Consider the following 144,179-nt stretch of genomic DNA (forward strand, 5'->3'; position numbering starts at 1 on the left):
AAGTTTCTTCAAAGCCCATGACACCTTTGGTAAAGGCTGTTCTCCAACTGGAGAGCTCGCAGGCCAGTGGTTCCCAGCTGTCAGTGTTTATACTACATTTTTAAAGATTTGCCTTGAGACAGTCTTTAAACCTCTTTTATTGACCGCCAGCATTACACTTTCCATTTTTAAGTTCGGAATAGAGTAGTTGCTTTGGAAGACGATCATCAGGCATCTGTACAACATGACCAGTCCAACAAAGTTGATGTTGAAGAATCATTGCTTCAACACTGGTGATCTTTGCTTCTTTCAGTACACTGATATTAGTTTGAATGTTTTCCCAAGTGATGTGTAAATTTTTTCGGAGACACCACTGATGGAATCTTTCGAGGAATTGGAGATGGCGTTTATAAGTGGTCCATGTTTCACAAGCATATAGTAAGGTTGTTAGTACAATAGCTTTGTAAACAAGCCTTTTGGTTTCCCTGCGAATGTCCCGGTCCTCAAACACTTTGCACTTCAATCGGGAGAAAGCCTCACTCGCAGAGCTCAGGTGATGCTGGATTTCTGCATCAATGTTGGCCCTTGTGGAAAGGTAACTGCCTAGGTAGGAGAAGTGATCAATCTTTTCCAATGTTACACCACTGAGTTGGATTTGTGGACTCATTTGTGGACTCACATTAACCAATAAGCTGAAACTGACACGGGGACAAATAGAAGAAGACGGCTTCACCCTGGTATGGCTCCCCTTTATCACATACACAGCCCAACAAGACAATGACAAAAATCCACCAACAGCATACAAATCAATATGGCCAACCTGATACAAGAACACCCATCCACCCCACTCACACATGAAACAAAGACCACCACAGCCAACCATAAATGAACAACCATATCCCAGGCCAACCCCAACATCTCTCACCACTAAAGGAACACAAGTGAACAGCAGAGAAGCTACACAAGCGACGCTGACAAAACAAACAAACAAACAAACAAAACCCCACATATATTAAGCAAAATAGAAACATCGTCACCCCACCCCACCCCCACCCACCCTTCCCTCATCTACCTCTTTCCCCCTTTTCTTCCCAATGTCTCAACAAATGAAACTGATTTGCAAAAATGTCACGAGAGACATTGCACATATTTCTGTAAACCAAGAAAATCTTTAATAATAATAATAAAATGGTATTCCCACCTAAATCTGTATTGGGACCACTGAGTTGAAAATGGCACAGATCTATGGCACTCTTGAGGAAGGAGATGGGGGAAAGCCCTCTTGCACTAGTAGAATTTTTTTCCTTGTGCAAAGTGTTACATGGTACTACATTGAACATAACTCATGGTTTGCTCCCAGCCACTCTTTGTCTTTCAAAACTCTGTGAGGTAGTTCTAGTAAGAGATAGTGTTGGTCCATGGGACACCCAGGGAGCTTCATGGCTAAGTGATGATTTGAACCTGTACCTCCCTGGGTCCTAGTCCAACACTCTTCTAACCACTCTGCCACACTGGCTATGAAGGTTTAAATTTAATAGTGTTCCCCTAAATACAGTCTTTAAGCAGGCGGTGGAATAAACATGAAACCAAATAGCAAACCCGACCCCTGATGCAACTTATATACCAGAGTGAAAATTGTTATGTGTGATGAAGTAGTCATTTCCTTTACATTTGATTATAACATGTATCGTCTGTGCGGCCGGCACAATACTTGTGGTGCTTTTAACTGCTTTCTTCCTTTAAAGTGGGCTGCGTTTCATAAGTGATGTGATATCTGGTTGAAATTTTGCAAACATACCCAGCTTTTGAAATAAATAAATAAATAAGTTCTTGGCTTTTCAGTACAGTTGGCTTACAATGTAGGGAATCGTCATTAAACTAAATTGTTATTTTTGAAGACAAGCCTAACCACATCTATTTCAAGGGCTCTGTATGGTGCCCTCTTGGATGGGAAAAAACACAGGCTAGGCAAGAGGAGCTAGATAGTATGAAAAAATCCAGACAAGCCCATGCCTTTGAATTCTGTCCATACTTTGAACTTGATCCTGATACCGATTTTTTTTATATAAAAAAAATAAAGCACGGAGACTCAGTTTAATGCAATATGAATCACCTATTGTAATCCATGATGCACATGTAGGAGAGAAAGGGTCCCTGTACTGGCCTCATTCCTGTGTTTCAACGGCAGCCTGAGAACATAAATTTAGCAGGTGAAATGTTTTCCTGGCATGGAGATAAATGGATGGTAAATTTCTATGTGTTGGCCCAGCGTTCAAGGCGCAGGAGCGAAGCCAGCTGAAAAAGAAGTGGCAACCCTCGAAGGCAATTTTGTTGTATTTTTAGTTGTAAAGTAGTATATGATTCACTTTGATAGAAATATTTCTAGGGCATCTTGCAAATAAAATTGCAAAATAAATTTCATGAGAAAACCACAACAAAACCAGGACACAGCATATAAAGGCACGTAATGAATTAAGAATGAAAACGTCTGGGATAATAAAAGGGGATTTATCTGGTATCAAATACACCCCCCCTCAGAGTTGGGGTCTGGGGGGGAAATGGGGCTTCCCCCCCCATTACTATTCACCTTTCCTCAGGTGGCAGGGCCACCTGGTGGAGGCCTCCTAAGATTGTAGTATACAGGTAGATTTCTTCAGGTGTATAGGCCTGAAGCCATTTGGAGCTTAAAAGACACCTATTAGAAGACACATGTCAGTTCCCATTGTGTCACCCTCTAGAGCCAGTGTGGTGTAGTGGTTAAGAGCGGTAGACTTGTAATCTGGGGAACCGGGTTCGTGTCTCCGCTCCTCCACATGCAGCTGCTGGGTGACCTTGGGCTAGTCACACTTCTCTGAAGTCTCTCAGCCCCACCCACCTCACAGGGTGTCTGTTGTGGGGGAGGAGAGGAAAGGAGATTGTTAGCCGCTTTGAGACTCCTTCAGGTAGTGATAAAGCGGGATATCAAATCCAAACTACTCTTCTTCTTCTTCTTCTTCTTCTTCTTCTTCTTCTTCTTCTTCTTCTTCTTCTTCTTCTTCTTCTTCTTCTTCTTCTTCTCTACTGTGACCAAGAAACAGAATCTACAGAAAGAAAGAGGCTTCAGTCTCATTCTTTCTTTGTTCACCAAAAAAAAAAAAAAGATGGTAGCCATACAAAACCTTTCACATAGTTTTAAAATGCTCTGAATGCCTTATAAATATATAACAGAGCCATATATGCATGTGCTACTGGACTCTAATCTAGTGAGAGTCCATCCATTGACCGGAGTTAAAACTGAATCATGCCTTATGATGCAAAGTAGCTAAAATAAATGCATTTCTGAACCCCCTATCATTTAGCAAGCCAAAATGTATCATATTCTCTTCTGCCCACAGAAGATTCCTCCAAAATTTCATTCTGTTTGAATCATATTCTGGAAAACTGCGGTTGGCCTCAGTGTCTGACATGAGAAACATCCTCCTCCTCTTCTTCATTCTTTTTAACAAATGGAAGAAAAATTATGGCATATGATTCCATAGAAAAACATTAAAAGTGAGGTCCTTAACTTATATGTGTGGGTAAAATGGCTGTGACCAGATATGTCCAGAGGCTGAACTTGGATTACGAAATTTATTTCAAATATATTAGCAGAAAACCAGTGAATGCATTTCAGTTTAATGAAAAATCTAAGCATAAATTAATCTTGATAAAGGGGAAACATGCAAGGTACAAAATAACTGATTATATGGTTAAATTCACAAGCATATAAAATTTAACTCTAGAAGAAAATATTGAGGCATTAAATACAATTATTACAAGCAAAACCTATGGCATATGAAGCTAGCAATTATTGCTACTTCAGTTTGCCTCCCAGAACTTCCACCAGCCCAAACTACATTACAATTACATAGCAGCCTATCTTAAATATTAAGAAAAGAGAAAATATATATATAGTTACCTATACAAAGAGAAATCCAAAGGTACAGGGGTTTCTGGGCTCATGTGAAAGCTGAGAGGTGAATTTAGGATCCAAAGATTAGGATCCAGAAGAATCCAGAGGAAAATGGAAAATAAATCAAATAAAATAAAATCCTGATGCTGAGTAGGTAAAAATACAAAACAAAGAATATACATAAACTGCAAAAGCTCAGTTTGTTGAAAATTGTTCATGAGCTAATGTTGCAGCCCCAAAGGAACAGTTCAGAGAAAAATGGCCACAAACTACGTACTTCAAACTTGAACAGGCACAAGGCAAAAAGGCTGGTCTAAAAGACCCCAGAACAGGCAAACATCTGTTTAGCAAATTAGGAGGCAAGCAAGAAAATAAAATTTAAAAATCGAGCACAGAAAAAGTGGTCTTAACAAAGCATAGCCTTTTTTGAATCCTTCAATTTCTCCACATTTTTCTTGCCCTCTAATTCGCTCACTTGGTAGAGCTTGAGACTTAATTTTAGGGTCATGGGTTTGAGCCCCACATTGGGCAAAAGATTCCTGCATTGCATTGCAGGGGGTTGGACTAGATGATCCTCATGGTCTCTTCCAACTGTGATTCTATGACATAACGTCTCTGGTCTTATAGTGTACAGAAGTATACATAACTTCACTACAGTCTTATAAAACCTGAAAGAAACTTCTGAAGACCAAACACTTCTTGTGTCTGATTTATCCCTAGTAGGCAGCCCCCCCCCCGAAATGTAACAACGGTAGTTTGAATGATGCTCAGTTCAATCACTGTAAAATTGACACGGCCGCAGTGTGGGATCATCTTCCGAACACAGCTCCATCTCTGGGCGCTCCAAGCCCAAGGACTACTTTCAAAGCAAATTGCAATCATGAGGAAGAGTCACTCCAATGGAATCTGCAGTTTGTAGATTTCCATCTGAGATGCAATTTAATCATTAGGGAAAGTTTCTGCAAAGCCAGCCCAGCATGCCTTCCTAGAAGGAAGTTGACCCCAATTTTGTAAGCGGGTGTTTATGAAGTCAAAGGTGCTCTCTTAAATAGACTCAAAAGCTGGCCCGGCAGCAGAATGCCCAATCTGGCACACACAGGAGAAATTATCCACGATTAAAGAGTTTCTGATTAATATGGCTTATGTGCCAAAACTGCACATGCGGCGTATGATCTCAATTAGACTGAAACCTTATTCTTCAAGGCTGAGCTCCAGATTCATTCTGTAATTTCTCCTTTGTTTAGCTTGGACATTTTTTGACGAGGTTTTTCCCCCTTTCCTTTTTTTAAGTAGATAAAATAAAATAAAAAAACCCTCATTATAAATTATACCTCTATGTAAATGTCTTTCTTATGGTGCCTTTACTATTTTAATCTTTTATCCCTGAAGGTTGTGTGAAGTAAGGCGGCTGTTGTGCATTCATCTAAAAAACAACTGCCATTTAGTTTTGCTAATGGAGCTTTAACAGTTTTCAGGAAAGAATGAGTCCCCGTGTGCAAGTTTTCAGTAAGGGGGGAAAAAAGAGAGAAAAAGGTAAGTGTTGCCAAAGAAAACTGCTTGAAGGTGGAAAGGAATAAGTATATAATCACACCACTGTCATTACCTCTGATATTAAGAAAGTAGGAAATGTCAAAGGCCTGTAATAAAAATAAGTCCAGATTTAATGAGTCCGCTGGAGAGGAATTATCAACATTAATCATTTAGGCTAGTGTATTAAGACAGTTGGCAACAACAGAATAACCTTTTCCATCCTGTGTTTATATACAGCAGTTGCTCTGGGCTTCTTTTGAAGACCTTTTCTCTTAAAGAAGACCATGAATCCGAGAATAACCACCTCTCCTGAATCAATACTGTCACATTGTGAGCCCTTTTGCAAGCTGACATGCGAAATTCACACTCCTGTGTTAGTCCTGTATACAGTATCTTGTGCTGAACAAAATCAGAACCATGCTCATTGTGATTATCAAATGTCATGCCGCCTGGGCACAGGAACTCTGAGGCTGCAATCCAATACACAGAAGAGCAAGCCCTGTTGGAGTCGGCATTATTTTCTACTGAGCAGATACAGATAGGACTGCGCTGGAAATAATAATTTTACACTGTTTGAAATCTTGGACTCCGGCATCTACGTTTCTGCGGAAAACTCAATTAAGTAAGATACGCTTCCTTCCTTCCTATATAAAAGTGTTGCTTGCTATTTGCTATTCAGGCTCCAAAAGTCTTTCTAGATTTGTTGCTAAGGCTTCAGAGAGCTCCGTACAATGAAACGTGAACTCTGAATATGCAGAGATCCAGCAGAGGGAGCTAAAAAGTTAACTTGCTGGCAGGCAAATTAAAGTAAGGAGTTTTTCTAGATGCATTAATTAATTAATTAAGGGACGTGGCTACAAATGAAAGGTGGGTTCTTAGCAGCCTTTAATTGGTGGATCAGAGGCAGGGAACTTACTGTTTTAAATTGACTTAAATAGAGCTTATTTACTCTCAAGTAAATATGCATATAATCCCAACCTAAGCATCTGATTGGATTAACATTGTTCTATTATTTACATACATTTCACTATATATTGAAGGTATAAACCCACCCACACCCACACTCTTTGTTATATCATTTAAACAAGTTTTTCTTCATAATAAAAACATTAAGAAAAAAGTCTTCAGCAAAATAAAAACAGTTTTGTAGAATTTCTTGACAGCGCAAAACACTTCTAAATATAATGGAATGATTTACATTGTGCCTAGGCTGTAAGAAGAAATGATGGGAAAAATCAAATGATTTCACAAAAGAGATGCTGATTTGCACCAGCTTGGTGTCCACTACAGTAGACTATGTTCACACAGTTGAGTTGCTTCTCCATGATGTGATCTCAGACAACTGGGAAGTGTGTTTGAATATTGTATCTACATGGTTGGGGTTGAATTCTGTCGGGCTTTCTTTTGAGTTGACATGTTAGGGTTGTGTTTTAAATTTCTCTATCTGCACACAAGCTCATTTAGTCCCCTTTCTTGGAATTTTTTCTTCCAGCAATCAAGTGCTGAGTGTGGGATATTCTCATTATGGTACCAGATGAACATTGCAATACATGTGCTAGTGTGGCAGGGAGGCTACAATGCAGAAATGTGTTGGATCAGGAGTCCAATCTCTAGGACTTCAGTGGAACTTTTCACATTGTGAGACTTTTGTGGGTGAGCTGAGTTTATCAGATCCTGGGAGAGAACACTGAGGCTGAGAGGGAGAGTGTGCTAGAAAGGGGGGGGGAATTGATATTGATTGTTATATATTTGTATTAATGTAGCATTTTTATATGTAAATGTATTTTTTGTAATATTTTTTTGTCCATTGTTGCTTTTCTTATCTGTACTGTATACCACTTAGAGATATTTTAAATATATTAAGAGGTATAGAAATTAAATAATCAATCAAAATAACCAATAAACCACATTTTAATGCCAACTGTCTCCCCTACCTGGGATAAGCTCTAGAATGGGAAACACTTGTAGCTGGTGACTGACACCAGTAACCAAAGTCTGTAGAACTGATGTCTATAAAACTGAAAAGTAATACTGTACCCCCCCCCCAAAAAAATTATGATTGCTGTCCCTGGACACCTTTAGGGGGACAACTTTGTTCTCCAGCTCACTTAAATTTTGCACCCCATGTATAAGCTTAAGTTATGAAATAACAAAATAGATTCTGCCATTTTTTTCCAGAATGACTGCGTCTTATCTCACCTCAGCTGTAATCCTAAATCCTAAATTCACCGCATACATAGGCTCATGCTGGATTCAAGTAAGATAGATGCCTTCCAAAATTGTAACAATAATAACTCGAGTATCTTCTGCCCAGGTTTTGTAGATACTTCCTGTTAAATTAAATCCATATGTAAGGCTGGCCTGCTAAACAGACTGAATCCTTTGTGAATTGCTTTACTGAGCCCCTATTCCCATGTCAACATTAACAACCTTAAATGTAAGACAGAGTCCAAATAAAACACGTTAAGTTCAACGATAACATCATTGTTATAATCGTGGTCATTGACTGGGGAGGACATTCTAAATAACACTTAAGCTCTGCTGGAATCATGTTGTTAATGGAGTCAATTAGAAGAAGACTCAGGTTTCTCATTTTAACTGCAAATGTCACAGTCTGGTCACAATAGTCTTTAGACGGATTCTTTTGGCAGGTCAGTGGCCATGCTCAGTAGTTATGGTGCTGAAGTTTTAGGAAAGAATAGGCTCTGTTTCTGGCATACAGTCTCCATAAACTATATTTAATTCTGAGCACTGTTTCAGCTAATTAATAGCAGGACAGTAAATGAGTCAATCTGCTGAAGTTAATAATCTAACTAGGACATCTCCACCAACATATGCTCACCCACCTCCCACCTGGGTGACCATCACAAAAGGACCCAAGGGAGCCCAAACAGCTCCTCCACTGTATGCAGGGCTGTCTTAATATCCAGCACTGTGGTGCAAAGATCCCCCTAGCAACTCCAAAACAAGGGAGGGGGCAGTGGAAAATGTCCTCTGCCTCCCCCACCACCCTGATCCCTAGCATGGCGGCAGTGATCAAGCAGGAAAAATGCTGGCGGACATGCTCTCCGGTGTTGGGGCACCCGAGAAGGCGGCCCAGGAAGGCTGTGCGCCGCCTTTCGCCAGGAAGCAAGAGGAGGACAACGACCGGGAGCAGGGCTGTCTTTAGCAGCTGCAGAGGCTTGGGTGGGAAGCTGCATGCCCACCAGTCATGTAGTTGGCGGGGCGCAGCTGGCGGGCGTGCAGGGAAAGGGGAGGCTGCTGGCCAAGCCGCGCAGCTCCCCCACTCGCTAGGGTGCCCCTGAGAGGCTGGCGCCCTGGTGCAACTAACCACTAAGACCAGGGGTCAGCAAACTTTTTCAGCAGGAGGCCGGTCCACTGTCCCTCAGACCTTGTGGGGGGGGGCGGACTATATTTTGAAAAAAAATATGAACGAATTCCTATGCCCCACAAATAAACCAGAGATGCATTTTAAATAAAAGGACACATTCTATTCATGTAAAAACATGCTGATCCCCGGACTGTCCCCGGGCCGGATTGAGAAGATGATTGGGCCGCATCCGGCCCCCGGGCCTTAGTTTGGGGGACCCCTGACTAAGACCAATGGGAAAGACAGCTCTGATTGTATGTACACAGGGCATCTCTTATCCACATAATGACTAATAGAGGGAAGTGCCTCCAACTCTGTGAAATGATTCCTCAAAGGGGCAGCTCCCCTCTCCTGCCAGGGTTGCCCCATTGCCATCTGGAGCAATCTGGGGGTCTGGGGAGGAGGCAGGCATCCTCACCTTTGCCTCTTCCCCACCCTACAGCCTTGCTCACCTGCTCACTTTTGCAGTTCTTCCTCACAGAGGAGATTATGGTGGGTTCCTCTTTATGCTCCAAGAACTGGAACCAACGGGGGGCAACCTCAGCACTGGCATCCTGGAGCTCCAACAGCAGTGCTTGACTCTATGCAGTTCCAGTTGTGTCACCCTCTCAATCTGTCCATTATGCTGTTTGTTATGCTTAGATCAGACCCTTCCTGCTTCTTATATCGGAAAGTACTTCCCCCCCCCTTAAACCTGATCATGCTTGGTGCTCCCCCCCCATTATGGGAATCATGTTCTTCTGTGGTTAATTTATTACATTGCACATACTTAGGGTAGAAGAAAAGGGTGACCCACATAGTTATTTAGTGTAAAAGCTTTGAATATTCCTGAAATAATTCATTCTACAGCTACCTAAGAGGCATGTTTCATGTTTAGAAATTTACACATGATGGAAGTCAGAAGTAACTGTGATTAACAGACATTTTCACATGACCAGCTTTGGGCTGAAAAACTCCTCACCATCGGGGGATTATCCCACCCTGAATATCCACATGGTAAAATTACAGGTAGGTAGCCGTGTTGGTCTGAGTCGAAGCAAAATAAAAAAATTCCTCCTTCAGTAGCACCTTAAAGACCAACTAAGTTTTTATTTTGGTATGAGCTTTCGTGTGCATGCACACTTCGTCAGATGGTATCTGAAGGAATTTTTTTCTTTCACATGGTAAAATGTCCTTGTGAACACATCCTCCCTCCTGCCAGTATTGTGGTAAAGTCACAATGTCTTGAAACACATTGTCTTTCTTAGGGGTGCCATAGATCTGGAATTTCCCAGACATATATGGGATTCATCTGTCGAAATTAGCTTCTGGGCAGAATTTCCGAAAATCGGCTAAAATCTCCGGGAAAACCCGGGTGTATGGCAACCCAAATCTAAAGTGTTGATTGTTTGGCAAACCTCCTAAAAATAACTCAATAACTTTGATTTTTTTAAATCAACAACCTTGCCAAAAAAGAAGCTCTACAATTTTGTGTCCGGATTTTCACTTTTTGAAATATGGCAACCTTAAGTTATGGAAACCAGCCTTCAGTTATAGCAATACTGTTAGAAGGATCTAATTCATGGTTACTGAACTGAGCATTTAATAGGACAGACAACATATATGATATTCCTCCCCGTATCATTCAGCATTTTCCTTTTTTGGATATACTGGTAGTATTCAGGACTAAGTAGATCAGATTGTAGGAAGAGGAAGTCATTATTCTGTTCCTTCCTCTATCGCATGGAAGCTACACCAGTGTGGTATAGTAAAGTGTTGAACTATGATTGGGGAGACCAGGTTTCGAATCCCCACTCAGTTATGAAGCTCACTGGGTGACCTTGGGCCAGTTGTCGTCTCTCAGCTTAACTTACCTTACAGGTTGTTGTGAGGATGAAATGGGGAGGAGGAGAAGCATGTACACCTCCCTTGAGATCCTTGGGAGAGAGAAGATGGTATATAAATGTAATAAATAAAATGAAAATAGCATCTGTTTCCTTTCACGGATTGCCCTCATGCTATTTAGAGGTAAAGGTAAAGGGACCCCTGACCATTAGGTCCAGTCGTGGACGACTCTGGGGTTGTGGCACTCATCTCGCTTTACTGGCCAAGAGAGCCGGCATACAGCTTCTGGCTCATGTGGCCAGCATGACTAAGCCGCTTATGGCGAACCAGAGCAGTGCACGGAAACGCCGTTTACCTTCCCGCTGGAGCGGTACCTATTTATCTACTTGCACTTTGATGTGCTTTCAAACTGCTAGGTTGGCAGGAGCTGGGACTGAGCAACGGGAGCTCACCCCGATGCGGGGATTCGAACCGCCGACCTTCTGATCGGCAAGCCCTAGGCTCAGTGGTTTAACCCACAGCGCCACCTACGTCCCCCTCATGCTATTTACAGGATTGCAAAGAAAGATCAGTGATGGCATGGAGAAAATGACCCGATGCATAATGAGTTCGAACACATGATTTATGTCCTGCAATGTGCAAGGTGCCATGGGGAGCAATTTAGAGCAGCGTTCATGCTCTTGTTGTATAAGGTCCACACCTCCTGCCACTTTACTAAACAAAACACTCCGGACAAAATATTCTCTACCAGCTGCAGCCTCTTGGATATGCTCACAGCTAGGACGGCCTTTACTCTGTAGGCCTCCTATTACCACTCTTAATGCTGCTCTCAAAGTCAGTGCAGCAATTACTATGCAGTTTAACTTACAAGTCATTATAGTGTTTAGCCATCATACCATTACAGTGTTTCACTACAATCAACAAGGTAATTAGGCTTACACTGAGTAATTGTAATGTAATTATCATGCCACCTAAGACTTCCAGGCATCAAGTTGCACTTCTATTTTAAAACAACATTTAAATAGTAAATCTGTGTGTTTATGGAACATATATTTTTACATGTTGAGATTCCACAGCAGTTAGATTGGCAGAAATTTCTGAGAACGGCAACCCTCCAAACCCTGAGCAAGATCTTATCAAATTAGGTTCTTTGCATAAGTGGAATGAAATATTTAATGGCTAATAACTAGACTTATCTCTGGTATAGAAAGTGGATTTTTAGCTGTTTTGGGGTTTCTGTGTTATTTGGGACTCAACTGAAGAACTGTTGTTGCTGATGAAGTTTTGTCTAGCTTGATTGTTATGTATACCATCCTGGATTTTCAAGGAGGGCTTTGATGTGACTTATTTTTTGGTGAAATTTGATTTTATAGACAGTCTGAAATTTAGGTTGAATGTATACTAAGTTATCTATTTTTATTTACTTAACAGAATTTGTGTAACACTTAATTGTAAAAATCTCTAAATGGTTTACATAAAATATACATTAAAATTACTGGCAAAAGTCATAGGTTAAAAGCTGGTTGACCTAAACAAAGGTCAAAATAGAAATAAAACCAGTGGTTAAATATATACATTGGAAAATAAAAACTACATATTAAAATGTGTAAATTGTACATATTTGAGTATGTTTGCATAAAGAAAAAGTTCACAGTAGGTGCCTTCCTTATGTCAATGAGTTACTGATTGAATTGGTGAAATACAGTAGCAAATTAATTCTTTTTATTATTCAAAGCAATAAGGACATAACCTCTCCCATTATGTGTGCAGCACCCATAGGTAAGGGATTTCCATAGAGCCCACAGCCGTGATTTCCCCACATGTCCAATCCCTAGGCTGGTATAGAACAGGCTTCCTCAAGCTCAGCCCTCCAGATGTTTTGAGACTACAATTCCCACCATCCCTGACCACTGGTCCTGCTAGCTAGGGATCATGGGAGTTGTAGGCCAAAAACATCTGGAGGGCCGAGGTTGAGGAAGCCTGGTGTAGAACATGGGCATATATCCCATATCCACACCAAGCCATGGCTGAGCTGGGATGAGGTTATGCCAATGAATCTCTAGCTGAGCCATGGTGTGGGGTTTATGCTGGCATAGCCAATTGTACCTGGAATAGGCTGACTGAACCAGAAATCCACTGAATCCTAATTTGCTCATCCCAGCAGACCTAGCCTTTCAGTCTATGGCTGAGAGCAGTTGGGACATGGAACGTTAGGTTGTTAGTTCAGGGAGCAGGGAAAATAGAAAATGGATGACAGGGGAATAGAGGAAATAGACCTGCTCAACCCCCTAACAGCTTGTTGTGAATGTGCTGATATGGAAGTTGCTTTTTTATTTATTTAAGTAAAATAAAATAAGTACTGTAGTTCATTAAGATGAAAAATGGGATTGGTCAATGGGGAGCACACTTTCCTATAATGAAAAGTTAAAAATAAACCTGTTGACCTGCTTGACAATGTGTCTGTTGAAAAGCATTTCCTACTTAATGTACATGTTATGAAAAATAGCTGGCTACACAGTGGTTCTATGAGCCCAGATTTGTATGCCCTGTGTAGTATTTTATAGACATACAAGTAGGTTCTTAAAGCAAATAATTAGTATGAGAGCTAAAACTGGCCTCAGGGAAATGTTTATGAGATCCCTCAGATGAGCAAAGAGAGTATCTAATATGTATCTTTATCTTTATCTGAAATGAAGTCAAAAGTAGCTCCCATAAATTTGTACGATATACCCAGAAGTTAGAAACTTTGTTTCCTTGTCAATCTTATTTTTAACCTCCTTGTTTTTCTGCTGTACAAGGATCACTAGACCCTGGAGACTAACAAATTTTACATGATTAACTTAACATGATTTTACACAAATAATTTTGGTCAGGAACCCTGGGCTTCATCACATAAGGGCCATACATCGTAGAAGGCATTTAATTACAGCATTTCTTTCATTAGTCCCATGCCCCCTTTAAAAAAAATGTTGCTTTAAATGAACCCTCTTTGACTTCCATTTTATCAAATATGCACAATATATTTAAGTTAGAGGATAATCGCACAATTCCTCAGAGGGCATCCCAAAGACCATAGAGTGGGTGTCAGAGAACAAGCTGCTTCAATCCTGGCAAGACAGAGGCTCTGAAGGTAAGTAGTTCCTGTGTCTGAGAAATTGGCCAGTTGCCTGTCCTGGATTGAGTTGCTGTCCCCTTGAAAGGAGCAGGTTCACAGTTGGTGGTTGTTTCTGGATCCGTCTCTGTTACTGGAGGCACAGGTAGCCTCAGTGGCTAGAAGTGACTTTTACCAGCTTCGACCAGTCCCTCAGCTATGGCCATTCCTGGACTTGGAAAGTAGTTTCATGCATTAGTTACTGCAAGGAGTTAATGCATTCAGAGGTGTAGCATGGGCAGGGCTGGAATGGCCCTCACACCGGGTGCAGTTTTTTGAGGGGGGGCATTCCTTAAGACGCCTTGCCAGCCCCCCACAGCATGGTGCATGTGAGCCCTGGTGCACCTTCTCCAGGCGCCAGCAAGAAATGCTCCGCCACTGCCTGCGTTGATAACTTCAAGACAGGATTATTGCAACACACTCTACGTGGGGCTTCCCTCGCACTTGATCCAGAAGCTGCAGTTGGTCCAGCACAATTACTGAGTGAGGCCTTGTCAGCATGTAACACCTGGGCTCAGAGATCCGCACTGGTTGCTGATCTGCTCCTGGGCCAAGTTCAAAGTGTTACAATTACCGTAGTATCTAAAGCCCATAGCAAACTTTGAGCCAGTTGACCTGCAAGATCGCCTTATCCCAAATGTGCCAACTCAACTGCTTCCATCTGTGTAACTCAGGCTTCCTCAACCTTGGCCCTCCAGACGTTTTGAGACTACAATTCCCATCATCCCTGACCACTGGTCCTGCTAGCTAGGGATCGTGGGAGTTGTAGGCCAAAAACATCTGGAGGGCTGAGGTTGAGGAAGCCTGGTGTAACTGGCACTTTTACAGAGGCCACATAATACCTGCACCACATCTGTAAGAACTCCATCGTTTAGGGTGGAAGCACTGACACTTAACAGATAGGTGCTTTTATTCAGGGAAGTCTCGAGCAGGTTGGGCGCCCTGGCGCTGAGGCGCAGAGATCGCTCCGGCGCCCCCGCCCTCACAGCGCATAGCACGGCTTCCGCACGGCTTTGTCGCGCAGCGCCCCGCCTGCCGGCCCGGCGCCTTAGCACTCCGCACCACCGGGACTATACCTAGAGCCGGCCCTGCTTTTACTGTATGCTTTACGTCACTTTGGGAAGACTTTCTGATTCAGAAAAACATACCCAGATGTTTAGAAAGTACAATAGGAATGTTAGTCTATTTGTTTGAGTCTATTCTATGGCGGTTTTTATCTTTCTTTGTAGTTTAAGTTGTAAATTTTTTAAGTGATGATTTTATTGTTTTATCCTTCTGTAAACCACTTTGAGTTTTTTCTTACCATAAAGCGGTGTATAAGTTTTATGATGTTGCAAGGGCTGAAAGAGACATTCTGGGAAGCAGCTGGGAGCTGAAGGATTCTAAGTCTTGTGGTTCTCTGTCACCCTCCCAAACGGGAAGGAAGTTTCAACACCTTTCTCACCTCTCCCTCCCTTTCCCCTCCCATTGTTTCCAATTATTACCTTTGGGTTTACTGCTGTGGGAACTTTTCTTTTTGGCTGGGGAGCTGGGGGAAATGTTTTAAATAAATAAACAATCTCCTCCTGACTATAAACATTAGATTATATATATATATATTATCTTTGTCGCTTGAAGCAACCTGGAGCTAGTGACATCTCTGTATGGTGAAATAAGTATCCTGCTTATTTCATTGCCTGGGTCCCTAGGCAAGATGCCCTCCCACAAAACACACATGCTTGATTTACAATTAGTTCCAATGCTTAAAAGTTGGTTTAACCTTTTTGGAAGAATGTAAGTCTTTAAATTGTGCTGTATTTTAGAAGTGCAGCCTGGCCATACATGAAGGTCACTTCTGGGAGTCTCTTGTATGGGTAATAATAATAATAATAATAATAATAATAATAATAATAATATATTTATACCCCACCCATCTGGCTGGGTTTCCTCAGCCACTCTGGGTGGCTACCAAATGAATATTAAGAACACAATAAAACATCAATCATTAAAAACTTCCCTAAACAGTGCTGCCTTCAGATGTCTTCTAAAAGTCAGATGGTTGTTTATTTCCTTGCCATCTGATGGGAGGGTGTTCCACAGGGCAGGGCCACTACCAAGAAGGCCCTCTGCCTGGTTCCCTGTAACTTCACTTCTCACAGTGAGGGAATGACCAGAAGGCCATTGGAGGTGGACCTCAGTGTCTGGGCTGAACGATGGGGGTGGAGATGCTCCTTCAGGTATATCCTGTTGAATAAGTCACAGTGGATGGCAAGTGTGAACAGAGCCTTTTTAGTGGTAGTCTCCAATTATGGAATGTTCTTCTCAGAGAAACAGGAAATTCCACCTATTCATTATATGAAAATGTACTTGCAGCACCAGTTTTTTTTAAAAAAGGAATTCTTGATTTATGATAGAGATTACAGCGTACATGTTGGACTCCAGCAACATAAGTTTTATAGAGCTATTCCATCGCCTACAAGCCGATATGGGGCTGGTTCAGCCGTGGGCTCCCATATAATTTAATCTAGTTGCCATACAGCAGAGGCAAGTTTGGATACTCAATAAATCCCATGACAATGAAAATCCAGTGAATTTCCAGCTTGATACTTCTTCAAAAAAACAGCTCTCTAAAGGGGATGTGAGAATTGTTTTGAGCAAATTCCAAGCAATAATTTAACAACTTTTATGCACACAAACACTCGTCTGAAAGTCACAAATCATAGAAACCTGATGTTGAAGTCGTTTTTAAATGCTACTAACCTAGAGCTGGGAGATGAAAAACATGTGGCAGACCTTTCTAGCAAGAGTTCATAGAAAAGAGGGAGGCAGGGAGGACGGGAGAGGATGTTTGCATCTGCATAGGAGGGCCTAAAAATACTCTGCAAGCCGACAGTTCACTTAAATCATTAATCCTCCATTGAAGACGTTTCCACATTTTAATGGACTGCAATTAAACCCAATATTTCTTAATACCAGTGTCAGGTGTTTTTCAGCGATGGCGCAAATGAGTGCTTAGTGCTATAATTCTGCAGAAGAAGGCATTTAGTCTGGGCTCATTTGAACAGCCAAATATAAACACCAGCACATAATTCCATCTGCTTTTTGGCAATTTGTTGTTCCTTTTAGGTTCCCTTTCCCCGTTTGTCTTGTGGACACAGTTTGCAGGAAATGTCAGCCTGCGTGATTGATAGCATAAGATTGGATGTACTGACTTCATGCTTTCATAAAGCAAGACAGCTGTTGGAAGGAACTTTTCCTTCAGGAGCTGGAAAGGTTTAAATTTTCCATCTCTTTGACTAGGGCTTGATGAAGAACGGAGTTTTACTAGGCAAGCAAATAAATGAATAGCTAAAGAGGTACTAAGATGGGACTCACTTGGTCTTTAAAAAGCAATTAAAGAAAGAAGAAATATATTAGCAACAACAACAACAACAACTCTCTCACCTTTGGAATCTGCTTTGAACCTCAAAAGCTGTGCATATGCTCTCTAGAATTCCCTTTACATAGCTTTTGTGTTTACTGAAGCGTGTGGCTAGATCACACCCTAATATCCTGCATCTCAGATACCTGCAAGATGTTTGCTGCAGCAATGCTTATAAAAGTGCAAAGGATGAACAGGTAAGGCACTGCTGAAGGTGTTTATTACAGGAAGGTATCACTGAAGGTTATATAAAACGGGTTTTCCCTCTCCTTTGGAATGTCAACAGGGTGAGGGCTAGGAATTTTGCTAGTTTCTTGGTAGCATTTCTGTACTATGAGTGGAGGGATTTGATCCAGGTGTTGTTGCTGTGGTGAAATAACAGATGCCTACCACAGAGCAGTTTAGGTTGGCCTAAACTGGTGAGGATCAAATTTAGTTGCTCCTCCAGAAGAATGAGATAGCAGCTCAGAGGACTGGGGGGATTGCTGGGGTGATATAAACACAGCCACACCAGTTAAGAGTAGAGCGTAAATTAAGAAATAAGTAGTCCTGAGAGCAGTTGCTCCTTGTAACACAACCATTTCAGAAGCCCCCAGGACCTTTGTTAAGTATTCAGTGGTCTGTGTTTGCCTGAGCTTGAGACTGGACTAAAGATTCTGAGCCCCTGTGTTCTAATTCGATGCGTGATATCCAATCACAGAACATTTCAGGATTTGGGCCTCTGCCATTGGCCCTTAAACTCTGAGTTGTGATTCGCAGCTTGGAAGTTTAGACAGCCAATCACGTTGGGAGTGGGAGTGACCCAGGCCTTCAGAAATGTATATAAGCAGTTGCTTTTCACCTGTTGTCCAGTTCTGTTAGTTCAATAAAGGTTTTTGCTGTTATCACCGAGTCTTGTCTTGTGGAAAGCCACCTACACTTCAACCTTTACTTACAGGAACATTGTATGGAGAGCTCTGCTGTCTTCTTGACTCTGCTATTTCTTCACACAGCACAGTTAACTACTGAATTTCCTATTACAAGATGCAGCGGTGGCTGACAACCTGCATGGCTTTAAGATAAAGCTCTCAACTGCTACTGTATCGGTTCCAGCATCGGAGACTGTGCTTCTTGAGTACCAATTGTTGCGGATTGTAAGTGGAAGAAGGCTGTTGCACATGTGCCCTGCTTCTGAACTTTCTATAGGTATCCGGTTGGCTACTGTGAGAACACAATGCTGAACTAGACAGGCCTTTGGTCTGATCCATCAGTACTTTTCTTGTGTTCTTATTTATGATTGGCTGCTCAAACAAAGCACACCAGGAATATCCTACTTTGAGCCCCTTTCCGTCAGAACAAGTTTCTATAAAGAGTGTCCCTGCATTACCTCACTATCCACAATTCTAAGCAATCATAAGCCTAGGCAATATATTCAAAAGTATGGTTCATTATAGCAGTTGGCTTTTGCTGTCTGTCAGTGGTCTGAAGTCAACTACCCAGTCCATTCAGCTGTCTGACAATCCTGGCAGGCTCAGTTAAGAGTGTTAAGCTATTGGGAAATGTTTGTGACCTTTGGTCGTACTGTCAGGCTGAGCACCGGGTGACATTGATTGGCTAGGAGAGTGTAGTGCATGGCCATCAGGTAAGCCACTAATGACCAGATGTGAGCCAAGGATTAATTTCATTTTCTCAGACTCCTCTTGTTAAAAAACAAAACAAAACTCCACCACAGGCGAAACAATTTGGGTGGAGAAAAGGCATTTTAAAGAATATGTAAAAAAAGAAAGGAAAAAAGGGGAAACCATGAAAGGACCTCAGATAATATTGAGAGTAAACCAAATTTAAATCAGACTTTATTTAGGGGCAACCCAACCATGGCATTAACTATTCTGTGGGTGGATTCTCAAGCGCTTTAAGAGGATATCTGGGTCACTACAATTAGAACTAGTAAACATTTCCATAATTACTAATCATCTGTACTGCTGCTTAGCTCAATCTGAATCCAAACAAGAATCTAATCACTTATGAAAATATACAATTTCGACCCTGCCAATTATCATGATGGTATGGAAATGGAGGGAAGCCAGCTTGTAGTATTTTCCTATAACCACTTTACTGCTAGAATATTGAAGGCTTTAAGAACTCAAAAAATGCTTTCATTAAATGAAATGTTTAAGGATTTTGCAGATCCGAACGAATACTGATCTATCAAGTGAATCAAATTTTCATTTACAATACTGTAATCTTAAGAATAATGCAGTGGTATAGAAGCCAGGGGCCAGGCTGCTTGTTATACTAGGACAGGCACCCCCAAACCTTGGCCCTCCAGATGTTTTGGACTACAATTCCCATCATCCCCGACCACTGGTCCTGTTAGCTAGGGATCATGGGAGTTGTAGGCCAAAACATCTGGAGGGCCGCAGTTTGGGGATGCCTGCACAAGGAGATCCATGACTCATCTCTCAACTCTTTTTACTATTATTATCACTATATATCTTACTCTTAAATAAGACTGGGGGGTAGAGGGGTGCTAATTTGGTTGGCGAAACAGCACAGTCTGGCTGCATTTAACCTTCTCCCCACCACACCATTTTGTCAATCTACGGTAAATGAAGCTCCTCAAGCTGGTTGCTGTTGGCTCACTTTGTATGTGAGGAAGTATCACTCCTGTATTTCCTGCGTAACGCAGCAGAGAGCAGCTGAGGAGGCAATTCATTAATTTATTAGGTTAATTAATTAATTAACGATCTTTTATTTCGTTTGCAAAGCCCTGAACAACTTAGCGCCAGGGTACCTCAGGGGATTGCCTGAACCCTTATTATCCCAGCTCAATCACTGAGATAATCTACCGGAGTGTCGTCGCTGGTCGTTCCCTGAATTGGTGAACCTCATTTGGCAATATGTGCTAGCTTTGCTATGCAGAAGTTAAGCATATCTAGAGAGAAGCCTAGTGACTTAGTTGATGGTGGCAGCAGGAGGGATATGAAAAGAAGCCTGGGACAACTGGACATGTTGAGCAACTTGCCTAATACTCTTCAGAGGCCCAGGGCCTTGTAGAAGATCCTCGAGGGCATTTTACCATAGTGGGGATAATTTCTAATTCCCTTGTGCTACAATGGATCCTTCACATACTATCTTCCCTTGCTGTCTATTTGAACAAGTGTATGCACACATCAGTTTTACACTTCCCTCTTGCCACTGGGATTTGTAGTTACAATAGCAGACCCTCCACTTGTCCCTGTTTTCCAGGGATCTCCTTGAATTAGAGAAGCTGTCCCAGTTTCTGATCTGACTTGGAATGTTGCACTTTTCCTTAGGATGTCCATATTTTCATTGGAGAAATGTTGGAGGGTATAGAGTTATCCAAACCCCAAGCTGTCAGAAGGCAATCCTGTATAGGGAGGAAGTTTTTTTGTTTTTTGTTTAAGTTTAACGTTTTATTATGTTTATATATATGTTGGAAGCTGCCCAGAGTGGCTGGGGCAACCCAGTAATATGTGTGGGGTATAAATAGTAAAATAATCATTATGGAATGGGATGTCCCTGTTTTCATCGGAAAAATGCTGGAGGGTATGCAATACAATCTATTGTCTAAGTATTGTTTCTTTCCCACACACTAGGTACATTTAACAGTGATTAATAGGGACTTTTAAATAAGAATAGAAATACACATACAGTGAATTAATTTCAGTATGTGGTTTGCCTGCAATCTGTTACGTATAAAGTTCTATAATTAAAGAAATTCAAAATGTAGCATTCAAATGTGTTTTAAATTGTTTGGTGATGCCTCTCCCAATACTGTACACACAATCACAAATGTCTTCTCATAGGAAAAACCTAGCTGATATTCAAAGAATACAGGAAAATGAAAGGGCCTGAGTTGCATCGTGTTTTAAAATGTAACACTTCTTACTGTTTATGCTGATCTTTTAATATTAGTTGCTATTCCAGCAGACAGAGCAAACTGGACTGGATGTTCCTAAAGCCAATCTTTTAATGGCACAGGTGTTTACATAATATTTTATTGCTTATTCTTTATTCATCGGGTCTCAATTCATAAGATTGAACTATAAGTAAGAATTATTTATGGGGACACCTATCGGTTCGCCCTGATTTAAGGTTGCAATAAAAACGACTCATAAGTCTGTACAGACATGAAAGGTATATATCAACAAGTTTTTATGTCATTATATAGCCTTCCATAAAAAGTTATTTAAAATTTACACAGACAGGATCTCATTCACCTTTTGAAATAATGTTTGGCAGGTGAACAATTCACCCCCCCCAAAATGGATGGTTTTCTGGGCTTTAGCTCTGTAGTGAATGTAGTGTAACTCCATTATATTAATATTATTACTTTTGGTTTATTCTAAATCACAGACATGAGTCAAGCCAGTGGAATTCTTTCTACAAGTGGTTCAAAAAGATTAAGAGTATGCATGTAGCAGGTGTTTCTCAGAATATAATAATATTTATTATTTATTCAATTTTTTAGTCAGACCTCAAGGTATCTGACAATAAGACCTCAAATATCATTCAAACAACATCAATAAAATCAGAGGTGGGGGACGACAACAGTTGAGACCTCAAATACAGTCATAACAATAGGGTGGATACATAATTTCACAGCCATTCAACCCCATTACAAAGGCCTGGGTAGATGTAGATAAATGAACAATGATGGCAGTCATATCTAAAAAAGGGAAATTCTATAAATGAGGGCCACTGCAGAGAAGACCCTGTCCCACGTCACTACATGAATGTGATTCACCCAATGGTGGGGCTTTGAGAAGGGCCTCCCTGCATGTCTGAATGCATGGGCATGCTAGTCTAGGGAAATTTGTTTTTCAGGTATCTGGAGATTAAGTTGTTTTAACACTTTATAGGTTAATATTGGCACCTTGAATTGGACTTAATAGCATATAGGCCACCAGCTGCTCAATATTCAGGGCCGGGCAGCACATTCTGCACTAGTTGCAACTTCTGAACAATCTTCAAGTGTAGCCTCACATAGAGTGGACAATTACTGCATGGGATATTTCCAAAGTAGTAGTTATCCAGAGCATGGATTACTGTGGCAAACCTATCCTGGCTCAAGAACCTTTTATAGTTGGAAACAGGTACTTCTTGCCACATACACCACGTGGGCTTCCAGTATCACAAGGAGTACTCCCAAGTTATGTACCTGTTCCTTCAAGGTGAGTTCAACACTGTTTGTACAGAACATCTATCCATTTACCAGCACCTCCAACTTATCAGGATTCAGCATGTTTATTGGCTCTCAACCAGTCTATTACTCCCAGACATTACTGCCTCCCAGACATCTAGACATAGTAGAAGCTGCTGTATCACAACTGAATGCTTCAAAAACCCAGGAATCAAGGGAAGCCGTCTGAGTGAGAGACATAGGCAGAAAAAAGGCTTTAATGGCTCTGCAATGGTTGTGCAGCTTCTGCCTGTGTCTGTTTCTGGAAATGGTGGTAGTATGATTGGCTCCAACAGAAGCAGAAAGACGGACTCCCTCCTCCACAGGCAGAAGGTTCAGATTCATTCCAGCCTTTTTCTTCTGCCTGCAGTTGTCTCTGTCTCATGGCTCTGTCTCCACCTGAGCTCTACTGGCCACTTTTTGTGGCAAGAAATCCATGGAGCTGAGAGGCTGCTTTTGTAGTGTGAAAACAAGGAAGAGTCGGAATCATTCCACCCTTGACCCTCCAGATCTGCCTTGCCTCTGGCCAGCTTGGCATGGGTCTTCTACTCGGCAGGCAAAATATCCTGTTTTGGCTTCTTGACCACTCTTGTAATGGTTGTTTGTTACCTTTTTGCCTCTGTGCCTCTTCCTTATCTTTGTTTGTCTTGCAATTACCCACTTCTTCCTTTATTTAAATCTATCTATCTATCTATCTATCTATCTATCTATCTATCTATCATCTATCCATCCCTGGGTGGACACCCTAATGAAATGTGCTGGAGTTGCTGGAATCAATACCTGGATCCAGGTGGTAAGCTTGATTAGCTTAATAATAATAATAATAATAATAATAATAATAATAATAATAATACCCCATCCCTCTGACTGGATTGCCCCAGCCACTCTGGGCAGCTTCCAACAAAAATACAGGAAAAGAAAAACAACAACAAACATTAAAAGCTTCCCGAAACAGGGCTACCTTCAGATGTCTACAGAAAACTATATAGTTGTTTAACTTACAGGTTTCCTAGTGTGAAAGTATGGAGTAGGTACTAAATCTTCCAAGCTATGCTTATGATGTCTGTCCTAGCAGGACTATTGATTGCCTCCTTCAAGCTCCTTTCTTGCAATTGGGCAAGACATCTGGGGAGACTCCTTGGTCTGCTGTTTCAAGTATGTGAGAAAGAATACCTAGTGCCAGACTCTGGCCTGCCTCTTGGAAGTAATTGCTATTAGGCTTTTCATGCTATTTTTACATGTATGTTGCCTTTCTTAACTTTACCCACTCAAGCAGAAACTCATACTGCATGTCTAGCCTCTCCTTCAGCTTGGGAAAATGTCAGGAGGAGGCTGTCAGAGAGCCCCCGGAGCTGCAGTTGGAACGAACGCCTAAATATCCTGATGTCTGTACAGATGCACGTGATAGCCTGAAAGGCTTAGTTGAATAGGCTTATAAAAGTATTGAAAGTCCTTGTGGATTTTGGATTTGAACTTGTCCAGCTTTCCACATTGTCACTTTATTTTTTCTACCCCATCACATTCACCGAGACACTTATCTTCCTCCTTCCTCCTTTTGACATCGCATGCCTAGGCAGACAGGTTTTTGCGCTATGCTCTGGCAAGAGAAGCTGTTCCTGGTTGTGATGACAGAGCTATGTGAGCCATAGCCATGTTAATACTGGCCGCTGGCGTTTTTATGGACCTTGAAATAACACTTTATTGACAGATGCCTTTCACTCTGCTGCTGCTCCTTTTATTCGCTGGGAATGCTGAAAGCCAATGAGACAGTTACAAAATAAACTATTGTCAATTAACAACCCAATAGGACACAGTTGTTGATTTATCTGAAAATGCTTTGGCTTGAACATAGAAGTTGGTTATGAATATCAGATTGCACCATTCTCAGAGAGACGCCGCAAAGTACTTTGGTAACAGCCAAACTAGAGCAGGCATTCAGTGTGTTCTCGCATTTAATTTGCCCATTTCCTAGTGTAAACAACCAACATGGAGGGTCTTGAAGGTGGGTACCGTGGTAGGCAGAGAGGGAGGGAGAGAGTTTAAGCCTTTCCCACCCACCCGTAATTGTGACCAAAACGTTTTTATACCAGACTCGGATATGTGCATTAGGATTGTGGCAAAAGGAAAGAATTAAGCACACCTGGCTTCCGATTCGTCGCGCTGGTGAAGTTGGACGCAGGGACTTCGTGCTCTGAAGTCCCTGGCTTCGTGGAGGGGGGGGGGGAAGTCCGCAGAGCGAGCGGACTCCCCGAAAAAACACCGAGTAGAGAGTCCCGGTGACATAGTGCCCAGCTGTTTGCTCCGAACACGAATCCTCTGCTGCCCGAGAGCTCAGTAGAGCAATCGAGAGCCAGCGGAGTGGAGTCGCGGGAGCCATTTTTGGGTTTCATCTTACCTCCTTGAAGTGAAGCTCCGAGTCCTCAGCCTGCAAGCGGCGGATTCTTCCAAGGCAATAAAAGGCAATAAAAGGCAATAAAAGAAGGCAATAAAAGACTTCTTCAAAGTAAGTTAAATCTCTATTCGGATCTTAAAAATTTTAAATTTGAAGATAGGAAGAGATTCTAAAGTAACGGAAGCCGATCTCTTCCAAATGGACAATCGGGAGGCGCATTAAATATTCCCAAGCCGAAAAGGGAAAACTTCTTTCAAGATTGCGGACCCGAGAGAAAGAAAGATTTTTCCAAACCTCCCCAGCCCCCCGGTGTCGTTGCCCCTTGAGGTTCAGCAGCAACAAGGGGGAGGACGTTTTGACAGCTGTCAAAAGCTGTCAAATTGTTAAAGGGCTAAGAAAGACGATTTTATTCCTGTGAATTGGAAAAATTGATTCAAAAGGTTTTAAAAGGATTTAAGCGGACTGTAAATTTGAAATCTGATGAGGTTAAAGACAAAGGATAAGAACAGCCAAGATGGAGCCGAAAACGTTGTAGAGAGGAATTTTCCAGTACCCTTCTGCCCTTATCTCTGGTCTGCCTGTGGTCAAGTGAACTATGAAAACAAAATTCTCTCGAGCTTTCCAGGAAGCTGTGCTGGGTTATCTACAAACATGGGAAGATATCTACAAGGAAAGGCAATGTTTCAATCCAACAGAAAAGGAGAATGAGGTGCAAGAGCAAGATTTAGAGGACAATTTTGATTATGAGATTGTGTGTGAGGAGCAACAATTTGAGGACAATTTGGAGACTGATTCAGACTATAAAAAATATGTGTTGGATGATGAAAAACAAAGATCAGAACAAAGAGATGAGGCCGACAAGGAGAAGCAAAGTGAAGAGAAGATTGATGGAAGTGAAAATCCTGGAGAGACTGAAATGTTGAATGGTGTTAGTGAAGGGAGGGAAAGGCAGAAAGAGGGAGGAGCAGAGGTCTGGAAGTGGATGTGGGAAAGAATTGGTGTGGGGTAAAATTTTTAGTTTAAGGTACTGTTTTTGGTCTATGAACAACGGTGTCGGAATCTTGGCCTGTTAAAGGATATGCTGATCCAATTGGGAGGAGGGACATTGGGGGGGGGGAAGGAGAGATTTTTTTATAGTTTAAGGTTAAGAGCTTTCTGGAGGGAGTAAAAAGAATGGCTGAGGAAATATGCTTAGAGTTTGTTTTTGAATAATTTTGGTGATCAGGTGTTTGGGTGGAAAACTGCCTGTCTCCCCCTTCTTACTCTTGGTACCCAGTGGCAGGGGGTGCCTTGAGGGGAGAGGGAAGGGTGGAGGGAAACCCAGACACAAAAATGGAACCTTTTGACTGCTGGACTCCTCGGGCTACCCCAGTGGCAGGGGGGGGGGCTCAGAGGGGGACAGCATGAAGAAGGAGGAGGATTGTGTTAATATTATAAGAATAAGATTCTGAATTGGATTAGAAAACCCGCCATAACTATGTAAAGAGGTTGGGAAATCCAGGAGGAGGAGAGTCGTGGAAGCCATTAATATTTTTCCTTTTTCCTTTTTTTTCCCTTCCCTTTTTTCCCCCTTTTCATATTTTTGCTTTTTTTTCTCTCTCCTTTTTTCTTTGTTTTTCTTTTTTCCAGTACAGTGAAGAAATAGCTGGGGGATAAGCCAATCCCCAGAGATCCTCCGCCTTTGTCCTCTCAGTGGCAGGGGGGGGATGAGGGGGGAGGAAGGAGGGGGGAGGTCAAACCCAGCTTAAAATGGACCCCTTTGTTCCCCAATACCCATGGGGCTCACTGGTGGCAGAGGTGGGCTTGTGGGTGGAGGGAAAATGAAGGGACAGAGTTTATGTTGTATACTTTGTATGTGTTTTTTCCCCCCTAAAAATTAATAAAAATTATTCAAAAAAAAGAAAAGAATTAAGCACACCTGCCCAGTATTCTCTAAATCCTGCTCCCATATTAAATTAAATCATGCATTTAATATCATACATTGTTTCACTCATACCGGATAGCAGGTTTTCACAGTACACAGCTTTAAAATTAACAAGTGGGGAATTTGCAACAAAACATTCTGGTGTCTCCACATACTGGAATGCTCCTGGTCAGGGTTCTAGCCAACCTAGAACAGGGCAAACCAAAACACAGCCATTCTTGAAATTTGCACGTCCTGAATTTTGCAATGCAGTCACTCAGCCTAGTAATGTGTAAAAAAGGGAGTAATTTGTGGCCTAGAATGCATACCTTAGTTAAAATAGCATACAAAAATGCAACATATTAAAGGAAATCGCTTCACAAAAATGTCTCTATTGGCCAAAATAGCATAGAAAAATGTGGATGTCATGAAAGATTTTCACTGAATTTCTGATGAATTTTCAAAAGGACTTTTTAAAAATAATAATAATAATAATTGAAAACTGATGTTGAAATATGGAGAACCGAAGAATGGAAAAGCAAGGAACTGAGAGAAATGGAAATGGTCAGATCTGCCCACCCCTACTCACAAGTAAGCATGCTTAGGACTGGAGCCAAAGTACATAGCTGTTAAAGCACAAGCCCGAATTTCTGTTGAATGTAAAGCTGTTATTGTTAGTGTCTTCTGACAGGAACAGAGATTATAAAGACTACTTGTTCACATAATGCACACAGCTGGCAGGGTGGGGGCAGGGGGTTCTCACAATAAAAAAAAAAACTGCATCGGATCATGGCTGGGATCCTTGTCAGTAAGATACTCAGAGATGGTTAATTGGATATTAATGTGTCAGATTTTCAACAAAATAACAAGAAATTTGCCAAAAAAATGAAACTCGGAGGAAACACGCCTCCAAGTTTTACAACAAAGCTTTGTTTAGAGTAGGAGTTAAAGCAGCTGAAGATTTATGAGATGTTGACATAACTGATGGCAAAAGGAGTTGGCTTGATGCTCCGGGTGTGAAGGTCCAGATGAGAACATCTGCATTAAGAAGCTAATTTTCTTAAACACACTGATCAAAATATTAATGCTCCATGTAAACACGAGTGCTTTATCTGACAGTGATTTACATTTGGAACGGCCTAATCCCGGCTATGCAGTGCATCTTTATTCATTACCAGCAGCCTTTACTTAACACTTCATGCCCGCTTGCACAGGTGGACAATCTACTCAGAGTGACTATTGTGTTTATGTTATTTTTTCATAAGCCGGGTTTGAAATTTGTCAAACTGCATCATTGTTTAACTATGTGCCAGTCAAAGGGAAATTGCCAGATGGAGCAGCTTTTCCCCTAACCTTGCTCCAGGCAATGAAATTACACATAGGCCACAGTCTTATGTCAAGCCTTTTTTAAAAAAAAGGGGGGGGGAAGGCTGTGAATAGGTATGACTATGTGCATTCACAAAACCTGGCTTTCTTATGCCACTAATTTTATATGAAGGCTCATGCCAATGGTAAATAAAACTTCATGTCCGTCATGTCACTCATTAACTAGGTTCTCATAATTTATGTATTTAAGGCCTGCTTGTTCACCAGGCAATCAAACAGTAAACCATGTTTTATAGGTGTTAGTGTTTATAGAAACTGTAAATAAATGTTAAACAAAAAAATAAAAACCCAGCTTCAGAAAAATGATCAAGCTTAAGTCATTTATCATTGTTCCAAATGGAAAAATCTGAAAGCGGCTGGTGCCAAAGCAAATGTTTCTCTGGCTTTTTTTCTTCTCAGCTTAAAAAAAAACAAAAACCCACCTAGATTGTAGAATTTTGTTAGCGCGATTTGATGAAATGGAAAACTTTGTAGATCACATGCTTTAAATGAGCCCGTTGCTTGACGTACAGTGTGCACCGACTGTTATAATGACCCATATTTTATTTAAATTTAAGAGCAGTGGTGAGCTAAAATGGTGAGGAAAATGAGTTAGTCAGAGAAATGAGTGAAGGTGTACTTTTGCAAATAAAGACAGGTGTCCCTTCATAGAACTGGTACATGCTACTCCATGTCTTCCCTGCCTATTCAGCCAGAGAAGCATTTATCTTACTAAGTACCGCTATAAAATTCTATCTGGAGACAGAAAGCACTTGAGAGGATCAGATCCAACTATATAATTGACAAGCTAACAAGTAGGTAACACATTTATCATCTTAAGCCAAATTTCAGAGAAGGTCCAATTTTCAGAGAAGACAAACTGAATAATCGAAGCATATAATTACCAAAATGACAAGAGTTTCAGCAACATTCTTGTAAGTGGCTGTTTTTGTTTTTGTTTTTAACTATGACAAACAGTACCTATGGTAAAATTTCTTCAATAATACCTAGTCTCATGTGGAATTGCATCCTTCCAATTGATTTAAATGTTTTTAAATGTTTCATAACTGGTCAGTGTTTTTAACTGATTGATTGGCAGAGCCTTCTGATGGCAGATCATTCTGATCAGTTTCTAGAAGGATATTGACACAACACAAGACACACTTTGCTCCTTACAAAGCTGCTCCAGAGGATTTGGGAACACTCTGGAACAGGGCAGGAAGAGGCACAGGGGCTGTAGGGGTTGGTGAAGTGCCAAAACCCGACTCTTCAGTTCATGCAGTGGGAGCAGAAGGAGCACTGTGGACCTAGCCCCATAAATTGTACAGTAATTATTTTTGATACACCATCCAGACAATGTACTATAAAGATGCTGCAAATGAATGGGTAAATATTGTTTGAAATAGAAAAATTTGAGAGCCACTGGTGTCAGCACTAACTGGTAAATATCAACATTTACCAATAAGAACTGAGAAATGTCTAGAACTGTTAAGAAATTAATTGCTTGCCATACTTATATTGCACCTTTCATTGTTTTATGAATACCATTACAGGGCACATACATTTCTTATGATCACTGAGGCGGCACTCTGCTGCCCAAGGTTTCCCAAACTTGGGTCTCCAGCTGTTTTTGGACTACAACTCCCACCATTCCTGGTTAGCAGGACCAGTGGTCAGGGATGATGGGAACTGTAGTCCGAAAACAGCCGGAGACCCAAGTTTGGAAAACCCTGGGGATCTGTCCGTTAGGCTCCAAATGATAATGAGTGACCACCTGCAATGTTAAGATGTAGAGTCGCATTCAATGTAGCGCGAGTACGTTTTTTTCCTTGTGTGATAAAATGTTCTCCTCCTCTCCTCCCTGCATTGCCTAAACCTGTTCTGGGTTTCCCCCCAACCCCCTAAAGTAGATTTGGGGATTGTACACAAATTATAGAGTAAAAGCAGAGTTTATAGATAAGTACAGCTTGGATTTGCCCTCCCCCCCAATACACACAGATATAGCATGGAAATTAACACATACATATTGTACAGCTACTTTTGTCACCACCACAAAAAACTTTAATACTTCAATAAACATTTTATTTCATTATACATTTATTTTACGGCATGTTAATTATAAACAACTTTTAAAGTACTTTAATGAAACATGTATTTGCCTTATCTTCATGTGCGATTCCCAAAAATATATATCTTGGTTTTTAAAGTGGCACATAGAAAAGCGAGGTGCATAATTAATGGCCTGCTATTTGTGCTTTCAAATCTAGCTGTTTCTGGGCTCTTTACCCAGCCTTCTAAAACTGATGCGAGAAACCCCTTTTTATGGCATGCTGATGTTTACCCAAAAGTCACATCATTTTTCAAGATGACAGTACCAAGTAAAATAATTTTTATTGCTGTTTCCCAAAAGTCATTTGAAAGCTAACGGCATTTGAAAAATCAAATGTTTTTTAAGCTGCTACCCTGGGATGTCCTTAAGCATGTTGTACACACAGAAAAGCATTACATCTACAAGAAGTCATAAAGTGCTACTAAATCCAGTATGTCTGCAGTGCTAACAAGCAACAAATAATACTTCTTCATCTGTCAGTGTCGGTAATTTGTGGTTATGGCTGGTCGTGGCTTGAAGTGTAACTGGGCTGCAGATCCCAAGTGCCATAAAAATAGTGTCTGGGAAAGTTCTAAATTGGTTGGCTTTCTTTGTGCATGTGCAACCCCACACGGCCACCAACTTGGATGGCTTTAGAAGAAGATCCATCAAATTCATGGAGGAGAAGGCTCTCAGTGGCATGAGAGATACCTTGATGTATGTCCTACTTCCACAGTCAATGACAGTCTCCTCCTGAATGCCAGTTGCTGGGAATCACAGGTGGGCAGAGTGCTGTTGAACTCAGGTCCTGCTCGTGGGCTTCCCATAGTCTGGTTGGCCACTGGACTCATCCAGCTGGGTTCTTCTTTAGTTCTCATGCTTTTCATGCAGGGAGAGGAGAAGGAGGTGGCAGTGGCAGGTGTACCGGCAGTGTGGGTTTTGGTAGCAGCATTGCCTACCAAGGATGTCTCTTGTTTTGGCTCCTTGGACCACACCATCAAAGAGAGGCTGCCCTCATAGGTTGGGTAGTAACCACGGCAGTAAACAAATCAGTGAGCCCTGTCCTGATCAAAATGTTAGCAAGCCATCCTCACGTGGTTCATCCCCATCACATGGTGGTTTGGGTTTGATAATTAGAAACCTAGGAAGCTGCCTTATATCAAAACAGGCCGTTGGTCCATCTACCTCAGTATTACCTGCACTTTCTGGCATTGGCTCTCCAAGGATTCAGATGACAGCTTTTCCCAGCCTTACCTGGAGACACCAGGGATTAAACCTAGGACTTTCTGCGTACAAAAGACCGCTAGGAATGCAGAGCAGAGATGAGGAAACTCAACACAGTGGTAATAATAATAATAATAATAATAATAATAATAATAATAATAATAATAATTTATTATTTATACCCCGCCCATCTGGCCGGGTTCCCCCAGCCACTCTGGGCGGCTTCCAACAAAACAGAAATTCTAAAATACAGAAATCCATCAAACATTAAAATACAGAAATCCATCAAACATTAAAAGCTTCCCTAAACAGGGCTGCCTTGAGATGCCTTCTAAAGGTCTGGTAATTGTTGTTCTCTTTGACCTCTAGTGGGAGGGCATTCCACAGGGTGGGTGCCACTACCGAGAAGGCCCTCTGCCTGGTTCCCTGTAACTTGGCTTCTCGTAGTGAGGGAACCGCCAGAAGGCCCTCGGAGCTGGACCTCAGTGTCCGGGCAGAACGATGGAGGTGGAGACGCTCCTTCAGGTATACCGGACCGAGGCCATTTAGGGCTTTAAAGGTCAACACCAACACTTTGAATTGTGCTCGGAAACGTACTGTACCACGGTTTACGAACTTAATCCATTCCAGAAGTCTGTTCTTAAACAAAAACCATTCTTAAACTGGACTGTTCTTAAACTGAGGTACCACTGTATATGATGGATGCAAATACCATTTCATGAGTTCTGGCAAGATCTTGTCCCATAGTCTTACTGGCCTTCTTGTGGCAGCAACATTGGATGCTGCAGTTCTATGTCCTCCTTTGTTCTGATCTGATAAGCAAATTTGAAAACGTTTGAGTGGGCAATTGAATACCATTGCTCAGTGGTCGAGCATCTGCTTTGCATGCAGAAGGTCCCAGCTTCTATCTACGACATCTTCAGGTAGGCCTGGAAGAGAACCCTGTCGGAAATCCTGAAGAGCTGCTGTCAGTGTAGATACGGAGGCAGAGCATTGGTCCATCTACATAGCTCATAAGGCAGCTTCTTCTGTTCCTATTATGAATTTGTGCTTTTCTTATTACGCTGCCCCATCCATAGGACAGAGAGTCCAACTCCTGTATAGCCCTTATACACTGGAATGAAGAACAGGAATAACATGGCCTATGTGTCCTTTGGCTTGTTATTCCAGTATCACAATCTAGGCATCAATGCCTCCTAGGTTTCCCTCATTGTTAGCATTTGGGATGACCACTGCTCTCTGAAATGTAATGTTGTTGTTGTTGTCGTCGTCATCTTTTCTAGGCAAATGATCACAGAGTGAAAAAACAAACAAGCAAAGAATGACCATTTCCCCAACATAAAAGGGGAGGCACATTTTGCGCAGTCGCGTGCAGGCCCCCCCCCCCGGTATCCCTGAGGTAGTTCTGGAGATTGGAAGCTGGCACTGCCTACCTGAGGCTGGAGGCCGCAGTCGCCGCCCACTCAGTTAGCTGACCAATCCAGCCAAGGGGAGGCGTGCCAGGGGGATTGGCCAGGTAGATTCAGGTAGGCTTACCTGCACACAAAGAAGAGGAGCCATTCCTGGGAAGCAGCCGACGGATTCAGAGCTTTCCCACCCTCCACTCCCTACTTTTATGTTTGATTTACAGGTTATTTACTTCCACAGGCTGCTTGCTTTACAGGTTTTTATTTCCACAGGCGTACACACACGCAGGCGCTGCTACGACCAGTTGCTGTTAAAGGGCTGGAAAGGAATTTCCCTGCATTGGCAGGTTTCGCCTTTCCCGTAGCAATTCGTCACAACTTTGGCGGATGCAGGCCTTGGGCGGAATCCTTTAGTCATTTACATAAAGGGGAGGGGCGTGGGGGCAGTGACCCCCCACCCTATTGCAGCGGCGATAACAGGGCGATAACAGGGGCACCAGGGGGGGGAATTTGGTGGTGCCAATTGGCTGTTATTGCCCTCCCCTTCCAGCGGCGGCGATCGAGGGGGGCAGGCTATCTGCTTGAACATATGTTCTCCAGAGTTAGCCCAACCCCCACACATGCTGGACAACCCTGAGGATCACCCCACCCCCGGCTGGGGGCTGGGAGGGATATACGCCCAATGCCTGCGCCAAGGTCTTCCTACATCTGAATTTTAATAAAGTTGTGGCCAATTTTAATCCCATAAAAACGTGGTCTTGTGTCATTATTCCCCTCGGGGCTGCCCTTGGGGGCTAGGGGGGACTCCGCCTGAGTGCGCAAAGAAAATGCAAAGGATAAAATACCGAATTTTAAAAGTTGAAATGCAACTTAGCAATGCTGCTTTTTTAAAGAGTCGGGGGGGGGGGAAACATATTAAGGAACGATTTATCATACTTGTTGTTTAAGCAGTTCTTTCCTATTGTGGTGGCAATCATGCAGTAATAATAATTCATAATCCAATTTGAAGTACCTGGCAGTTTCTCTGAAATGTTTATATAGCCTCTACAGCCAAAGCAAACATGACCAGGAACATGAACATTTGATGATGTGGAGGTGACCTGTGTTGATTTGCTTACATGTGATGTGCTCAAGATCTTCCTAAGATTTTCCTAGCATAAGTTTCCCCATATGAAGGCAAGCAGCTCTCAGCCATAATTCTGATAATGCCTTCCACTTACAGCCTATGTAAGAGGTTAGCTCTGCCCTCTTTGCACCCTAGAGTCTATGTTGCTCCTTCTCTTAGCCTAGGGAAATTTCTTCTACAGACCCATGTTAAGAATCCTGCCAGCTAATACACCTCTGTGTGCTTGATTTCAGTATTTAAAGTTCAATAGGCAGCACCTTCAGCCTTCCCCTCAAACAATGTTTGTGTGAACCCTTCTTACCCTTTAGCATTCTGAAACTTAATTTCTTGCTTAATTGTAGGCCAGAAACACCATCTTTTTCATTTGCGTGGAAGATTATGACCACCAAAGAAGATTTAGCATATATAATTTATTATAGCCAAAGCATGCCTTTTCCAGTTCTGTGGGTTGCAGAATCTTAAAAATCCTATGATGAAAAAAGAGGATAATTGTCATGCATAGAGGAAGCGGGGCTTTAATCTTAAACATGATTGCTGAGTGCAGGCTTACTTCTGACTAAACATGCTTAGGATCACGCATACTATACGGCTGTATCTGGTTAATTATTTCAGTGGAACAGTGGAAATCCCCTTTCCCTGACTGTTGGTGCGGCATTAGGCCAAATCTTGCTTTAAGCATTGCTTGTGTGGATGAGAATGCCTTCTTTCTCTATCTTGCCCCCCACCCCCACCCTCCCATCTAAGAGGACTCTTTTCGTTTGGGTATTTCCCATTGGTTGATCACCGGATCATACAGATTATTATTTTTCGTGTTTTATAGTATTGTATTTGAATCTATCTATCTATCTATCTATCTATCTATCTATCATCTATCTATCATCTATCTATCTATCTATCTATCTATCTATCTATCATCTATCTATCATCTATCTGCTGGTTATTTCTATTATTTGTATAAGTAGATTGGACTTCGTATGTTTCAGAGCCCTTTTGTTGTTAGATCCTTGGATTGCGGGCCCAGGCGCAGTGAAGCTGTGAGTGGCAGGGGCCAAGGATAGGAAGATGCAAAAATCATGGAACCATCATTTTGGGATTAAACAGACAACTTTATTGATTACAGATGTCTGTAGGTTTTGGTGTAGGCATTGGGTGTGTATCCTGATTCATCCAGCCCATCTGTTGGTTGGTTACTTTGGCAGGGTTAATCCAAGGTTAAAGATTGCTCTATGATGTGCATCCCCTCCAAGATTACCACTTGGGATGGTGTCTGGGCACCTGGACAGAGGCACCTGTCCTTGGACCCCTTTAATGGGTACCCTGATTCCTTGGAGCAGCATGTGGGGCTCCCAACATCACCTGCTATCCATCTTGACTAAGGATTCAACCCAAAGCCTTATCCACCATCCAGCTGTGACAATTGCTATGAGGTAGGCAAAACCCCCAGACAGGCCCAGTTTTTCTGAAGGCTTCAGAAATTTGCTGGTATGCCAGTAGAAACACATCTTGCCCATATCTTACAAGACAATGATACCGATATAACCCTATAAGTGGCAAGGTTTTTAACTTCGGTTCTTACCCAAAAGAAACGAAATGGACTACTGTACGATCATTGAAAGTTTATACTATTTTTATTTGTAATGTTATGCTTATTTTTATAATCATTTTGATGATTGCGGTGCGATGTTCTGCTGATGTGTTTATTTTGTAACTTTTCATCATTATGTGTTTTATACCTGTATGGGCTTATAGCCGCAATAAATCTGAACTGAACTTTCTGAAGGCAAATTTCTCTCTGCCCTCAAATACAGCGATCAGCTATTTCCATAGCAAGGTCTTATGCATGATGTGCCGGCTTACCTTCTGTCAGAGCCATAGCATGATGCATAGGGTGTGTGTGTGTGGGGGGGGTTTGGATTCCACACCGACTGAGGCTGAGCCAAACGTGTATACCAGGCATAGGCAAACTCCGGCCCTCCAGATGTTTCGGACTACAATTCCCATCATCCCTAGCTAACAGGACTAGTGGTCAGGCATGATGGGAATGGTAGTCCCAAACATCTGGAGGGCCGGAGTTTGCCTATGCCCGATGTACAGTATACACATCTATGGTAGCCTGTAGGAGCTTGTTTTGACTTTTCTAGGAGAGAAACTGTAACGTTAGCATATCTGCAAACCCAGTTTGACCAGAGGCTGTAGCCCTCTGCAAATGTCTCCTGACACAGGCTCTGATGCCATGTGCCGTGCCAACCTTTCCCCTTATATGCTGTTCAACGTATATGTGACTATATATGAATATGTAGAATCAAACTGAGAGAGAACTATAATTAAGTGCATTGAGCTGTATGCATGAACACAACACCCACCCACCTTCTTTGTTCAGCTAAGTGAAGCTATGATTCATGCTATGAACATCTTCCATATAAATTACTGCGGGTTTGTACTGGGGGAGATCAGCTGTCCACAGACTAATGCTGTTTTGAACCTTGAGTGAACTTTCTTCACCAGCCTCCATAAGGGAAATATTTAGTGTTACATCTCAGTCTCCATTCCTTCTTTCTTTGCAGCAGGTTTATATACAACGGAGTCATATCCTATTAGGCTAAAACCACATTAATTTACATTTTTTGTGGTTGGTATAGTTTCTTCTTTCACGCACACTAATTAGGAACATCAACTGAATTAACTAAATTAACTAACATCAACTTGGAGTTTTTTTTTTAATGAACCGCTGTGGTAACGATAAAGAGTTTTCTGTCCTAAAATATGAGAAAGGAAAATACTTTATCCTTTTACCTCAGTTATCAACACAGTTTTCTTTCTGGTAGAAAAGCTATAAGCAAGCTTAGAATCGTGGCTACCATTTTAAGATGAAGAGAAAAACAAGCCTGTATGTGTGTAGTGCTTTGCACTGTAAATAAAGGTTCAAATCAGTCCTTTTATATTATGTTGGAAGCCACCCAGAGTGGCTGAGGCAACCCAGTCAGATAGGCCGGGGGTAAATAATAAATTATTGGCATATTCCACAGTCTGGTCCTCTCCAGAAGACTCCAGCTCCCATCTTCTCCAGCCAGCGTGCCCAATGGTCGGCAATGAAAAGAGTTATTGAGCACAACATCTGGAGAGCACCTGGCTAGGTATCTGGCTTACAGAGTGCAAATGTACAGATCCATGCTTACAAAAAAATAACATTTAGGGAAGCAGCAGGAGGAGGGAAGGAAAGGGTTAACTGGGAAAGAATGTGCGCTTACTTCAGCACCAGGCACATGCCTTGGGTACAGTTCTTCATGGTATAATATTGCTGCCAACGCTACTTCCCACCTGAGGAGTATCATTGGAGAATGGCTGTTCTAATGGATAGAAGGTACACAGGGTAACCGGGGGCAGGGGGGAGAGTGGGTGTGTTTGGTGTTTGCTGTATGAAGTTTCAAACTCTGCTCCACATCTGAATACAATGAGCAGAGATGAAGTTCACTGTTATTAAAATGCTCGGCCATAAAGGCAGGATTCAGCTAACCTGCTCCGCTAATGGGAGCCGGTGCAAGCAAATGGCTCTGAGGGTGTTGGGTGAACCCCCAGAACAGGGAAGGTCTTTCTGTTGGGCAAGTGGAAATGCTTGCACTGACAGAACAATCTCCTTAGTGCTACATTGAATTCCACCCTAAATATCTTTTAGATGTACTGCAGTAGCTTTTTGTTGGTTTTAGTGCAGGGGTTGGCAAGGTTTACTGGGCATGGGCCGGATCACTCCCGTGGAGATCCTCTGTGGGCTGGACCGGAGCAGCACGATGCCAGAAATCGCTTCTGCGCATGTCCGCAGCACCAGAAATCGCTTTTGCTCATGCCCAGATGCTGAAAATCGCACCTGTGCAGAAGCGATTTTCGGCGTCTGGGCTTGCGCAGAAGTGATTCCCGGAGCTGCGTAAAAGAGTCCCTGTGCCATGCTGTGCTGGTTTAGCGCAGCGTGCGGGACTCACCAAGCAGGCGGCTCAGTTCGGAAGCGGCTCATGGGCCGGTTAAACGGCCTCCGTGGGCCGCTTCTGGCCCATGTGCCTTAGGTTGCCGACCACTGTGGGTCATATTCAGAATGGTGAGAATATGAACCCCCACCATGGTTTCTCTATTTCTCTTGCATGTTTATGTACATTTTAAAGTATAGTTACATGCCCAAAGCCTTTTGACTGGGCTTCCTCAAAAACTATGAACAAGCTAGCTATGATTCCAGTTCTCATATTGGATTATTGGGGATTTCTAGCTTACTTTCATAAACAGGATGGAGGGAGGGAGTTCCCCCCCGATGCTTTTATTAACTTATTTGTCGACAAAGAATGCGTTTCAGATGCCGTTTAGGTTGTGCGTGACCCTCTGCAACTTCAAAGTGTCTCTCTTCTCATTCAAGTCTGTTATGTTTGTTGTCCTAGAAAAAGCGATGGCAATCAGGCCACTGGGTTGTTATTACTGGCTGTCTCAGCTGGGGAGGCCCAAACAGCAAGCAACGCTGACCTTCCCCACTGCAGTGTAAACACTGTGATGCACTGCAGGTGTTTTCCACATCCTCTGTCACCTCCCAGAAATATCGGTCGGGATTTTCCACTTCCTATTTGGGGTTTTTAAATGAAGAGCCGGGTCAGCGTTCAAATGATCAAACTCATAAATCCTCTGACCTATTGTGTAAGCTTCCAGCAAGCATCTGCCTTTATCGTGGCTCCTGGCAGCTTCGTCATGCCCTTGTTGATCTTAATCCCCTCCAGATAGAATGATAGCATAATGAACATGTCTACTTTCCCACCTTAAATTGCCAGCGAGGAACTGCACAGTCACAGGGCAACTACTTTTGTTAGTTTTGTGTATTATTATTATTATTATTATTATTATTATTATTATTATTATTATCACTACAGTGGTACCTCAGGTTACAGACGCTTCAGGTTACAGACTCCACTAACCCAGAAATACCCGGTAGTACCTCGGGTTAAGAACTTTACCTCAGTGGACTATATGGAATTGGCAGAACTGACAGGAAGACTCCGGGACCAGACAAATGACAAAGTGTTAAAAGATTGGAAGAAATTTAAAATGTATATAGGGAATGTATTCGATAATTAGAGTTTGAATATCCAGGAAAATAAAGAGGTTAAGGCATTAGGGAAATAATAGAAGATTGAAAGTTTGAAATTAGGGTAGATGATATGAAGATGAACTAATTTTGAAGTTTTAAAGGGATTACATGATGGGTAAGAAAGATGATTTAGAAACTGCTATAGAAGTTTATAAAAATGAAAACCAGATAGTAGGGAATTGGGGAAGCCTGAAGACAATGAATATCAAAATGGATGAGAAACGATATATTTTTCTGTCATATGTTGTTTGATTTTTGTATTTTTGTATCTTGATGTTTTTTTGTATTTGTATTTTTGTATTTTGTATGTTGTATGTTTGTTGACAAAACGATTAATAAAAAATATATTAAAAAAAAAAGAACTTTACCTCAGGATGGGAACAGAAATCCTGGTCCGGTGGCGCGGCGGCAGTGGGAGGCCCCATTAGCTAAAGTGGTACCTCAGGTGAAGAACAGTTTCAGGTTAAGAATGGACCTCCGGAATGAATTAAGTTCTTAACTTGAGGTACCACTGTATTTAGAAAACCACCACCAGGTATTAAATTGCTGTGCCTCTTAATGATCCCTTGCGGGGCTATTCAGTGTCATACAAATTACAGCAGGATGCAAGGTGTTGAAAAGGGTGACTTCACTAGGACTGTCACTTAAGTGCTGTACTAAAATTAATGGTTGTTGATTTGCATTTTATGCTCTGTTGGTTTTCCTTTGCTGCAGACCATGCAAAACAAAAGAAGGAGACCTAATCAGCTCAGGGAATGGCAGCTTCATTTAACCAGTTTCAAACACACACACACTAAATAATACTCCTGTGTCATCCTAACTACATTTGCTCAAGGAACCATACCTGCCAAGTCTTTCGCGGAGAAATCCGGGATCGGCAGCTGCGCGACACCGGAAGTTGCGTAGACACAACCTGCAGTGTTGCTTTGCTCATCTATGGGCACCGAAAATGGCTGACGTCGGTGCTGGAAGTTGCGTCTGCGCATGTCCGGAAGTGCGTAGACGCAACTTCCGGTGTCACTTTGCTCATCTATGGGCACCAGAAAATCGCCAGTGCTGGAAGTTGCGTCTACACATGTTCGGAAGTGTGTAGACGCAACTTCTGGTGTCGGCGCCGGCCATTTTCGGTGTCCATAGATGGGCAAAGCGACACCGTAAGTTGAGTCTACGCACTTCTGGACATGCGTAGACGCGACCTCCGGCGCCGACGTCAGCCATTTTCGGTGCCCATAGATGGACAAAGTGACACCAGAAAAATGGCAGCTGACAGGAAACAAAATAAGGGAGATTAACGGGAGTGGAACTGAAACGGGAGACCTCCGGGAAACGGTAAGGAAAAAACGAGGTTTTCCTGAGAAATACGGGGTACTTGGCAGCTATGCACGGAACAAATATCATTTTAAAGAGGAGGCAGGGCAGACTTATATCCCAAGACTAGCCCTCCTCCCAGCTCAGCCAAACGTGAACAGGAGTTCTCACCAACCTGGTGTCCTCTGGGTGTTTTGGATTCCAAGTCCCATTGGCCCCAGCCAGAGACAGGCCAGAGACGTTTATCGTGCCAGCGTGATAAATGCCATTGTACAGCTTTCACAGCCCATTCTCAAGTTGAATGTGAGGTCTTGACCCATTCTCTGAGTGCCATCTGACTAGATTGTGCTGCCACATCCTGCCATTAAGGAAAGAATGTAGGTATAAGACTCAAGTATCCGGAAACAGGTCTGGCTAAGCGTTTCAGAATGTTTCGTTGCTTTTTCTTTTCTTTTTGCAAAACCATACTAAATATTTTTTAACCAAGACCACCCTCTCTGGTGACCAAGAATGCATTTCATCATGTGGTGATAATAATCCAATTCTGACTACAAATTACAATTATTTTTCTTGTAATTTTATATGAGTGCATGAAAGTATACTTTTGGCAGACCCCATGCTGGTCAAGTAGCACATAATTCACATGGGATGTTCAGAGGATTTCTGGCCAAGGTGTCTGTGGCTAGGTTTTGGTTTTCTGTATCTCCCCCCCACCCCACTAAATATGGTCACTGTGATTTTAAAAAAAATCTACTAGTACTTAAAATAATAACCAAACCGTGCTTTTTATTCCTATTCTAGGAGATGAAAAAAACTGTAGTCATTTATTGCCCTGAATTCTACCTAGCCTTAATAAACTCTTAGCAAAGTACTACACAAAGATGAAAGAGGCAGGAGAGATCACGCAGAAGTGGTGAGTTGACAGAGAATTATGAGTGACTTGTATATCCCATTTGCGATTTATGTGTAATACCTGAATGGGGTCCTCAAGGTGCTCTCCTCACCCACAGTGAAATTCCCACAGGCAGAATTGGGGAAATTTCCTTTGGGAACATCACTGTGTAACTCTCCCTTTGAAATATCCTAAGATTTTTTTGAGACAGGGCACTCTCATTCCAATATAGTGATACCTCGGTTCTCAAACTTAATCTGTTCCGGAAGCCCATTCCAAAACCAAAGCATTCTAAAACCAAGGCGCATTTTCCCATAGAAGGTAACGCAAAATGGATTAATCCCTTCCAGACTTTTAAAAACAACCCCTAAAACAGCAATTTAACATGAATTTTACTATCTAACAAGATCATTGATCCGTAAAATGAAAACAATAATCAATATACTGCACTATAAAATAAACAAGACAGTATTGTAGATGATGGGCCAGACCCAGGTGGAGCTGTTGTTAAACCACTGAGCCTAGGGCTTGCTGATCAGAAGGTCGGCGGTTTGAATCCCTGTGACGGGGTGAGCTCCCGTTGCTCGGTCCCAGCTCCTGCCAACCTAGCAGTTCGAAAGCATGTCAAAATGCAAGTAGATAAATAGGAACCGCTACAGCGGGAAGGTAAACGGCGTTTCCATGTGCTGCTCTGGTTTGCCAGAAGCGGCTTTGTCATGCTGGCCACATGACCTGGAAGCTATACGCCGGCTCCCTCGGCCAATAATGTGAGATGAGCGCGCAACCCCAGAGTCGGTCACGACTGGACCTAATGGTCAGGGGTCCCTTTACCTTTACCTTTATTGTAGATGATAAGAATTAAAATTATTTTTTTCCTTACCTGCACTGATGATAGTCATTGTTTGGATGGGGGTCTTTTATCCATTTCCGCAGTCACACAATCAATCAATCAATCAATCAATCAGTAGCTGAACTGGGTTCCACACAGTCACAAAAACAAATTAACCGAAAAAGCCTCAAAAACATAAACACAAAATAAATAGCAAAAACAAAAGCGCCAAACTTAATCCATCCCAGAAGTCTGTTTGAGTTATGAAACATTCAAAAACCAAGACACACCTTCTGATTGGTGCAGGTGCCCTGGAAACAATAGCCAACAGCCACATTGGATGTTTGGCTTCCGAAAAACATCCAAAAACTGGAACACTTACTTCCGGGTTTTCAGCATTTGGGAACCAAGGCATTTGAGTACCAAGGCGTTTGAGAACCAAGGTACCACTGTACAGAACTGAGCACTTTTGTTTGAATCAGACAAGGCAAAAGTGGAATCCTAATCAACTGATGGGATGCAGGAGCAAGACACTGGCATTCAGTTTTCCCAACTACCCCTTCCCTGCTACTGGAGAGCTGAGATGCAGGATTACAGATTTATTCACCACATGAAACCACAGCTGTCTGCTGAATTGAGGCTGCTGATTTCGATGGGTTTCTTAAGCGTGCTAAACTCTAAATTCATTTTGAAGTTCCAGGGCAGTGGAGATCTGCCAGGAATTGTTATGTGTTTAGAAAACAGATTGTGAAACTCTGTCTTAGGTAATCAAGAAAAACTGATGGTTTGTACCAGATACACATAATCCCAAGGTTGAGTTACACAAGACAAAAACTGGGCTTTTAAAACTCAACATGTGCATTAACTGCTTGTAGCAAATTGGTCATCTGGACAAGCCCTGAACCCAGAATGGTAATGCGCAAAAGAAAATACTGTTCATTTTGAGCTTAGCAGTGATCTACAGTCCTGTTAGGCCACTCAGACAACTGGTTCTCCAAAGGCATGATCATTTATTAAAAGGGCTGCACATATATTCAGGATCCAGCTACTGTACTTTAGTAGAGGAAAGTGTTTAAAATGTGTTATAACACTGTGACACCAGATGGCGCTGTAGAGTTCCATCTTTCACCAAAGTGACTTCCCATTATGTGGTTTACAACGCATTTTCCTGAAACGCCATTCTGATGTGTCTAGATCCAGCCTCAGTCTCATGAATCAACTTTCATTTTGTTTCTTAAAAAGAGAGAGACTTAGCGCTTTCACTTTCTTCCTACCCAGCCATTTGTTGTTGTTGTTTAGTCATTTAGTCGTGTCCGACTCTTCGTGACCCCATGGACCAGAGCACGCCAGGCACTCCTGTCTTGCACTGCCTCCCGCAGTTTGGTCAGACTCATATTCGTAGCTTCGAGAACACTGTCCAACCATCTCGTCCTCTGTCGTCCCCTTGTCCTTGTGCCCTTCATCTTTCCCAACATCAGGGTCTTTTCCAGGGAGTCTTCTCTTCTCATGAGGTGGCCAAAGTATTGGAGCCTCAGCTTCACGATCTGTCCTTCCAGGGAGCACTCAGGGCTGATTTCCTTCAGAATGGATAGGTTTGATCTTCTTGCAGTCCATGGGACTCTCAAGAGTCTCCTCCAGCACCATAATTCAAAAGCATCAATTCTTTGGCGATCAGCCTTCTTTATGGTCCAGCTCTCACTTCCATACATCACTACTGGGAAAACCATAGCTTTAACTATATGGACCTTTGTCGGCAAGGTGATGTCTCTGCTTTTTAAGATGCTGTCTAGGTTTGTCATTGCTTTTCTCCCAAGAAGCAGGCGTCTTTTAATTTCGTGACTGCTGTCACCATCTGCAGTGATCATGGAACCCAAGAAAGTAAAATCTCTCACTGCCTCCATTTCTTCCCCTTCTATTTGCCAGGAGGTGATGGGACCAGTGGCCATGATCTTGGTTTTTTTGATGTTGAGCTTCAGACCATATTTTTCGCTCTCCTCTTTCACCCTCATTAAAAGCTTCTTTAATTCCTCCTCACTTTCTGCCATCAAGGTTGTGTCATCAGCATATCTGAGGTTGTTGATATTTCTTCCGGCAATCTTAATTCCGGTTTGGGATTCATCCAGGGCACACATACCCAGCCATAGCAGACAGTAACCAGGTGCATCATAAAACATTTGCCTTACTCTAACCCCAAGACCAAGTCATAGGGTGCCTCCAGACTGTCAGCATTTTGAGGGAGGGATACATTAGGTTTGCAGAATTAAATAAATGATTAACAAGAAGACACAAACAAATCAGGATGAATGTTCTTTGTCCTATAACCACTGTGTAAAGAAATAAGAACAAATGCTTTGTGAACACTGGCCATAGCCTAACTGTTGCATGAACTAAGTGCAAGCAAATCAAGATGAATGCTGGGGGAAAAACCAATGCATTTGGATTAGCTCATAGAAGTCAGGAGCACAGGGGATGCAGGAAGACCCTAACCAGGTGGAATCGCTGACATTTTACATGCAGCCCAGTGCTGCTGTGGAGAAACCACCCCATGGCAGCCGATAGCTGAGGAGAGGCATGATGACTAAACACTGAGTTGCGATGCTTTCTGGGTGTTTCTTTTTCCTTCAAGAAGATGTTGTGAAACTGCACCTAAAAGGCAGTAGCTGTACCGTTACATGCACATCTTATCAGTTCTGAACTTGGGAAAAGGTTAACTAATTTAATAATTACAAGTCTTGGGGAAAAATACTGTGTTGATTTGTTACAAGATAGGCTTAGTAACACAGCTAAAAAATAATAATCAGAGAAAATAATTTGTCCATTGTTTTCCTTTGACCCTTTAGTAATTGCATACTTGGCAGGATTACAGTATGCTTAGAGCTAATTCACACAACCACATCTGGGACTTATTTTCCAACTGTAGCAACATCTCCCTTTTGTTGCCACCAGCCTTGACTGACTGTGAAGTAGTTGTCTGGCTGCTTCACCACTTAAATACCCCCTTGGAGGGAACCAGGAAGACAATCTGCAATAGGATGCATCCATGGCAGAGCACCATTTGCATCCCATTAAACCTGACAACAACTTGGGAAGAGGGGGAATTGAACCCACTATACATATAATAAAAATGTAAGCATGACATCATGCTGCCATTCGTGCGGCTGCAAATTACCGCATGGTAACAAACCGGGCTCTCTGAACTGCCAGGCCATCACAGCACCGTCAGAGGTCGAGGAAAATTAAGACACAGACAGAGACCAGTGAGCAGCCCAGCCAGGGAGCAAAGAAGCAGGGAGCCCAGGACAGCTGTAGAGGTTTGGGGAGGTCTAAGGGCAGAAGGGAGGGGAGAGAAGAAGGGGAGGTGGCTTTGGGGTGTGGGCGTGGCTTAGACAGCATTGGCAAATGAAGAGAGCAGTGTATTGCAATGGTGATGTAAGGACAAATGGCTGTGTTCGTCCATTGTGATTCTACAGTCATCAGAATGAAAGATGAACCCTGCTGGATCAGAACAAAGGCCCATCATGCATGGCTCTGGGAACTCTGCAAGCAGGACATGAGTGCTAGAGCGCCCTCCGCACTGGGACTCTTGATACTGGAGGTCATACCCAGCTATCATAGCTAGCAGCGACTGACAACTTAACCCCCCACCCGCCGGTTTCTCCAACCCCCCTTTAAAGCTATCCAAGATGACGGCTTTACTATACAGTATCTTGTGGTTACAAATTCCATAGTTTGAAGATGAAATACGTGAAGAAGTATTTCCATTTGTCCGTCCTCAATCTTCCAACATTCAATTTCAAGTTTTACTCAAATTGAACCTCACTCTATCCACTTTCCCCAGATCTTGCACATTTTTTTGACACAACCATATACAAAGTACAGGTTCTGCTGTGGCCCCATCCTCTTTTTATTGTGGGGATCGAAGCCCCCACAGCCCCTAGGAGTTGGCTCCTATGCAAGCCCTACTGTGACTCTTGATGTTAGCTCTGGTTAGCTCTGATGTTAGCTCTCACAATTTAGATTTTTTTTATAAAAAGATAGCAAACCTGCATAACATCAACAGGAATAAAATGTTACATGATTTTTTTTAAAAAATAAAACCCAATTAATAGTATTTAACAACAACAATAGTAGTAGTAGTAGTAGTAGTAGTAAAGGTAAAGGGACCCCTGACCATTAGGTCCAGTCGTGACCGACTCTGGGGTTGCAGCGCTCATCTCACATTATTGGCCGAGGGAGCCGGCGTATAGCTTCCAGGTCATGTGGCCAGCATGACAAAGCCGCTTCTGGCAAACCAGAGCAGCACATGGAAACGCCGTTTACCTTCCCGCTATAGCGGTTCCTATTTATCTACTTGCATTTTGATGTGCTTTCAAACTGCTAGGTTGGCAGGAGCTGGGACCAAGCAACGGGAGCTCACCCCGTCACAGGGATTCGAACCGCCAACCTTCTGATCGGCAAGCCCTAGGCTCAGTGGTTTTAACCACAGCGCCACCTGGGTCCCTACTACTACTACTAGTAGTAGTAATTTATTATTTATACCCCACCCATCTGGCTGGGTTTCCCCAGCCATTCTAGGCGGCTCACAACAGAACACCAATAACAATAACTCTCTCTCTCTTTTTCTCTTTCTTTCTCTCTCTCTCTCTCCTTAGACCTAGCAAAGTCATGAAAACAGCAGGTGCTTAAAACCAGGTTTTTTCCTGCAATGCCCTGTAATATTCTTAAGAAGAGTTTCAGATGACATACTGTGATGCATGTTTTTTTTTGTACATGGTTCAGTTGAAGCAAATTGCACCTGAAAAGTTCTTTTAAAAAGCAACAACCAAACCCTTATGGTCTTTCCCTGTAGATGTGTAATATTTCATCCCTGTTTAGATTAGAATGACATGATTACCATGTATATCCCCCCCCCCCAATTAACTGGAGACAAAGATGGGAAAAAAGTTTAACACATCAACAATGTAGGTGAATTAGTTATTTGCTCTTGCATCTGAATTGTGCAGAATGCCCTGTAAAAATCTGTTGATCAGTGAAAATATGCGCTGACACTTCTTACCCCCATTACATTGCTTGAATTTTGCCATGTTTGGTTCTTGTAGAATCACCAGTTTTATTCATATTTGGAAAGCCTTTGCTTTAACCCACAGCTCTCAAATCAAGATCTGGGCCTTTAATCTCTAATTTTCCCTTGCTCAGTTCACCCCTCCCCAACATGTTGGATGTCTCCTGCAATTGATTGCCTAACCTGAATTTTAAACAGTACATCCGGGTGCACAATGCCCCTCCCCATTGCATTAGTGGAACCCTGCTCACAGGTCTCTGGATACAGCCAAGCATGGACGGAATATCCATTAGGGATTTGTAGTCACTGAAGGAAGGGGTTAATCCCAACAGTTGCTTTGTGTTTCTGTGAAGACGCTGACCTCATTTCATAGGAAAGGAAGTTCCAATTTGGGGGTTCGGGGGAAGAGAAAAGAACTGCATGTACAATTTAAAAAGTACATTTCTTATGCACATGACATCTGTAATTAGAATGCACTGTAGATGTTACGCTCCCGTTGTATTACTGAAGGCTGGCATGTTACAATCAGTTTGCTTAAATTCCTGAAGTTACAATATTTATATTTCTTAACTTGCCATACCCTTGTGTTATGTGAGATGTTTAGCCATTTCACTGGGATGCCATAAATATTACTTGGCTGGTGCACATACTCTTATGAAACACATCTGCATGTAAATTTAATATAATGAGATCTAAACAAATCTTAAACTATGCCTTTTCATACGGAGAGCTGTGTTCTTCATTGCAGTTTTTGCTTTGATGTCCAAAGATTATAAATGTTAAACCAGATTTGCTCATTTGCTCCCTCCCTCCTTTGGCTCTTTATGGCACCACTGGGAATTAAAATCAGCCCACAAAGCCCATAAGGCCACTTAAAATGGCCTTTAAATGATAATTAAGTGGTGTAAAGGTCTTTGCTGTGTCTGATTGCTACTTTAATCTTATGATATGTCTCAAGTATTACATCAGAATTCTCTCTTTTTTTATTGTCATGTATTGAACTGAAGTGTCTCATTCATCTTTCTCTGTATTAGGTTTATGAACTCAACAAGAAGGTGTTCCAGGACTAACCACAATAAGATTATCTTTGAAATGCATCAAACGTGTGGAGTTTATTTTATTTCAAATGAAACAAAGGCTATCAAGTGTAGCGTTCTAGTTCCAAACATTACAGTGGTGCCTCGCTAGACGAATTTAATTCATTCCGGGACCCAATTCATCCTACGAAAAATTCGTCTAGCGAGTCGCGGTTTCCCATAGGAATGCACTGAAACTTAATCAATGTGTTCCTATGGGCTCCGGGGGACTGGCGGTGGGGAAGGCAGGCAGGCAGGTGCTTGCTCTCTTGCCTGCCTGTCTTCCCCAGCCAAAAGAGCTGTGTCCAAGGGGCGGGGGGGGGGAGAAGCGGGGGGACGGATCGTTCCTCCGCTTCCCCCCCCCGCTTGACAGAGCCGGCGGGCGCTGTTTGCCGGGGCTTGTTAAGCAGTGCCTGCCGCTCTTCGGATCCGTCCCCCGGAGCCGAAGAGTGGCGGGCGCTGCTTGCCGGAGTTGACAAGCCCCGGCAAGCAGCACCCACTGATCTTTGACTCCGTCCCCCGGCTGTGTGACAGGCAGGGTGGGGGAAAGGCAGAGGAACGATCCATTCCTCCGCCTTTCCCCCACCCCGCCCGACAGAGCCAGGATTGGATGAGGGTCTTCCCACACTAGTGTTCCGCTAGTCTCTGCCAGTTGCCCCTCACTGCTCGCGGCAACCGGCAGAGACCAGCAGAACACAAAGGGGAACCAGCTGCAGCGTGGGAAGAAGGCAAAGGAAGATCAGCGGAGAGGCGCTGAGAGCTCATCTTCCTTTGCCTTCTTCCCACGCTACAGCTTGTTCCCCTTTCGCTAGAGGAATGCTCTGTAGGCTTTGTGATCAGAGGTTTTGATGGCCATGCTTCGCAAGACGAAGCAGCGGCCATAGAAAACCTCATCGTCTTGTGAGGCTCTTCGTTAAGCGAAAAATTCATCTAAAAGGCATTCATCTAGCGAGGCACCACTGTATTCCCACAGCAAACTACTGCTACAAGCAGTGCCACTTGTTCAAAGCTTCAGGATCAGGCATCCCCAAACTTTGGCCCATCAGATGTTTTGGACTACAATTCCCATCTTCCCCGACCACTGGTCCTGTTAAGTAGGGATCATGGGAGTTGTAGGCCAAAACATCTGGAGGGCCGCAGTTTGGGGATGCCTGTTCTAGATTGTTTTAGAAATCTCATTGCCAGATGACTTTTCATAGAACCTTTGCATTTCCTAGAAATCTAACAACAGATTAATAAAATGCAGCATAATGGAACACACACTCTCCCCTCCCTCAATAAATTCTTCTTATTTTGCTACATAATGCACCTTATTTTTAAATGTTAGCGATAGGCCACAAATCTCCAGTGACGTCTCCTTCCAAAGGAAAGGAAACTCAGGTAAGAGTTGCCCCTGGAATGCTTCAACATCCGTCCAGGCGTATGGAGTATTCAGAATGAAAGAGAGGACTACAAATATATTTGGGACAGTGAATACCATCTCATTCTTCTTCCTTTCTCTGCATGTGGAACCCTGGAAGGAGGGCGGGGGGAGAGGTAGCAGTAGTTAAAACGAGAAGCTACCAGGACGGGGACCAATATAGGAACTGAGAAAAAGAGATGGAGTTTAACAGGTGGATAGCCAGGAATGGTTGTCCATTAATCTGAATCTGGATCCAAACAGGAAGGCTGGTTTTGACCAGTGGTGAATGAAGAGGACTCATACTCAAGCTCTGCTTCTTCAGGGCTCACATCACATGAATTGGCTTCATTGCTGTAAAGAACCAGGATGAACATCAGAAGAAATATTGAAGAGTAAATCAGGTGATTCTATCCGGGTCCTCTTTATGGAACGTGAAACAGTCAAGGGTATGCAATGCATGCATGAGGTTGAGCACTAGGGAAGAAATACTTGTATTTCTAGACCCGTGAAGGACAGAGCCTTTTCCTCAAATCTTCATCGCTACAATTGTAACAAAAATATACTGACAATAGAGATTACAAATTCCTGAACTATGTACTGTGTGTATCTACTTTTTTAATCTGTATATATTGCAATAAAAAACCAGGCACAAGGTTATACAAATAGCCAAAAAGTGATTGACATGCTAATAATGCCCAATCAAGCCGATAATGCTCGTGTAACAAGCTCCTGAGAAAATAATATTTTTGGTCAATAATACATTTTTAAGCGAAGTGTTTGTTTTTAATTAGCCTCATATTTAGCTATTTAGTCATGCTGTGTCTATCAGCCATGGCTAAAAAGAAAATAACACAGGCTGACTTGAACTGCACTGTTGCCTTAAACTCTTTAACTTTCATCTCTTCCTTTTTGGCTTTCTTTTCTGCATTCCACCAGAGCTTGCTTGAAAGCATTGGGGGCATATCCCAGCTTGTCCTGTTTCTCCTCTTCCTGAGCGCTTCCTCTCTCAGAGAAGAATTAGGTGATTCTTGTAGGAGAGGACCTCCTGCTCTGCTGTTATACCTGGGATAACCAAACGGGGCGCCAGCCAGCCCTAGCCAGCAGGGCTAATGGTCAGGGATGATGGGAGTTGTAGTCCACTGCATCTGAGGGCTTGTTCAATGTGAGCTTGTTGACAGTGCTTACCCATAGTGCATGTCTGCTACCATAATAGCACTTCAGTTTACCCTTCCTCATAGGCCAGAGGTTGGAAACCCCAGGCCAGGGAATCAAATGCAGCCATCTAGGCCTCCTATCCGGCCCTTCAGGACACTCCTTTTCCCATGATGCCCCTGGATCTGCTTCACCCCCTCCTTGAGTGCTTCTGCTTGGTTGAAATGTGCCCTTGAACCAAGATAATGCTCCTTACTTGCATGGCTGGAGATGGGCATGTAGACATCTTTGAACTCTGTACGGCTTGAATGTAGCCTACTAAGTCACATATCTTGCTCTGCCCAGTTTTTGCCTCTGACCATGTGGTTTCTATAGGGGGATGTGACCCCTGGGCAAATAAAGTTCCCAAGCCCAGCCACTGGCAGATAAAATTTGAATTTACCACGTTAATAAACCAGCCGACCCTATCGAGGTGAGACAAAGAGATTCATGTTGTTCCAACTATAAGATTCTATGATTCTATTAGTCTATGAATTGCACAAACCTGCATTTATGGGACACACTCAAATCTCTCCCACAGCACACGCATAGTCTGGAGATGATATCCAATAATGCTCCATCTACAAACATGATTGGTTTTTGTGCAGGACAAGTGAGAAGGGCTGCTATGCACAAATGCCTACAGAGAAATGTTCTTGGTTCCCCAAACTGAAGCTGTGAAAGGAGGAAGGAAGAAGAAGGATGTCATGCAGCCTTTCTGGACTCTCGGATGACAAAATGAAATGAAACTTTAAATCCTCTACCAGTGCCGGATTTACATATAAGGTAAACAAGCAATAGCTTAGGGCCCCACTCTCTTGCCCCCCCCAAAAAAAACCGAAGGAAAAAAACCTGGGTTTTTGCTGTTTAAAGAAATCATTAAGGAAGGGATAACAGTTATTACACACACACACACACACACACACACACACACACACACACACACACAATACAGATAGGTTTGGGGGGCATTATCAGCCCTCCTCACTCACAAAATGATATTTCTGATGGCCAAGAAGGGGGATATCTGCATTCCCCTTGGGGAGCTGGGCAAGGCGGAGAGTTTTAAACTTCTTCACCCAACCCAGCAGCACAACGTCAATTTTATCTATCATCTTGGGGACAGACGTTGGGGTGGGAAGAAAAATCTGATCCAGGCCCCCAGGTCAGAAATGAGCCATCCCCAAACTACACAGATTAGGTTCTAGTCCCCTACAGGTTAGGGGAACTTGTACTTTAATAATTTCTAGAAGGATAGTGTGTTGGTCTCCAGCACTGTAAAGATGGACCAGTTTATTATACTACATTGGAATGCTTAAGATAACAGACAGCCATGCAGACAGCAAACACACTCACAGGTAATGACATTTATGCATTTCAATCCCACTTAGCCGTGTTCATCTCACTGAACTGGAATCTAAAGTGTTGAACATGTTCCCATGTCAACTGAATACATTTGGTTTTATTGGACTATTGACCATTTAAAATTCTGGTTGCCAGCTGTCTCTAAGGCAGTGTTTCCCAACCTTGTGACTCCAGCTGTTTTCGGACTACAATTCCCATCATTCCTGACCACTGGTCTTGCTAGCTAGGGATGATGGGAATTGTAGTCTCAAAACATCTGGAGGCACAAGGTTGGGAAACACTGCACTAAGGCATGCAAAGCATGAAAGGTAATGGTAACATCAGATAACACTGGACTGATTTTTTTAGTTTTTCAATGTGCCAATAATAGTTTAATCCCATTCGGTACAGAACTACCCAAAACAAAGATGATATTAAAAAGAAACCACGTGTTATGGCAGCAAACGCAGCAGGATATATAGGACCACATGTGGACATCTGAACACACCTTAAAACACATTTCCCCCTAATTCACACAGGCTACAATCTACTCATAGTTATCTGCATGGAACCAGTTCTGAGTCCTAATTTTTGTCTCTTGGATTAAAGCCTCTGTAACTGGGTGGTGAATGTCTTTTCTTCATTCACAGAAACAGAGATAATTGAGAGACAGGTAGAAAGAACCAGAAAATACTCTTACTTCCCCATAAGGCAGATTATTTTAGGTTGAAATGCTGCTGACAGATTTGTCAGAGGCAAAAGAGCTTGCTACTCTTAGCTTGTTCTCATGCTAAAGTATTTGGATTCTTGGAAGTTCCCTCATTTCCAAATGTCAGCTTAAATCTACCCTCTGGCTAATCCTATCCACTGCTTCCCAGTTTCCATCAGATCCTCACAGACACAGGCCCAGCTGAGACATTTCTTGGGCAGCATGGCTGCCACCAAGAAATCAAACCCATGTGGTTTGGCAGTCAGAGCGTTACAGAACTAAATGAAGGGGAGGTGCTTTTCACAACTATTTTCAGCAGCATTGACAAGTGTTCCCCCTATTGATGATTTTCCAGGGTGTGTGGTCTGAAAGGGGCTGAAAGGGTTTACCCATTCTGAATGAGGACAATGTTTCCTGAGTTTGCTGTGCTTGCTTTCAGTGATGATAGCAGCACATAGCTCAGTTGATTGGCTCTGTAGTGTTTCAGCGCTGCCCTGTTCAGAGTGTGTTCCCACACTGGTTAGGATAACTTGTTTACATATATTTTTAATTCTTCTCACTGCTGTCCACATGATCCAGTCAGTCAAGGCCAATGCATCTAGTGTGATGACAGATTAGAAATGGCTATGCAGCAACAATTCTATTTAACAGGTAGGTAGCCGTGTTGGTCTGAGTCGAAGCAAAATAAAAAAATTCCTTCAGTAGCACCTTAAAGACCAACTAAGTTTATATTTTGGTATGAGCTTTCGTGTGCATGCACACTTCTTCAGATACACTAGAAACAGAAGTGTCAGACCCCACCACCCTCTGTATATATATAGGGTCTGACACTTCTGTTTCTAGTGTATCTGAAGAAGTGTGCATGCACACGAAAGCTCATACCAAAATATAAACTTAGTTGGTCTTTAAGGTGCTACTGAAGGAATTCTATTTAACACGTCTACGAAGCCATTGGGAGTGGTCTTTAGAAGATATGGAGCAAATTCTCATCACACATGCTCGTGAAACACAGTTCTATTTCTCTATAACATCAGACATTTTTGTTGTTGTTTAGTCGTTTAATCGTGTCCGACTCTTCGTGACCCCATAGACCAGAGCACGCCAGGCACTCCTGTCTTGCACTGCCTCCCGCAGTTTGGTCAAACTCATGTTCATAGCTCCGAGAACACTGTCCAACCATCTCATCCTCTGTTGTCCCCTTCTCCTAGTGCCCTCCATCTTTCCCAACATCAGGGTCTTTCCCAAGGATTCTTCTCTTCTCACCAGCTTACCATTATCCATGGTTCTTACATCGGACATAGGAGTGTCCAAGTAGGCTCTGGACCAGTATCTGGGCACAATGGTGGGCTGGATGAGGCCCAATAAATTGAGTTTAAATCCTGGCAAGATGGAGGCCCTGCAGATGAGTGCCCTTTTTTGCTAGTTGTTTTTATTTTTATTGGCAAACTTTTTTTTGTTTGCTTTGGTATTTTGCTGTAAATATCAGAGCTATGAAATATTAGAGCTGAAGCAAGGGGGGCTGCTTTTATAGCTTTCCGTCTGTTAATTTTTATTTACATGATCGGTGAATGGCATTGTAGATTTGTATTTTGCTTTTCCTTCCAGGAGCTGAAGGTTGTGAACAATATCCCCCATCTCTTTTCTATTTGCAACAGCTCTCTGTGGGAGCCTAGGCTTAGTTAATATATGTACACTACCAGAAGTTCTTGCCAACAGATTAAGAGGGTGGGGTGGTGTATATACAGGGGGCTCAAGCCACATGCAGTTCACCAGTCCCAAGAAATCTTGTTGGCATCCCTGACTTTGATGCTTGAAGAAAGATATCTTCCCATCCCAGGCCTGCCAGTTATGTAGAGCCCAGAGAGACCCAGCTACTGTAGTCTTATGCCATCCAAGCAGAAGCATTGTCTCCCTACTTCGTTTTCCAAAGGCCACCAGCGTGGTCTGGCATATTTAAATTTCCCTATTCAACCAGGATTCAAAACATTCTAGATCAGGGGTCAGCAACCTTTTTCAGCAGGGGGCCGGTCCACTGTCCCTCAGACTTGGGGACGACGACTATATTTTGAAAAAATAATAATGAACGAATTCCTATGCCCCACAAATAACCCAGAGATGCATTTTAAATAAAAGGACACATTCTACTCATGTAAAAACACCAGGCAGGCCCCACAAATAAGCCAGAGATGCATTTTAAATAAAAGCACACATTCTGCTCATGTAAAAACACCAGGCAGGCCTCACAAATAACCCAGAGATGCATTTTAAATAAAAGCACACATTCTGCTCATGTAAAAACACCAGGAAGGCCTCACAAATAACCCAGAAATGCATTTTAAATATAAGAACACATTCTACTCATGTCAAAACACGCTGATTCCCGGACTGTCCGTGGGCCAGAATTAGAAGGCGATTGGGCTGGATCCGGTCCCCGGGCCTTAGGTTGCCTAGCCATGGTCTAGTTGCTATTCAAAACTTCCATTTCAGCACAATCTCACGGAAAGCTGGTAAGTAGCCTTAAGATGTAGAAAGGAGAAGACCCTGTAAATATAAGCAATGTGTGGTACCACATCCACTATGCCCTATGGTAGGGTGGTGAAGTGAAAAGGAGAACAGGACTCATGAACCTTTAATAGATTACCAGAAGAGCATCCACAGAAATGTTCTCTTCTGGACAACTGTTAAAGGTGCAGGGGTAACCCATACCTCTTTTTTACCTTGCTAACATACTGTGCAGTCTCAGGCCAGCCCCTCCCCCTTGTTGTAAGCCAAAAATTATGGAAGCTGATTAAATAGAGGGTCAAATTTAGTTTGACTCCTTTGTGGACTTTTTCTTGGACCAAAAAGACCTAAGGCAGTAACCAGAGGAGGAAAATGCCACTGAAAGGAAGAGGCAGTCAGTGTGTGGGGTGTGTGGGGGTGTGTGGAGGAGAGTCAACCAACAGTTCAACAAGTCAGGTGTTTAAGGTGAGTATTGTTTTGGTGATCTGTTCATACGCATCAACTGTGTTATTTTGAATATTGAAATCGGAGAGCATTCTCTTCAGCCAGTATAAATGCGCTGGCAGGTAATGTTTCCTTGACTAACTCCAGGATGCGTTTATCTAGATTGAACTAAAAAGTGAAATTAACACCATAAAATTCCCTTTCAAGTGGTAATTGCTAAGTCACTCTAGCTCACATATACAAAGTGACATTGCCTTTCACTTGGGTTAACAACTAACTGTCCATAGATTATCTTCAGGGGGGTCTTCTGATATAACCATTGGACCATGCAAAAATGTTTTATATGATTGCCAAATTACTTCTGGAAAGGGGACCATGCCTTCAACAATTTTTTTTTTATCATTGTCAGATATTCAACAGATGAAATCTTATGCGTAATTGTGGCTATTGAATTTCTGATTTACTTCATTTCATGTAGCTGTAAAAAGATACAGAAATTTTTGCTAGAAAAAGGAAAAAACTCTTTCAGGAATAATTCCTCAAAATTCTCAAGTGCTGTTCATTCATCTCCAATAGTTCCTGTCCACAATAAGTCATCTTAACATTGTGGTATCTATCAATATTGATGGAGGGCCCTATTGCCCAAGTACGGTAAACATAGGCTTTTGACATTGACATAATGCAATGAGAGAAGATGAAATTACTAGGTTTGTGAGGCCTGCCTGTGATGATCACTTTAATATGGCTGTTGCCACTAACCACAGAGCAGCTAGATCATTCAGCTTCCTGGATAGCCTTCTATCATCACAGTCAACAGAAGCTTGTCTGTGGCAGGCTGGGCATATCAATATTTTGTCTCCCATCTGAAAATAAAGCACTACAAAACACTTGTGCATTACATTAAATATTTTATTCATGCAAAATCACCAGCATCTCAAAAAGGCCAAATATGGAATATTTATTATGATTTGGCTTGAATCCTTATTATTACTTGTGGCTATATATTGATGTGTGCAAAGAATCAGAAATTATGGAAGCTGAAAAATTGAAAACACATGTTTTGAAGACAGAGTGAACAGAGGTTTATATAAGGAGCAGATTTATGCTTTTTTTGAGCTAGGCCAATAGCCCACTGATGGCAGTATTATTTAATCATGGTAAAGTAGCTTTTGAGAGTATCAGTCAGACATATTTCCCAGCTCAACTACCTGAGATCCTTTAAAAAGATGTGCTAGGAATTGAACCTAGAGTATTTTCCATATTTGACTTTTTTCTACTTCCCTGCCTTAAAAAAAGAGAAAAGATGTGACTCACATAGTCAGTCATATTCTCTGTCTGATGATGTATAGCATTTATATGATTAGGTCTGTTTTTAAAAGATTGCGATGGTGACTTTGGTTTTAATTATTTTTGTGAACCATTTAATCTTAGGAGAAGCAAGATACAAATGTTTTCAATCAAACAATTAATCAAAATGTGATATATCCATCAAATGCAGTCAAAGGGGAGGCTTATCACCAGGTAAGTATAATTTCAGCTGGGTGTAAAACTGATCTGGGTCAATTTGAAAGTTCCAAGCATACATATGACAACTGTCATTATACTGTGGAAAACATTTCTTCTATGAGACTATGACTGCCAATCCATCTACATTTTGCAATGTACCTCTTAGCTACTTTTAAAAAGAAGTAAAATAAAAAAATTCCTTCAGTAGCACCTTAAAGACCAACTAAGTTTTTATTTTGGTATGAGCTTTCGTGTGCATGCACACTTCTTCAGATATCTGAAGAAGTGTGCATGCACACGAAAGCTCATACCAAAATAAAAACTTAGTTGGTCTTTAAGGTGCTACTGAAGGAATTTTTTTATTTTGTTTAAAAAGAAGGTATAGGCACAATATGACTGAAATGACTAAACATCAAGGATAAACTCAAAAGGATTTTTTTCTTTTTTCTTTTGCATTGGTCACCTGTACTCATAAAGAGAAAAATGTTCCAACTTGACCCTTGAGCAAATAATATAACCAGCAACCTGACATAAGATTTAACCAGATCCAAATGGGATATTTTAGCGGCTAGATTTTCCTTGAAATTATGCTGACAACAACAACAAAAAACATAAATCCCTGGACACTGTATAAACAGCAAAACCTGAATACCTTCAGTGATATCACACTGTAAATTGTTTATAAGCAGTACTTAGGGATATGTTCAGTAAACCGAGAATTCGGTTGGTGAGGTTGCAATATTTATTTAGTACATTCTATCTTTCCTCTAAGAAGTTCAAGGTGACATACATAGATCCTTCCCTATCTTCACCCCACTCCCTTTTTATGCTCACAACAGTCCTGTGAGGTTGATTAGATTGATGGGTGTGGGTGTGGGACACACGCACACACACACACACACAGAGAGAGAGAGAGAGAGAGGGAGAGAGAGAGAGAGAGAGAGAGAGAAAGGGAGAGAGAGAGAGAGAGAGAGAGAGAGAGAGAGAGAGAGAGAGAGAGAGAGAGAGGCTCAATATCACTCAGCGAGAGCTTAGGAAATTACTACAGTGGTACCTCTGGTTAAGAACTTAATTTGTTCTGGAGGTCCATTCTCAACCTGAAACAGTTCTTAACCTGAGGTACCACTTTAGCTAATGGGGCCTCCCGCTGCTGCCGCACCGCCACCACGCGATTTCTGTTCTCATCCTGAAGCAAAGTTCTTAACCCGAGGTACTATTTCTGGGTTAGCAGAGTCTGTAACCTGAAGCGTCTGTAACCTGAAGCCTCTGTAACCCGAGGTACCACTGTATAGGAAAAACATGTAGCAACTCTCTTTCAATGAGCACAACTTCCATCCCTAACAGAAAACTACCCATAGCAGCCAGTCCTTTCATTGTCCAAAATGCATTGTATATTAACAAGGCCAGCTATTTATGTTAGTTTCCACTTACATCCTCTTTGACTTGAAATTCATTGTCTAAAAAAAGGGGGGGGGAGTTCCAATTTATAACTTTCAAAATTTAAGCCTTGAGCCCTGACAAAGTTACTACTTGTTTAATAATGCATTTTAAATTACCCCTGCAAGACTGCAATATATTACTAGACCAATTTCATGCCCCTGTAAGCATAAAGATTGGTTCATAGATAAGAATGTATTTCAACAAGCGGTGGTTCAGATCCAATTTCTAAAATGTGACAGTCTCTAAGTCCTGGCATCTGGGAATAAAGTGTACACACCCCTGTCATTCCTGTGTTAAAATAGCTATTAATCACACATAACATCCAGTTCCTTCATTGTCCAAAAAGCTTTGCATATTAATAGGGTCAACAGTTAATGTTATTTTCCATTTATATCATTTCACCTTGAAATATTGATTTCTGTGTGGAAGAAGAAGATCCAATCATTGGAGCTATTTTATATTTTCTATACAATTTATACACAGTCGTGGCAGCAATGACAATGTTAGTAAATGGCTGGTTCTAACTGTGAACACAACCAACAACCTCCCCACCCCCAAATATTCAATGCATACTCAGTTGAAGATAACTTGTTGAAGGCTATATCTTTAATGTTGAGGTGCTCTTATTCATTTGACTAGAGTTCTGGAATTTCTAGAGAATTTCCCCCTTTTTGTTATGTCTCATTGCTTGTTCCTCATTTCTAGCACTTATTTCTGCAAAGCAAATCCATCAGCTACAACTCAAGCAAGGATTGATAGATCTGTCAACTTTGGTTTTCTCAATTCCTAATTTTTTCAGTCTTAAATTAAGTTCTCCACATTTCTGCAATGATTTGCAACCCCCACCCCAAATTATCATGACAGACCACCAGCATTTTAGTATGAATTACTCCTAACAAACCCATTTTTTATGCGGTTTTGACTAATGCAAGCAATTTCCACTAATATAATGCATTTTTGCATGTTATTTTCATGTTAATATTTTTATGCAGATTTCCCCTTAATATAGGCATTTTTTTGCAAAACAAAAATGGTCCACAATATCAGGAGAAGTGCAAATTTTGAAGATGCCCCGGGTCAGTTTTTGAATTATTTCAGAAAGTGCAAATTCGGTAAGTGAAAATAAAGCAGGTTCACCATTAATTGTGAACTGAATTGAATTTCTTCATAGCTATAACACTGAAAAGCAAGCATATGTGTAATTTTCCTTTGCACCCCTATTTTGTGGCCAATCCATTTTCCTTTTGCAGAAATTTAGCCTTTCATTCATAAAGAATTCATAGAGGTCTGAGCATTGTCGTCTTTGAGCCTTGGCACCTGCAGAATAACTCTGGCTTAACATCATAACTTTTAAACTAATTACATATAGAGTTCAAGAAGGTTTTTAAAAATAATTGCTAAAGAAACCCATGAGATTCTTAATGGCTGTGAGATTTGATACCTGCTGAGGAGTTCCCATTTGCAATTTGCCTGTGAAAAACTGCATTTACATGAGGGAATTATGATGGATCCTACACTCCTTTATTATTACTAATAGCAGTTGGGATTGTAGCGCCAAATGATGCGTGCGTTCTCTTTTAAAAGAGAAAAGTAAACTATAAGCCAAGTTAAATGAGCTTTAAAAGTGAACATGATTCATAACAGATACAATGTTAAGAACAGACAAAGCAAATGTAAATTATGTCCCTTTAATGGTAAAATGTTTAAGTGCATTTGCAATAGAGTTTGAAAAATTAAAACCATTCCCCCTCTATGCATATCTGATTAAAAAGGAAATTTGGAGTTTGCATTTGAAAGAATGGCGATGCAAACAGTACAGACAGCCGAAACGTCTACTTGAATTAGCTTGCTTGTGGAATGGTAGTCTTAAACTGATGATCACATATAATCTGCAATGTATTAAGAGCATATTTTTTATTGCCATCCCCGTATTACATTTCAAATGCCTTTCCATGGAATGTTTCAAAATGTCAACTAAAATTATTATATGCTTCACTGAAATGACATCTGTCCCTTCAGCACTCATCTAGGACTTTGTTATTGTGAGTATTTGGACAGTATAAAAACAGGAGATCACTTACCGTGGTTTTCTGTGTCTCAATCTAACTCTGTCCCATTTGGTGCAAACTTTGCATTCTTGCTAACACAGAATCCACAGAATGGATCTTCTTCATGTGTAGTTTTGCCTTAGTTTATCATAGGTTTAATGAACTCAACAGGCAACGTAAAACAATGATATATTTCGGACAAAGGAACAATCATGTGCAGTCAAATCCCTGCAGTTAAAAGCAAATTTCAATCTCCACTGTAATCTTCTCTTACTGCTCTGCAAATAATAGGCACTCAAAGCCAAATTCCACCTACGCCATCATGCACTGCAAAAATAGGGGGGAAAGCCCTTATCATTATAACCTTGCTGATGCCGTACTGAAATTTAGCCCTGCAATCATGGTGTGCGATATGTTCTAGTTTGACTAGTGTAAAATGTCCTTGGGGGATCCCTAGCATTACTGAATGATGAGATAAAAATATGTCAGCAAGCAAGCAAGCAAGCAAATAAAACTCTTAGTGATGGAGTTTCCTTAGCCCAACAAACAGCTGTATGAAAATACAGAAGTCCCCAGTGCAAAACAGTCACATCAGTTTGAATTCTGTTAGCAGTGGCATGCAGTGAATTTTTTCGTAGGGAAAGCTCCAGCTTGCATGGGCAATGTGGGGGACAATGTCCTGTGCATGAGAACGTGCATCCCTCCCTAAGCTGGGCAGAAGCTTCCCAAACTTTGGGAAGGAGGTGCCAGGCCTCTGACAGGATGTTGTATGTCTCCTTCCCAAAGCTGAGTGGGCTTCGGGAAGGTGGTGAGAGGGCTCTTGGACCCTGACGGAGCTTTGTGCCTCCCTCCCTAAGCAGGGCAGAAGCTTCCCAGGCTTTGGGGAGGAGGCACCAGGCTTTAATACTTCAATACTCTAATTTTCCAGGAACATTTAGGGGACTAGCCTAGTTCCCCTGGTCCACAGACGGCATGCACTGTCTGCGAGAATAGGCTACACTGAGTTTGTTCAGAAAACAGAGTCACCAAGTAGTTCGGCCATTTATCTGTCTGAGGGTCATAGGCCTTCAGAGAAAGCAAAACATACCAGCCATTATGGAAGGTTAATAGTCCCATGGAAGTGAGAGCTGGAAGTGAGAGCTGGACCATAAAGAAGGCTGGTTGCCAAAGAATTGATGCTTTTGAATTGTGGTGCTGGAGGAGACTCTTGAGAGTCCCATGGACTGCAAGAAGATCAAACCTATCCATTCTTAAGGAAATCAGCCCTGAGTGCTCACTGGAAGGACAGATCGTGAAGCTGAGGCTCCAATACTTTGGCCACCTCATGAGAAGAGAAGACTCCCTGGAAAAGACCCTGATGTTGGGAAAGATGGAGGGCACTAGGAGAAGAGGATGACAGAGGACGAGATGGTTGAATAGTGTTCTTGAAGCTACAAACATGAGTTTGACCAAACTGCGGGAGGCAGTGGAAGACAGGAGTGCCTGGCGTGCTCTGGTCCATGGGGTCACGAAGTTTCGGACATGAGTAAACGACTAAACAACAACAACAACAATTGTTCCATGAAGGCCATTTAACAGGAATGATGCCCTTGTCCTCCATTCAGTAGCAGAGCTTACTGGTTTTCATCCTCTTGTACAGGCATCCCCAAACTGCGGCCCTCCAGATGTTTTGGCCTACATCTCCCATGATCCCTAGCTAACAGGACCAATGGGCGGGGAAGATGGGAATTATAGTCCAAAACATCTGGAGGGCTGAAGTTTGGGGATGCCTGCTCTTGTCAGTTACCTAAGAAGGCACAGCCTACATTGCTCTGTGATGGGTAGAAAATGTCAGATTCCACCTAATATTTTAATGAAGGCTGGGCCTGGACACATTTAGTGTAGGCTGCTTTGGACTACACTTATTCTGAAGGTGTATTATTCTTGAAGTTACTTTCTTGTACAGCTAATGATAAACAACTAAACTAAAACAATATGTCGAAAAGAACCAAAGTCTTAAAGTTTTCAAGATGTTATTCTTCTAAAATGTTGATTTTTAAAAAACATGTTCTCAAAGATTTTCCTGAAGATTAAACAGTAGCCTAAATAAAGCCCTCAATTATATTCTAGAATGCAATGGAATTCAACAAGTAGCCACAAGAGCAGATTAAGGGTGATGTGTTTGCTTTGACTCTGAATTTACTTGTTTTCTGGGGTTTCCATTGCACAACTTGGCCTTAGAGCGGGTTTATGTTTTTATTTTGCTTTTCATGTTTCCCGTTCTTTCAAAATCAGATTAAAAACAATAAAATAATACACGTTCAAGTTTACTGAATGCGAAATACTCTATGATCAACATTTATCTCAACTACAGGTCTGGAATGCATAAAATGTAGGCCTAGTGTATGTCTCATTGAGAGCAACTGCAATGGGATCCAGCAAAGATTTATAGCTGGACTGAAGGAAGAAATAAGATCTTCATAAAGCGGAAGAGTTGTGGATATTTCACAGCACTGGACAAAGAGAGAAAAATGGATGTTTCAAGGAAGCTCCATGATTGAAATTTCCCAAGTCATTTCCTTAAACTAAACTAAAGCTGTTGGGAAGAAGAAGAGTTTGGATTTGATATCCCGCTTTATCACTACCCGAAGGAGTCTCAAAGCGGCTAACAATCTCCTTTCCCTTCCTCCCCCACAACAAACACTCTGTGAGGTGGGTGGGGCTGGGAGACTTCAAAGAAGTGTGACTAGCCCAAGGTCACCCAACAGCTGCATCTGGAGGAGCGGAGACTCGAACCTGGTTCCCCAGATTACGAGTCCACCACTCTTAACCACTACACCACACTGGCTCTCTCAATTCAAAGATGATTTGAATTGAGACCATAGCACAAGTGGGGACTGATTCTCCACCTCAAATCATTCAGCTAATGCCACTTCCATAACCATCAACCATGGGTGAGGCCAGTGTGGTCTGAATACTTTGTCCAGATGGACTGTGGAGGTCAGACACACTATATCCAACCCACAAAATAAGCCATTTGTAATAACTGTGTCCTAAAGCAACACAGAAATCAAAGGGACTTCGATTTACCAGGTTGTGCCCCGCAGGTACAGTCTAGAAAAAGTTAAGCACCCTTAAATCTCCCTGATGTTAATAGACCTGAGCACTTCACATTTGGAACTGCAGTGGAACTGCTGGCAACCTGATTCTATGCACATTTCCTTTGAAGTAAGTTCCACTAAGTTCAATAGGACGGACTCCTACGTATAGTATTGCAGCCTTTAGCATAGCTGGTGCTTAGTGCATTTAGGATTGGAAAATATACATCTGATGGCAAATCGAAGCAATATGGATAATTGCAAAGACCAAAATATTTTTGCTAGTTGATGACATTTAGGGTTGCATGCAGTTGCTTGCCAGAGGGTTCTGATGTACACCAGCTGATCAAGGCATTGAAGCACCATGTGAAGAGAACTGTGCATCTTACCTATGTTTCCTTTCCTTGCTTGCTGTACTTCAGGTGTTTTTATCCTGGAGAAATGCCACAGCTAAGGCTGCTGTAGACTTTCTGGCTGTTTCAGGAGCACTTGAGGTTTGGATGTGTGTGTGAACAGAGAACAAGAAGAAAAACACGACTGCCAATTAAAAAACAATTTTTTCCCCTCTGGTATCATTAATCAAATGCACAAGCAGTCCATGCAGTGACACCTGGCAGGGTTAATGCTTAAGACCTACAGCAATTATAGCTCCCCTGAAAATCGCTTGGCCAGCAAGTCACATAAAAGCCTGTGATTATGAAGGAAATGGGAATTAGCAGAAAAATTTAGGGAAACCAGTTGAAATGCACTAGTAGCAAAGGAGGCCAAGAGAAATCTGACTGATTGGAGCTCCCCAAGGGAGAAAAAAAAAGGCCTGGGGGTCACGCCTTCTCCAAATTAGTAGTGTCTGTCACTTGAAACCAAAATAAAGCAGGAACAGAAAAGTAAGAGAGATTTTCAGTGGAGCAACTGCTCTGCATTCTCTTGTACCTAAAGGCAATAAGGCCAATGAAGAGCAATTAAAGGCTCAGACTTTTGCAGATTATAATTCAGCCATAATTTATCTCCTTCATAATAATAGCCAGGGAGGCCCTTGCATTGACATAGGTCTGGTTTTTCTTTTCCTTTCTTTTTTAAAAGAAATAGTAATTAACTATCAGGTACAAAATTTGTCTTGTGTCCATATTTAACCTTCCATATTTACATATTAGAATTCCCCCCCCTCCAAGAGTAAATACAGTTAAGGAGAAACTTAAAACCACTTGTGTCGGGGACTTATTTTATAGCCTATGGAATCCCCTCATTTCCAGAATGTTGGCAGAACACGTTGGGGGCCAGATGCAATAACATGCTAAGGGGAAAAAAATGCATGGAAGCAAACAACAGTTTAAGCAAAGCACACTGACTGCTTGGAGATGAGATGGACAACTTGGGACTCTAATTCCATCATTCTCAACCACTTGATGGAATCTGTATTTCAGCAACATCTGGAAGACCACAGGTTCCCTATTGCAGATTAAGAGCCAGCCCCACTAGGCCAATCGTGAGACTAAAATGATAAATGTATATAAGTGCTGAGAAATTATTTCTGGAAAAAGACCATTAGATTTAAATGGTCCAGTGGAGGCCAATGAGCGTTCCCCACCTTTAATATGAACTATTTGAGCCTTTGACTTTTGAAATGGCTTTGTTTCTGGTCTGAGGAACTTGAATTTTTTCTGCTTTCAATATACAGTAATTCGGAACCAAGAAGAATATCAATGAGGAAATCTAGCAAATATAGTACGTATATAGGAAAGGGGACATTTAACAAATAGGAGTAGCTTAGTACAGAAAAGAAATTCTCTTGTCTAAACTTAAATGCGGTTGGTGAGTTTAAGAATTATCAGAATTCTCCCCTCTTTTTTTCCCTCTCCAAAAAACTTTACAGAAATTTCACTTCAAAGAGGAAGCTAATACTGGTCAATATTCCTTCAACTTGCCTGCACTTCTGTTTAATTTCAGATCTGCTTAGCTCTTTAGAATATAGCTTTAGGATTACCGTTTCAGAAAAGAATGTATGACTGGTTAATTCCCCTGCCCCCAAATGCTACCACGACAGATGGTGTGAAAAATACATGTGGCATATTGCCAGCACAATACTGTAATCGCTGGTAATAAAAAATAAAAAAATTCTGATGACGAACAGAACCTCTTACAAACCTTTTCCTTATACTAAGACAATGAAAGTCGTATATTAAGAACTGTAGCGTGGCAGCATTTGAGAGGATGCAAACAAATTAGCCGTACTATTCTCATGTGACATCCATGAGCAGATCAACATGGAATTGGCAGGACCGATATTTATTTTAAAATTCCATCAATATTTTTGTGGCATTTGAACATCCACTGATAAGCACTACATGTTAAAGCATGAGGAAATCAGAGGGAAAGGGGAGAGAGGAAAAATGGTCATATGCATTATAATCTTCAATAAAATATCAATTTGAGAAAGAACGTTTGCTAGTTATGGTTTGTTTTCACCATCAAATTTCAGAAGACTGAACTGTATTTTAAAGAGTGTGGTGACTGCTTCTCTTAATGCGTTGGCTGGACTTTGAGTTAATAGCAGGGCTTCCAACCAGTTAAAGCCAATTCATTTATTTAAAAAATAGCACATTAGAAGCTGTCTATTTAATTCTAAAGTTGCATACTGTCTTTGAAAAAGACAGTATGCAACTTTAGAATTAAATAGACAAAATGAATTAAATAAGGAGGGGAAAGATATTGGGTTGTTTTCAACAATTATTATTATATTTACTCAGAATAGACCTGCTGAAACTTATGAACATGACTACGTTAGATTCATTGGTTTCAATATGCCTGCTCTGAGTAAAACAACCACCTGTTAGGGGACAGATTCAGCTAACAAGTACCACTAGCCATAGCTGCCAAGTTTTCCCTTTTCTCGCGAGGAAGCCTATTCAGCATAAGGGAAAATCCCTTAAAAAAGGGGATAACTTGGCAGCTATGCCACTAGCAGATGTCAACTGGCGCAACAAGACTTCTCACGCCCTGTGCCACCAAAATTGGGGTGGGGTGGGTGTTGGGAGAATTCCCAGAACAGTGAACATATGGGGTGGAGGGTAGGAGATCACTCTGCCTGGCAAGCTCCTTAGTGCTAAGTTGAATTCCTCCCTATGTACCTTTTATCATATGTGATGGTCATCTAAGGTAATAAAGGCTTTTTGGGAAATGATATATAATGAATTGATTTTTTTAAAAAAAAACTTTGTTAAAAAAAAAAACCCCAGAAGCCTTTGGATTAAGAATTATAGGTACCAATATTACAAAGGAACAGAAATGACTCTTTATGTATGTGACAACAGCAGCGCAGAAGCTACTAGCCCAGAGATGGAAAGAAGAAAGAGTCCCTAGCAGAGAGGAATGGCAAACTAAGCTGTTAAGACTGCTGAAATGGCAAAACTGACCGGGAAACTCAGAGACCAAGAAGACAAGAAAGTCAAGAAAGAATGGGGAAAGTTTATAATTTATTTAGGAGACCACTGTAAACAGATGAAAACATTAGCAGGATTTTAATCTCACTTGTAATGTAACAAATACTATGCACAATATGGATGGATACAAAACATACATTATGAAATAATATGCAGTTGGAAATGTTGACAATAGGACCCATGGAGGGGGTGGGGGGGTCTCGAGATTCAGAGAAATCTCATTTTATGGATATGTATTTGGTATTGTACGTTTCCGAGCACAATTCAAAGTGTTGGTGCTGACTTTTAAAGCCCTAAACAGCCTCAGTCCTGTATACCTGAAGGAGCGTCTCCACCCCCATCGTCCAGCCTGGACACTGAGGTCCACCTCCGAGGGCCTTCTGGCGGTTCCCTCACTGCAAGAAGTGAGATTACAGGGAACCAGGAAGAGGTCCTTCTTGGTAGTGGCGTCTGCCCTGTGTAATGCCCTCCCAGCAGATGTCAAAGAAACAAACAACTATCTGACTTTTAGAAGACATCTGAAGGCAGCCCTGTTTAGGGAAGTTTTTAATGTAAGTATTGTTTTTAATATTTGGTTGGAATCTGCCCGGAGTGGCAGATGAGTTTCATCTGAAAAAACTGGCTACTACCATCTAACAATTAAATAAAGTTAATTTTTGGTCCATCTGCCAATTGAACCAATTAAAGCTTGCCAGCCTTCTTCTTCTTCTTCTTCTTCTTCTTCTTCTTCTTCTTCTTCTTCTTCTTCTTCTTCTTCTTCTTCTTCTTCTTCTTCTTCTTCTTCTTCTTCTTCTTCTTCTTCTCCTTCTCCTTCTCCTTCTCCTTCTCCTTCTCCTTCTCCTTCTCCTTCTCCTTCTCCTTCTTCTTTGCCACTGGCTTCAGCAAAAAGGGGGGAAATGAAGCCAAGGCTTGGTTTGTAAGATGCCTGCATGCTGCTCACACACTTCCATCTTTTGCATGCTGGGAATAATTTGGTTATTGCTACTGTAAGCTGCATTTTATGATGCAGAGGAAATGAAGGGGAAGGGGAAACTCCAAATAACTGGCACTGGACCTTTTATTGCTCCGACTCTTTCTTTTCATGCCAGCCATGTGCTGAGAAGACACGGTCTCTACTAGACCATTTCTGGGTACCAGACGGAAAGGATCAGAGCACAGCATCAGGTTAAAAGAGAAAGGGGAACGGGCAAAGCCAGAGAAAGGAAGATTCATAACACACAGTAGAAAAGGAGTTGCATTTCCTATAAAAGTATTGTAAAAAGGCATTGTAAATGAAAGCCAGATTATATCCAATGGAAGTGCATATTTGTTGCACATTGCGCTCTCTTGCTCAAATCTTCTTAAAGATTTTGAAAAAGTTCTTGTTCCTTCTATTGTGACACTCCTTCCAAATATCTTAGAGCTAGGTGATCTGCACTTTCTCCAGTCATTCTATATTATTTTTAACAGGCAGTGATCAAGCGTGGAGAGAAGCAGTGGGAAAATTCCCAGGTGACCATGCAAAAAGCGATCAAGGAACCTTAAAATTTCTGTTTCTTTTTTTAAACAGCTAGCAATTATTAAACAGGCAGCTGATAATTTGAAGGTGGCTCCTAACGTAAGAGGAGACCTCCTGGATGAGGCCAAAGGCCCATCTAATCCAGCATTCTGTTTTCACATTGGCCAACCAGATCTCTACGAGAATCCTGCAAGCAGAACCCAAGAGCAACAGCTCTCTCCCCAGTTGTGATCCCCAGTAACTGGCATTCAAAGTCAGACCGATTCCAATTTCTAACTCAGTGGGCTTCTTCTCTTCACTACAGATCAGAACAAAACTGAACATTTTATACTGCTTCACGGGAATACAGTGGCACCTCTGGTTAAGAGCTTAATTCATTCTGGAGGTCCGTTCTTAACCTAAAACTGTTCTTAACCTGAGGTACCACTTTAGCTAATGGGGCCTCCTGCTGCTGCCGCACGATTTCTGTTCTCATCCTGAAGCAAAGTTCTTAACCCGAGATACTATTTCTGGGTTAGCAGAGTCTGTAACCTGAAGCATCTGTAACCTGAAGCCTGACCAGTTCCCAGATCCAATTGCCACCACATGGGTATCTACCTTAAGTCTTCAGTCTATGCCTTCCACTCTATGACCAGCTTTTCTCTAGAATCCCAATAAATTCATTCAGAAAACACATGATAAATATAACCAGCTGACATTGCAGCACAGGCAGGGCTAATGCATTTATTGCTTCACAATGAGTTTCCAGACCATATCAAGAAATCTCACTCCTCCATTTAATCTAGACTGGAAGTTTAGCTTTGAATTTTAAGACAAAGACAGAGCTTTGTAAAAACTCCAGACAGATTATCATTCACTAAAGAACTGTTTGGCCCATTCAGACCTGCGTAGAAACACAGGAAGCTGCCTTCTTGTGAATCAGACTTATTGGTCCATCTAGCTCAGTCATAGCTGCCAAGTTATCCCTTTTTTAAAGGGATTTTCCCTTATGCTGAATAGGCTTCCTCGCGAGAAAAGGTAAAACTTGGCAGCTATGACTGAGCTAGATGGACCAATAAGTCTGATTCACAAGAAGGCAGCTCCCTGTGTTTCTACGCAGTACTTACTGCACTTACTGGCAGCAGCTTCTCTGGGATTTCAGACAGGTGTTTCTTCCAGCCCTGGATATGGTAGGGATTAAACCTGAAGCCTTCGACCCCTTTGTGTTGAGATCGGGTCCTCCCTCAAAGAGGGCACGTGTTGCGGTGAGACCTGGAGACCGACCACCTGTGATGTGGGTGGGTAAGATTGGTCAGCCATAACACCCGATTGGTAGGTTGGGTTCAATCTGGCCCATGGGGCGCAGTCCAAACGGATCAAGGGACCTATATATACCCACGCATGTGACCCAGAGCTTCCTCTTTCGATGTGTGCATTCGGAACAGCAACAGTGTGTCCTCTGTGCAACCGAGAGAGAGCGAGAGCAATTTACCTTCGGCGGATCGTCCTGGTGATTTCTTTTCCCCCTTCCCCCTTTGATTCTTCCAGTAGTCATTCTTCCCTCCTTGGTTAATTCCTTTCCTTTCCTTTCCCTTCCCCCCAGAGGGGCTTTCACCCCATGGGGCTTTGGCCCCTTGAGCACTCCCGGTCTGTGGAGCTTGCCGCTGCCGCTTTAATTTGCCGGTGGGCTTTTGTGCAGTGGCTTGTCCTCCTCAGTCCTGGCTGCGGCTTCAGCTTTGGGGCTTGGAAATTTTATTGGGCATTTTGTCTGTTGCAATATTTGGCATTCTGTCTAGCCGATCGTTTTGGGGCATCACGGAGAGTTCCCTCTCTGAGCGATTTGCTGAGTTTCACTACTGTTCTGCTTGGGAGCGGATGGGGAATTTCCTAGGGGCGGGAAACCCCCCCATCTTAATGCGATCACCATTTTGTACCTTCTTTTCGAGTAGGGGAGGTGTTAGCCCTAGCTAATTTTGGCGGGAGCACCATCTTGTTTTGGCGGGAGCGCCATTTTGATTGCTGGGTGCCTTTTTATTGTGTATATTCTGTAATTCCCCATTTTAATAAGAAGGTTTCGGGATTCCTGTTAAGAGGAATCCCACTCCTGCTCTCCCTTCCAAAAGGGTGATCAGAGGCCAGTCTCAGTCACTGTGTTCATCACCTCCCCCAGCGGTTCCCCAGCATACACTGGATCGCTTGGGTGCAATTATGGTCAATATCGGATCAGGGTGGTTCACAAAAAAGATCACAATCTTTAAAATAAAAATAAAAACAATACAGTGGTACCTCGGTTTAAAAACACAATTGGTTCCGGAAGGCTGTACTTAAACTGAAGCGTACTTAACCTGAAGCGAACTTTCCCACTGAAAGTAATGGAAAGTGGATTAATCTGTTCCAGATGATGAAAACACCCCCTAAAACAGCAATTTAACACGAATTTTACTGTCTAACAAAACCATTGATCCATAAAATGAAGGCAATAATCAATGTACTGTACTATAAAATAAATAAGACAGTATTGTATCTTCCACTACCCCCCCCCACAGGGTAGGTGGGCTTACCTGGCTAGGTGCCACGCATTTTGCTACAGCTGGGGGTGGGGCAAGGGTTGGTAAAGGGTTTTTTAGCCCAGGCTCATCTTTGTTTGACCGGCCCCTGAGCTGTCCCCGCCCCAAACCGAGCTACTGGTGCAGCACAGCGCGGGGACTTGCTTCCGCGGCGCCGGAAATCATTTCTGTGCAGATGCCGGAAATCACCCACGGAGGGATCTCCACGGGACCAATCCGGCCCAGGCAACATAAACCTTTCCGACCCCTGGTATAGGGTGTTGATCAGGTCAACCAAAGGCCTAGTTAAAAAGGAACGTTTTTGCCTGGCACATAAAGGTGTATAATGAAGGCGACAGGCAGAATTCCCTGGGGAGAGCATTCCACAGACAGGGAGCCACTGCAGAGAAGGCCTGTTCTTCCGTTGCCACCTTCCTGACCTCTCAAGGAGGAGGCACACAAAGGAGTGTGTGTTAGTCTAGACTATGGCCTGGGGGCTGGATACGGCCCGAAGGGCTCATTTATCCGACCCGTGGCAACCCCCGCTGCCTGCTCTTACCGGCACAGCTGCCCACTTCCGGGTCGCAGGAGCACCGGAAATAGCTTGCACGCATGCGCAAGGGTCATTTCCTGTGCACTTCTGGGTTGGAGGAGGCCCGTGCGCATGCACACAAGCTATTTCCGGTGCTCCTGTGACCCGGAAGTGCGCTGGAAATAGTGTGTGTGCACATGTATGAGCGTGTGCTCCCCCGCCCTCCGGGCGATCGCGCTGCAGGCACCGGCCCGAAGCCGGGTAAGTTTGGAGACCCCTGCTCTAATACTAAGCTATCACAATGCCATTTCCATTTGAACGAAGGGGGCACGTTAAAATTTGGCCTGGTTCAGATCTTAACTGAAGCCTCATGCTCAGGCCTGTGAGAAAAATGTCTATCATGAAGCGTTTGGATCCCTCAACTGAAGCTCTTAAAATGAGGCCCGTTTCTCTATTACATGAAACAGAAGTGTTGCCCCCCATGGTGAAGAAATTTTCAACTGACTAATAAAGAATGAATACGATTCCTGTGTTTCCTTTGCTGACACTTATTTCTCCATTATGAATACTACTGTGTGTTTTGTATATGGGATATGTGTTTTGATTTACTTGTGTGAATTAAGCAGCAGGGGATGGTGGGGTGGCAACGCTCTCCTATCCTCCGCTTGGCCGTATTGCTGCTGCTTACTGGGAGGCTGAGGGGCAAGGTGGTGGTGAGGTTGCTGAAATGCAAGCACACCAGTGGAGCCAATCCAGTGCTTCCACAGGTGTGTTTGCATCATGGCCAACCCACAGCTACCTCCCCACTCTCCCTCTAGCTTCCTGCAAGCACCGGTGATGTGATTGGGTGGACATCAGGTGAGCGCCACTGCCCCGCCATGCCACCCGCTGCTGGAATTAAATGTTTATCGTTTCTGGTACAAACTTTTCCTGCACATTTAGTAATGTAAGGTTTTTTTTTTTTTATAAAACATGCCTGTTGTGTGTTTCCATGACTGACTCAGTTGTTTGTAATCTATATATTGGCAGAAACATGAAAGAAGGCTGTTTCTGGGGTGGCCCCCCCACACCTCTGGAAGGCCTTGTGTGTTGACATCTGGAAATCTACCACACTCCAATATTCCCACAAGGTTGAAACAGGCAATGTTGTTCTGCTGTGGGGATCTTTTTACCAATGATCTTATGAATTATGTGATAGAGAAGTTGTTACTCCCACGATCGTTGGAAAAGTTATTATACTGGAGGGAGGAAAATAGAAAGGATGTCTGTGGGGATGGGATGTAAGCTTTTAAATTTATATTGAATTTGCATTAATTTGGTGACAATTTGTTAAAAATTATGGAAAATCAATAAAAATGATTGACATAAAGAGAAGTTGTTATTCAGTTGTTGGGAATCTTTGTGAAGCTATTTTGTTACAGTTTTTGTACAGTGGTACCTTGCAAGACGAATGCCTTGCAAGACGAATTTTTCACAAGACGAATGCGTCTTGAGATCTGATGGTGACTCACAAGACGAATTCATTTTGTGAAAAATTCATCTTGCGAATCGCGGTTTCCCATAGGAATGCATTGAAATTTAATTAATGCGTTCTTATGGGCAAAAAAAGAAATTTCAATGCATTCCTATGGGAAACTGCGATTCACAAGACGAATTTTTCGCAAAACGAATTGACTCGCGGAACGAATTAAATTCGTCTTGCGAGGCACCACTGTACTTTTGTACATGTAAGCCACCTTGAAGACATTTTTATTCAGAAAGGCAGCATATAAATGCCACACACACACAAATTTATTTTAGAGAAAATAGATGCAATATCATCCTTGCTCCCAAAGCTGTAGCATTCTTGCTGAATGTATTCTTATTTTGGTATCTTATCGCCTTGTTTGTTTGTTTGTTTACATTTATGAATCACTTCCCACAAAATATCTTGAAATGATTTCATAGTAAAAACATGACCAACCCAAAGAGGAAAAACAATTAAAAAACAATTTCACATATAAAAGCAATTCCATATATAGAGAAACGATTAAAAAAACAATTTTGTATGTAAAAACAATTTCAAATCCAATACAGGTACAGATTGAACCTAGAAATCTAAAATGTATGTTCGTGAAGTTATTGAGATTTTTGTACTCTGTGCCACCTGCTGCCCTAATAATTTTTACCTTATGCCCTATTGATTGTTGCCTATATCTCACGGAGGATATTAAGAGAAAAGATGAAAGCAGGAGTCAGATCCAGTCTCATTTTAAGCTTGATTCATTCTTGTGACAGAGGTAACGTCTCTGTTCCGAGTTAGATTTTCCTCTCTCAACTCAGCATTTTGAAGTTAGTGACAAACAAGATTAGGCTTTGGCACACCTGTGCCTGGACTCTGCAGCATCCCCCCCTATCTCTTGGAAAAGAAAGCGCTCGCTTTTATAAGGACAGAGTTCACTGGAAAAGCTAGTTAGCTAATAAAAATCCCATTTTTGCTTATGATGCTGGAATGAATAAACATGAAAGACGCTAGGATCAAAGGTAGGGAACTTAAATATGATGATGTACGATCCAGAGTCATGTTTGTGGAAACATTGTTTGGAAATACTGACATAAAAATGGGAAAAATATATAACCTGAAAGCTAAATAATTCACTGATAAGAAACTGATGTTCAAAGGACCTTCTTTAACTTAACTTGCAGACTCATGAAAATTCGGTATATAAATTTGAGGGCCAATGCCGAGAGATTTTAGGGCAAAAACACCTTTCCTCATCTTGACTTTTCTTCTGTTTGGAATAGAAAGAACCGTTTGAAATGTTTCTTTCCCACCACTGTTGTGTTTTTGTCTATGCTGTGCTCTTATATAACATTCTCTGTCGTATTAATATTCTGCTTAAATTCACGTTGCCTTCATGTATGAAAATTTCTCCCAAAAGGGTTGAAATGGGACAGTATGTTTTGAATTCAACACATGGCACTCAATACTTTTCCTCAGCAATGAATCACACCTGCCTCACAAGTTTCTGTACTGGCCAAATCCACAAAAGCAGTTGGGAAGTATGGCAGCAGATGTGCAAAAGAAAGATGTCCTCCTTTAGGTTCTCCTACCAGAAACCTCTGGATTTGAGAGAATCGCTGAGGAGAGGGAGCAAGCACACCCCTTTGGAGTTCAGAGGAGGAGTGTAGTGTCTTTACACACTGAGCTTCCTTTGGCTTTGGTGGCAGGAAACTCATTCACAAAGCAGGTTCTCTCCATAGGAGCTAACAAGGGCTTTGGGGGCGGGTCTGTTTGGATGATCTTTAGCTTTGATTGGAGGGTTGATTGTTGCTGGGGATTTTTGCTTGTTGCCCTTGCTATGTTTAAACCGAAAGAGCAGTTTGTGCCACCTCTTTGCTGCTCGCTTCGAATCTCCCGCCCACCCTCTGCTTTATTTAGGCCCCTTTGCTTTGACCTTGCAGTGCCTGTTTAGGGGTCGTCTGTATTCAGGGGCCTGGTAGGAATTTTGCCACTTGGCTGATTGGCTGGTGTCAGGTGGTTTTTGCCTACCATGCTGCAATTAGTCACAACTTGTAAGGTTGCGGTTAGTCATTGGTTCAAATAAATTGGTCGAGGGGTACGGATTTCGGCTGGGCCTGACCCTCATGTGATTGCTGCTGCCATATAGAAGTATTCCGTTAAAGGAATCCTGGGGCTCCACATGTTTGTCTGTTTATCCCCGCTAGGGGTCAGGACCACGCATGAGCCTCAGGGAGCATCTGGGGAGAGGACAAAGAAGGGCTTGTGCCCCCTGCCCCGTCCTCTCTCAGGGGGTGCTTACTTACTGACTCCCTTACTAGGCTAGAGGGAGTCAGATCTGTCCCAGGCGGGAGACAGATGGCTGGGAACCAATGACTAAGCAACCACTCACATTTTGATTGTATTTTAATAAAAAAGTTGTGGCCAAATTTTAATGCCAAAAAACCTTAACAAAAATGGTGTATGGTGTGAGTTATTGGGGGGTCCTTTTGGTGCCTCGGCACACAACCCCAGGGCCAGATTTAGGTTTGATGAGGCCCTAAGCTACTGAAGGTAATGGGGCCCTTTATATGCCCAACTGTCCTTTGTCAACAAATTGTCACTTTTTTCTGTTGAATATATGCTATCTGGTAACTTGTGGCCCTAATAGGCATCTAAAGCCATTTGCACATGTTTCCATGCAACCAGTCCATGCAGAATCTAGGCACCCTATATATAGAAAGGAGCAAACCAGTGATATTTTAGGGAGCAGGCTAGCAGGCATGGCCCATTATTTACATCAGGTGTTAGCAAACTTTTTCAGCAGGGTGCCAGTCCACTGTCCCTCAGACCTTGTGGGGAGCCGGACTATATTTTGAAAAATAAATAAATGAACGAATTTTTATGCCCCACAAATAACCCAGAGATGCAATTTAAATAAAAGGACACATTCTACTCATGTAAAAACACACTGATTCCTGGACCGTCCGTGGGCCCGATTTAGAAGGCGAATGGGCCGTATCCAGCCCCAGGCCTTAGTTTGACCACCCATGACTTACATCATAGAAGCCTACACAATACAAAACACTGTTGCTGTATGTAGGTTTTATTTTATTTGTTTCTTATCTTATATTTTGGAAATTTACATCCAGGTTTTTTTCTTTAATTTTTTTTGGGGGGGCGGGCGGCCCAAGAGAGTGGCGCCCTAAGCTATAGCTTGTTTAGCTTATACCTAAATCCGGCACTGCACACCCCTCTGCTTCCCTGAAGCCACCGTCAGCCCTTGTGCTTAGCCTAGGATGCTTCTCAAGTGGAAGGCCTCAGTGCTAGTGGCTCTCGCTGGAGCCGTCTTTGTGGAGCTGTGCCTGCCTTGAGATAACTCATGCAGTTTTCCTCCTCAAATTGGGTGGCTTTGGGTGGACAGGAAGAGTGGCAGCGGTGGCATTTCCCTCTGCAGTTGTCTTTATGGAGTCAGGCTAGGTGAGATTTGCCACCCCCCCTCTTCTCAAGCTGGGCAGTACCTGGCAGAATTGGGGGTTCAATAACTGCACTCTGTGGTATTGTGGGTCCCCCACTTGATTAATTCAAAACACATCTCCTTGTGTGTAGCCTCCCATTTCTTCTGGGCTTCTATGTAACAGTATAGACATCTGGCTGTCCAGATGTTTGGGACTACAATTCCCATCACCCCTAGCTAACAAGACCAGTGGTTAGGGATGATGGGAATTGTAGTCCCAAACATCTGGAGGGTGGGAGTTTGCCTGTGCCTGGTGTAGATGCTGAATCAAGGGTCCTGTGCATTTGCCTATATAAATCTGGACTGAAAGAGTTTAAAGTATAATTGGAAATAGATTGTGTGAATATCTAGATTAAAATCTTCCTTGCTCCCCCCCCCTGCAATATCTAATAAAATGTAGGGCTCTCTAAAAGTTTTTGGCACACCAAATTGCAACTCGACTGGCACCGATCAGATTCCATTAGCGCCAAGGAAAACTTTTCATTTCAAGGATCACAAAACATTCATAAATGAGCTGGACATGGTCACAAATTGGTTTTCGGTTATGATCAAACTTTCCTGATGTTAGAATTTCTAATGCTTCTCAAATTAAATTTCTATGCATAATGTTCTTCTGAACTTTTCAAACATTCACAATAATTGCATTTGGCAACTGCCTCTTTGAAAAGGGGTTATATTACTTTTTGAAAATGGCCGAGTTTAAAAGAGATGCAAGATTTTTTACTGAAGCAAGTAATGTTTCTGTGTGAGATCACGTTACTTTTGGATTCAGGCATTTTCAGATCCCCATTTGTGATGGCTGATCCTCCCCCCCCCCATCTTGAGTATATTGTTTTTAGCCAATCTTTATAGAAATGTAAGGCATAATCATTTTTTGTACGGGGGTGGTGGGGAAGGAAACACACCCCTAGGAATCATTGGCCCAAACAATTTCTATCCACATACTGGATCCATTTCATCTCTATGAGTTTCTGATTTGCATAAAAGCTGTCAACATAAAAACAAAACATATTGCCTCTATTACTGCTGTCACTACAAAAGCATCTTGCCAAAACAATACATTCTGCCAGTATTGTTGCACATGATGCCTAAGCAAAATACGCAAAAATGACTAGTTGAGACACTCTGCTTTCTCTAGTTTCCCTCCTTTATTTCTGGTGCTAGTCTGAAGAAATTAATAATCCAGAAATTATGAAGATGCAGTTGGTACATCCTGTTGGAGGTGGAGTTAGTTAGTAGATGGCTCTTAAGTTTCTTAGGAGCAGAATAATGTGACTTTCCTGATTTCAAAAAGTGGCAAGCTGTCCTTCCTTCCTTCCTTCCTTCCTTCCTTCCTTCCTTCCTTCCTTCCTTCCTTCCTTCCTTAGAAAAATGAATGACATTAAAAAAAACCTCTAAGCACTGTTCATGATAAAATTATCAATAAAACACAAAAATCAGCAAAATTATTTAAAAAAACCAAATATAAATAACAAAATTATATCGCTGGATAGGCTTGCAAATATGAAACAATGTACTGTATAAGACAATATACTGATGGCCTAATAGCATTAGGCAGGGAATTCCAAAGCCACACTAAAATATCGACTCTGCACAAATGTGGAACAAAAATTATACAGGGCTTGGAAAAAGTGCAAGTTCTGCATATCAGAGTGGCTGAACAGCTACAAATGGGGCAAATCAATGTCTCAAGTCAACTGGTCCCAAGCCATGACGGGCTTTATATTCCAAGAGTAAAACTTTGAACTTGGATCAGTAACCCATCGGCAGTCAGTGCAAAATTCTGCATATGGATGCATATGGATGTAATATGCTGATAGGATCTCACTCCTGCTTGCAATTGTGCAGCCATATTCAGCACTAGCTGCAGTTTCTACAGTACTTCCTACTGGACCATGGGGCTGGTCCTGTAGGATGGCAGCAAACCATAATCTGTCAATCTGATTTCTACAAAACGAGACTGAGATCTCTCAAAAACCACATTCCTGTTAGGATTCATCAGTTCCTAACTTGTTATAGCATCATACATTTTTGGCCCATCTGTAAGTTGTTGTTATACTAAGGCACATGTGGACAACCCACAGCCCACCTGTGATCTTGGAATGCCTTCAGTGCCCAATCTATTCCTCTTCCACTGATGGTGGAGCATGTTAGTGTTGAGGGAGTAAGATTGCGTTGGGGGTGTGTGTGTCCACACACATGCCTTCCTCCCCAACACAACTGGAGTGATATATATACCGTGTTTCTCATATTATAAGTCATGTCTTATTTTTTTTCACTCAAGGAAATAAGCCTATGGCTTATTTTCGGGGGTGTCTTATTTTTTGCCGAGCCCCGACTGAGCGGGAGCTGGCAAAGGCAGCAGCCCGCCGCCGGCTTGGAGCTCGAGCCGGCAAAGGCAGCAGCGGCGCTTTGCCGAGCTCCAAGCCGGCGGCGGGCTGCTGCCTTTGCTGGTTTTCGCTCCATTGGGGGGGGAGCAGGAAGTCGCTCGCAACTTTCCGGATCCCTCCCCGCCGGTCTCCTCCTCCTTCCCGCTGCGCCTCCCCTTTCTGGGTTTCTCGGCGGCACCTCCTTCTCCTCTTCCGACGCTGGCTGGCAGCTTTGTGCTGGAATGCCGCGTGCGCAGCTTTCAGGTACCGGTAGACGAGGACGCGGGTTGGGGGTGGGGATGCACGTGTGAACGCCCTGGGTGAAGGGTCGGAGGCTGCAAGGCAGGGGTACAAACGCAATTCTCACCCGATTCGGTGGAGCTCGGCAAAGCGCCGCTGCTGCCTTTGCCGGCTCGAGCTCCAAGCCGGCGGCGGGCTGCTGCCTTTGCCAGCTCCCGCTCAGTCGGGGCTCGGCAAAGCGCGCACTGCTGCCCTTGCTGGGTCCCGCTGGGTCGGGACTTGGCGCGGTGTGCCCTGCCATACCATACCAGCATGTCTTATTTTCGGGGTATGCCTTATATTTCGCCAGGTCTGGAAAATCCTGCCATGCCTTATTTTTTAGGGATGCCTTAAAATATGAGAAACACGGTACATGATTCAGAGTACAAATTATGCAAATAAATAGAAGTGTTTCAGACATCAAATACAATTAGAAGATTCCTATCCTGAAGTATTGCAACCTAAAGAACTCAGGAAGGCAAAGGAAGAACAATAAGAAAGGGGAGGGGGAGGTGTGTGGATGTTACACATAACACTCAAGGACAGTAGGAGGTTTGGAGCTGTTGGTAGAGTGGGATCAAACAGAGCAGAAAGCTTGGTTTGACGGGGGGCTGAAGTCTGCAGAACAAGGGGCACGAAGGCCAAGAAGGTGGTGGAGAGGACAGCGGCTTGAGTTTCACATGCTGGTTTGATTTAAACGTCCAGATCTTTGACTGAAGGCCTTTTGTACATAATGGACTAGAAATGCAATAGGCAGGATAAAATGGAGAACATGGGTGTCCTTATGCTTAGCATCCTGAGATGGTTATCCATTTAAACATGAAATAAACCACGCCATTGCTTCCCAAGTAATTTCTAAGGGTTGTTTTGATTTTATTGTGAGCAAAGGATAAGCACAAGGCAAAATATGAACTGTTATTATCACTACTTACTTATTAATATTCCTTCAATTGCCTTCAATTGCAAATCAAGTTGTGCATTTCAATGGGAGATATTTTGTCCATAAATTCCATTCATTCATTCATTCATTCATTCATTCATTCAATAAATACATTTATATACATGGTTCTCTTCCTCCCTATTTTATCCTCACAACAGCCCTTAACAAGTGGTTCTAAAAGGGCAATTTGAAAGTAGCCTATGGTACGTCTTTAGCCTGGCCTATCTCTCAGGGCTGATACAAAGTTAAAGGAGGAGGATTGCCTATTGCCCAGAGCTAAGTGGAGGAAGTGGGTGAGAATATAAAAGAAATAAGAGCAGAGAAAGCTGGAAGCAGAGACGATATGAGAGGGGCATGAGATTGACAGAGAAGGGACAAAGAACAGAGGACGTGAAGAGGGAGCAGCACGAGAGGAGGCTTGGAACAGTCAGGGCACACTCGAAGCAGACAGCGCTTACTTTCTCTTGCACACACACACAAAAGGCAGTCACCAGTGCTGACCACACCTTTCCCACCATTGTGTTTGTGACCCACTGGTGCACCGGTGCCTCTCAACTGTGTCTGTCACTGTTGGCAGTCAAGAACTGTCCTCCTGCTGCTGCCTCCAGTCTCATGAATCTCCCTCAGCTCCCTGTCTTGAGCTAGTTTGAGAATCCTGGTCCAGGCTCCCTCCTCTTTCCCAACAGCTAACTGGGCTGCTCATCCCAAAGTGGAAGGCATTGAGAGCCAGAGAGCTAGGAAGGGCTGACTGGGCTTGGCAAGAATGAGACGGGAGGAGGGCAGCCATTTTAAGCTTTTGCATGGGCACTCATGCATACATGTACAATGCATGCAGATGCAAAATTAACATTTTGTTTGCTATTTGCAGTTTAAATGTTTGTGTGTGTGTGTGTATGTGTGGATCAGGCATCCCCAAACTTCAGCCCTCCAGATGTTTTGGACTACAATTCCCATCTTCCCTGACCACTGGTCCTGTTAGCTAGGGATCATGGGAGTTGTGGGCCAAAACATCTGGAGGGCCGCAGTTTGGGGATGCCTGGTATAGATATATATATCTTTCCCACTTTTGACAGCTGGCCGTCCTCTGGCAGCTAGCTCAGATGCCCCCAAGCCAACAATTCTATTTACAGTTCCTGTCATAAATGCCTAGGGAAACTGCCTATATAATAAACACATAAAAACCCCTGAGTTTATTGAATGTACATTTAAATGTTTGACTGTTGGAAGACAGAAAGTTATATGAAGAATGGCCTAGAAGCAAAGCATTGGAGCTTTTTAATTTCAGGCCCTCGTGATGCATAAATACACCATTAAAAACCTAATAAACCCACCTTCTCTTATAAATTCCACAATATCATAATTCTTCCAGTGCCTAAAGTTGTCTTTTCAAAGCGCAGCTCATGGCTGCAGCCACAACATATTTTCCAAAGGTTAGCTTTCCAATTATAATCCAAAATTTGAAGTCCATATCCCCACCCCTACCCCTGTTATACTCCTTGTTAAAACCACATTTTTGCTAATTTCATACAGATACCATTTAGCTGAGGTAGGTGGCATTCTGGGCACAGTAACAGGCACCTTAATGTCAGCAGTTATGCAGTCACCGAAACTACCGATTTCCTATCATGTGAAAAAATAAATCTTTCCCATCCTCACATTATATGAAAGTGGAACCAGAATCCAGACAGTAAGTAGGAAAGGATGGCAATTTTTAGATGCAATTTATACACTTCAGCTTGATCTTCGGTTACTTCTTAATGTCTGAAAGAAATATATTTCCCACATTCTTCAAACGGAGAGGTTCTGATAATGTTTTGGCAGTAAAGCAGAACTGACTCCCTGAGGCAGGGGCGCCATGTCACCCTCAGGATTGTGGGTGCCCGCTGCTGCAACACGGACATTGCGACAGCCAGCAGTTCCTTTTCCTCCTCCTCTCCATGGCCAGTGGGGCACCCTTTTCCATGGGGAGGGGCTTGGACTCAGAGGCAGCGAGACTCTGCCTCCGCATCCTAGCCCCCCACCCGAAAAAGGTGCCTCGCTGGCTGGCTGCAGAGGGTGGAGCAGAACTGCTTCTCTCTTAGAGACAGCCCAGCAGCTGCCTGCTGGCTTTTCTCATTGTCTTTGTGGATGCCTGGGTCCCATAATTATATCATTATGGGTGCCCAAGCACCCACGGCCCCCTGGAGTTGGCTCCTATGCCCTGAGGTACTCAGCTTGCTGTCAGTCTGTTTTATTTTATTTACCATATTTTTCTGTGCATAAGACTAGGTCCCCCCCCCCAAAAAATGTCAAAAATCAGTGGGCATCTTATACACGGATAGTGCTGAGGGTGGACTGGCGATTGGGGGGTGTCTTATACATGGGGCGCCTTATAGACGGAAAAATACGATACTTATTTTTAAAAGATGCATAAACCACTAACATCAATAAATATCAGAGTGGTGTATAGCAAACCAGAAATAATGATAAACTATACATCAAAAATAATACAATTAAAATAACAGTAAATCTTCTTCTTCTTCTTCTTCTTCTTCTTCTTCTTCTTCTTCTTCTTCTTCTTCTTCTTCTTCTTCTCCTTCTCCTTCTCCTTCTCCTTCTCCTTCTCCTTCTCCTTCTCCTTCTCCTTCTCCTTCTCCTTCTTCTTCTTCTTCTTCTTCTTCTTCTTCTTCTTCTTCTTCTTCTTCTTCTTCTTCTTCTTCTTCTTCTTCTTCAACACCTATTTATTACACTTGCACATTAAATGCAAAATAATAAATTAGTTTTAAAACAAAATCAAATTCATTTTATTGTTTTATCTTCTTGTAAACCACTTTGAGGTCTTTTGCAATCAAGCAGTGTATAAACTGGCTGAAAGAGTTTAGGTCGTCTGGCATTGAGGCTAGCTATACTGTTATTGCAGCTTTCTTAGTCAAAGGTTCTGGTGAGTGCCAATTCTAAAGCATCTACTATTTGAAGCGAAGATTGACAAGCTAGTGCCATAGCCTCCTGGGATGGAGTGCAAGATATTGGCAAGATTGGCACCAAAGTTCTGGCACCCGTTGCAGAAACTTCATGCTTCCTTAATATGCTGCAAAGCTCCAATTCCAGCCAGTGAGTTGCTGTATGATTAATTCTAGGAAATAACAGTGGCAAACTGTACAATAAAGTTCTAGATTGAGCTTACTTTTCAACAGATCCTAACCATCAACTTAAAAGGTTAAGTGGAAGAAGATTTAAACTACTAAGTAATTTCTGCATCAATGATATTCAAACTGCTTGAGCACCACCCCACTAGACAGAAGAGAATAATTTTCTTAAGAACATATTCATTCTTACAACATCTCAACCCTAGTGGTAAATCACTTTGTACTTTCTTTTCCATCTGTGTAACCATACTACTGTAACCAAATTCCTTCAGTAGCACCTTAAAGACCAACAAAGTTTTTATTTTGGTATGAGCTTTCGTGTGCATGCACACTTCTTCAGATAAACTGAAACAGAAGTAACCAGACCCTTATGTATACCTAGAGAGAACCTTTGAGATCTTGTATAGAATGTCCTAGGAGATTGAAGTGTTCTCCTACTGGTTTCTCCGTCTTGTGATTCCTGATGTCAGATTTATGTCCATTTATCCTTTGGCGTAGGGTTTGGCCTGTTTGTCCAATATAGAGAGCTGAAGGGCACTGTTGGCATTTGATGGCATACACAATGTTAGAGGATGAGCAATTAAATAGTCCTGAGATGGTATGTTGGATGTTGTTGGGGCCAGTAATGGTGTTGTCCGGGTGTATGTGACAGCCAAGTTGGCATCTGGGTTTATTGCAGGCTCTGGTACCAGTGTCCATGTTAAGTCTGGTGGTTGTATTATTGTGGGTGAGGAGTTGTTTAAGATTGGATGGCTGTCTGTAGGCAATGAAAGGTCTTCCTCCCAGAGCTTGAGAAAGAGAGCTGTCATTGTCCAGGAGAGGTTGTAGATCTCTGATGATGCGTTGTACTGTTTTAACTTGGGAGCTGTATGTGATAACTAGTGGTGTTCTGTTATTTTCTTTTTTGGGTCTGTCTTGCAGCAGGTTCTCTCTAGGTATACATAAGGGTCTGGTTACTTCTGTTTCAGTATATCTGAAGAAGTGTGCATGCACACGAAAGCTCATACCAAAATAAAAACTTTGTTGGTCTTTAAGGCAGGGGTTCCCAACAAAATTTTCTCGAGGACCCCTCGTCGAGCCGCTATTGTGACAAGGACCCCCATTAATTCCTAATCCTAAATCAAATTCCTAATTCCTAATCAAATTTTTCCAGTAAGCTTAACACTGATCTTGGAAGGGTTAGGTTCAAGGGACGCCGACGATTTAGGTTCAATGGACACTGACAAGATCGGTTCGAGAGTCACTGACTTACTTGCTTGAACATCAAATGCATTATCTTCCTCTTCATCTGTAGGCCTTTGTCGTTTTAACGAACCACTTTTTAACCAACGGTCCATTTTTAACTACACGAACTGTAGCTTCCGCGAAAAACAACGCTTTGTTTACAAACACTACTGTTTTGCAAAGAGGCAGCGCACGCCAGGGAGGAGGGAGGGGAATGGAGAAGACAGGGTACCTGCGCAGTAGCGCACAAATGAAGCCGACGCGCGCAAAGCATCTTGGGGAGGTGAGCATTAGTAGAATGCGCACGCTGCCTCTTTGCAAAACAGTAGTGTTTGTAAAGCGCCACCTAACGGCAAACAGCAGAACTACTGCCTCTATCTAATTCTAGTTTTGCGCTAGACTCTGCTCATGCAGGAAGCGGCCAAAACAAAAAATCTGTTATCATACGAAATATATTTAATATATTTTTTATTCTAATAGCATCTTGCGGACCCCTCTGGCATAGCTCGCGGACCCCTGGGGGTCCGCGGACCACCTGTTGGGAACCACTGCTTTAAGGTGCTACTGAAGGAATATATATTATGTGGTGTGGATGAGAGCCATTGAAGCAATGAATGCTTCTCTTCCCATCCTGTAAGTGGGAATCAGATGCTACAGCCTTGGCTAAAATCAGTTGTCACTACAATCAAATTACAGCAAAATGGTATTTAAATGCTTGCAACACCACCCTCATGGAGTCCATGCGAGATCAGTTTCCTGCTAACCTGAAAAGCTAAACAAACAGTGGACTATTGGGAGGGGAATGCTTCAAATGGCAGAGGCATGTGGGTGAACTAGTGTAGAGGAAAAAGTGACAAAAGAGTGTTGAAAAGCGGGTTAAATAAAAACTTCTCCCCAGAAGGGTGAACTCCAGGCGAACAAAAGGATAAAGCCCCAAGAGCAGCTGTGAAGACAAACTTCATGAGCAAAATGGAACGGAGGCTTACCTCTTTTTGTAGAGCTGACAGTTTATGAGTTAATTGTTTCCCCCCAGAAATTTTAACACCTATACTGGTTTTAAGGCACCTCTCTCAACGAATAGGTCCATATGAGCAAACACAGGTGTAAATGTGTGGGTAGGAATAGCCTGACAATCATGGGAGATAATTAGAATTGTAACCTCTCTTCCTAGTTGGACTCTTCCATCCAAGATGTTAAGGCTTTCTGTTGAGTCTCCAATAATGTTGAAGACGGGTCACTTCACCACCTGTTGGTTAGGTAAATATCAACTCAAGTCACACTTGTCTGTCTCCCTCCCTCTGGCCTGATGTGTCAGCATCGCACGCCTGAGATAACAGAGAAAATGAAACGACAGCTGTGTTATTTAGATGTGAATGGAACCATTTTTGGAGATAATTATTTTACTACTAATGGATATACGGTAGATATGCTAATAGGAACAGAGGTGGCTAACCCGTGGGCCCCCAGATGTTTTGGACTCCAGCTCCCATCAGCCCCAGCCAGTGAGGTCAGTGATCAGGGATGATGGGAGTTGTAGTCCAACAGCACCTGCTGGGTACAGCATTGGCCTTACCGTTTTAAATGTAAGAAACAGCTTTTACAATGAGGGCGTGGGGGAAACCTTTTTCAGACAGCTAGGTTGTATGTGTAAAGAACGTACATGAATGTTATATAAGAGGCCAGATTCAAAACCTGACATGGACATCTAAATAAAGCCAGGCCCTCTTGAAGAGTTAGAGATGCCCAGGCCAGTTCTGGCTTTTGAAGCCTCAGATGTAATAAATGCAGCCATGACACATAAAAGCAAAATAAAGCAGAGAAGGAGAAGAAGAGTGGAACATAAATCATTTTTTAAAAAAATAAAATAAAAATAAAAGTGGTTTTTCTAGCTGTTTTCTGTGCAAACGCACTAGTTATTGAAGAAAGATCTTTCATGCAGTACCATTATTGATGATAGGTAAAGGGTAAAGGGACCCCTGACAATTAGGTCCAGTCATGACCGACTCTGGGGTTGCGGCGCTCATCTCACGGTATTGGCCAAGGGAGCCAGCGTACAGCTTCCAGGTCATGTGGCCAGCATGACAAAGCTGCTTCTGGCAAACCAGAGCAGTGCACGGAAACACCGTTTACCTTCCCGCCGGAGCGGTACCTATTTATCTACTTGCACTTTGACATGCTTTCGAACTGCTAGGTTGGCAGTTGATAATAATAAGCAATGAAAAACACTATACAGTACGAGTTAACAAAAAAAACCTCACAAATCACAACTCTTATTTTGCTTGAATTTACCCCAAATTCATTAAATTAATAACAGTCCAAATCTGAGGACCCTTTGAGGCACAAGGTCAAATGGCTCTCCTTAACCCACACACCACCACCACCCAGTCCTTGAATATTAGCCAGTAATATTAGGAAAAATATCGTGCAAGGTATGAGATCACTTTTGAGCAATCAGCTAGTCTTATTGCAAACATCAGACAAACATTATCAAATTTCAAAGAGGGATGTGCTCTTAGCACTGCTGTCATTAATGTTGCTCCCTGTAAACATTTCAAGAATATGCCACCACCACCAGCCTGTCAGTAATGCTCCTCCGTCGCATAATCACCAATTGTTCTTTCTGCAACTGAAATGGTACAAACTGTACTACCTTCCTTTCTAGCCCTGTCTTTGTCACACTATCTGAAAACAGAGACACATTTCTGAGCTTTAAAAATCAAACAAAATATATATAAATTTTTTTACCTTCATAACTGTTTGAGAGAACACATAGGAGCATCTATGGCTTTTGGTATGCGTGCTTAAGAGACCACAATGACAGCATTTCAGTTGTGTGTGTAGACCTTTTAACCACCCCCTGAAATAAATTCAGACAAGACTCAAATTTTGGGTTTGGTTTTTGGCAGAATTTAGGCCACAACTTTATTGATTACAATCAAGTGAGTGGTTGCATAGGCTCTCGTTCGACTAGCTCCCTGCACCCTTGCAGGTAACACTGACCCTGGGCACCAACCATAGGTCAGCTTCAGGTGAACACCTGGGACAGTTGCAAGCAGGAGCCCTGCTAGGCCTCCACTCAGATGAGCCCTGGACTCAGGCTCAGGGCACAACCCCTCACAGGGAAGACAAACCATGAGTCCGTGGATTCCTTTAGCGAAATACCCAACGCATAGGGACGACGAGACCGTTCTCTCATCCCTATCACCTGAACCATAGCCTATCCGCAACCTTACAAGTTGTGAGAATTTGCTACGCGGCAGGCGAAACCCAAGTGGTACCAGCCAATCACGTAGAGGGGAAAATTTCTGCCATGCCCCTGTCTCAACGACATCCAACAGACGACAGCATAGCAAGATCAAGTGCAAGCCCTAAATATAGGGAGAGGTGGGCGGGTGTTCCGATGCACAGAGCCCAAAAGAGGAAGCACAGGATTCTTTCTGTTTTTTCACCTTCTAGGGACAGAAGCCTGTTCAGTGCATCAACATCACAGCCTAAGAAACTCTCACTCCCTCAGTACAATGGTTGGCCTATCTTTGTTCCTTAACTCTGTACTTAATAGTGCTTTTCTTGTTTGTTACTGAACTGAGAAAAGCTAGGCTTGATGTCCTTCAAAGTGCATGGCAATGTACTATGCTGGGGTCAAAGAGAGGTTCACATTATTACTACATAAAACATATATTTAGATTTCAGATATTTTCCATATCGTGCCTCATTATTTAATCTATAGGAGAATATTTTGGTACATTTATGGAAGAAACAGCAGACATTTCTTTTGCTTAAATGTATTTTTCTGGGGGGGGGACACCCCTTCCTACATAAATAGGCTCTTCAGTCATCTGAGAGCCAATGCACACATTAAGGCTATTAGGTAGAGGTTGTCACTTTCAATCATTCCACTTATTGGCTGGTTCCCCGTGGCAAACAATTTGTGTGCTGCAGTTCACAAAACCGATTGGCTGTTTCCTTATGATGTGGACAAAGTGGCCAGTTCTGCGTTCTAAACTACTCCACCACAGAAGTGACACTGAAGTAGCACACAATATCTCTTGGCAGAATTCGGCTCCTTTTAAAAACAGCAACAGCATCAAGTTGCTGCCTAAGAACTTGTGACATGTCAGATATTTTCAAATTTATTTTTAATGATGCTGCAACCCATATGTGGAAATTCTGAGAGCTTTCCCTACCATTTATTTATTTAACCCCACATTATTCAGGCAAAGTCATTCTGCAGGCATGGAAAAATCAATTAATTCCGGGGATTTATGATTGCTCCATATTTCGTCTTCTGTCTGAACCCTTTTGATCATTTTATTTGTTTTATGATACTTATAATTTTGCTTTGTTTATATTAGCTATCTTAGGCGCTGCTTTACATGTCTGAGTTAGTCCCCACTGAGTTCAATGGGGCTTACTACTTGGTAAGTGGGTGCAGGATTGCAGCCTCAGGATCTATAAGAGGAGGCTGAAAGGAATAATCAAGGATAGCTAGTTTCCATGTTTCTGCTTCTGTAATGAAGGACCAGCAGATTGCTCCAATAAAATCAAGTAATTTGAAAACCTAAGGCTTGTTTTTTTCAGTGTATCACAAATTAAAATGGGGAGGGGGGGGGTGAGCGAACACACTTCTATTTGATTAGCCTTTACTAAAACAACACTTCAGTTCCTGTGTATCACAACCCTGAATTTAATGAAACTTTTGTGTTTATGCTTGAATGTCATCTGCATGCATGCTAGAAGATCAAGCACTTTCAAGTACTTTGGGAAAGCGAGTGTTAGTGTTTATTTTTTATTTTAATATTTACAGTCAGGGTCGTAGATTAAAACAAAATGTCCACAGGCCGTACCGCATTTTTAAAAGTCAGGCATTGCTGAACTGGCTTTCAAGTCACAACCATATGGACCTGCCTTTTTCCTATTCTTCTTTCACAGAGAGCAGCAGGAAATTCTAGCATTACATGAGTGGAATTTAAAATGTTGCTAATGTACTTAACAATTCTCTTATCCCAAGAAGTATGACGGTGCTTTATAAAAATGTGATTACAACAATTCAGCAGATGGTAGACACTAAGGGTGAGTTCTACAGAAAATGAGCCATATTTGTAGTGAATTAATAATGGTTTAGAACTTTCTCATAAATAGATGAAATCCATTTGTAAAATGTCAGCTTTGCCAGACGATTTCCTGAAACCGCAAAGCAAAGCAACAATAAACACCGCCAGTTAGTTCAGCCTAATCTACTCCATTTTTAAAAAAAGGTCCTTAAAAGGATTACTGTAATTTTTCAAGCTTGAAAAAAGCAGACTGGCCGTTTCATTTGCACTATGCATGTTGGGTTTCCCTTTTTCTGACAGCCATTCCTTTCCACTTGATGGAATTATGTGTTTTCATACTTCAGTGTAACAAACTTCCAAATAATTTATATTTAACTTTATGCTCAACTTGGGATTTCTCATTGACCTTATGTCATAGAGTTATTTCACACCAGTGAGTGGAAAATGTATTAATCTGGTCAGGTGAAACAACAGTCGAAAAACCTTTAGGGAAGGCTTCACAGCTAGTTTAGCAACATAGGCTGAATTAATCAAATAATATAAAAGAAATGAATATGTGGAAGTCATACATGGCAAGTGTCCCTATTTTTCATGGCAAGTCCTGGAATTACAAAAGCCATTGCGGCTTCTGATTTGATCCTGGAATGTCCCTATTTTCCCCCACCAGTGCTGCTGTCACTAAGCTTGGGGGGGGGGGGGAGGAGGCAGCGCTTGTTCTGAGTGGCGGCAGTGGCAACAGCGGCAGTGAGGAAGCAACCTATTGCCTCTCTATGGCTTCTCCATGACCACCACTGCTGGCTTCCTCCCTTGGACAGCTCATAGTGGCTGCTGGAGAGCGGGTGAAGAGGCTACCACCAAGAAGCCCGAGCCTCGTGTGACACGCTGGCCCTGAGGTGCAGGCAGAGGGCAGGCCCGCCCTGGATGGGAAGAAAGGGGGAGAAGAGAAGAGCACAAGGGTTCTTGGTTTATTAAAAAATGTTTTGTGCATCCGTGTCTAATCTTGCCCCTTTCTAAAATCTATTTATTGGTGTGTGTGATTCTCTTTTTGTAAATCTACCAAAGAATAAAATCAAATCGGGATTAAGGGGTTTTCTCAGGGAGGTGGAGGGTTTGTGTACTTTGTCCCATTGGAGTAGTGGTGGTGGAAATGCTCTGCAGGAAGGGGGGGGGGGACACAAAAATGAGAAGTCAGATGTGGGTGGGAGTCAGAAATGTTCCTATTCTCATATCTGAGGAATGTTGGAGTTTATGGGAGGTTATGTTTCTGTTTTTGTCATTGGGTTGTGTTACAGTATAGCTGTCAGGGGCTGGACTGAAGAAGAATGGTGGAGGCCGCCCTCACAAACCTTCCCGAGAAGAGGAGGACAGTATAGATTTACAACGGTGGTTTGCAGAATGTCATGACTCTGAGACAGAAGAAGGACAGAGCTGGGAGATAATGGAAGGGGAGGAGGGCGAAGCAGCAGAGCCAGAACAGCTGGCTGACACATTATCATTAGAAAGCATTCCTGACCCCCCTTCTCATAGAAACAGGAGGGCTGCGAAAGTGGGAGAACAGAAAGCAAACAGACAAAGGGTCTTTGCAGCAACCGTATAAGGGGTGGAGCTGCTGATGACTGCGAGTAAAAGGGGGAGGAGATTACTTGAAGCAACATCACTGCTGCAATGTAGAGGCACTTTTCACAGCCCCTCTCTGTGAATATTGAATAAAGGACTTGGTAAGAACTCTTCTTGTTATCTACTCTTTGGCTCCCCACTGTGGGAGGGATCATATTCCCTGAAGCCTGACAATTTCCCTGAAGCTTCTGCAGCCAATCAGAAGCTGCACCTTGGTTTTCCAATGGTTTCGGGAGTTGAACGGATTCCCGGAATGGATTAAGTTTGAGAACCAAGGTAACACTATATCAGAGATCTGTTTTACGTCTGTTGAGTTTAGCTCTCCCAGTTTTCCAAACTCTTTCCACATTCTTCACTGATGGAATGTGTAATATACCTGATCAATTGCTTAGTCAAATGATCAGGGAATAATGTGTGGTAAACGGAGATCTGAGGCTGCTGTCATAATCTGGTAGAAAATTAAAGGAGCTTGGGTTCAGCAGAGGGTTTTATGAATGAAAGTGGGACAAAGATGGTTTTGTGCATATTCCTCTCCCAACCTCCCTCAATCCACTTCCCAGTTGTTCAGGAGGTACCTCAACAATGTGTCCTTCGGACCAAACTATTGTTTGTACCCAAGGACCCAATACCATTGAAATTAGTGGAACAAGTTAAGTATAACCCACTTCTATGTTTTCTGCACTAGGACAACTTATTTCATCACAGGCTGCATTGATTATTCCAGAATTGTGAGGGTGGAAAGGATGCGGTAGGCATTTCAAAAGTTAGCTTTTCACACAAAAATAAAAAGTAATCTTGAGAAAAGCCATCATTTGCAAAGAAAAAAGAAGAGAAAAGAAAAGAAAAGAAAAAGAAAAAGAAGAAAGAAAGAAGAGAGCTTGTCTTTTACTTTAGCAGGTTTTTATTGTATAATTGCAGCTGCTGCATTAAAATATGGATGTTGTTTTCCTTTAGAATCTTTACAGCCACTTGCATTATCTTACGTTCCTTGTTTCCCATGTTGTCCCATGAGGACAGTGTTGATACAGCATGGTTTTATTTTGGAAGGCTATTAAAACATAACGCTAAGTATTGCACCACAGTATTTTAATAGTAACCCCCCTATTAAAATTCTTTCAGATCCATTAAAATGGTTCATGCATGCAATTACCATTAACACAGAATGATAGGGTGACTGTGGTAAGACAGAATGTGTAGAACCTTACAAGAGCCCATTTACAGAAGCCAAAGCTGTAGCCTGGGCTGTTTATTGCTAGCGGTGTCAAATGATTGGTGAGTCCAAATGCTTGCTATTTTCACCCACCCACCCACCTTGATTAATGTTGAGTATGGAGGGCATCTTCAGAATACAGGCTCCTTGATCTTTTCATAGCAGCTAGTAGCAGCAGGGCATGAGAAATTACAGCACTATAACTCCCTCTCCCCACCCAAAGGCATATGTTTGACTTTCTGCCCAGCTTTACTAAATAGAGAAGCTTAAGAGAGAGTGTAAAAATACATTTCCTCCTGAAAATAGGTCACAATGACCTCGGTCAAGGCATACACACACAATTTCTATACCATTTAAAATGGTTTAAAAGCCTATGGGACAGATTCCAGTAAGTTGTTGTGCTAGTGGACTTTCCTCCTTGCCATTCCCTTGTGCCCTCTCATGCCCTCCCCAAATCTGTTGGGTGGGGGAGCAGCGCTCAGAAAAATAACATTGCCTGGGAGAGGGGACAGCATTCCATCTGGCAGCAGAAATGTTTGCCCTGAGGGAATCATAGAATCATAGAGTTGGAAGAGACCACAAGGGCCATCCAGTCGAACTCCCTGCCAAGCAAGAAACACCATCAAAGCATTCTTGACATATGCCTGTCAAGCCTCTGCTTAAAGACCTCCAAAGAAGGAGACTCCACCACACTCCTTGGTAGCAAATTCCACTGCCGAACAGCTCTTACTGTCAGGAAGTTCTTCCTAATGTTTAGGTGGAATTGTCTTTCTTGTAGTTTGAATCCATTGCTCCATGTCCGCTTCTCTGAAGCAGCAGGAAACAACCTTTCTCCCTCCTCTATATGACATCCTTTTATATATTTGAACATGGCTATCATATCACCCCTTAACCTTCTCTTCTCCAGGCTAAACATACCCAGCTCCCTAAGCCGTTTCTCATAAGGCATCGTTTCCAGGCCTTTGACCATTTTGGTTGCCCTCTTCTGGACACGTTCCAGCTTGTCAGTATCCTTCTTGAACTGTGGTGCCCAGAACTGGACACAGTACTCCAGGCGAGGTCTGACCAGAGCAGAATACAGTGGTACTATTACTTCCCTTGATCTAGATGCTATACTCCTATTCATGCAGCCCAGAATTGCATTGGCTTTTTTAGCTGCTGCATCACACTGCTGACTCATGTCAAGTTTGTGGTCTACCAAGACTCCTAGATCCTTTTCACATGTACTGCTCTCAAGCCAGGTGTCTCCCATCCTGTATTTGTGCCTTTCATTTTTTGTGCCCAAGTGTAGTACTTTACATTTCTCCTTGTTAAAATGCATCTTGTTTGCTTTGGCCCAGTTGTCTAATTTGTTAAGGTCATTTTGAAGTGTGATCCTGTCCTCTGGGGTATTAGCCACCCCTCCCAATTTGGTGTCATCTGGAATGATCTGCGGAAGCAGCGACCCTCCAGAGATGGCTGCCCTTCAACTCCCTTCAGTTTGAGGCCCTATGGTCTACGGTATGGAAGATGTGTGCCATAGTCCAAGAATGTCTGGGAAGGCCACAGCTTCCCCACCCCTGAGGCAGACAGTTAACAGACCAAGATATTAGTTTTCTTTCTATATTTGGGTATGTCAACTTGAGCAAAGGCTAGAGCTGAGTAATAAAGCCTGGCCTTCCATGCAGCAGGTATGAAAGACTTTGGCCTGAGTGAGACCATGAAGAACTAATAATTCTGGGCCAGGTAGCCAAATAGCCTAACCTGGTGTAAGGCCAGTTTCCTCGTGGGGAGCGGGCATGCAATACAAATTCCCTCAGAAAATCTAAAAAGGAAAGAAACTGCAGAATGCCAACGTCCCAGAACCTTAGCTCTGAACTGATTGTGCCAATCGTTGAATGTAGGGAGGTGCAGGATAGCAGGCTCCACTCTTCTACCTGCCCATGTTCACTGAACACCTGAAGTGATTCCAAGCTGGTGACCCAGAGAGCTCTGTCTACACGATCAGGATCTTGATCGTGTGCAGAGCATACACTAGGCACAGGGTTTCCATTCAGACGTTCAATGAATGTACATAAGGGATTAATCCTGTTGCCCCTCCCCCATTTGTGGAATGCTCTCCCCAGGGAGGTTCGCCTGGTGCCTTTATTATATACTTTTAGGCACCAGGAGAAAACATTCCTCTTCAACCTGGCCTTTGGCTGATTAATATCCTATAGCCTTTTAAACGTATCTGTGGGAAGGGGGGTTATTTTGATGTTGCCTTCATTATTTACTTGTGTGCATTTGGTTTAATTATTTACTGGGGTGTCTTGATGAAGGGCAGTATATACATTTAATAAATAATGATGATTTGCATTCATTCATTGTGTTATCTGAATGCCTGATTCAGACGTTTGTCCACATATTATATTTCCTTTACAGGTGTACTAAAGTGGCGTTCTGCCTAATTAGATTCATGCACTCCGAAAGTGCCTGCTAGTAATATGTTTGGGTTTGGCTGCATTTAATGAATATTTCCTCTTTCAAAGACTTCATTGGGAATCACAGAGCATAGTTGTTTTATATAGTCAAGGCTCTTGCCCCGGGAGACCCAAGTTTTAATCTAGCATTGATGGCCTTGGCTGCAAATACATTCCCCCTGGACATTTGCCATATTGCACCACTAAAGAGCTTGGCGTGAACAAGTAGCCTTTGCATAAGCAAGGCCACTAACATCCCTGGAATAGTGTTGAATTTGTGGGTATGGAAAGCTTTCAAAGTATAGCAACTCCTTACATGCAGCAGACTTGATTTTTACATCCCTAATAATGGTAAATCTAGCATAATATAGGCACTGAGTTTTCAGCCGAATGTGTAAATATGGCATGGTCACCACACTATTTTAACTGATTATTAACTTCCTACATAGTGAATTCAGCACTGAATATTGCCAGACATCTGTGGCCATTCTGTGCCTCTAATAAACACCCTTAGCAGATATAAATAGAAGCAGAGTTCATTACAAATAGGAGTTTATCTAGCTAGGAAAGATCATCTGCATGGGAAGTTTACACTAAACTCTGTGAAGTCTTATGGCTGGAATAGCTTTGGAGGAGCATCCAAAAGAAGAAGAAATCCGTTCATAAAGTAGACCTGTATTGTGTTTCAGTGCAAAAAAGCATCCTACATTAGCAAAGGAGACCAAGTGAAGTGGTTAAGTAAAGGTTACCCTGAGGCACCCTTTACTTACATGCTGACAAGCCAGGCATACATTCTTACTTTCACATTCATTACACACACACACACACACACACACACACACACACACACACACTTTAAAGGTGCAGCAGTCTTGACAATTCCCTCATTGAATGGCACACATGGATAATCCTATACATAAACTGAGATTTATATGCCTGTCTTCATGCTCTTCTCTCAACAACGAAGTTTCATTTATTATAACTCCAGGAATCAGAAATACCATAAATGATTACATAGTTTCCTTGAGCTTAGTTCATAGGTGTGAAAATAAAGTTCATTTAGTCATGGTTAGGTGACCAGCACAAAATGTAAAACGAAACAAAACCCAGAACTATTCACACCTACTTTTCTTTTTACCCAGAATAATCACAATAGTACCAACCATGGCTTTCTGGTCATGATTGTGATCATTACCACTACATCAGAAAGATTTACTGTACTTTAAAACAGTGTTTCTCAACCGCTGTTCTGCGGCACACTAGTGTGCCGCGAGACGCTGGCTGGTGTGCCGCGACGTGCGGCGACGAGAAGGGCGATTTTGCAGCTGCAAACTCCACCTCCCTGGGCGCCCTATTTCTTCGCCCCTTCTAGTTTCCACAGACCAATCAGCTTTCATTATTTCCATTTTCCCCATGCCTCACGTGACAGGATCATCCCAGAATCCTTTAGCCAAGATGGCAGCCCCCAGCAGCTAATAGTGCCTCACGTGTGTCTCTTTTTTGGAAAATCGAGCGGACTTCAAGTAGCTACTTTTAAAATATTCAATCTCCATCATTCAAAAGGTAGTTTGTTGCTAATTCACGGAGGCATGAAGACCAAATTGTCCTCTCACAAGTCCGAGAACACGCACAGGGTAAGATACGGGATGGCGGGGGTCGGGTGGGGTGGATCAGAAACCCGGATCTTTTAAGAACTCAGCAGTGCTGACCCGCCGGAAAGCAATATTTGGCAAGTGTTTCTTACAGTCATAATTATAATATAGGGCGGCACAGAGTTAATTTTTAACTTTTTTAATGGTGGTGTGCCTCGTGATTTTTTTCACGGAACAAGTGTGCCGTGGCCCAAAAAAGGTTGAGAAACACTGCTTTAAAAAGAGAGGTGTACTTTTTTTTTAAGTGTGCTCCATTCATTCCCTTCCATGCACACACACAGTTTTCTGCACAGAGAGGGAATCCTCATAGGCCAGACATCCCAACCTGGTGCCTCCCCAGACCTTGTTGAACTCCAAACTCCCACCAGCGTGGCCAATGGTCAGGGATGGTGGTATAACGAACTCTGGGAAGCAAGCAGCCTGGGAAGCAGCAACGACTCTCCTTCAGATTTATGTAAGTTGAATTACAAGAAGAACACATCCAGAGCACAGCCCTCCCACCTGCTCTCATTAACAGTAGTTGCTCAGTCTGACTTACCGTCCCTCCCCCCAAACAGGAAAAACACCAACACCCCACCTTTCTTCTCCTTCCCTTCCATTGTTCTCTGAGCTTCTCCCGTCTCCTAGTACGGGGACTGAATGGCTGGCCTGCCTCCTCCTCACTCCCAGAAGACACAGCCTCAGACTCTGGCTTATCTGATGGTTGCCTGGCAACACTCTGTCCAACTTCCAACTCTTCCTCTCCTTGGAAGCCAAGAGCTTCTTCCTTAGGAAGGAGGGGGGCTGGGCTGTCCTCTCTAAACTCTGAAAAAAACAGGTCTCATCTGCAGAGTTGGCCCCTTATTCGCTTAGCTCAATTTCTGAGGCTGACTCTTCTGCTGCACTCTGGGGGGCCATGTTCCTGACCCCTCTGCCTTCCGTTTACCTGCAGCCGCCAACCGCCGCTCCCAGCTGGACAAGTGCCTTACTGCGCGAGGAGGAGGCTGCTTCCTTTTCCTTCCCCCCCATGCTTCCCCCCTGCGACCAGCAGCAAGCGGGCGCCGCACACACACACACGCTCTCTCTCCCCCCCACCCCTCTGCCTACCGTTTCCCTCGCAGTCCTCAGAAGAATTGCAGCCTTCTCCTGGGCGCCCGCTACCCATCTGGGCTCAGCGGAGCGCCCCGATGAATGGTGGCCATGGGAGGGGCCAGCCAGCCCCCCCACGCGCCGCCGCCGCAGAAAGAGGCTGAATTGCGGCCTTTTCCTGGGCGCCCGCTGCCCAGCTGGGCTCGGCGGAGCGCCCCAACGAAGTGGCAGCCGTGGGAGGGGCCAGCCGCCCCCCCCCATGCGTCGCCGCTGCCGAAACAGGCCGAATGTTCTAGCGCCCATTTATTTAACGGGCTGAATGACACTAGTAATAATAATAATAATAATAATATACTATTTAATATTTATACCAGACTCTGACTCACAGAATACCCTCCTTTCTTGGGGGAGGATGTTATGAGCCAGGGGACTGGAAAAGAACTGGCTTGTGTGTGGAAAAATATGCGTGAGGTGAGAGGAGCAACAGAACATACTGTTGTTTTTCAATCTGCTGCAGCCGTCTTTCTAATTATATCTTTAGCACTATAGATCATGTGAGGAAAAAGCAAGGGAGGATGACAGCTCTGGTAGAGACCGGCATGAGGATGCTGCCTTTTGAGGAGAAAAGGACTACATTAATAAACACTTTGCTGTGAAGACTGCTCTGTTAGGGTGAGTGTGGCACTGCCTGACAAACCTCAGTCAGCCCACACCTGGGTGCCTTCGTATGTTCAACCACTCAGTCTCCTCTTCTTTCATCCCAGTGATGCATTTGTAGAACCTGGCAGGAAGGAGGATGGGAACAAAGTTGAATGAAATGGCTCCGCCTGCCATTGTCTCTGGCTCCACCCACTGTGGGCCTCACTGTCTTCCACCCTACTGCTCTCAATGCAACTAGCCACCACTGGTACTACAGGTCCTTCACAGGAAACACAAGTCATAATGAAGTGAGAAAATTATAGTACGTGAGTCAGTCGTTAGTGGATGGCGGGGTGGAGTGGAGGCACTTTCCTGAGCTCGCAGCTGGTGAGTCACTGCTGCTTACCGGGAGGAAGAGGAATGACAGGGTAGGGAGGATTGCGTAGTGCAAACGCAGCAGCTGAGCCAAGACGGTGGTCCTCCCAGTCTGGTCAACTGGGCCCTTCCCCACCTTGCCTCACTTCACTTCATCTCTCCAATCTGATATTTGACCTCTAGCCTGTCACTGCTTCTGCCCCTCTGTTGCACTCATCCAGTACCCGACTATTCTTCTGTTTACGATTGTGTTTCTGGCTCCTCTTGACATGTTGGTAACCTTCCACAAGCTAGGTCCAGGGCTTTCTGCTGTGATTAAATGCTAATAGTTGGGGCTGACACATCTCTCAATCTTGTTTTATCTTGGTTTCTCATTTTCCCAATCAAGTTCACTTCAATCACATTTCTGTATTGCATGGGGTTGGACTAAATGGCTCTCGTGGTCCTTTCCAACTCTACAATTCTATGATTATGAGGAAAATTCATCAAAATATTAGTGCATGTTGCTCCTAACATATACTTTTTTAAAATGCATGCTTGCTTTGTGTACACATTTTTGCAAGTATTTTTGTGTAATATGATGCATTTTGTGTTATTTTGACTTATACATAGATTTTTTTATGCACACAAACATTTTTTTGTGAGAATTGTACTGCAAAATTTGGAGATGTCTGAATTTTGAAAGGAATGATGCACCCGAGTTTATGCATCATTTCTGAGAGTGCAAAATAGTTAGATTGCATTAGAGTGCAAATTAAATCAATTTTCTTCCTCATCCCTAGTTGCTGGTGTGTGTGATGCTGCTTTATGCCCCTTTAGAATCTCTCTAGCATAGATAGATGGTTTCATAACAGAGAAAACTGGGAAAAATCAATCTGAAAAGCAGCTGAGGAGGAGCTGGTTCAGGTCTGTGAAATAGTACCTCACTTCGTATAAACTCCCATTGATCACGGGCTTGTATATGTATTAGGAAAGGTGCCATAATCTGTCCCATAATGGCAGACATTTTGGAAATCTCTCGTAATGGAATTAATATTAGGTTTACGGTCTCTTCCTGTTTTCTTTTTATCTCTCCAGCTTACTTCAATAAACCATTTTTCAAATAAACTGCTTCTCATCACCACCTTCCTAAGCGAAGCAGTAAGGCAGAATGCCGGGCATTATGCTATTGCACCTCTTTACGACGTAATGTTTGCACTAAAGCTGTCATGATTTTCAAAATTGAAATAGTGATTTAGTGTTCTGGCTTATTCCCAAAATTCTTTGTCACAACATTATTTATTTAAAAGCCGAATCAATTATTACCATTATAAAGCACTGGGTATTTATTTGTGCATGATGGGGAAGGGCACCGCTATGACCAAATGCTCCCTGAGATTTATGAAGCTGCATAATTACCAAATCAAATACTAATTAGTGGAGTTAATTGTTTTGATAGCTCATTTTCAGCTTTGGTGGGGAACTAAAAGGTCTTTCTGTTAACCTCCTTTGGCCCTGCATTAAATTCAAAAGCGGTTTTATGTGTGTGGACGAAAAAAGGAAGCCAGTCCCCTCACAAATTTGTTTATAAGACACCCATGGATACATTTTCAAAGTGATATTTAGGAACTCATCAACAAAACTCCCATCAGAGCCAGCACAAGTCACATACAATCCCTTTCCCTGCCACTGTGTCCTACTTTTAAAAACATGCCCCCATTGCTGAAGAAAGTGCAACTGAAAAACAAAATCCCTTTGGTGGAAGGTACAATGCTTTAAAGAAATCACAGCTATGTAGACCCTTTTGCAAAATCATTTATTAAGTGTTACTCAGTGTGTACAAATGAGTTAATGACTAGAAACAGAGCTCAAAACATGTGCTTATTTACAATGACATTTTTATAGGACTGCAGTCAGGGAATGTTTATTGCCATTTACCCAAAGTGGGGCGGGGGGGAGGGGCGGGGCGAATAAGAAAGATTGCATAAACAAAAGAACTTTTCCAGTCCCTTTCAAAGGACGGGGCCTATTGCAGTTTAAAATCAAGTCCATAGTGTACATCCTGCCAAACCTGAGAGAGATCATAGATAATGAAAGATTTAATGGAGAGCTTTCGTTATTCCAAATTTACTTAGTTCGTGTTAGTTATATGTCAACCACCATTATGTTCACACTCTCAGGGAGTTTAAAAAGTAGCCAACTATTCCAATGGCTGGTTCAAGGTCAAGGATGGAATGATTATTTCAAGCTGCAGGTGTGATACTGGGATTAATAAAAAGCAAAAGACAAACATCCCATTAAGAGACATGTGGATGCACACAATAGTATCAGCTTATGTGTATCATCAGCACACACCTGACTATAGTACATTATCAGAGTGGTGAAGTTTGGTGGAACAATTCACCTGTTTGGAAGCTCCCCATCCATTGTCAAAATCTGCACACGAAGCTGCAAGCACAGGGTTCATCAGTCTGTATCAGCACCATGCCCACAGTACTCTTTTGAACATGCAGCTCCTGATTCAACAGAGCATGTGCGCGCACACACATGAACCGAGCTGATTTTATGGACACTTTGACACACACACACACACACACACATATTGCATTTATTTCTGAGAGGTATCTCCAGTTCTTTCCAATCTCTTATTTCTTAAGCAGGACAAATTTCATTCATTTATTGTTTGGAAAAATAATATTTTGAAGAGCATATTTCAGTAGCTGTGACTAAAATGAAGATGTTAATATCTACAACACATTGTAAACACATTACATGTATTTACAGAGGAATGGCGACTGAGATGATAAGGGGTCTGGAAAGCAAACCTTATGAGGAAGGGTTGAGGAAGTTGGGTATGTTTAGCCTGGATTAGAGGATACTGAGAAGAAATATGCTAGCCATCTTCAAATATCTAAATGGCTGTCACATGGAAATTGGAGCAAGCTTGTTTTCTCCTGCTCTGGAGGGTAGGACTCAAACCAATCACAGAATCATAGAATTGTAGAGTTGGAAGGGATGCCAACTGTTATCTAGTCCGACCAGATGGCCATCTAACCTCTGCTTAAAAACCTCCAATGACTCCTGAGGGAGTCAGTTACAAGAAAGGAGATTTTGACTAAACACCAGGAAGACCTTTCTGCTGGCAAGAGCTCTTCAACAGTGGAACAGACTGAGAGGGTGGTGGACTCACCTGACCTTCCTTGTAGGATTGTGATCAGAGGCTGGATGGCCATCTGTCTTGGGTGCTTTAGTTGAGATTCCTGCCTCACAGGCAGTTGGACTAGTTGAGATTCCTGCGTCACAGGGGGTTGGACTAGACTCAACAAGTCTATGATTCTATTTCATGCAAATTGTTGCATCTTACCTCTGATTATTTCTGTTTATATGTTTTTCTTACCTCTGATTATTTCTGTTTATATGTTTTTCAGGCTTTTCCTTGCTCCCCCCCTTTTTTACTTGCAATTTAATCTATTGATTCTCTTCTATAAACTAGAGCTTTATAAATAAAGCACCAGCAGAATATATGCATCACCCCATACACTCAGTGACAACAACTGTCAGGAATTAGCAACAGAATTTGATGGGGGTGCATCATAATGTTAATGGAATCTCACATTCTCTTTGCTGCTTTTTCAACAGGCAGTGCCATCTAGTGGTACTATGTATCATTTGGGCTGACTGACAAAGCATAGCAAGCCTGCCTGGTCATATATACTGGTATATGATCCGCTAAAGGGACTAAACTGACAACGATTAGATTACTCATCTTGAAAACAGCCACACACAAACTGAGGAGGCTATAGGGTTGCCAGACTCAATAGAGGACAGGACTTCTGTGCCTTTAATTGCCCTGCTCTCTTTTGAGTCTGGAAACCTTAAAGAGAAACCAGCAGACCCTTTGCTTGGAAATTAAACAAAGGGTCCGCTGGTTTCTCTTTAAGGTTTCCAGACTCAAAAGAGAGCAGGGCAATTAAAGGCACAGAAGTCCTGACCTCTATTGAGTCTGGCAACCCTAGGAGGCTACCATAACAGTGTGGGAGCTGCTCTTCTATGGTCAGTTCATTTAAACGAACAAACAATATGCTCATCCACATGATGGCCTCAGCTTTCCTCCCTCTCCTCTGAGCCGGGGACCAATTCCATGCTTAGAACGCATGCAACTGGGCCTTGTGCATTCGGCTGGGCAACCCCAGGCAAAACGCTTTCCCATATAAGAGTCCCATGTGCTCTCAATCATGTATAAGCATGCTTAGCACATGGGTAATCCCATCCTAGGGACATCAAAGGTGATGGCTGTCCTCTGCCTCCACGGCAGGAGGCAGTAATGTTTCTGAATACCAGTTGCTGGAAACCACAGGAAGGGAGAGTGTTGTGCTCGGATCCAGCTTGTGGGTTGAACACAGTCATCTGAGTGGTCACTGTGAGGATGCCGATGTAGATGAGCCATTGGCCCGATCCAGCAGGCTCTTCTTATTCATATACAGTGTTAGCAGCATGTTTTAATAAGCCACTGTTCGCTGACATCTACACGCAAATGATAAGTGCATCTATGACACAGAGGATGTGTGGAATGTATATACCTGCAAGCATTACATCTGTTTCAAACTGAATCATACCCCACCCATAGACCCTCACAGAAAAGCGACTTCCATGGAGTATATGGAACTGGCTGAAATGACTGGGAGACTACGTGACTGGGGAGAAGAAGTGACAGAACAAGACTGGAAAGATTTTTAAAGTTTATTTTAAAAAATATGGTAAAATTGTATATTGAGATTAGATTTAGAAGTTCATAGAAACTGTGGGTATGAGAATTGTGTTAAATAAATTGATGTATGAGAGATTTGAAATAGGAAGGAGTTTTAAATAATGAATTGGAAATTGCTAAAGATGAATGAGAAATGAACCGCAGATAGGGGGAACTCGAGGAAGTCCCCTTTTACAATGTTAATGGAAAAGGATTATGGTATTTTGATTTTTGTGTTTTTTATTGTTATTTTTGTAATGTTATTTTTTCTTGTTCTTTCTGTTTGTATTTGTTGTGTTTAAATTGTTGTGTTTATCTGTAAAACCAATAAAAATTTATTTTAAAAAGAAAGAAAGAAAAAGAAAAGTGACTTCCATGAAGAAAGGGGAATGCAAGACATAGTTAAAAATAGAAACTGATATAAACCAGTTGGCTTTCCTTTCTTCATTCAACCAAGGAACTTTGACGTAAGAGGGCTGATTTCACAGAATAGGTGACTAGAAATAATTCCTTCCTTGAGACCTGCAGTTTGAAATAAGTGTTCCATTATTCTCCTTTTAGGTTCCCTTTTTTTAATTTGATAGGTGTTGGCCTTATTAGAAGGACATTTGGTCCACTGATGGCATCCAAGGATGGGCAGAATCCACCTCTCCCATAGCTTACTCAAATGGGATCCAAGCCAATGTTCGTCAACTTGGAGATGAAATCCCCCCTTCCCTGTGAAGAAACCCCCTTGATAATGAAGTTGGTCTCTTCTACTGCCATCTGTGCCTGGCAAAAAATTTGCAACACTTCACCTCAAAGGGATGTTATGAATATAAATACAATAAGGATTGTAAGATACTTTGATCAAGTTGTCCAAAGAAGTAAGTTGGATAGTGTTTGAATAAAGATGTGGAATGAGTTTTTGATTGCATTTTATTTCTTCCAGATGTGTGGATTTTATGTTGGCCAACTGGGATACTGGGTTTTTTAAAATTCAGAACTTTCCCCCATTATATAGAAACTCCATATTTATCTTAGTCAACCGGGGTTTTTTTGTATTTTCTGAAGCTCACCCGCTCCAAAAGGGGAACCACATATTCTTTAATACGTTCAGTGGCTTTAGAGCAAAATGGACACTAAGCTTGCTGTAAAGGAATGTGACTTATACAGTGCAATCCTATGCATGTTTAGGTTTATTCCCAGGGAAGTGTGCGTGTGATGGCAGCCGAATATTCAGAAGTTGATTCCACACATGCATGCAAAAACTCTATATACCTAAAAATAAAATACATTCTAGAATGAAAGTATAACCTTCCATGCCTTTCTCACTACATGTTGCATTACTGTACCACAATTTTGGGATCTTTGTTTGGCAGTGTCTAGGACTGCCTAGGACTTACCAGTCAAAATAAACATTGAAAAGCTGTTTATCTCCTCTGAATGGTGGTGTGTTTTTTTTTATTGTTTTTTTTTGTTTTGTTTTTTTGTATTTTCCTGCTAAGTAGAATGTCAATTACAGCAGGGTGGGCATACTTTAATTCTTGTGGGATCTACTTTTTCATTTTTACTAGAACGCTGAAATCAACCAACTGGTAAAAAGGTAAAGGTAAAAGTACCCCTGACCATTAGGTCCAGTCGCAGATGACTCTGGGGTTGCGGTGCTCATCTCACTCTATAGGCCGAGGAAGCTGGTGTTTGTCCGCAGACAGTTTCTGGGTCATGTGGCCAGCATGATTAAGTCGCTTCTGGTGAACCAGAGCAGCACATGGAAACGCCGTTTACCTTCCCGCCGGAGCGGTACCTATTTATCTACTTGCACTTTGACGTGCTTTCGAACTGCTAGGTTGGCAGGAGCAGGGACTGAGCAACAGTAGCTCACCCCGTCGCGGGGATTCGAACCGCCGACCTTCTGATCGACAAGCCCAAGGCTCAGTGGTTTAGACCACAGCGCCACCTGCGTCCCAACTGGAGTCTAGTGCAAAACAGTGGTTCATCTTTGGGAACATTTCTGTGAGGGTTATTTATTTATTTATTTATTTATTTATTTATTATTAGAATTTAAAAATTTCATTTATACCCCACCTTTCCTTCAGGTTTATTGATCATGGTGGGACAGCAGTGGCATTGATGGCTGATCTTGACTTTGGTAGGGAAGCAGTGCCAGAGCTCTTCCCAACAGCCTCCAGGCACCAGCCACCGTCTTCTCTCCCCAGCACGACCCTAGGATTCATTATGAAGAACTGTGTTGTTCTAAGGGGCCTTCTGGGATCAAAAGGAGCCACCAGTTGGGGTTGCCATTTTGTATCCCCAGTGGCTTCCTCAAAATGATACGATGTAGCACCATTCCAGGGCATTCCATGGGAGAAAGATGTCAGCCGCTATGAAAAGCTTTACTGCTGTCACTGCCTTGGGTAGTCGAAAAAGTAAATGGAAACCAACCAACCAAATACAAACACCACCACTGTCCCTCTGTCAGTGGCCCCACTATCCCCTAGCCCCCTCAACCTGGAAACCCTTTAAAAGACATATTCCCCAGTTATGGGCACCCCTTGCCCTTCTCTCCAATGTGAAGCTGACTATTTAACAACTCAACTTTTTGAACTCCCCTGAGTGCATCTTCTGCCCAAGTATCTAAGCTGCGCTCACAGTTCCTCCCCATGAAAATCCATTTCTGGGCTTCTTGCCAAGCTCCCCTTTCAGCAGCCTGACTTAAAAGCAGAGAAAGCCTTTTCACTGTTATGACTGTTAAACCACTGAGAATCAGAGGGCCTTGTTAATCCCCAGTAGGCCTGGAGTGGGGAAGTTCAGGCCCACAGGACCAAATGTGCACCCCCTCCCAGACTTTTCTCTTCAGCCCTGGTGACCCTTGCCACTTCGCTCTCCCCCCCCCTTACACCACACCTCTATTCATATCTGCTGCACACTCTTCTCAAGCGCTCTGGCCTGTCCAGATGTGCCCTTGGGCAGCCATAATGCCTCTTGCTTGCCTGGATGGAAGATGGAGAGAAGTGTGTGCATGCAAACATTTCCAATGAGCTTCCCAGTGTTTCAGGGAAGGGATGCAACTCACTGGTAGAGCACCTGCTTTGCATGCAGAAGCTTCCAGGTTCAAACCCTGTATTTTCTAGGTAGGCCTAGATATCTCCCCTGTCTGAACCCTGGAGAGCCACTGCCAGTCAGTGCAGTCTGTACTGATGTAGATGGTCCAAGAGTCCGACATGGTAGAAGGCAACTTATTACGTTCCTGTCTGGGGCTGTACCCCATACTCACATTTCTGAAAAATGTGTTGGGTCTTCGTTTATGGGAGAAATAATGAAAAGGAGGAAGGATAGGCTGTCAATGCTCACTCCAGTTAATTTTGTTCCTATGAGGAGCAGCAGCTGCATATTGCTATCAGACATTTGGCATTTTTAGAGCTAAAAAGGCAGCTGTAGTGGAAACACCCCAGAAAAACACATCCATTTGCCCGCTTAACTTCAGCACTTAAACCATCAGACAGGTCAGCCTCGAGAAAAATGAATGACATCAGTCAAAACAATAGGATATGCATATCTTTCTGCAGTGATTATCTCCGTGTAGTACAAAAATTTAAAATAATTTGTGCTTTGAAAAATGTGATGATTGATTGGCTTCCATTAAGCTGGGTTTTTTAAAAACATACCATGAACTCTTAGATAAAACGGCACTAAAATGTTAATGCAATGACCAAATGAATCATATCTGGCTATGGTGCATATAACTACTTTAAGACATTATAGATACAACCCTTTGTGTATAATAAAAAAGCAAAGAATGTAATCACTGGAGGAACATTTTTAATGCTTTTACATTACACCCACCCACATCTCACATTCTTGTTTGTTATCTATCCTTATTATGAAACCCTTGAAATTCGCACTTCTACCAAACACATAAGTGTTGTTCTTAACACAGCAACTACATTGAGGGAAGTATTCATTTTTCATGTTTATATGAAGCATTCTTGGAATCATGGAATCATAGAGTTGGAAGGTACCATGAAGTTCATCTAGTCCAGGGTACCATGAAGTTCATCTAGTCCATATGGGGATCGAACCTGCAACCTAGATCACAACTATAGAGTGCTTCAGGGCTTTGCAAAATGGCAGTATCAGCAGAGACACATAAAGGGAAAAGTAGGAACAGAAACTCTGCTGCCTTAGCATTTTATAAATCGTTCTTGATCAAGATGCTGATTCAAGCAGTTCTTTATGGACAAATCTCAGCAAACAGGTGGAGAAAACAAGTTAATACCCACATTACCTTGTCCGTCTGACATTCTTCCAATTGCACTACACATTGTCACCTGAAATTCACCTGCTCGCTTAATGCCCTTTCCAGTTGCCTCTCTTCTGGCCTCTGTACATTGTAAGCCTTTTCAAAATACCTAGATGGTCCACCCCAATTCCTTCAAAATCCCTCCTCAATGCCAACACTTCTGGGAAGCCTTGGACCTAACCCCATTTTTAGACAAAATCAGAGCTGAAAGCAAGTGGGCTAAAAATGGGGAGTGGAGCAGGAGCTGTCTTTCGCTGGGGGACCTTGTTTGTTTATGAAAATGCTTACGAAACAGATGATGGCATGGCAGTAAGTAATGCACAGTGGCAGGAGACCCTGAGTTGCAGTCTTGGTGTGAGGTGGCGGTGCCATCACGGCATGCTAGGTCTAGGACCCAATCCAGACTAAAATGAGAAGCCTGGATTTGTTTTTCTTGAGATCATTCAACCATTACATTTGGAAGAGATTTTACAGGGCCTGCTCACCCCCAGGAGTGACCCAAAGATCCACATACTCCCCGGCACTGTCAGAAGTGCCACATAATGTTCGCTCCACACTTGCAAGGAATAATTCCTTCATTGTGGCATCACCCACACACTGGAGCTCCCTTACTATTGATATTAGGCAGGAACCTTCCATGTGTTATTGTTGGCACCTGCTAAAAAATTTTTTTTGTTTAGGTAAGCCTGTCCAGACATGTAAATTTATTTTATTATGCATTTTCTTTTCTTTTTTTTAAAAAAAGACCTGCTGGTTTTATTCATATTTTGAATATTTTGGGTCAATTTCGTTTTCAACATCTGATTCTCCTCCAGTATTTTAATTTAAATTGTTTTATTTAAACTGCTTAGATGTCATGATGATTAAGCAGTGTATAAATCCTGTTAAATAAATAATCCTAAAAGACGGTAAATTCAGCATAGATTCATACTAAGTGAACACGTTTTTGCACGTGTGTGGCATGGATGTCAGAGAATTCTGAGGAAAACTGCTGATATTCATTTGTTATTCCCACATCCAGCCATTACAACTGGTGTTTAACTGCTGTTGATTTCAGTTGCAAATACTGAGACATTTCCTTGGCACTGCAATGCATGATGCGGAAAACCGTCATGACAATGCAACTGATTATGTAAAATTCCACTGTGGTGCGCAGTGAGCCCAATAACTTCATTTTTGCCAGAAGTGAAAGTGTAGTGGCATGGAAACAGTGCTGTGTGTGATTCAGAAGTGCCAGCTTGGCCTTGTGACTGTGGGTGCCCGGGGCTGTGGGTGCCATGCAGTGTGCATGGCCCTGGCACCAAAATTTGTGGGTACCTGGCCCCTTCATGGAGGATTTTATGGGGGCACCCAGAGCCCCAGGGAGTTGACACCAGTGATGTGATTAATTTGGGTCAGAATAGAAATCTATACCTTCTTAGACGGAATCCAGTTTGCCTTCCCTTATACAGCAAGAGTAGTTCTGGGCCATTGAAATTTCACTGTGTTGCTGTTCCCCTTAGCCTAGTTTGTCCTAGAAAAGAAGTCATGTTTTACTAGTGAAATTATTGTTTCCCCCTTTCCTGTAATGTAGCACTTAGGAGGTTACAGATTACCAAATTAAGTGGAAAGTGCTGTTTTCTGCTCAGTTTCAATTCTCCATGCTGCGTGCGAAAGTATTAAAACTATGAAAGCTATTGACTTTTCAGGAAGGATAGTTGAACACGGAGTAATAAGATATGGAGTATTTCAGGGCGATCTTTGACCATTAATAGAGCAGATCAGATGTTCAGGCCACCCACAAGTATATATATAGGCAATCTCTCAAGATATTAAGAACCAACAAAAAGCATATTGAAGTAAAAAAGCAAAATGAAAACAAGCCAATCTGTGGTGCACATGGAGTTGTTGTCCTCACCAGGTATCCTCAAAGCTAGAGTTCCAGTGTCCTGGCAGGACTCACCAAGGACACTTGTCCGGCTGGACCCTCTGAAAAAGTTCTTATTGCAGAGATGGGCAACCTTTCCCCCCATGAGTTCAACCTGCAGCAGTGGCAGAGTGCATACTACCAGAGAGTGGGCACGACTGGAGTGTGCATGCAGTGTTAACACAAGCATGGTCATAGTTTTTAAAGGTTTCCTTTGCTGGAATGAAGAAGAGCAGAACCTTCTTTGCCACAGCAGGGAAAGCCCTTTGAAAGTGGGGATCATGCCACAGACAACCAGAGCAATCTTGGCTTTCAAATCTTAACCAAAGTTGTGGACGTGCACAAGTTCCCCTAGCAAATACTATGCTATCATATGGAAACTCAGCATGTTGCAAAAAACACACACGTTCACCTCTGATGGTGGTGGTAATGACTGAACTAGCATTTTGCATCTTTAAGTAATCATCCCTCAAGGAGTCTTTTTAGAACTATGTGAACGCTGTATCCTTTATTGTTTTGCTGCAGCAGGCAGCATCTTAACTCTGCACAATGAGCCACTTCTGCTTGGAATTAGCAGAATACGTCCATAGATTACTATCAATAGCTTTATGAGGGTGATTATCAGCTCCAATTGTCTGCCAAACAGCATTACCCTTAATGTTTCCATCCGCCTTGTCATTAAGCACATGTCAAACTCAAAGGAACAGTGGTAATTTTTTGCAATTAAGGTCCCCATTATTGTTTCCTTTACTTAAACAGGGAGTAAAAATTGCATGTTTTAAATGTAACCACAAGTTGCTCCCCACATACTTAGTTACCTTATCCAGCAGCAGAGATTTCTTTATACACTTAATTGACTAGGTTAAATCTGCTACTGAAGGACCTTCTCTTGATATCTAAAAGAATACATTGTCTTGCATCTGTCCTGCCAGAAAATGTTGTGCCCAGTTTGGTTGTAAATCTAAGCAAGCAGCTTGAAGCTTGGGAGTGCTTTCTTTAAAACACATTGAAGGAGGGCAGGCGAATGGAAGGAACATTATTTTAGGTAAAGGAAATGCCATTATTAAACATTAGGGTTTTATTTGTGGACCACTTTATTTGTCACATTAAGGCCTGCAGCTAGAGATAGGAGATTGATTCAGATTTTAATGTGAGCCTACTTAATTCACACTTTTCAAATCAAAATGCAAACTGAAACACAGGCATCCTTCAAAGTTCCCTCTCCCAAAAATCTATCAGAGGTTTAGTGCTCATTTCCATGCTAATTGTTTTCAGGGGAAAAAACCCCTTTTGCAACCCCATTAAATCAGAACATCACGAGAGTTTTGTGTTAAAATTTTGTATGATGAAATTTGGGGTATGTATATAACAGCATACAGTTCTTTTCTACTATTTGAAATTTAGTGTAACATGGAGGTATATTGGTCAAAAAGCCACAGTTCCATAATGCAACAGGTACTGAAGTGCAAAAAGGACTTTAGAAATAAGGACAGAAGCACTAGGGTACATTTAGCTGTCGGGAATAGTGCATTAATTTTCCTGAATATATCGCTTGTGCTTCTATGTTCCTCTTACACTGCAAACTGAATATGGTGGCTAGTGCTCATGCTTAATAATTAGAGTCTGAAGAAATGTGGCTTTATGTCTTATCTCCCTCATTTCTGGTGATTACAGCCCTTCAGAAGTATTCTTGCACAATTGCTAATGGTGTTGATATGGCTTTTTGAATAAAAAGACCTCCCAAAGATTCCTCGACTTTGAATCTGCAACATTTACAGATGACCTAGTTTCCAGCAAAGCATTGTGAATTCTGTCACAACAGGAGGAAGTTCAGTCATGAGCCCCCCCCACATTCATATTCAAAGAGTGGTGTGTCTTCTTTGTTTACATAAAGCTTGTCGTCTCTCTCCTTGAACAATGTCTTCAAGTAAGTAATGAAAAGAGTGCCTGGCTAAAGTGCTCCATAGAGTATCCCTTGGGTTTGACATTGTCATTGTAGCCTGTAATTAATTAGAGCTGTGCTTGAACCCAAAGACCAGCAAATTAACAGTTAATTAGGAGTTGATAAATAACAGTCACAGAGGACCTCTGATTTAGCTGGTTTCAGTGGCACCCTCTCCCTCCTATCTTGAAACAGCAAGTGTTTATGTGCTTGTAACAAGTGCCTGAGTGGACGGCGGGGTCTGCATTTTGTCATGCCTCGGGATTGCTCTCACATGTTCACCTTCCACTCGACTTCTCTTAATACACTTACTCGACTCTATCTGACAGAGCGGCTCTATCTGAACATTTTCCAAGATAAAGAAGCATGGTGACTTTTTAAAGGAATCACATCACTCTTCCCCTGGGGAGGAGAGACCTTGTTTTGCTCAGCAGAGGTGGGGTAAATTATCTGCTGAGGCTCCTCCAGACAAACCAGTTTATTGAGCAAGCACCCTGATTTGCTTGCTCGAAGCTCACATGGGAGGTTTGAAATGTCTGATTTTCATTTAAACGTTGATCCTGAATTGTTTACAGAGAGGTTATAGGTCTTCCTGTCATTCAATCATTATCACACACTTCTCGGTGCAACTCCCTGTCACTTTCCTAAGTACAGTGGAACCTCGGTTTATGAACACCTCGGTTTACGAATTTTCGGTTTACGAATGCCACGGACCCATCTGGAACGGATTAATTCACTTTCCATTACTTTCAAAGGGAAATTTCGCTTCAGTTTATGAACGCTTCAGTTTATGAACAGACTTCCGGAACCAATTATGTTCATAAACCCGAGGTACCACTGTAAAACATTCAGTGTTTTCTTTTTAAGTGGATTTGTTGTTTAAAAATAATTACATAAATTTCCAGTATGAGATTGAAGAAACTGGAGGCAACCCTTGTTTCCAGAAAAGCACAAACCTAAGAGCAAACTGTGCTTAGGCTTGCAGCTAGACATTCAGATACAGATTTGCTTGCCCTAAACTGAAAATCTCACTGCGTTCAACAGGTGCCATGTCTATCCTTAAGTGAGCAGAGCACTTAAACACTGCTATAGGCAATCCCACTAGCCTGTAGGATTCTTTGTACTATCACATGCTGAAATGCTTTTGTGGACTGAAGGCCAGGATGTGTGAAGCTGCAAGATAATAACTTCATAAGATGCTTTGAGACATTTTTCTTACTTTAGGGTAAGGTAAAGTCAATGCCCAATTTCCCTGCAGACAAATCAGGATGAATGCTCAATGAACAGGTCTGGAAGTGTGTGCTATGCAAGGATATTTTTTTGCCACAACCTTGCTTGTCAGTTCACTTCCATCTCATCCCTCTTTCCATTCTCCTCCTTCTGAAGGGGCTTTTCCAGTGGTGGCTCTGAATGGCCTCCCCACTGAGGTGTGTCCAGCCACATCTTTGTTTTTCTAAAGCACTTAGAGGCTTTATTTACAATTAATGCAGTATAAAAATTATGAAAAGACATCCAAATAAAATAAAATATTCTCTTTTTGGAAATAAGCAAAGGTAAACCTTTCAGCAGGCTTTTGGATGAAGGTATCAGTGACTGAAGAATTGATGCTTTTGAATTGTGGTGCTGGAGGAGACTCTTGAGAGTCCCATGGACTGCAAGAAGATCAAACCTATCCATTCTTAAGGAAATCAGCCCTGAGTGCTCACTGGAAGGACAGATTGTGAAGCTGAGGCTCCAATACTTTGGCCACCTCATGAGAAGAGAAGAATCCTTGGAAAAGACCCTGATGTTGGGAAAGATGGAGGGCACTAGGAGAAGGGGACGTCAGAGGACAAGATGGTTGGACAGTGTTCTCGAAGCTACGAACATGAGTTTGACCAAACTGCGGGAGGCAGTGCAAGACAGGAGTGCCTGGCGTGCTATGGTCCATGGGGTCACGAAGAGTCGGACACGACTAAACGACCAAACAACAACAACAACAAATCAGTGACTGACTGAATGAATGAATGGAATAATTTGATGCTGCTATTTATTATGAATTGCTTGTTATGAATTGTATGTGTACAGTGGTACCTCGGGTTACATACACTTCAGGTTACATATGCTTCAGGTTTTAGACCCCACTAACCCAGAAATAGTACCTCGGGTTAAGAACTTTACCTCAGGATGAGAACAGAAATCATGCTCCGGCGGCGCAGCGACAGTGGGAGGCCCTATTAGCTAAAGTGAGGTCTCAGGTTAAGAACAGTTTCAGGTTAAGAATGGACCTCCGGAACGAATTAAGTTCTTAACCCGAGGTACCACTGTATAACTGTTAAATTTGTTTTTTTTAAAAAAATATTATGTTATGCATGAATGTTACAAAGTTACTATGTTGTAAACCACTTTGTGGCCCTTTGACAAAGGGTAGCGTATAAATTGCTTAAATAAATACATTTCCAGGGTGGGTGTAAATTACAGAATAATTTTATATCCCTAATAATGATGTAACACTAGGATATATTAGCGTACCAAAACATGCATAGGCATTATTAGGAGCTTCCAAACTTGCCACTTCATATCCCCTTGTTCTGACACCTAATTAATGTTTTCCCTTTATGGTGTTTTGGGCCTAGCACACCTTATTAATGTCAGGCAGCATAATCTCCTTCGCTGTGGTTGGCAGGCACTTGTTAATTCAGGTTTAAATGTGTTCATACTTCTTGGGGATAATGATTTTTGGTGGGGATAGTGAATTCAATAGTTGGGGTGCACGTGGAATGTTGTCATTTTATTGCTTTGTATGCTTTGATAACATAAAATCGCTTTATTGTTTATAGTGCTACTTGATAGGTTGCTAGCATTTTTTTAATTATTCAGGTTTAGGGACTTTCCAGGCCAAAATGACTGGTTTGTTGAGAACCGAATAACACCTGACTACAACATAAACACTCATTTTCTCCCCCCATTTCAGTAAAAATGCCTCAGTTGCTTAAGGGGTGACCAAAGGCAGCACGTTCTTTCCTCTTTCACACATTATTAATTATCAGGCTTTACAAGAGGTTGGACTGATTCAGAATGTTGTAGCCGATACATACCTTTCTAACAGCTCAGAATGGGAATTGGAATAATATCCCTGATCCCTCATTCCCTATGTATAACAACCATAACAACAAAATACAGGATAAACAAATCCTATGTTTGTGAAGTATAGTTGAGATGAGATAACAAAGATGTTTGGAAGCTCCTTTATGGGGGGGGGGGGAGAGAACAATCTATTAATAAATTATATTTCAGTCAAACAAACAAACAAACAAACATAGACTCATAGATTAGGCAGGGACTTTGAGGCAATCTAATCAATTTCCTGTGCAAAGGCCACCATTGGAGATAATCCAGACTTCAGCACTTTAAACTGCATACCTGAGTGGAAGGTATGGGTCAGTTTGACCAAGGCAAAAGTTTCTTCTTGGTTCAAAAGATGGCAATCAGAATGAGAATGAACAAGTCATGGGTGTCATTGGACATTCCCTGAAAATTATACTGAGTGTAACCCTCAATCATCCCATTGTGTTTATAGTTGTAGCATTCCATGAATATTCCTGTGCAGTATGGATAAGAAGAACATAAGGAGACCCCTGCTGAATCCTAGGCCCATCTAGTCCAGCATCCTGCTCTCACAGTGGCCAACCAGAAACTTATAGGAAGCTTGCAAGCAGAACTGGAACACTTCCCCCACTTAAAATTCCCAGAAACTGGTGTTCAGAGGTATACGAAATCAGTCCAGCTGAGTATTGTCTACACTGCCTAGCATTGGCTCTCCCAGATTTCAACCTAGAGATCTTCTATGTCCAAAACAAGTGCTCTGCCAATGACCTACTGCCCTTCCCCAAATTATATACAGTCGCATCTCGGAAGTCGGACGGAATCCGTTCCGGAAGTCTGTTCGACTTCCAAAACGTTCGGAAACTAAAGTGCAGCTTCTGATTGGCTGCAAGAAGCTCCTGCAGCCAATCGGAAGCCGCAGAAGCCCTGCCGTACATTCGGCTTCCAAAAATAGTTCACAAACTGGAACACTCACTTCTGGGTTTGCGGCGTTTGGGAACCAAAGCGTTTGAGAACTAAGCTGTTCGAAATCCAAGGTAGGATTGTATTGCATCAGTTTTGAGATGAATAACCAAATTTCTGCAGAATACAAAGTCCAAGGTACGCATGCAACATTTTAGAAACAAGGTAAAACAACTGCACAGAATCCCACCATCGTTGAAGATTGTCGTCCAGTCTCCTCCACATACAAACAACCTCTTATTTGAGTAATTTGATACAAAAGCAAATGAAAGGTAACTTTAAAACACTCGTGGAATGACCTTTGATTCAGAAGAGACTCTGTTAAGCAGGACAGGCAGGAGAGAGGGGCTTAACTGATTCCAACTTCACCCCACAGCCCACTATGCAGCCCCCACAAAATCTGCTGTAGTTTGGGGGACCTTGGAATACATGGGAAGTAGAGTACAGGGCCCGAGGGAAAAGGGGAAATTTGTGAAAAGCAACTCACATCCCCTTTCACTCTCAGAAATCTCTGCTGGGTCACAGAAGCCTTTCATCAGCAGAGGAACAGTATTGAATACAGCCCTACAATCAGGGGCGGATCTGCTATGAAACTAAGGAAGCTTCAGGGTCCCTAATCCTGGAGGGCCCCCAGAAACAACCTTATTCATGCATGTATATAACATTTCCCTAATTTTAATCCCCCACATAACTTTAAAACCATAAGACATAGGAAATATTTATTCACACCAGTCACTTTGACACGTGAGATCATCCAGTAGAGCAATTTTAATCAAAATCTGAAATGTAGTAGCTAATTTTTAAAATATATATATTGTGGTGGTCTGTCATGGAAGAACCCCACAGAAGAAGATAACAGTGGTTAACCCAAAATGTAGGTCTGCCACTGCCTACAATTATAATTATTTTGTAGTTGGATGAGTTTGCTAGTTGTCCAGCTGACGTATGATCTTATTGAATGCTATTTGTAAATTTGTACTATATTGGCAGGGTTTTATGTGAGTTTGGGGTGGGTTAAAGGAGGAGAAAAGACACATTCAAAGATCCGATGGGCTACTCTCATGGTTCTTAGAATTGCATCGCACATGCTGATTTCCCCCTGTCTTTTTATAGTGGTTAATATAACCTCTGGCCATACGAATATGACCTCACATGGCAAGATTTATATTTAATCATGTACGGAAGAACAATTTAATAAACAAATCAAGGGAGAATGACAGGGAATGGAGGAGTGACGGCAAGAAAGTTACCAGGGGGTGACCTTTTCCTGTCATAAATGATTATATAATATCATCCTCAGGGGAAACATTCTGAGAGAAGGATATCTGTGCTTGTGTTCTTGTGAGTAGAAAATGGTCGTTCATCAGGACTACAGTTTCTGTCCTCTGCTTAGTTTTTTTTGTTTTTTTAAAATAATTTTCCTGAATTTTCCATTGAGGGGATTTTGGATAAAAAGACCCAATGCCAGATATGGAGACTATGGGACATAGAATCAAATTGGCCACAAGTGCCACTGACATTGCAGAATAGATGCAACATGTTCCCATAGATATGGGTAATCACTTCCTAATAAATTTGCCATTGCACTCTGGGTCAACTGCAGCTTATGATGACTCTTGAAATCTAGTCCCATGTAGAGTGCATTGCAGTTATCCAGTCTTCATTTAAGTGGGCCATGTGTTACTTGATATTAGATGACAAATAGAGATATAACTGTGTGTCATCTACATACTGCTGACCTATTATATTTTCCTATCATATCATGAGTCTTTGCACTTGGTTACGGAGTGTTTTTATTGTAATTGGTGTGTGTGTGTGTGTGTGTTTTGCCGTATCTGCAGGAATAACTCAGATTTTAAGATTATCTCAGATTTGGGCTTTGTATTCACTTTACAAGATCATAATACAGTCACTAGTCTAACTGAAGCTGCATGATTAAAAGTAAAGGTAAAGGGACCCCTGACACTTAAGTCCAGTCGCAAACGACTCTGGGGTTGCGGCACACATCTCGCTTTACAGGCCGAGGGAGCCGGCATTTGTCTGCTCCGCATACAGTTTTTCCAGGTCATGTGGCCAGCATGACTAAGCTGCTTCTGGCAAACCAGAGCAGTGCATGGAAACGCCGTTTACCTTCCCGCCGGAGTGGTACCAACTTATATACTGCTAAATTGGCAGGAGCTGGGACCGAACAACGGGAGCTCACCCCATCACGGGGATTCGAACCGCCGACCTTTTGATCAGCAAGCCCAAGGCTCAGTGGTTTAGACCACAGCGCCACCCACGTTTTTGTAATTGGTGTGTGTGTGTTACTGTATCTGCAGGAATAACTCAGATTTTAAGATTATCTCAGATTTGGGCTTCGTATTCACTTTACAAGATCATACTACAGTCTCTAGTCTAACTGAAGCTGCATGATTATATCTATCTAATTGAATCTAATGTGATTAAACTGTAGGATCATCACTATTTCAGTAATCTGAGAACTGTCCTATTTCCCCCCCACACCCCGAAAGCATTGTTGTCTCAATAATGAATGAACATGTGCATAATTGCATTTTCATACATTTTAAAATTTTCTACAAATACCCCTGCACTGAAGTACTTCACTTAAAAATAAAACTCAGACCTCCAACTATACCTTTATCAAGGATCACAGTACACCTCAGCTTCAAGGGCGCCTGGTCCCCAGCAATCTTTCCATTAATGTGCTAGGCCAGTGGTTCCCAACAGGTGGTCCGGGGACCCCCAGGGGTCCGCGAGCTATGCCAGAGGGGTCCGCAAGATGCTATTAGAATAAAAAATATATTAAATATATTTCGTATGATAACAGATTTTTTGTTTTGGCCGCTTCTTGCATGAGCAGAGTCTAGCGCAAAATTAGAATTAGATAGAGGCAGTAGTTCTGCTGTATACCGTTAGGTGGCGCTTTACAAACACTACTGTTTTGCAAAGAGGCAGCGCACGCATTCTACTAACGCTCACCTCCCCAAGATGCTTTGCGCGCGTCGGCTTCATTTGTGCGCTACTGCGCAGGTACCCTGTCTTCTCCATTCCCCTCCCTCCTCCCTGGTGCGCGCTGCCTCTTTGCAAAACAGTAGTGTTTGTAAACAAAGCGTTGTTTTTCGCGGAAGCTACAATTCGCGTAGTTAAAAATGGACCGTTGGTTAAAAAGTGGTTCGTTAAAACGACAAAGGCCTACAGATGAAGAGGAAGAACTTTTAAAAACGTATAAATATAAAATATAAAAAGACTCTTAATTTGGCTCTCACTTTTTAATTTTAGGATTAGGAATTAATGGGGGTCTTTGTCACAATAGCGGCTCGATAAGGGGTCCTAGAGAAAATTTTGTTGGGAACCCCTGTGCTAGGCTGACAATGAGCTGCAGACAGAATATGAAAGTGAGCTGTGGTCAAATAAGGCTTCTAACTAAGTATGATGACAGAAGCCATCACCTTAATGGGCTCAGCCATTCTAAAACGTAACTGCTGACAGTCGTGCACTTATAATCATGGGAGGAACAATGGGACTCCTCCATCTGCACATTTTTGGCTGACTAAATCATCTGTTTCTAGCTTTACATACTCATCCAGCTTGTAAGTGTCCTGTAGGAAAGTTACTTCTGTCATCCATAACAGCACACAAGGGGTGGAGGGGGGGGGTGAAGAGGAAATTACTGCAGCTTTCTATAGACAATTGATAACCTTGCCTATATATTCTTAGCCTACCTGAGAGACATGGAACAAGGCCAATGCAGTTTTTGGAACACCAGCTTTGCTCTCCAGTTCCTTCAAGGACTTTTGCAACAAGCAAAATTCTGGGATCACCCATTTTGCTACCCCTCCTCCATTCCACATACAGAAACTGATCGAATGGGCAGTTGAATCTTACCCAAACACTGGTGATGGGACAATATCTTCCACCACACCTAGCAAGCTAGCTTAGAGGACACCGCAGGACAGACTACACTTAACATGCACCTCTGCCCTACAACAGCTCATTGGTACCCCACTCTCAGCATCCACCACCTGAGGCAGAGCCCTCACTCTCTCTCTAATGGTAGGGTCCGCCCACTGGGGATTGCAGGCTGAAGAGGAACATGAAGACTTTTGCACTGGAATGAGAGCCAGGATAAGGGTATGGGTTAGAATGCAGGAAGATCCAGGTTAAAATCTGTGGTCAGTTGTAAAGCTCACTGAGTAACATAGAGGCAGCCTCACATTCCTCACAGGACTGTTGTGAGAACAAATGGGGAGTGGGAAAATCAAATGTGTCATCTCCAGTTTCTGTAGTGAAGGTAGGATAGAAGTGAATAGAACAGTGTCAATTTTGGAACAGAAACTTATCTGCGAATGATGAAGAAGGAGAAAGAAATAATTAGAATATCTATAATACTTCCCCCAGCAACAAAATACAACAACAAATACACACACATGACATTTTCCCTGACCCTCAAATAATTCTCAGCATCATATGGACACGGGAAAACTGACAATGCTTAACTCATAGTTTTATTTATGTTCCTAAAATGCATTCAAAATCCCTTTTCTAGAGATATCTTCCAGAAACCCCATTCATAACAATTTGCTACTGTTGCAAAAAAAAAGCAAGTCATAAATGGAGATGGAAGGTGGGGCTAGAGACAAACAGTCACTAAATATATAATTAAAACAAATATTTAGATACTTCCATAATGCCATTCATTCAAAACCGCCACCAACGTTAATCATGTTCGGAGTTAAAGGCAACATTCAATTAGATCATCTTTCCCAAAACATGGATTAAGGCTGGAGATTACCTCAAACCAAATAGTTATTTCTGGGCCATTTGAAGCAGCCTTTCATGTTATTTCAGTCAGACCTCATATCTAAAATGTTATCCTTTCTACAGCATTACGTGCTGTTGCACTATGTTTGCAGGTTGCTTTAAAAAAATTGTAGGATCCCGTCTTTCGGAAGCACACACATTCATGAGGAGCATGGTCCCCACCTTCGTAAATTCTCATTTCATTATTATCACAACTTCCATTAATCAAATATTCACTGTCTCCAGCACCCCCTCAACTCTTGAGTTCTCCCCTCAAAAAAGAAAGGTATTTTTGCTTGTTGTTGAACTTAATCAAAATTGAATGTAAATAACACTTTGCAATTATGAGTGTTTAAATTCCAAATTTTTCAGGCTAATCACTTTCAGAAACAAACAAGAGATTGAATTTATATCGCCTGCAGTTGTTATTGGAAAGGTACGGCCCGAGATTGCTAAATGAAGTCAGTCCCACTGCAATTATGACCACTCAAGCGTGCTTTCAACGTATCGTGCCAAATTAGGTAGATTTGAGCAATTTGACTTCCTGTAACAAATCTCCAGGGCACCTTTGAGAAAGTACAGACTGTTTACAAACACTCTCAGATTTCATGAGTAACTCTGGGCAAGAGCCCTTTCAGCAGCGCCCGAGCACACACCTGTCAAACTATGACAGCATGGACTTTTTCTGCCACATGTGCTGGAGTGAGCGAGGGAGACCCCCCTCTCGCAGATGTTTTGTTATCTTTTATTTGCTGTGCTTTTATTTGCTTTCGTTTTAAATGAAGCGGCCACCAAAGCTTTTTAATTACCTTGCATAGATGCAGACACAAAAAGCAAGCACTACAGGACCACAATCAACCCAATGCAAATGTTGGAAACTTTACCGTATTCTAGTCCCCCGAGCTGAGGGCTTATCTCCTTGGGCAATTCTCCCGCAGCAACATTATTTTTCCTGGCAATGGAAGCTAAATATGAGGCATGGTCCAGGGTGTCTTAAACATTTTAAAATCCCATTGATGGAGTTTACTCAGTAGAAGAATTAAGCATGTTTACCTCTCTCATAGAAACAATGGGATTGGAAAGTTCCATTAAATTTTGCTGGATCGTACCAAAGTGAAAACCAGCACTTTATTCCTTAGAAGGAGATGTCAATAGCATAATCAAGTCTGAAACCAGGTTAGATTCCTTAAATTGCCTAACCTTCCCTGTGGTAGTTAAAATAGATCTAGATAAGCAAGCAGCCCATATGATGACCGCTTGAAATGCAAACTGTGAGCTGCTGTGCATGATAAGCCATTCACATGGAATGCCACACTTGTTTCAAACAGTTTCACCCCGCTGGTCTGAAACTGACAGATCCGGCTGTACATGGACCAAATAGTTTCCAAAAAGAATGGTTTGAGAGCACCTATTGCTTTCTGAATGAGTTTGCTGGATAGAGTAATATTGGTCACCCCAGTTTAAGCTGCTCTTTTCTGAATGAAATGTGCAAGAAAGACATCACTCCCCTCAACAGCAAGCTCAAATGCTGAATGCCAACAGGACTGTAGCCAAAACAAGAAGGAATATCAGTACGCTTTGGGGATACAACCCCAAAACAGCCCAATAAGGCCTGGGCTTGTATAGTGGCCATTGAACACTGAACATCTGTTGGTGAGGGACAGAAAACTAGGGAGGGGAAACAGAATGAATTATTCTAGAAGAGGACATGGCAGGCTGTCCATAACCTGAAAAATTTGGAACATTTCGTTGCAACCTCAGTTTGTAAATAATATACCTGCCATCTCATACAAACTCACTCCAAGTGAATTAGAGTGGCCCGGAGGTGACTTGTGTTCTTAAACTGTTGGCTTGAGTTTTGTAATTCAGAGTAACCTTTTAACAATCACGACAACACATCTGGGTGATGTACAAATGCCTGGAGCTCATCTGTGGCAATTTTCCTTAATCCCCAGATTCCTCACATGATGTACCTTTAGGATCATGGAAGTTGCTATGGCTGCACTCTCTGTGACCTCCCAAGTCACACTGCACATGTGAATGGAATATAGCTGCAAGCAAATGAATTATCCAGAAGTGGCGCCTCAGCTAGCCCCTCAGAGACAGAGAAAGAAAGATCTCTATATGTATATTCCCACTGTCTAAAAAAAGGCTACCAGGAACAACTGACCATCAAATAAAGTTATGACCTACAACAAACCGGGTGTTAACTCTGTCCCCCTATCCATCCATTGAGCTTAACACTATTCTGGCATCTAAGAACAACAGGAGTTCATTCACCTCTTCATCCTGCAACATGATAAGCTCTGATCCATGGAATTGGCACTACTGCAGGTGCCCCATACCTCTTCGGCATTTGTAAGAACTCGATTGTTTAGTGTGGCAGTGCCTACACTTCGGAATTCCCTGCCTATTGAAATCAAGCCGGCACCTTTGCTGTATTCTTTTCAGTGACTTCTCAAAACATGCTTGCTTAGACAAGCCTACCCAGATGTGTAGAAGGTTGTTGTGAATCTTAATGTTCACACTGAGTGAATTTTAATGATGTGAATGTTTGAAACTATTGTAATTTTTTCTTGATTTTCTTGTTTTGTCTTTTTGTACAACAACAGGAAGAGCTTAAATCTCTCTTCCCCATAGTCCAGCTCCAGGTCCTTGGCTGGGTCCAACAGCTGTTCTTTACACAAGGAGAAAAAAGATACACATACTACCAAAACTACACATTTCATATCCCATGTAGTTAAACCCAAGGGAGTTGTTATAGATAAGGCCAGATGGGCCCCTTTTGGTCATTTGATTTCTGTCAGCCTTCCTACCATGTTTCTCCAAAAATAAGACACCGTCTTATATTTATTTTTCCTCAAAAAAAAACACGGTGGCTTATTATCAGGGGATGTCTTATTTTTTTTATTAAGTATGGTACAGTTTAACCTACAAGGTCAAACTGCCTATCACTATGGCTTATTTTCGGGGGTATGGCTTATTTTCGGAGAAACACGGTACATGCATTTTCCCTTCCTGCCATAATCAGGGAAGTCCTCAAAAGCAGTGAGCTTCAGACCACAAAGCACCTTTACCTCTAAGCTTTCCTGATGGTGGATGTAGTCAACCATTTAGAGGTTGTAATATATGAACTCCTTTTGTTCATATATGTAATATATGAACTCCTTTGGCGTGACCTTCATGAAAGCAAACCCCTGACTTATTACATAACTGAGAGGAAGGTGCCTTGGTCCTGGGCCAGTTCCTCTAGTTCAGGTCTACTAATGGACAGAAGAAATAGGCTTCTGGTCTGAAGTATGATTCAGATATTTTTGCTTAATTTATTTCTTGACTAATCTCTGCCCATAATACAGACCAAATAGAAAGCTGAATAGAACTGCTAGAAGGAGACATACATAAACTTGTTAAAAGTTTAAGGCATTCATATATAGCATGTCACTGGAATCCTATCCTTTGCCAACCTCCAGAAACATTTTCTTTTTCCGTACTAAAAGACAACCTGAAAACATTTTACTGTGAATTAATGAACTAATTTATGGATTACACTCACGGCTGTTGCTCGAGATGCTGGTTTAGGTCATTGTAATATATTATGATAGTCTCTGTAGCCAGGAGTAAAGGAACTCCACAAACTACAAAGAGTTCAAAGCTTTTGATTACACCCGGGTCCTTGAAGCTTCCAATCAACTGCTTTCTCGTACGCTTGAACTCAATTGTGAAGGAGCACCCAAATGACAGAAGGCTAACTCCAGACTTGCGAGAAGGGCTGCTCCAGCAATTCTTTCAAGATGTCTGTAATCAGCTAACAGCAGACATTGACTCAACCCCTCACAGTTATTGCTGAACAGGTTTCAGGTCTGCTGTGTTTCTTCAGGGGCCATTATGCTTAATCTCAATCGTTTGGAACACGAAACTCTCAAAATGGAGATCCAGACCTTTGCTTATTTCACAGTACTATTTCAAACAGTAACTATTTTAATTCAGCCTCTAAGGGGATGCCTATATATATAGGCATCCCTTTAGAGGCTGAATTAAAATAGTTACACACACACACACACACACACACACAGAGAGAGAGAGAGAGAGAGAGAGAGAGAGAGAGAGAGAGAGAGAGAGAGAGAGACAGTTCAGCAAGTACTGTAGTTCTTAGAACTTAACATCCAGTGAACTTAGATTTCTCGAATATATATTTCTCATATATGATACACCCATTTCTAACATTAAAGGTTGTACCTGCTCAAACTTCCAAGCTCCTTTTTCTGACTGAGGGCAATCTGCTTGAGGTTTTCAGGTATATTTGCATGTTCAGACCCAGAGACCTCCCCACTAAATAAATTCACACTTGACTCAAATGTTAGTTTGGTTTTTGGCAGAATTTAGGCAACAACTTTATTGATTACAGGATTCCTTTAACGGAGTACCCTTCACATAGGGATGGTGAGAGCGTTCTCCCATCCCTATCACCTGAACCAGAGCCTATCCGCAACCTTACAAGTTGTGACGATTTGCTACGCGGCAGGCGCAACCCAAATGGTACTAGCCAATCAGCCAAGTGGGGAAATTTCCTGCTGTGCCCCTGTTCCAACAACAGACGACACACGACGGCATAGCAAGGTCAAGCGCAACAAAGCCCTAAAAGTAGGTAGAGGTGGGTGGGTGTTTCGAATGCATGCACTGAAAGAGGAAGGTCTGGGTTACGTGCATGGGTGTATATATAGGTCCCTAGATCCATTTGGACTGCGCTCCATTGGCCAGATTGAACCCAACATCAAGGGACCTACCAATCGGGTGTTGTGGCTGACCAATCTTACCCACCCACAACACAGGAGGTCGGTCTCCTGGTCTCACCACAACACATGCCCTCTTTTAGGGAGGACATGATTTACCCCCTGCCTTCCCATTCAGAACCTCAAGCTGTGGTCTACACCAGAAGTAGCCAACATAGTGCCCTCCAGAACTTGCTGGGCTTGATGATAGTCAAGGCCCAACAACATCTGGGGTTGGGCCCTGTCTGCTACCTCAGTCCACACACACAAACTAAAGAGCTATTTCCCAACAACATACTTGGCATTGCACTGAAAATCTACAAGCAGGGTTTTATATCGCACTGGGGGGGGTGTTTGTAAGACGTTTGGTGTGTACATGTGCGAATGCCTTAATAAGAACACTTAACAGGAGTGCTGGCCTGAAGTACCATTCAGATATTTATGCGCAGTGCATTTCTAGAAAAAATCCTGCCAATAAAAACAGACAAAGTAATAATACACTTAATAGAAGTCCTAATAAGGACAAGTACACATATTTAACTTGTTAAAATTAACTTGATAGTTATTACACAACTAGCCAATGTTTATATATTTGCTGCTAAAAACCTGTTTCTGTTTTCCACCAGATGATGTACATTTTTGATGGAACATTCCTTTTGAAACTTCCAGCTGTAGGAAAAGGAGAAACTTGCATGCCTGTTTACATGAGATTGCCCAGGTTTTTCATGTTAGATTTCGCACATGCTATTTCATTTCACATGATTTTTTTTATTTCATTATTATCTTAAATATTTACATACTGCCTGTCATTAAAATAACACCAAAATGGTATCAAGTTATGTAGTAGCTGTCCAATGGGAGGCATGTTTCCTTTCTCCATGGGTGTTCAGCAACCCACATGGCTGGAACATTTTAGCCAGAGATGGACAGGAGTGGATTGATCAATTTCTGGTGGTCCCTCAAATGCCTACTAGTTGCTGCTATGAGTAGCACAGGAACGTCAGTACCAGGTTTGGGGATCCCATGGCCAAGAGAACTGCCAAATACAACAGAGAGACAGTGGCAGTGGTGGTAGTAAGCAACAGAATGTCAGAAGGACCATGCTGATTTCCAGTGCTCCAACTGACGGCTATTTTAATGTAAATCATTAAGTGGCAGTAGGGCCAGCCTATCAAATACCATCTGTGCTCCCTCAGCTGGCTCCCACACCATTCCAGCATCCTCACTGGTCCCATACTCCCAAAGGTGGTTTCTGACTGGCTGCGATTGCTGTCACTCTTGCTCTGTGGACATAATTTAAATTCAAATGGCAAGCAGCAAGAGCCTTTGAGAGGGCCAGTGAATCGCTTTGCTTTGCAGTATACCCTGCCAGGAAGCTGGATAGCCAGAAACACACACAAAGAGACACAGAAGAATTACAGAATAGTAGAGTGGGGAATGCCTGCTGTCTTTGTCCATGGAAGCAGTGGAAGACAGGAGTGACTGGCGTGCTCTGGTCTATGGGGTCACGAAGAGTCGGACACGACTAAATGACTAAATAACAACAACAGAATTGTAGTGGGGAAGCACAGCGCAAAGGCAGAAGCATTATTGTTTTACTTGAATAAAATAGGGGGCACGTAAGCCCCGCCCCACATAACCAATCACAAGACGCAGCACACACACACCACTTGAATGGCAATGCTCACCAACTTTGGGAGACCCACTCAAATATTTTATTTGGGGGGGCGGCGAAGGGACCTCAGCCGCAGGAGTTGTCTCCTATGTTGTGAGTTACGGGGTATCTGTATGATGCCTGAGTCCCTTCTAATTCCTGGGGTCCTGGATCCAGCAAGGGCTAAAAACGATTCCATTGTTGAACTAGCCAGGCATTTTCTTTTTTCTTTTTAATTAATTTTGCTTTATTAGTTCCAACAGAAAACCAAACATACAACCAAACATAAAACACATTAACACAATACATCTAAATATAATAATTTCCTAATACATATCTTCTATAATGACCTCCTATCACTCCATCAAGATACCTTATTACTTTTTGAATTGTCGCACTTATCTTTATACTAATACATCTTTATTCTCTTAAGTTTCTATAATTTCCTAGATTTATACAGAAGTTACTCCAGGCCTGCCAACGAGTTCAAATTCTTACAATGCCCCCTGAGATACTTTCTATACAGGTCTCATTCCTTTATAAATGTTTGTTCATCCGGTCTCTTAATTTTTCCGTCATTTTAGCCATTTTTGCAAATTCTAATAGTTTTGATTGCCACTTCAATCTCATCAGTATCACATCTCCTTTCCAGTTTCTAGCTATTAAAATTCTTGCTGCCAGGCATTTTATTGGTGAGTTAATGACCCTATGTATTGTTGTTAGTACAGTGGTATCTTGGGTTACCCAGAAATAGTACCTCGGGTTAAGAGCTTTGCTTCAGGATGAGAACAGAAATCGTGCTCTGGCGGCGCGGCAGCAGCAGGAGGCCCCATTAGCTAAAGTGGTGCTTCAGGTTAAGAACAGTTTCAGGTTAAGAATGGACCTCCAGAACGAATTAAGTTCTTAACCAGAGGTGCCACTGTATAACAAAGGAGGTTGCTCTGTGCCAGAGGGGAAATGGGTGGGTCCCCTGACTGTTACCGGTAGAAGGACAATAGTTAGAAGGACAATAGTGAGTGCAAGTGTGTGAGAGCTGGAGGCAGTCAGAAGCTGGGAGAAAGCCATGCTTGATTTCTGCTAAGATCCAATGCTGTGACTATGGGAGAAGCAAGACCATTTGGGGCATTAATGCTGTGAGCTGCTCCATCTTGTGGGATGCAAAGGGTTAAGTGCAGTCAAGTCACAACAATCCCTAGATAGGACTGAGGAGGAACACATGACTAAGCCTAGTTTCTCCACATGCTAATTAGATGGGAAAGGCGGTAGATAAATTCTGAAGCAAGCAGCCATTTCCCTCTCTTGCACTCTTACACTCTTGGACTCTTACACCCTTACACTCTTGGACTGCAGTCTCCCTCTCTCAAGGCCTCCAGCCTAGAGAGAGATGAGATGGAGTCTCACTTCTTATAAGTGAACTTTACAATGTATATATTACTTTTTACCTAAGCAAGTCTACCTCTTGAGTATGCTGTATCTCAGGATGATTGTAAGTAAACATCTTTTATACTTTTAAGAGCATTGTGTCATGTCTTTTATTTTAAGAGGGATAAAGTGGAAAACACCAGGAAAATACACTTTATTTTACAGGCTTCAATCAAGCCTGCGCAAACGCTTTTCTGCTGTGCATTTTGCAAAAGGGGGATGTTTTTACTCTGCTAAAGTTTGGTGCTTGCTAGCGCAAGCGGGGATAGGATATATTTGACAATATCTCCTCATCCACATCCCTGAACATTTCCACACATCTTTGACTCAGGTTGTATATATGTTTAAATAAACCATATAGCCCAAAGACACCACAGTCTCTGTTGCCCCTTATTCTAAGGAAACTGAACCCTGAGTAAGTGCCTGGAACCCCTGGAATCTCACACTGCTCAGAAATTGGGTGACGTGTGACATTATTTTCCTCATCTCCTCATAAACCCTTGATTTTGATGTAGCCATGTTTATTTTGGTGAAGGAATAGGGCTCCTCAAAAGGGTTGCACACAGGGAACCACAGACCATAAATCCGCCATTGCTCAGAATGCTTTAAAAAAACACCCAGCTGCTGGTATTGTGGACTTAGGTGTTAGACACTAACACTAGACTCTAGAGATACTGTTGCTGGCATCAGCCTCTATGTGGCATTTACCTCAAGCCAAATTCCCTAAACCTCCACCTCTGCCAAATACTTTCATAATCTAGTCCAGCTACTGGGGACAATCTGTCCCTGCCCCTCCCCGCAACTCTTCTGGCCATACTGTTGGCTGCTTGGATGACTCTAGGGAACCTTATTCTGCTGGCCAAATGTAGCCCTCCAGCCCACTGGTTGTACCATGCCCCTAAACAGCGTTGCTCTACACCCACCTCAAGGTTTTCCCCTTGTTGGAATGTTTCATTGAACTGTGGTGATGCTTCTTGTTTAAATGGAGGAGGTAGGGCGGGCATAGAAACCTCTGAATTTTGCACAGCTGGAAAGGAGCCTACTGTACAAAAATAAGAATTGCATTTGTTGCTCTACTTCCATTTGCCTCTGACTGAACATTGACATGTGGCCCCTGGAAGGTTGCTATAATAAATATTTTTAATAAGCAAGCACACAGATAAATCACTGCTGAAGTGCACCCACAACTCTGTGAGGCTTTCCAAGCTGTCACCATTGGCTACAGACTACCTGTGATGTCACAAAAGCAGCTGAGTGGATACAGCAGGCAGCAGCTATGATATTCAGCATTTCCCAGTCTTCTTCCACCTGCAGGAGGCGAATATCCAGCTGCAGGTGCTATGGAGAACTAATAACGTAAGTTCACTTGCTGAGTGGGATTGTGGCTTGAAGGCAGGTGATATCCATGTGTGGGAGCTGGCTGATGTCTACTGACAGATGTAGCAGAAGCTGGCTCATGTTGGTGGATGGAAGCTGGTGGAGGTCGCATTCAGATATTGGTGAACACCACAAGGTTGAAGCAGGCTGATGTTTGCAGATGTACCGGTAAGTCAGTTGACATTCTTCTTCAGAAACTGGTCAACAGAAACCGGTGGATATTTGTGGGATGAAGCTGGGGCAAAGTCTTAGAAGTGCTGCACGTGTCTCACCCGGAAATCGTCCGGATGAAGGCATTGGCACGTAGCTATGTGTGGTGGCCAGGCATTGATGCAGAGATAGAGGGGCTGGGTGGAACATTGCAAGCCCTGCCAGGTCTCCCAGCTGGATCCACCCAAGGCACCCAAGGCCTGGGAGTCCACACAGTCTCCATGGTCCTTGGTGCACGTGGACTTCACGGGGTCTTTTCAGGGCCAGCACTTCCTAATAGTGGTCGACTCTAAGTCCAAGTGGCTCAAGGTGGTGCCAACCTCAACCGTGTCCTCTAGAGTGACTATAAATGCGCTCAGGAAGCTATTCGTGACACACGGCTTGCCAGACACACTGGTGAGTGATAATGGGACCACTTTTACTTTGGTGGAATTCAAAGAATTTGTAACCAAGAATGGAATCCGCCACATTTGTTCCGCTCCTTTTCACTAACAGCCAAGCTGAACGCATGGTCCGTACTACCAAAGATACGCTTAGGCGCATAGTGCATGGAGACTGGACTCTCTGGTTAGCGGAGTTCTTATTGGCCCAACACATCACCCCAAGCGCAGTGACTGGCCAGAGCCCGGCGGAGTTGGTTATGGGAAGGAGGCTCACTACCCTCCTTGATCATATGCACCCTGACCGGGCTCTTGAGCAACGGCCATCCACTGTGGTGCAGGGGGATCCAAGAGGGTTCTCCCCGGGGGACACTGTGTATGTCCAAAACTATGGGCCTGGACAGGGTTGGGTCCCAGGTACCATTGCCCCCTGTACAGGTCCGGTTTCCTACGAGGTAGGGTTGGAGGGGGGACTGGTTTGGAAGAGACACCTCGACCAGATCAGAACCAGGGTGCCTCTGAACACGGAACTTCAAGCGGAACCAGAGGATAGAGAAACGGGTACTTTGGGAGATTCTGTGTCCAGGCCAGGGTGGGAACCAGATGGGTTGCCAGTGACTGAGTTACCCCAGCAGGGCAACTTCAGGCCAGAGTCCTCAGTGGCTCCATCGGCCATGACCCCTTCGGAGCCGGAGGAACCTCCTGGGTCACCCACTCAGGCACAGGAACCGCGACGGTCCCAGCAGGAGCAGAAAAGGCTGGCACAGCTTGATGACTATGTTTGTACCTTTTGTTAGGAAGTTGGGGGGAGGAGTGTTATGTATTGAGTTTAACACATTTTGGGTTGCCAGGCGCGTTCCAACCAATCGTATAAGCGTTGGCAGACAAACGTTCTAATGGCAAGTAAGCACAGGCACTGTCAACTGTCAAATGGCAGTTCTTGCTGGGGCTTTTAGTGTGTGCATCCTGTGAGCTCTATTCTTGCTTTCCTATGAGTGAGCCGTTGTCACTGACGAATGTTGAATAAACGTAGTTGAGGAACTTATAAATTGCACATGTGCAGAAGCCAGGACTATTAGAAGAAAACAGTCCTTCCAGTTTTAAGAACAGAGATGAATCCAAGCAGCATAGTTCTGATTTAAAACAGACATTTGGGCTATTCAGTTGTAGTGTTTGATTCAAGCTCCGATCTATTGCATATGCTACCCTAGCCTATCAGCTTCATTACTAATTACTGTATGCAACGGAGTTTATGACTAAATCTTAAGATTAGCCTTTGATGGTGACTTTTTATTTGCTCTTTTGTTGAAAGCAACATTAATTTTCCCAGGATTCTCCTTTCAGTCAAAGGATTTCAGCAAGAGGTTATTTATATCCAATTGGTTCCTTAAATGGAAAACAATGCTGTTCCATTTCTGTAATGCATTTATAATTCCTGTCAGCTGGTGCAGTCTGTGTGTGTGTTTGTGTGTGCGTGCAAGCAAGCCCATGCATGTATTTGTGTGTTTAAAGAGTGTAAACCAAGCGCTGAAGAATAAGGATTGGATTTTGTGTATGCTTCACAATATACATTTTCACAGACGGTTTCAAATCATATGATTTGTATGGCTTACGAATCATTTACCCAAGGAAGCAAGACTCACATATAACATCTGGTTTTCAGTGTGTTCCCAATTTTTGCTTTCTTTGGGAGCAAACTGATTGAGACATAAGGACACCAGGTGACTTAAGGTCACATACTGGGAATGTGACACAGCTGGTATTAAACGTAAGATGCTTTCAGCCTAATCATTAATGGCCATTTTTTATTCCCTTCATGACACCGGAATGTAATTACTTGCATAAGCAATACCAATGGAACGAGTGGATTTAGTCATAGCAATAACTGTTTAACATATTAATGTACAATATATTACAAACGTTTCTGTTAACTTTTTCACACAATATTTTTTTAAGTGGGAGGAGCTGGTAATTTAGATTTGCAACTCATAGCCTGCAGGCCCCCACAGCACTTTTGTTATGAAGTTGCCATATATTCTAAACAAAACAAAACATTGCATTTTTATTTTTATGTGTTTTCCCTCAAGAACTTGGGATACTTCTTCAAACCTTTGCAATTGTGGTGTGGAATGTGGTTTAGTGTTCCCGTTACTCTGTGGTTATAATTCGTGATGCAGAGTTAGTTAAATAGCTCCTTCATCGGTTCCTCAGTAGCTTGCTCAAATATGGTAGGCTATTTGGTACAAGTTATTGGAAGTTGTTTTCCCTCCCACTTCCTTCATCCTAATGAAATCTCAATACTTCACGCCAGTTTGTGCGCTTCACTATTTCCTTGGACATCCTTCTGTGATCTCATATAGACAACAAGTGGCACTTGGATGAAGCTGCTTGCATAATAGGATATGCATCTTTCAGAATTTGAGAGGGAAAAGTGGGGTGCTGATGATAAATGAAAAGACCACCTCCTAGTTAGTACTAAAGGATTGGAAGGTCATCCCACTAACCGTATCCTGATTTGAGCTAATCAGTTTTATGGAATTAACATCATGTGAACCAGCAGCGCAGGCCCCTGCATGGTTGCCCCACCCATTGTGGCATCCCTTGTATGTCCCTCCCCAGTGTTATTTCTGCCTTTGGATGTATGCAGCATGACATCCTACTCACTGTGAGTCCTGCGTAAGGCTGTCTCTAGGAGTGCTCAGGAGCTCAGCTCATGTAAACAGCTTTTGGACCATTCCATAATGATAATTTTATGATTTATACAGGATTGCCGTCAGATGGCTCAGGGTTGGATAACTCATACCCTCCAACATTTCTCCAATGAAAATAGGGACATCCTAAGGAGAAGGGAAAGACCTTGGAAAAGACCCTGATGTTGGGAAAGATTGAGGGCACAAGGAGAAGGGGATGACAGAGGATGAGATGGTTGGACAGTGTTCTCGAAGCTACGAACATGAGTTTGACCAAACTGCAGGAGGCAGTGCAAGACAGGAGTGCCTGGCGTGCTCTGGTCCATGGGGTCACAAAGAGTCGGACACGACTAAACGACTAAACAACAACGAGAAGGGATGCGGGTGGCGATTTGGGTTAAACCACAGAGCCTAGAGCTTGACAATCAGAAGGCAGGCGGTTCGAATCCCCGCGACGGGGTGAACTCCCGTTGCTCAGTCCCTGCTCCTGCCAACCTAGCAGTTCGAAAGCACGTCAAAGTGCAAGTAGATAAATAGGTACCGCTCCAGCGGGAAGGTAAACAGCATTTCCGTGCGCTGCTCTGGTTCGCCAGAAGCAGCTTTGTCATGCTGGCCACATGACCTGGAAGCTGTACGCCAGCTCCCTCGGCCAATAACGCGAGATGAGTGCCGCAACCCTAGAGTCAGTCATGACTGAACCTTATGGTCAGGGGTCCCTTTACCTTTTTAAGGAGAAGTGAGACATTCCAGGATCAAATCAGAAACCAGGATGGCTTCTCTAAATCAGGGATGTCCCTGGAAAATAGGGACACTTGGAGGGTCTGCATTCTCTCAAATGTACAAAAAGCGTTGGGGCAAGGCTGTGCAAGTGCAATGGTGAGTGCAAGGTCATCAAGCACAATCCTGCTGCCCTGCTTCATGAGTGTAGCTGAACACCTAAATCAAGATTATACATCATAGTAAATGTTAGAATTTCAATTAAAGGCAATGCATACCAAAAATATAATATATATGAGGTCAGCATGTAATTTTGGAGCCAGTGTAGCAGTTAGAAAGTTAGACTAGGATTAACGAGGCCCAGGGTTCAAATGTCTTCCCACCTATGTGTGAGCTTAGGTATGTCACTCACTTCTTCTCAGCCTAGCATATGTCACAGGGTTGTCATGTGAAAAAAGTGTGTAGATGTGTATAGGGGGCTAACCATATACAGTGGTACCTCGAGTTACAAACGCCTCAGGTTACAAACGCTTCAGGTTACGAACTCCGCTAACCTGGAAGAGTTACCTCAAGTTGAGAACTTTGCCCCTGTGTCGGCGGCGCAGCAGTAGCAAGAGGCCCCATTAGCTAAAGCACGCCTCTAGTTAAGAACAGTTTCAGGTTAAGAACGGACCTCTGGAATAAATTAAGTTCATAATTAGAGGTACCACTGTACATTCAGCAGCAGAGGAAGCCTTACGGGGGTCTGGGGCAGTGCGCGTACCCTGTGCCCAGGGGCAGGCCCACCCACCCCCGTGGGGTGGGACCAGCTACCCGTGGGGGTGGGGCCAGCCACCTGCAGGATGGGGCAAGCTGGGGCAGGACAATCCGTGGGGCCTCCAAGGAGTCTGCCTGCGTCCTCCCACTCAGCCGCCCTACAGCTGGAAGGGAGGAAGCGGGTGGACCATTTGGGACAGCAGGGAGGTGGCGGGCACCCAAGCCAGTGCGTCACTCCCAAGAGAAACGCGTGGCTCAGGTGCCCTGCAGGCCCTGCGGTGAGTGCCACCTGGCATTTTGTCACCCCCTCAGTGGTGACACCCAGGGCGTCCCGCCTCTACCGCACCACCCTTCCTCTGCTCCTGTGTACATTTCCTTAAATCTTTTGAGAAAAAGTGGGATATAAATGTAATGTGCAAACATTACATGCTGTTCTGATTAAAAGTGCACTCATCCCATATTATAATAGCCTCTATAGGAGGAAATAGACAGGGGCAATATAGATATCTATCTTTTTCTTCCAGTGGTGGCAATAGCAAGTTCGGGACGTGTAATTTTGATTGTGAAAATGGAACTTTTGGTTGGCATCCGTCAGTCTCAGGAGACAATGGAGGAGCACAGCAAAGGAATTCAGCATTGCTCTCCCATTTCTGCTTCCTGAAGCCAATTCATGCCTTTATTTAAGTTTGCTGTTTTAAAATGTTTTAAAGACACATGAAATGTGATACCCACCCACCCACCCCCGAACTAAGAGGACAGGTCATATACAAATGAATAAGAGGGTTATGTGCCAGTCAAAGCAAAAATAAAATTAGTTAAATCATAATGGTGATCCTCATTTGGCTCCTACCTTACTAACATGTGGAAATGCACTAAACCCCAAAGTTCCCTTTAGTTCTACTTTAGATCAGGAAAAAGGATAAGAACAAGCATAAGAACACCAGATGTTGCCATGGATGTGTGCAGTTCTACACCTTTAGTTTCATTATCGTCCTATGTCCTTGAGCCGTACCAATAGCCAAATAAAACCATACTGCTTTTCCAAATCAACACATTCAGGCATTCCACTGTATCTGCAACCAATTAGTCAAAAATGGTACCAATTTAAGCTATAATCGTCTTAATCTTCCTATGCTGGTAAATTCCTAAATCCAGATTCAATATTTTGACAGTCCATTTATTTTATTTGAGAACACTGGCATTCTATATAGCAACATAGTGGAGGACACACAGTGAGTCCTTTAATAAAGCACAGAATTGGTTGGGTATTATTTAAACAAATAGGGGGAAAGATAGGAACCAGGTTTGTTTGTTTGTTTGTTTGTTTCCAAAGTTGATAACTGATCACTGATTACCCAAATGTAATATCTGGCTTGGCCTTTAGATACACCTGTTCAAAGCCTAGAACAATCAACATTAGGTTGAAATGTTCCTATCATGTACACCAGGTGTGAGTATAGGTCAATAGCAGTGTTAATAAATTTTGTGACAGTCTAAGTTGAGCTTTCGAAGCTTGCACTTACTCCTCAGTATGAATATGCAGTCTTTAAAAAAGAGCCCAATATTTATTGTCAAGACTCTGAGGTTCTTCTGATACAACAAAATCCATCCACAAAATTCATATCTCACTGTCTGCACAAGCAGTAAAATATGCACATATGTGCAAGTTATGTTTGCCAATCTAAATACAGGCTGCACATGAGTGGAAAGCTTCATCATATCTGAAGGCAAATATGTTAAAAATAAACTAAGAGCTTCCAAGAAATTTCCAAGAAATTACTTTCCTTGGTTGATGCTTTTAACTGTTCTCATATTCCTGCATTTTCCAAAGGCCAGACTACATATTACATGGAGATCTGTAACAGAATCACACAACTTTCTATTTTTACTTTAATTCAGCCACAGAAGGGTTGCCTATTTGATTGGAACACCAATGCTTCGGAAAGAGATGCTTAACCCCATCCTGCCATCCTGATTGAATTCCTTCTTCTGCCCAAGGCTGCCACTAGGCTTGTGGGAATGGGAAATTATAAGCCTACCTAGGTTTCGATCAGCAGCACATCATAGAGGGAAAGAGACTAGTGCTGCTGCTCTGATCTAGTTTGTACCACCACAGATATATTATTTTTAAAAATGTTGGGAGAAGCCACCACAAATTTCCTGCGAAACACATGGTGAGTCCCTTAATTAGTGAAGTTCACAACAACATTAGCAGTTTAAGGTGCTCTACACCTGGAGTACATTTTTTGGTTATTACAAAAGAAAAGTATTTCTTAGCAGTGCAGGGGTTGAGATATGCCTGTTTCTTGCATCTAATAAAGCATCTCCTGTGTTTTAATTTGTTGGAAGCTACTCAGAGTGGTTGGGGGAACCCAGTCAGATGGGTGGCATATAAATAATAAATTGTTGTTGCCAATAATGCCAATAATGACATATAAACCTAATTTCTAGAATCCAAATGTTGGCATTTCCATAAGTGGCACTATGAACGTGCTGTGTGTAATAAGTAGATTGATTGATTGATTGATACACACTACAGTGGTTAATAGGAAATTGAGTTTCCCTTTAGAGTAGTGTCATAGCTGATGTGTTTCTTTTCATCATAGCCACCTGTGCTTAGAAATGTACCTCACCCTCTGTTTCTTAGCTGCTGACAGACCCTCTGCCAGAGGAAAAGACTAACTGAGATTTGGGTGTGCATCATCGTGCCTTTGTTCGTTCTGTCAACTTCCCCAGATTCCACGCCTTCAGTCCTTCCCACAGTGGAATGTGTGAATGAACTTGCAGGGGTAACTAAACGAGGGCAAAATGATTGATCACATTTCTTTCTCCTGGCCTCTGAAAGGCTCTTCTATCAATCACTTAAAAACTTTGCCGGGGCCCTCGTGTAGCCAAGGACTTAGGCATGCAATTAACTTAAATGGTTCCAGTTGGTTTCCGTATAAATATTTACCCATTTAAATTCAAACTTCAACGTAATATCTTGTGTAACCTGCACTTTGTAGTGAAAAGACCTCGGCTGCATGTGCATTGGAACTTCTCTCACATTGGGCCACAGTCACTCCCAAACTTCCCACACTTGGGCAGGTAGCTGATTTGCGCCTGGTATCCTATCCTGGAAGGCTTGCTGGTTTTCCTGGCTAAGGAGGACTCAGGTAGCACCTGGTTGATCGCAGAGCACTGATGAGAGCATCTCCCTCTCTGACAATGACAGCTAGTTAGGAGACATTTGGTTGCATTTCCTGGATTTGTTGGAGCTTCCTGTAGTTTCGCTACAGGAAGAGAGTTCTCAGAAGTGCAACAAATAATTTATTAAAAGGCCAGTGTGTTTTGGGGGAATTCCTTCGTCAGGGGCATCTTTAAACAGAGAGAGATGTACAAAATTATAAAAAATAATCTTTGAAGCAATTGAACAAGGGGCTAAAAATCTATACAAAGTAAAATGTAACATTCCTGAGCATGCATGTATACACTGCGGACGTGGTTATACAGTGGTACCTCTACTTACGAATGTTTCTACTTACGAATGGAGCTCCATCCGCCATCTTGGATGCGGTTTAGATAGGATTTTTTCTACTTACGAATTTTTAGATAGGGTTGCTTTGACTTATGAATTTTTTCTCCCAATGCATTCCTATGGGATTCGAAATACACATTTTTTCGACTTACAAATGTGCGTTTGGAACGCATTAAATTCATAAGTAGAGGTACCACTTTATTATCTTTTTACATCTCCATACATGGAGCTGGCCTCCTAGGACTACAAGATGTCGCCAAAAGATTTGCTGGTTTGGCAATGGAGGCAGATGACTGAGAGGGCTGCATGTCCTCAGTGGTATTCTGGCATCAGATGGGGGTGTGGATTGGAGGTTATTGGGGTAGCCTCTCTGTGAGCCCTGTTCGAGCCTGTTCAGGGTAGCTAAGGACCATGGGAAAGCCCCAGTGCTAAAGCAGAAGGCTTCCGCTGATGTTCTTATTAGGTCAACCCTGCCCTAAAAGTTGAGTGCTTTTCCTGAGCATCATTGTGAACAACTTTTTCTCTCCTACACAGCCCTGGTTTCAAACATCAAGATTTTTCAGGTATCTTATTCATATTTGAAAGGGGGGAAAGCAACACTTTGGCTTTCATGCAATACACATTTTCTATTCTCTCACGACTAACAAATTATATATTACCAGTATAATGAAGCCCGCTAAATTAACGGGTGCTAGAATTAAATAGCGGGGTTCCCCCCCACGGTCAACACCTCAGCCCCTCACTCAGTCCCTTCCCCGCCCCCCGCCCCAGCCAGCTGCCTCCTCAGCTTCCTCTCGCCCTCCCCATTTCCCATCCTCTTTTTTCTACTCCTCTTTTTTTCCTCTCTCTCTCTCCCCCCTCGCTGGTCCCAGTTGCAGCAGCCCTTCCAACCCCCCCCAAAAAAATCCACACACACTTCCAGGGATTAATTCCCCCTTCCCCCGTGGGTGCGCCTGCCCGCTCTCCTGCTTTCGCCCCTCAGTAACGGCTAAACGATCCTTCAGCCCAGCAGCCGCATCACTCGAGGCTCATGCTCTCTCTCTATCCACACCCACCTACCCTCCCTTTCCCTTTCGCCGGCACACGCCTGCCTCCTCTCCTTCCCCTCTAACGGAGAAGAAACCAGGAGGAAAGAGAGAGATCCTTCCATAGCGCAGCAGAGGCAAGGGGAAGCCGTGCACTTTTTTTTGTATGGTTGTGTATATGCAAGCATGTAATCTCTCTCATGGTCCTGGTTTATCCCGTCCAAAGTCTCTGCGCTCCAAGTCCCAACGGCTGTCCGTGGGGCACATGCGCAGTAGCGCGATCCCACAGACACACGGACTGGACGCAGAGACGCTTGCACTTTATTATATATTATTATGATTATGTTACTATTAGGCTGTCTGACAGTATGCTTTTCACTATGTTTTTATTATGCTTTTATCATTGATGCTTTGTAATGTGTTTCTAATGTTATACACACCACCCTGAGAAAAAGGGTGTTATATAAAGTGAGTAAATAAATATATAATAATAATAATATATCTATGTTCATGTTGAAATCAATACTCTAAGTTTTTCCACAGTTCCTAAAAGAAACATATTTTCTGCCAAGAACCCTTGTAAAATTCAGTAACACATTTATACTCCAAATATGGGTTTAATTCAGTTTTAATAAAATATTTATAGCACAGCACATTCACCAAATACTAGCTGATTATTACAACCTGTTGAGAATTAGCACCTCCATAACTTTTACTGGAGATATTATGATAAGCCTTTTAACTACACCATCACAATTCAGATTCTGAGCAATATTAAAGAGCTAATACATCTCCTTTGCCTTAGCGTCATACCATTGAGGAAATGAACCAGGCCATGACCTATAGGAAGAGAAGCTATCTCAAACTGGGGAGAAAGCCCTTCCTAAACTTATCACTGATATTCTGGGCATGAGTGACTTAGTCTGCATCCAGTCCATATGATTTTAATAATGATTTCTTTGAGCACATTTCCCAGACATGGAATTATTTGGGAAACTGAAATTCTATACTAAAAATAGAAAGCATCATGAGGGGGTGGTTATTTAATTACAGCCATACCTTGGTTTACAGCTGCTTCCGGTTGCGTCTTTTCGGGTTGTGCTCCGCGCTGAATCCGGAAGTACCGGAACGGGTTACTTCTGGGTTTCGGTGCGTGCACTAAACAGCACTAAATCACTCTTTGCACATGCGCAGAAGTGCCGAATTGCGAGCTGCGCGTGTGCAGATGCGGGTTGCGAACGCTGCGGGTTGCAAACGTGCCTCCTGTACGGAACACGTTCGCACCCCGAGTGTCCACTGTATTTGTCTATTCTTGAAAGAGCTAGTCATATTATGCTATAACTTTCTTTGGCACAAATCTGTTCAGTGTTAATGTGGATTAAAAACTAGGGCTATGACAATTAAAATATCAGATGTTTATATATATATTTACTCTCAAGTAAACCCTACTGTGCTTAGTGGGCTGTGCAGGTGAGGATTTCACATACATTTACGGCCTATTAATTTCAATAAGAGAGTCAATCTAGTGCTTAAATATCACATATTAACCACCAAGTTCTGTGATCAGAATAATTCATACAAATTAAGTACAGCTGCAAAAATGTATATAACATAATTTATCCTAACTACACATGTGAAAGTTCATGAAATGTGAAACTTTTTGGCAAGAGTTGCAGTGACACAGAGGACTGGGAGAGAGGACGGAGACGGGTTTCCACAGGGTACAAAATAACGGGACAAAGACTTTCCACTATGACAATGATTCTCAAACTTTTATTTGTTTTAATTTTGTTTTGTTGTAGAGCACTTCAGGATTGCTGGGTGTCAGTAGCGAGGGAGGCTGGCTACACAAGCTAAATGACAAAATGCACCCTATGAAAAGCAAGCACGGCTGACAAAATTTATGGCTACAATCTGTATACCGCTTTATTACAATAATCTTTAAGCGGTGTAAAAGGTAAAGGTAAAGGGACCCCTGACCATTAGGTCCAGTCGTGACCAACTCTGGGGTTGCGGCGCTCATCTCGCGTTATTGGCCGAGGGAGCCGGCGTACAGCTTCCAGGTCATGTGGCCAGCATGACAAAGCCGCTTCTGGCGAACCAGTGCAGCACACGGAAACACCGTTTACCTTCCCGCTATAGCGGTACCTATTTATCTACTTGCACTTTGACGTGCTTTTGAACTGCTAGGTTGGCAGGAGCTGGGACCAAGCAACAGGAGCTCCTCCCGTCGCAGGGATCCAAACCGCAGACCTTCTGATTGGCAAGCCCTAGGCTCTGTGGTTTAACCAACCCTGACCACTGGTCCTGTTAGCTAGGAATGCTGGGAGTTGTAGTCCCAAACATCTGGAGGGCCGAGTTTGCCTATGCCTGGCGTAAGTGGAACTTCTCTATGCAGAGGTTGGAGGAATGTGTCTATATGTCATGGTGTTTGATACAGGAACTTCTCCCACCCACCAATCTGCCACTGTGGTGTAGCTGTTACGAGTGTTTGACTATTAAAACCTGATTTGGACTGAACAGTCCTTCAGACAGAGGACCCCTTAAAATAGAGGCTTGCCCTTTGTAAAGTAGGACACATGGCCACTCAACCTAAGAATAGTGACAAAGTGGCAATCAAGTATTGTCCAAAAACAAATCTGTCAACTGTCTAATGGCTAAGGTACACATCACCAAATATATTATAGTCTGCTTTTAAGAGACCTACCGTGTATTAGACAAAACATGAGAATTATCAGACAAAACAGTGGGGGAAAACTTACATTTCCTTTGCACAATATCTGCTTTCATTGTTGATCTTAGACTGACAACTTCTTTTAGTTTGCTGCCTGAAAAATGAAGATTATTTCTCTCAGCACTGAAGCCAGAATATGGCGCTTCAGTAAATCAAATCAGTCACAACACGCACAGCTCTGCAGTACAGTTTGATAACATCAAGCCATTCAGTCTTCAAAATACCTGCTAGCAAGTCAGCAACAGGAAGCTGTTGAACCGTTGCATGAAAGCCTGATAGAATCACAGCATGCTGCTCATAAAAAGCACAATAAATTATTATTTCTCTTACATGACTGTTTTCTAAGTGGTATTTCACTACCCAAAGAAATAATAGAGGAAACCTTTGTTTCGAAACTGGAACAAGGTGCTTAAATCATTCTTAAATTATAGCTTGAATTTGAAATGCTTTAAGTCATGGTACTGCGGAAGCCTTCAACAATAGAGTCCCTAGGTTAGAAAAGGGAGCCTTTAATGTGCTTGCCAGTGTACAATTATTTTAAGCAAAAATAACAATAGCACATGATACCCTCGTGCTGACTGTTCTGAACTTTTAACCATTGCTGAAGATGTCCCGAGTTATTGCCAAAACCTTTCTGCAACCTGTTAAGTATATGCTGTTATTTACTGTGCTGCTATATGCAATTTTGCAAGGGGATTTAGCTTAGATTAGCCATTATGAAAGCAGTTCATTCAATAGGCCCTGTTTAAAATGTTCTGTAAAGAAACTATTACAAAGGTTTGGCTGTTTTTTCTTTTAAGAGTGGTGAAAGATGGCCTCCAGCAAGCGAGGCAAAAGACAATACGGCTACAAAAGCCGTTGGGCTAAGCTCCCCGACCACCATGTTGCTGCTGGCCCCATTGCTTTCAAAATCAACCCACAGGTAGAGAAAAAGAATTAAAACCTAGGCATTTAAAAAATTACTCTGTTCCAAGTGCTTAATGCAAAATGCCCAAGTGGGCAGAGGCGTAGGTGGGGGAGGGGCGGGGGGAACTGGGCACCACTTACTGGGGTATAGCACTTACCGTGGGGCCTGCAGTATGGCCGAGCCACATTTCTCTCCTGGGAGTGATGCGGCGGCTTGGACACCTGCAGGCTCCATGCTGCCTGAAACTGCGGCATGGGATTTACTTCTGCTCGCCTCCTCCCCTTCAGACACCCTACAGCTGAGGGGCAGGCAGTGGGTGGACTCCCTGAAGGCTCTGCGCTGCTCAAAAAAAGCAAATTTTGCAGGGTGCCGGAGTGGAACGCAGCTCAGGCACTGGGATTCTGGTGCACCCCGACCCGTCCTACCCTGTGGCCGCCTAGAACGTGGGGAGTGGGAATTTGCTCGTCTCCTGCTTGTAAGCGTCACATAGGCACTTGGATGTTTGCTGTGAGACTAGGATGCTAGACTTAGATGGGCCCTTGGCCTGATCTAGCAGGGATCTCACATTATTTCCCAGGACAAATCATGCTGGGCACTTGTAAAATCTGATGCAGATGATGCACTAATAGTTTGAGAATTCCACTTACTGTATCACATCTTTCTAGTCTGTTAGGAATCATTCAGGCATAGCAGTTTCTTTAATTTACTTGGTAACATTGTGATGCTTGACGCTCCTCTGGAATGTCATTCTGGGGCTTTCCGTCAACCATTCTTGAAAAGTTTAAGGACACGCTGGTATCTTTTTACCTTTTCAATTTGTGGGAGGCTTTGCATAGCTCCCTTAAGTAACATGCTAGAAGTTGGAGCATATCTGAGTTAATAAGCAGCCTTATTAAGCCTTTTAACAACAGGTTTCTTTCACCGCTCTGGCATGTCAGTGATTATTCTAATGCTGATGCTTGATGTGGGGGACTGAATAATGACAGCAGGTACCCGCTGGAGGCAATGGTTTTCTTTAAACTGGCCTCCAATTAATTATGCTCAGCAGGTTCAAAGGTCAAAAGCATGGACTTCTGTGATTGGGCACTTTGCATAGAGTGCGTGGTCCTCGGAGGAGCAGTTGACATATTTGATTTTTCCCACACACAAACTGTTGGTACAAGATGTAATCTACAGAATGAAAGGGCTGGGCAGGGTGATTGGGACAGTTCCTCCCAGAGGGTTAGAACTGCTACCCTAATCGTAATGTTCACTTTCCTTGGCCCCAGGACAGGTGAGGTGTCAAGCTACAAAGAGGCACACATGGAAATGAATAAGGATTAAGCCACCTTGATTACGAATATATCACTGTGACAAAGATAGTGTAGTTGAGTGGGGGTTGGGGGAAAAGAGAGAGGAAATCAGAGTTAGTGTTAAACTAAATAGGAAAAAAAATCCATTTATTTCTCTCTCTCTCGAAAATGTGGCCTCGTTTCCTTTCTGGGCTTCTTGGTTCATTTCTAAAAGAACTGCTTG

Source organism: Zootoca vivipara, chromosome 2, assembly GCF_965207765.1.
Source record: "Zootoca vivipara chromosome 2, rZooViv2.hap1.1, whole genome shotgun sequence".
Classification (NCBI taxonomy): Eukaryota; Metazoa; Chordata; class Lepidosauria; order Squamata; family Lacertidae; genus Zootoca; species Zootoca vivipara.